Genomic DNA, 130,880 nt, shown 5'->3' with positions numbered 1-130,880 from the left:
ACCACCCTTCCTGGCTCTGGCCCAACCAGCCCTCTGGCTCCAGTCCGTCTTCCCCACCCTACTCCACTCCCCAGCTCCCCTGCCTTTTTGTTCTGAATCCTGATCACCCAGTTTTCTCAATAAGGCTTCATTTCACAGCTTTTTGAGTCAATGCTAGACATGAGGCTTCTCCCTTTTGTCTGCTTGGAGCATAGCAAAGGAGTCAGAAAAGGCCACTGCTGCCCAGAGTTGGCGCGCTCCCTCCAACTGCTCTTCAGTCAGGACCTTTTCAGCTGTTTGTTAGCAAAAGTCAGAAAAAGAGGCTGCCCTGCTGCTGGGAACTCAGTTTTGTTAGCAGGAACAGCTCCACACTAGACAGGAAAGTCCCTGTGGTGCCATAAGCACCTTCCTGAAGGCCATATAAGGAGTGAAAAGCCAGGCAGTGGCAGAGAGGGTGAGAAAGTCCAGTTTATTGGTGGTATTAATGCATGATGCTGCCCTATCCCAGAAGTGGTTTTCACACGTACCAGTCTCCCAAGGGCAGGAAGCCTATCCTCCTGCCCAAACCCCAGAGGTACTCTTCTACCCTGGTCCTAGGATGTTACAAAGAAACAGCTATACCCAACTTCCCTCCCATTTATCTTCCCATGGATTTCCTTGGAAGTTGCATTGCCTTTAGAAAACTCCTGTACTTCCTGAAACTTGGTTCCGATATGCCCTGAGCCCACTGCCTCCCCCAAGAAGTAGCTCTGTTCGAAGAACAGCAGCAGGTCAGCTACAGGCTTGATGTCATTTATTCTTCACCCTGCCCTCAACTGAGATTGGGGCTGGACACTGGCGGAGATTTCCTCTTGGTCACCTTTCTGGTGTGGGAGGTCTTTGTCCCATTCTTCTTGGCCTGGGTGGTGCTCTTCTCTCTTTTTCTGGGTGATGATGACTCCATGAAATCCTCACTGGAGGGCTCCTCTTGCTTCCTATTACGGTAACTGTCCTCACTGTCCAGGTCTGCTTGGCTATCTGGGCTGGACTCTGACGTCCGGACCAACTCTCTTGGGCTTAATGATTGGCTCAAATCTGCAGGTGAAGACTCTGATTTCAGTGGACTTTTCTTCTTTGTCAACTTCCCCTTCTTGGCTTTTTTCTTTGGTTTTGCCTTCTCATCACTCATTTCCTCCCCTTTGTCTTTTTCATTTTCCTTTTTCTTCTTTATCTTCTTGATCACCTTGCTGCAGGGGCTCTTCTCTGTAGGGCTCTCAGAACGCCAGATGGTGATGGGCGCGGCTGAGTCAGGGGCCCCAGGGACTGTGCCCAGGCCTGGGTCTGTGGGCAGAACAGTGGGTCCCACCTGGGTTGGGATGAAAGCCTGACTTTCTTCTTCTTCTCCTCCTCCTCTTTCTGCTGCTTCTTCTTCCTCTTCCTCTTCATCTGCATCCTCGTTTAGGTCATCTGTCCTGCACTCATGGTGGATAGGATGGTGGATCACTGCCACAGAGATAGGCCTATAGCTTTTGCGCCTGGGAGGCAGGGGATATGAAAAGAAGATTTGATGGAGTGAAACCCTGGTGTCCCTCCTCCCTCAGCCTGCCAGCACTCACCAGCCATACCAGAACCGCTCCACACGCTCTTCGTCTGGGATGAGTGGGTAGCAAGGGCTCTGGATGATGTTGAAGCATGTTGGGCCCACATCTTGGGAGCAGGTTGAGTTCGAGTCCCAACAGCTGCTGCTATTTGCCTTCTCTGAGCAGTCCTTTAGCCTGCCACACATGGGACTCTCACCACATGTGGCTCCCCCTACCCACAACACACAGGGGTCCAGAGATAGAAGCCAAAGGGACAGTGGGCTGTGGCTAGGCTTGGCCAGGCTGCCATAAGACTTCCCCCTTACTTTTGGAGCACAAGAGTTCAGGTTGGGGTTGGGCTAGCACTATCAAGCCACAGCTGAAGAGAAAACCAAAGGCTGAAGGGGAAACAGTTTGCGTCCCACCATGGATCCCCCACAGAGAGTACCCTTACCTGGAGTCACAGTCACAGTGGGTAACAGTGTGTAGATACAGCTTGTGGTGGCCACAGTCAGTGAAGGGTTGGATGACGTGTCCGGCACACTGTGTGTGTTTCCAGCAGCATCTCTCAGGCTCTTTATGTTCCCCTGAGGGAGGAGGGGCACCTTCGGTCTAAAGGCCTCACTGCATTTATATGCCCCACCCCCAAGAGTTGTGTCAGTACTGCTAACAACATTGCCTTGTCCCTCACCCACTGCAAGAAGCCACCTGCCTTTGCAGGGTCCCTGGAACATGTGTAGTGCCTTGTCTGGTACACGGGTGGTCTTCCCAACTTAACCACATTGCCCCATGGTATCCTGTCCCTTACCTCCTCTTCCTTCTGTGGCCCTCCACTGACTCCTGCCCTCACCCAGCAGCTAAGAGTTACCAGCTTCTGGACCCATCTGACCTCATGGGCCCTGATGCATTCTGGCCCCAAAATCTGCAGTGGTATGGCAACCCAAACCTGGAGAAGCACAGAGCTGACCACAAAAGCAGGGTGCTTTTTTTTTTTTTTTTTTTTTTTTTTTTTTAAGCCAGTCAAATTTAGCAGTGGTTCGGACTGGTTTTGTTTTGTTTTTTGAAACAGAGTATCACCATGTAGTTCATGATCGTCTGGAACTCAAAGCCTCTCAAATGCTGGGATTAGAGGCTGCCACCATACCCAGCTTTTTATTTAGAGACAGGATTTCACTGAGTTTCCCAGGCTGGACTGGAAGTTGCACTCCCTCTTGCCTCAGCCTCCCAAGATGCTTATACCCCCACACTCAGCTCCTGGGCTGATCCTTCTTAACCTTCCCTACCCTACCCACTTTCATTCTCCTTCCAGACACTCTTTTCACTTCTCCCTTTCCCACACTCCCCTCCTTTCTGCCCTTGCTCCTTACTCAAGTTAGAAGCACAGTAAACCACCCACACCAGCCTGCACCCTCTCCCTGTCAGCACAGATGCCAGGTCCACTTTCCCAGCAATTGGAAGCTGCCAGGATAGGAACTAGGAATAAAAAAATATTCTTGAGGGGCTGGGGATTTAGCTCAGTGGCATAACTGCCTGCCCGGCAGGCACGAGGTCATAAGTTCGATTCCCGGTACCGCAAAAAAAAAAAAAAAAAAAAAAAAAAAAAAAAATCCTTGAATAAAGGCTCCTGCCTTCCTTTGCTCAGCTGTGGGAGTTTCTCATGGCCACCCCTGCTACCTCACCTCTGTGCCTGCTTTAGGGCTCCAGTCTAGCCTGGCTCTGCCCTTACCACAGTCTAAAACAAACCCGTAGGTAACTCTGTGCCTCTCCCAGGCCAGGAACCCAAGATTTCATACTCCAGGCAGAGGACAAGGGGCCCTCTTGCCTGTGTCCCTGGCATGAAATCACCATGGAAAAAGTGGGCTGCACTGATGAGTTCCTTGGCAACCTTAGGTTAATTCCTGGCTGGCTAGGCCCCCTCACAGGCCATGAGGACTGTGCCTATATCCAGCTCCCACAAGGCATAGAAAGACTTCATGCTGGCTACCAAGCCAAGGGTATGGAAAGCAAGGTGACCAAAAAGTGCTAAGGATGAGAGTGTGGCTGCTTGCTTTTCCCCAAAGGTCCCTACCATAACCAACCCCTGACTCACTTGGTGACCTTTCCCCCCTACACCCTTTCTCTATCCCAGGGTGAGGGAATGGGATGTGGAGCCATGTGTGGCAGGACCAATGTCCCTACCTTAAATTTCCCTGCCACTGCTGAGCAAGGCAAAGGCTGCACAGTGACACATGTCCTGTACTTGGGAGTCAGCCTTGGCTCACTAGGTGAGTGACCTAGGGCAAATTTACTTTTCTGAGCCTTCATTTCCTTACCTTCAAAATACCCAGTGGGGGGGGGGTGCTGGGGATTTAGCTCAGCAGCATAAGTGCCTGCCTTACAAGCAGGCAGTCGTGAGTTCGATCCCCAGTACCGATAAAAATGAAAAAGACAAAAAAAAGAACTTCCTAGGGTTGGGAGTTTAGCTCAGCGGCATAAATGCCTGCTTGGCAAACGTGAGGTCATGAGTTCAATCCCTGGTGCCAAAAAAAAAAAAAAAGACCTTCTTATGTATCTATAGGAAACAAGAATGGGACATGTGTGACCTCTTCAGGACCAAATATCCTTCCCTCCACCAACATGCTAGCTTTCCCAAGTGAGGGGTAGAGGACCCAAGGCCAGAGATCTGGACCCACCTTCAGAGAAGGTAGATGCATCAGTGCTAGGTGCTGCCTCAGGCAGATGTCTTCTCTCCCAGCCGGGTAACCTGTTTATATCTGAGAGAGAACACAGTGGCGTTAACAGTGGCAGTTCCCTCCCCATATCACTCACTCATTGAGTGTATCCTGAGAAAGTGTGGGCCCCTGCTGCATCACAGAGATAGGGAGGCTTAAAAAGAACAACATAGGGGGCTGGGGATTTAGCTCAGCAGGCAGTCCTGAGTTTGATACCCAGTACAATTAAAAAAAAAAAAAGACAAAAAAACATAAAGCCAAGTGTGGTGGTACACGCCCTTAATCCCAGCATTCAAGAGGCTGAAGCAGGAGGATTGCCATGAGTTCAAGTCCAGTTTAAACTACAGAGCAAAATTCTGTCTCGGAAGAAAAAAAATTCCCTGCCATCAAAGAACTGAGGAAAGAGGTTGTTAGGAGAGGGATGCAGGGAAGGTTAACAATAGCAGTGTGCTGCAGACAGAGACAGGGAGTGCAGAAGAAGGGCCACCTGCCAAGACTGGAGATGGGGTCAGAGATTATGGGAGGCTTCTTGGAAAGAGCATCACTGGAGTTTTGATGATTAGGAATGGGCTGAGATTGAGCCAAGGGCTCCAGAACTTGCCCCAGAAGTACGGAGCCTGGTCCGAGGGTGTCCCTGGGCAGAACTCCAACTTTCTGATGTGCTGTCATTGAATCTAGGGCCTCACACAATGAGAGAAGAACCCTGTCACTGAGCTATACCTTCGCCAGAGGTTTGGCCTTTGAGGATTGGAGGTTTATTTAAGTAAAAGGGAAACTAGGCTGGGTGTGCTGGTGCACGCCTGTAATCTTAGGAGGCTGGTGCAAGAGGATCCCTGCAGGTTCAAGACCAGCCTGGGCTACTAGCTCAAACAAGATCCTGCTTTTTTTGTTTTTTTGTACCAAAAATTAAACTCAGGGCATCCTGCTTGCCAGGCAGATGCTATACAGCTAAGCCATATCCCCAGCTTGTTTGCTGACCTTGTTTTTTTTTTTTTTTTTTTTCTGAACTTGCTTTAAAAAAAAAGGATTTTGTATTTTGGCTTTTTGTTTTGTTTTGTTTTTGTTCTTTGGTACCAGGATCAAACTCTCAACCTCCCATTTGCCAAGCAGGCGCTTGTGCCACTGAGCTAAATCCCCAGCCAAAAAACAAAAATTGAAAGCTGATTCCTCTGGCTCCTCAGCAGCACTTGGTCACCCCACTGCAGGTTCTGATCATCGCCAGTTTTCCACAGCAGAGTGAGTACTCAAAGTATATTAATAAATGACTTCAAGCACTTTCAGGGAACTCCAGCACTGCTGCTGTCCACGTAGCAGATAATTTCACCATCACATGCTGTGGCCACTTCCACGGTGCTTCCATCATCATGCCCAAAGCATCTGTACTATAGGAACCACCCAGAATGACACCCTCTCTTCATTTATTCATTTATTTATTTATTTATTTATTTGTCTTTTTCATTTTTATCGGTACTGGGGATCGAACTCACGACCACCTGCTTGCAAGGCAGGTGCTTACGCCGCTGAGCTAAATCCCCAGCCCCTTTATTCATTTATTTACAGACAAGATCTCATTAAACTGTCCAAGCAGGACTCTTAACTTGGGATCCTGCCTTAGCCTCCCTAAGTGCGAGGATAACAGTTCTGCCCCTGCTCACCTTCCCCTCGGCTGGCTCTCACTGCCTACCTCCCATTACAGGCTATAAACAGCTCTTGAAACAAAACATTCTTTGAGGGGACATTTGCAGAGCTGGGGATTGAATCCAGGGCCTTGTGCATGCTACAGAAGAGTTCTACTGAGCTACATTCTCAGTGTTTTTTGGTTGTGGGAGGGGTATAGAAATCAAACTCAGGACCTCGTGTTTACCAGAAGGATGCTGTGCCACTGAACAGTATCTCTGGCTTTTTTTTTTTTTTTTTTTCTTTTGAGACAGGGTCTCACTATGTAGTTCAGGCTGGCCTTGAACTTGCTACATAACCCAGGCTAGCCCTGGAACTCATGGCAATTCTCCCTCAGGCCCTGGGAGGCTTGAATTACAGGCCTATGCCACCATACCTGACAAAACTTTGCTTTTTGAGATAGGATCTCAACCTCTTAAACAAAACATTCTATCAGTGCTGTTTCTCCTTCTGCCACTGCATAGTTCCTTTATCCTTTTCAATACAAGGGTTTTTGGTAGCTTTATTAACCTGAATGCGCCTGTCTTGTCAAAATGAGGATTTTTTTTTTTTTTTGAGATAAGGTCTCAGATGCTATATAGTTCAGGATGGCCTTGAACTTACTGTGTAGCCCAGACTGACCTCAAACTTGTATATATTCTCCTGCCTCAGCCTCCCAAGTGCTGAGATTACAGGAATTTGCCACCATATCCACCTTCAAGTCAAGTTTTTAAAACTCATTCACTAGCGGGGCATGGTAGCACCTGTAATCTCAGTACTTGGGAGACTGAGGCAGGAAGATTGTTGCCAATTTGAGACCAGCCTGGGCTAAAAAGTGAGCTCAAGGCCAACCTAATCAGCACAATGAGACCCTGTCTCAAAAAAGAAAAAAAAAAATCTCATTCACTGAATAGACATATTGCACAGCTCTAGTACTGACCAATGCAGGCAGCTGAGACCCTACCTTTTGTAAGTTCAAAGATTTCACCCTTTCTAGTCAAGCCACCTATACCACCACAGCCATCTGCCTTTATAGTTTAGGCAACTAGGGCATAAGCGCCTGGTAAGCAGGAGGTTGTGGGTTCAATCCCAGGTACCAAAAGAAAAAAAAAAAGAATCGCTTAGGCCAAGACCACCAGAAGCTTCCCAGTAGGCAAGCCCAGGGGGCTTCTTTCCCTCTCATCTCACCTGGCCCTGCTGACTAATCTTCTCTATAGTCTGTTGCTTGGGCTTCCACGCTGGACCTCTCTCATCTGTCTCTTCCTTCTCCAACTAGCTTTTTCGTTCTTTCCTGCCTCGAATGCTGTTTACTCTTCTCTCCTGCACTCTTACACTGCTGACTAGCAGGGCTGTCTCTGACTACCCCCTGCAAGGCTGAACTCTACAAGCTTGTCCTGGATAAATAAAGTGACACGCAGCTCCACCTTTTTAAATTCAGACTTTTCTTGACTTTTTACTTTACTATCTTTTTTATATTTATTTGGTTTTCCAGTACTGGAGATTGAATGCAGGGTCTTCATACTGCATTATATTTTCAGCCCTTTTTAAAATTTTTTGTTTTGAGACATGTTCCACTAAATTGTCTGAGCTAGGCTCAAAGTTTAGTCCTCCTGTCTTGGCCTCTCAGTGTGCTAGGATTACAGGTATGTGGCATCTCACTCAGGTTATTTATTTGCAGTGCTAGGGATTGGCCCTAGGGCCTCAAATTTGCTAGGCAAGTACTCTACCACTGAACTTTATCCTGAATCCCAGGATGCTTTCCTGCCATGCAACATGTACTACACAAATCTACCATCTTACTACCCACTGCCTTAAAGCTCTTATTACATTCTTTTCAGAGAGCAACAGACAACTTGCCTAGGAATCATCATTTGCCTCACTTCCCCACCAATCTAATGACAGAGACTTGTCCCTAACATCTGTCTTGGTTTGGAGTTTCCTCAACTGACAGCTGCAGTGGCCTCGTGTGTGGCCTCTCCACTTCCTGTCTCTCTACCCTCCTCCAGTCCTCAAATATAGCCAGGCTGAGCTTTCCAAAATGCTATCACTTTCACTTTTAATAGCACCCCACTGCCTTCATGATGAAGGTCAAGATCCTAATCATAACATAGCAGGCTCCCTAGGAACCAGATCCTAGTTCCTTCCTCAATTGTCAGTTTTTCCCATCTAACCCTCGTTATTCCATTCCTTCTCTCCTGCTTGCCACTCAAAATATACCAGCTCATCTTCCAGAGAACAATGCTATCCAAGTAGAAAAGATCATCAATGACAAACTGGGTGTGGTGGCCCATGCCATAATCCCAGCACTTGGGAGGCTAGGGCAGGAGGATCACTTCGAGTTTGAGGCCAGCCTGGCTACAAGTAAGTTCAAGGCCAGCCTGATCTGCATAGTGAGACCCTGTCTCAAAACAAACAAAAATCACCTGTCTTGACCCTTTTCACCAGCTGCAATAGTACCTGGAGCTTGTGACATTTGTACACTCATAGCTCCTTGAGAAGAAAACAGTATCTCATTTGCCTCTGTATCCACAGAACCGCGGAAAAGTGCTCAGTAAATGTCAGTTAATTAAATGAATACATAAACAGAACTCACTAAACCTCTACTGGATCCACAAAGAGGTACTGGAGATTCTGTCCAAGGTTCAAACCTCAAGGCATTTTGGGATTACAGGGGGGTTTTGTTGCAGATTGAACCCAGGGCTTCACTCCGAGTTAGGCAAGCATCCTACCACTAGGGGAAAGACACTTGACTCAGAATGCACACCTTCACATCACCAAGTGCTGTGCTGGATTTCTTTAAGTTCTATGTATGGGGACATAGAAACTCAAGGAGGAAAAGGAATTTTCCCAGAAATAGGTTGACAGCAAAAGGATTCAAATCCAGGTCTTCCTGGCTTCAAGTTCTGTACACTTTCAGGCCTATTTTACTGTTGGCTGGAGAGAGACACAAACAAATACAAATACAAATACTCTATGCCATGAACACCACAGCCAACTCTTAAAACCACATTCACTTCCCTAACCAAAACCTACCCTTCCAGCTGCCACCTCCCACAGCACCAGCTTTCCAGCTCCAACACTAATTCCTCACCCTCTCAATCCTAACCCCATATCCTCCTTTATCCTACCTGGACCCTAAGGGCATGAGGTAAGTGCCTGACAGTGGGTCTGGACCAAAACTCTGTTCTCACTCAACTGGCTCTGGTCACCCTGAAGGTGTTCCTGTGCAGAGTCAGCGCCTGTTTTCCACTGTCTCACTATCCAGCAGACAGTCACCAGCTACTTGTGGAGGGGAGGAAGGAAAGCCGAGGGAAAGACAGACTAACTCTCCTTAGCACTGAGAAAAACCACCTGCTCTTTAGTTCCAAAGAGTACAAAAGAGTGCCCTGACAGCAGCAGCGGTAACACAGGGATTTTATAAGGAACATCTCAAAGGAAGACAGAGCTTGTGGAACCTTCCTCGATACAGCATTAAGCCCAAGGCCTAACTCAAAACTTACAAGTGATACTCATCAGTACAGAATCTTCCCAGTGGGCAGCGGGCCAAGCTCCCCAGCCTCAGAGGCTCCAGCGAACCCGCACTAGAGCTGCGAAAGTGAGAAGGGGAGGAAGGGAGGAAGGGAAAAAACTAGGAGAGGGAGGGAATAGGACAGTGTAAGGGAGAGGCAGTGGACCCTCGTCTCCTTGGAGATGCCTCCTGATCCCGCCCCCAGCCGGACACGATTGTGATGTCACGCATGGAACCCACAGAACTTTTCGCGTCCCGGTGGAGGTCAATGAACAGCTCCCCCCTCCCCGCCCCGGCGCTTAGGTAGCTATAGGCCACGGGCTTCGGCCAAGCCCAGTGTCCCACACCAGTTGCCTGAGCTTGCAGCTGAAAATAGAACAGAGACAGACCCTCTCACCCTGCAAACCGAGCTGCAGTTCGGCTGCAACCGACTGCTCCAGACTTTTAGCCCTCCCCAATCATTGGCCCACGGTTCACGAGAGCCCGCCCCCAGACAAGCGCTTGGCCCCGCCTCCTCCGTCAAGACCCGCCTCCCTGCAGCACCCCGGGGCCGCGCTCGAAGCCGGCCCCCAGCCACGCCCCAGCCCCCTGCTCCGCCCCTCCTCACCACAGCTCTTCCTCTTGTCCTCGTGCCCGGGTTTTTCCTCAGTCCATCTTTCAATCGTCACTGTTGTCCTGACCCACATCGCTCTCCGTTCTTCCACAAGACTTCCCCGGCTCGGAGCTCAGTCTCGGCAGTGCCTCAGACCAGCCCCTACTTCCGCCTCATCCTGGCCCACCTCCCGCCCGCCTCCCCCCGCCCCAGGCGGTGCGGTCGCCCGGCCGGGCCCGAGCGTCAGTCGCGTTCTTTATCCGGGGCCTCTGCTGGGTCACACCTTGAACGCCAGTGGTTCCCTTACCTCGGGCCCGCACCTTCCAGCCCCCGCCCTCAGCCCCATCCTCCGTTTGGCTGCAGGCCCAGCTCAGTCCGAGCCCGAGGGCTCGGCCCGGGCCCGGCCTAGCCTTTCTCTGACTCCGGCGACCGCCCAGCTTCCACGCTGCAGCCCAGGCCACCCCTCCCCACCCCACCCCCCGAGTGAGCGCAGCTTCTCCGGACCGCGCCATCGCACCGCCCGCTTCCCGGCTTCTTCGGGTTGCTCAGGCTCCGGCGGGAGGCAGGTGTCTCCACGCCCACAGGCTTCTCTCCCACGGGGCCGCGGGAACTCCCGCCACCCGCTGCCACCGGCTCCACCCCGCACTGTTCCTTCCCAGGTCCTAGAGCCCGCATTGTCCAGCAGTCCGTTGGTTTCTCCATCGGCCTTTCCTGACAGCAGAGCCGGCTGCCTTCATAGTTAACTTCATTCCAGTAATACACTCCTCACACTCTTTACGTACACGGTACACTTTTCATGTTGTGACACCCCGTTCACGGAAAATCTGCTCACCGCCTACAAACCTAGTACAATGGGCACACCCCGCAGAACAAGGAATTGCAGCCAGCCAGATGTGGTGACACACACCCATCAATCCGGTACTTCGGAGGCTGAGGTAGAAAATCATCCTGAGTTCCTACCAGTGAGCTACACAATGAGCTCGAGGCTACATACAGTAAGATCCTGTCTCAAAAAAACAACAAAAAAACCCAAAAACAAACTACAGAACTCCCCACAGCTCATGCCACACAAACCCCAGTACTGTGGTGCACATTTCACAGAGTTAACAACCCCTGAGCAAAGCAAGGTTGATAAGCCCAGCTAAAGAAGCTAAGAGGTGAGAGATGGAAAAAATTACAGGGCAATGCGAAGATGTTAAAACAGCCTCACCAACATTCTGTACACCACACCTCAATTCCTCCTCGGCTTCCAAAGCTAGAGTGCCTTGAAGAGCAATCGGGAAAACGATGATGGGTCTTTTGGTTTTATTTTCTAATGCTTAGGACTAAACCAAGATCTCAAGAGTGCTAGACAAGAAAGAGAAAGGGGCTGGGGATTTAGCTCAGTGGCATAAGCACCTGCCTTGTAAGCAGGCAGTTGTGAGTTCAATCCCTGGTGCCTATAAAAAGGAAAAAGACAAAAAAAAAAAAGAGTTCACCAGATTCACACCCCAGCCCAAAGATGTTCATACCTCATTTTTCCCAGACCCACCATCTTCCCTCCAGGACCAACTCTTTTTTTTTTTTTTTTTTTTTTTTGTCTTTTTCGTTTTTATTGGTACCAGGGATTGAACTCACGACTGCCTGCTTGCAAGGCAGGCGCTTATGCTGCTGAGCTAAATCCCCAGCCCCAGGACCAACTCTTGATTGAGTGTGCCCACTGCCCAGCTCCTCCTCCCACTGTAGCTCTAGAATCTGAGTTCAGCAGGCAGAGGAAGCAAAAGGAGGCTGCCAGCCCCTCCTGGACAGCAGCTAGGTGGGAAAGGAACCAGGCAGCAATGGATGGAACACTTGCTGACAAGGAGGCAGGATCCGTGTTTAAATCTTAGCCTTCCTTGGCCTCTCAGAGAGGCCATGTGCCCTTTGTTCGTGCCCTTGATGCCTGGGGGAACTTCCAGCCAATTTGGGTTTTTTTTTTTTTTTTTTTTTGTCTTTTTCCTTATTATCGGTACTGGGGATCGAACTCACGACTGCCTGCTTGCAAGGCAGGCACTTATGCCGCTGAGCTAAATCCCCAGTCCCTTCAGCCAATTTGTAACTTGGGGTCAGATCCCAAAAGGAAGCCAGCGGCTTCATCACTCTTCCTCGGATATCAGTAGTCATAATAAAGTGTTTTGTGTTCTTCCCACATGTACTTTATTGTGCTCCTGGGTATTGAACTTGAAGTCTTCACAGCTATATCTCGATCCCTTTTAATTGTTTGAAACAGGGTTTCACTAAGTCACTAAATTGTACTGGCTGGGTTCAAACTGGTGATCCTCCTGCCTCAGCCTCCCAGAATGTTGAGATTACATGCATGTTCCACCTTGCCCAGCTGGGATTTTGTTTTGTTTTGTTTTGTTTTGTTTATAATACTGGAGAATTTACCAGGGCCTTGAACAGGCTAAACAATGTTCTACCACTGAGCAACATACCCTCAGCCCCTGTTAGTGCTTTATCTTGTTTCAGTCACATGATCTCATGAATTCAGTATTATTAACCTCATTTTATAGATAAGGATACTGAAGCACAGAGGATAACTGATTTGCCTGCATTAATCAGATAAAGGTGGATAACAAGGATTTAGAGATACACCTGGGCATGGTGGCACATGTCTGTAATTCTAGCACTCAGGAGGCTGAGGCAGAAGGATCATTGTGAGTTCGAGACAAGCCTGGGCTACAAAGTAAGCTCGAGGCCAGCCTGAACTGCATAGCGAGACCCTGTTTCAAACAGACAAAATTAAAAAAAAAAAAACATACAGTAGGTCTGAGTCAGGCATAGAGGTGCACACCTGTAATCTCTACACTCAAGAGGCTGAGGCAAAGGATCATCGGGAGTTTGAGGCCAGCCTTCGCTACATATTGTGAGTTCCCGGACAGCCTGAACTGCAGAGTGAGATCTTATCTCAAAAGCAGAAAGAAGGGAAGAAAAAAGATACAGTAGTTCTATCCCCAGCACCACAAAATGAAGGAAGGAAGGAAGGAAAGGGCCCGGGATTTAGCTCAGTGGCATAAGCGCCTGCCTATTAAGTGCTAGGTCATGAGTTCAATCTCTGGTAAAAAAAAAAAAAAAAAAAAGAAGGAAGGAAGGGAAAGGAAAAAGATGAAGTGTTTTGGATGCTTCACAGGTTGATGAGATGGCCTAGAGAGGGTAGGGACTCTGGTTCTGGCTCAGAACTTTGAAAGATCCAGGTATGTTGGGTGGTGATGCATACCTGTCATCCTAGCACTTGGGAGCCTGAGACAGGTAGACTGATTCAAATTTGAGCCCAGCTTAAGCTACAGAGTGAGATCCTGTCTCAACACAAACAAATAAACCCACAACAACCCTGTGTTGAAAAAACATGTCTCCAACCCTAGAGATGTGGGTACAAATACCAAGCAGGAAGAATTTGGGGCATTGGAGGAAAAGGTGCTCAAAACCAGCTATTTAGATCTTAGCTCCCTTGAACCCCTTCTCTGGTTATTTGTTTTTCTTTTCCTTTGTTTTTGGTACGGGGATCGAACTCATAACCACTCACTTACCAGGCAGGTGGTTGTGCCACTAAGCTAAACTTCCCTAGACCTTCAGCCATGAAACTCTTCTTGGACCTCCCAACCTGCCTGAGCCCTGCCAGGACCAGGCATGATAAAAATCCCCACAGGGGGCTTGCTCCAGCCCCAACTAGCCTTACAGCCCTCATTACAAATCCTCTCCTCCCCACCAAGGAGTCCACTCACAAGTGCTAACAGAGGCTTTAATGCATAAGGCACAGTGTTCGGCTGGAATCACATTAGGCGCTTCGTACACAAAGGCTGAGCGAAAGCACCAGGGATACACACTGTTCCCCTGGCACAAGAATCTCCAAAGGGCTGGGAGGGCATTCAGTCTTTGGCACGATGCCTGGGGCAGTAAGTGATTAACGTGGTCCCAACTGCCCCTCTGGGGGTACCGCTACCAAGGGTAGTTCTTTGGTCTTGAAAAAGATTGGTGCAAATGTCCAGAGGCTAAGCTCTGCGATTAGGGAGGCACAGTGCCCCAGGGACTGCAGTCTCTGGACAGTCTCCTTGGCCCTCAGGGGCAGCACGTGGGCTTCTTCCTGCTGGCCGTTAGGTAGAGGTTGCTGTCATCACTGTTGATGCCTGCAAAAGGTGGGAAGTCTGTGAAGCAGGGTCACAGGTTCCCCTTGCCGTCTGCCACCTTAAGCAGGCGAACACTCACGGACAACATCCCCTATGCGCCGGGCCCCTGATTTCTCCAGCTCAGCCAGGACATTGGCCTCAAAGGTCAGTGCAGCCACACGGAAGAAGAATTCCCTGACGTTTTCACCTGACGTGGGGAAAGGATGGGTGTCAGCGGCAGCACTAGCTCAGGGCATGTGGGGCAGCTACAAGTGTAGAATGAGAGGAGAGGAGGACAGGGATCCAGAGGCCCGACATTCACCAGTGAGAGATGAGACGGCCCAGTACTCGGCCTTAATCTCTTGAGCCACCTTCAGGGCATCTTTCTCCATTAGTGCGTACTGAGCAGGTGTCTGCAGGAAAAAGTGAGTCAGATGGGGGGCCCTGCCCTAAACTAGAAAGTCCCCCAGGGGCACATGGACACTCACACTCAGGTCCTTCTTGGAACCCACGAGGAAGAGGAGCACACTAGAAGGGTCATTCTCCTTGAGGGCATCGGCAAGCCACTGCCTGGCCAGATGGTGGAGGGATATGAGGGGGGGTGGAGGAGAAGTCGTAGCCCAACTACCCCCTGGCCCATGTTCTTATCGCTTGTTTGCAGTGGAACCCAGAGCCTTGTGCAGGCAGAGCAAGTGCTCTCTCACTGAGCTACATCCCTACCTCCCCAGATGCACTCTTCTTCCCTGACCACCCCTCCTTTCAGAATCTTCCCTTCCTGGACCCTCCCACTGTCACAGCTCCCCCACATACTTGGTATGTTCCAGGGACGCCATATCATTTAGATTAAAGACAATGATGATCGCTGGAAGAGTGGCAGAAACAGTCCCAGGTTGGGAGGGAACACACCACTGGTTCACTTCCCCAGCCACCCCAACTCATGAGGAGGCCAGGCACACTCTCTGGGGCTCTCTGCCCCAGCCGGCCTAGCCCTTACCTTGAGCTCCTCGGTAGTAGGTTGATGCAATGCACTTAAACCTCTCCTGTCCAGCGGTGTCCCAACTGGCGGGAAGAAGAGCAGAGCCAGGTAGCTGGGAATGGGGGTAGGATGGGGGTATAGGTTCCGGGGGAAAGACAGCTGGAAAGGATAGAGGCAGCACTCACAGCTGGAGACTGAAGGGGACTCCCAACACCTCAAATCGTTCCATCTCAAAGTCCACTCCGATGGTGGCCTTGTAATTCTTATCGAAGGTGTCTTTGCAGAACCTGAGGAGACACCAGATGCACTGAGATGGCTATGTTTTGCCCTACTCTGCCCAACCCAGGCTAGCCAAGCTCAGCACCCTCTTACCTATTAATGAGGCAAGTCTTCCCCACTGACAGGTCCCCCACGACAATGACCTTGGAGATCTTAAATCTGCTAGACACAAGAACTGACACTAAGTTTTCATTCTCAGGAGTCATTTTGTTTTTTGCATTGCTAAGGATGGACCCCACAGCTTTTGCTCATGCTAACTGAACGCTCTACAGTTTATACTTCAAGCTCTGATTAGCTGTGTGACTTGGGACAGGTTACATTACTTCTCTGAGCCTCAGTATTAATACTGTTTTTTTGAACTCACTTTGTAGGCCAGGAGACTCTCCTGCCTCAGCCTCTTGGAAGTCTGGGATTACAGACACACACATCATTTGTGTGGAGACTTAGTATATAATTCCTTGTGTTAAAATGAGATAAATATCCTATGTTCTAAAACACTGCCCTTCCCCTCTCTTTATTTTTATTCATGCTTTTTTTTTTTTTTTTTTTTTTTTTTTGGTACTGGAGATGGAACTCACCACCTCATGCTTGCCAGGCAGGAGCTTGTGCTGCTAAGATAAACCCCCAGCCCTTATGCACACTTTTTTGTGTGTGCAGGGTGGGGTGGGGTGGAGTGGGGATAGAACTCATGACCTCATGCATACCAGGCAGGTGCTGTGCCACTGAGCTATTTACCCAGGCTCCTGTCTTTCCCTTTTTAACATTTTGAAATCAGGATGCATCTTTAACAATGTTTTTCTTGTTTTGTTTTGTTTTGTTTGTTACACAGGATCAAATCAAAACTTCGTGCTTGCCAGGCAAGCACTTGTGCCGCTGAGCTAAATCCCCAGTCCAGTTCATGCTATCTTTGAACCCACTCTATAGCTCAGGCTGATCCAATCTCAACCTCTCTAGCTAACCCAGGCTAGAGTACCTCATCCTGAAAGTGCTGAGGTTACAGAAGTGTTTAAGGACAGCAATTGGTACCAGTATTACTTCTTTTAACCTACAATGTAACTCACCCCTGGAGTCCCTGCCTTAGGGCTCAAAGGATGTTGTTATGTGTCCATCATCCTTGCTGGGCACTTTCTAGCCCACTCTGCAAAGACTAACAACTTTGTTGGAAGGAAAGGGAAAAACCCAGAGGCTTAAGCAGGGGACATTACTGTGTGGCTGGCAGGAGCTGAAACAGAGCTCCAACAGGGTGCATTGATGTGTGCCCTTGCTATGGTTTCAGCGTTCCCTACCTCTTCCTGTCTTCACCATAGATGTCCCTAACTCACCCCACGGTGCCTGTCCGGTGCTCCTGGCAGGCGCAAGTGACGCGGGGGTGGAAGTCTTTGTGCACGTGCAAAGCGGCCTCTTTCCTCAGGCACTGAGCATGGAAAGAAAAGGGGCTCAGCCACTACAGGCCCTTATCCTGCAGCCAAGAAACCTGGGTGGTGGGGAAGGGTGGACCATCCATTCTTTTTTTTTTTTTTTTTTTTTTTGTCTTTTTCGTTTTTTTATCGGTATCAGGGATCGAACTCACGACTGCCTGCTTGCAAGGCAGGCACTTAAGCCGCTGAGCTAAATCCCCAGCCCCGGACCATCCATTCTTGCCAGCGGGAAGCAGGGCTGGGTACCTTCCTCTAACGGGTCTGGTGCTGCCTTCTCCCCTCCCACGCACAGCCGCAACCAGACACCCGACGTGGCCTTGGCGACTGCCTACCTGGGGCAGCTCCGCCAGGACGCGGTCTCTCCGCACGGGCGCCAGGAGGTTCATCTTGCCCGCGGCCTTGAGGGGCGCCCCAAGACGGCGCCGAGGCCTGATCCGCCCCTGCCTCCCGGGCCCGTGGAGACCCCACAATCACGCGCGGCCGAGGGGTCCCGACGATCACTCGAGGCCACGGGGAGCCTGCAGGAGCCCGCGGCCTGGGAGACGCAACGGCCACCGCGGGCCACGGGGACGAGACGATCACGCGGGGCCGGGGCGACCCCACAACCACACGGGCCCGAGGCGGCCCGAAGACGACTCGGGGGCGGGGAGACCCTTCGGCCGCCAGGCGGGGACGGGGAGTTCCGTCGGGGGCGGCCCGGGCCCGCGCGGACCCTACAATGACGCGGGGTCGAAGAGCTCCTACGATCACCCGGGGCCGCTGAGACCCGACGACGGCTCGCGGCGGGGGCGGCCCCACCATAACAGTGGCCCCGGGGCGCAGCGCGGCCCCGCCGCACGGGGTCAGTGTAGGCAGGAGAGGCGCTGCCGGGCCCGGGCCGCCGGAGGAGGGGGCGAGGGGCCGTCGGCTGCAGGCCCTGGAGTCCCGCTCGGCTCCCGCTCGGCCGGCGCTGTAACACGATCCCCGGAAATTCCTGGAGAAGGGCCGCCCCTTGCCCCTCTCCCGGCCACGCCAGCCAGGCTTCGCAGCCCGCCTTCACCTCCCCCTCCTCTCCTCCCCACCCCACTGAGCTGCCCTGGCTCCTGGCTCCTCACCAGACGCCTCACCCCGCACGCTGGGCTCCTCCACCCAGGCTGGAGCCTGTCCAGCTCTGGACACCCTAGGACATTCTGCTCGCACACCGGGGACCAGGCTGCCCCTTCCTGTGGACCCTTACTCAGCCAAATTGGTGATGGAGATTCGGTGATTGCGGCGCAGCATCGACTGAGGAGGAACCCGCGGGGAGGGCCTAGAGGGGAGAGAAGGGGCCTTAGGGGAGGCGGTGCCTCCCTCCTCCACTCCAAGCCCGCGCTGTGACTCATAGAGTCTGCCCCTGCTCGCCCTTCTGCCCTGGGAGGTAGGGGGCGGAGGAGTGTTAAGGGATGCCAGGATCAGAGCGAGGAGCTCACCCCGGAGAGGGACATTCGACGCCTGGTGTCTCTCCCTTCCAGGCTGCTGAATCGATTTCAAAGGATGGGAGAACTGACTACCAAGCTGCCTGTCTCCATGCAAAATGGAGAAGGGCTAGCTGGACCGAGGAACGCCGCCCTTTGGGGTGGGCACCACCCTGGGACACTGAGACTCCTCGCTGATACGGGCATTCGTTTTCCAGTCCCCATTAGAACCGCCCTGCCTCCAACACACACAAAACTAGGATAATTTTTTCTCTTTGCAAAGTCTTGGAGGACAGAAAAGCAGCCAGTTTCACATCTGGCTCCAGAAGCAGAGGGACAGAGAAGACGCAGTGTGTGTAAGGGTGGAGTGAATTAGACACAGACCCACAGAGCAGTTAACCTCATCATCATGAAATTTTCTCTGTGCCAGGAGCTCAGTTTGAAGATGCAAAGATGACTGAGAAGGGAATATTAATTCAGGGGAGAGGGTACACAAAAGTCATTCTCAGGAAAAACTATTGCATCCTAGAGAAATCTGTGCATGGGTATTCGGAATATAGAACTACTTAAAGTACTAGTGAGTGAGGCACGTGGCATACCCTATAATCCCGGCTACTCAGAAGACTAACAGGAAGATCAAAAGTTTGAGACCAGCCTGGGCAATTTAGTAAGATTCTGTCTCAAAATAAGTTTTGTTTTGTTTTATATTTTATTGTTTTTAAAACAAAGTCCCATTCTGCAGTTCAGGCTAGCCTTGAGCTCACAATATAGTCCAGGCTGATCTAAAACTCACATGGGAAGAAAAGAAAGAAGAAAGAAAAATACTGACCATTTTATACTCCCTCTGATATTTCCCCATACACACAGACACACAGATGACATTTTCTGTCACCAAATCTCTGTGGTAAAAAGACAGAAAGAAAGAAATCTCTGTGGTAATTGCTAAACCACATTCTTCTGTGGACCTCAGTATCCCACAGATGTGCCTGAGGGAATCAAATTGGATGAACTGTGGTTTTTTTTTTTTTTTTTTTTTTTGGTCTTTTTCCTTTTTATTGGTACCAAGGATCGAACTCACGACTGCCTGCTTGCAAGGCAGGTGCTTATGCCACTGAGCTAAATCCCCAGTCACCGAACTGTGTTCTAACACAATTCTAGAACTTTGCTTCACTTTCCCTAATAGGTCTAACGCAGGGTTACTGTCTTTTAGAGCTTGAAATCTTCTCTCTGAGACTGAAAGTTGTTCAAGATGGGACCAGATTATTTATGTATTTTTGGTACCAGGGATCAAACTCATGACATTGTGCTTGCCAGGCAGGCGCTTATGCTGCTGAGCTAACCCTCCAGACTCCAGAATGTGTCCTCAAACACCACAACTCTTAGCGGAACATGATGATATATACCTTTAATCCTAGCATTGTAGAGGCTGAGACAGGAAGATCATTGTGAGTTCAAGGCCATCCTGAATTATAAAGCCAGATCCTGTCTCAGAACAAAGAAAAAACCAGCCAGGGGCCAGGTTAGCTCAGCAGCACAAGTATCTGCCTGGCAAGTGCAAGACTGCGAGTTCAATCCCCGATACTACCAAAAAAAAAAAAAAAAAAAAAAAATCAAACCAGCCAGGCATGGTGATACATGCCTGAAGTATTAGCACTAGAAGACTGAGGCAAGAGAATCACCGTGAGTTCAAGGTCAGCCTGGGTTACAACAGGTCTGAACTGTATGCATACTGAAACCCTGTCTCAAAAAGACAAAAAGCAGGGCTGAGGATTTAGCTCAGTGGCATAAGCGCCTGCCTTGCAAGCAGGCAGTCCTGAGTTTGATCCCTGGTACCGACAAAAAGCAAAACAATGATGCTAATATCATTCAAAGATATTTGTCTATGCTGGGGATTTTGCTCAGGGGCATAGAACACCTACCTGGTAAGCAAGAGATGGTGAGGTCAATCCCTGGTACAAAAAAAAAAAAAAAAAAAAAAAGACATCTGCCTAGCCTGTGTTAGGAACTCACACATTGGGAAGCCATTTTTTAAATTTTTTGTACCGGGAATCAAACTCAGGACCTTGCACTTGCCAGGCAGGTGCTGGGCCACTGACCTACATTGCAGGACCCTGAAAAGCAAAACAAAACAAAACAAAAAATCTTGCGACTCCTGGCTATTCAGCACTCAGGAAGCTGAAAGAAGACGTTGAGGTAAGGGCTGAGGATTTAGCTCATGGCTCAAGATCATGAGTTCTAACCCCGGTACCAAAATAAAAAGACACACCATTAAGGACATGGTGAGACCCACCCTCAAAAAAAGAAAAACAAAACAAAACAAACAAACAAAAAAAAACCCTAGTAAATAAACAGTCGGGGAGCTGGGAATTTAGCTCAGCGGCATAAGGGCCTGCCTGACAAATGGAAGGTCGTGAGTTGGATCCCTGGTACCAAAAAATAATAATAAATTAAACAGTCGGGTGTGGTGGCACACTCCTGTAATACCAGCACGGGAGAGACTGAAACAAGAGGATCCTTAGGAGTTCGAGACCAACCTGAGTTACAACGTGAACTCAAGGCCAGCCTGAATTGCATAGCTTGTTTCAAAAAGATCAAAAATAAATAAATAAATAAGCAAACCAAAAACTACAACTCCCAAGAAGCTTTGGGGCCTGAGGAGGAGTGGCTCATGCTTAGTCACTCTTGCGAATAAATTAAATTTAACTACAATTCCCAGCGAACACCACGCTAAACATTACCCAATAAGAACTAAGCAAAAAGTATCGCGAGTCTTCGGTTAGAGTTAGCGCTATAAGCCCATGGGAACGAGGGTGGGAAACCCTTTTTATTAAGATGGCGCCGAAGGCGAAGAAGGAAGGTGTGTGTTGGGACTGCGGGGGAGGGTGGTCCACGGCGGGTTTTCCTAGGATGCGGTCCCGGAAAGCGAACGCATTTGTAGGGCGGCGGCCGGTCCGATTCCTTCGGAGCTACTCCCGGCGATTGAATGCAGCGTGTCGAAGGTGGGCTGCGTAAGCAAGCCTCATGGGCTAGGGTTCCGTGAAGGGGTTTGGAGAAACAACCTGGCCGGCATTATCCGCCAGGGCTAGCCACACAGTTTACGCTAGGAAATTTAGAAACATCCAAAGATAATCGCTCCGTATTGCCACATCCGTAAGCATATAAGTGCTCCAGCATAACTCATTTTTCTTTATGTGTTAAGTGGCCCTGTATCCCCCTCTCATGAGTGTTTGTTTTCGTTATATCTTTGAAGTTACTCTAGATTGGTTGTTTTTACTTTCCATATCGTGCATATGATGGAAAAAAAGTTAATCTCCTGAGATTTGTGATGTCTCCAAAGGAACCACTGATGCACGTGTAGGCTGGGGCACTTGCTACAGGACGTGAGGCCGGAAGTGACCAACGGGTTTCAGAATCCCAGACCTTCCTTTTCTTTCCCAGCTCCTGCCCCTCCCAAAGCTGAAGCCAAAGCAAAAGCTTTGAAGGCCAAGAAGGCCGTGCTGAAAGGCATTCACAGCCACAAAAAGAAGAAGATCCGCACCTCACCCACCTTCCGCCGTCCCAAGACACTGCGGCTCCGGAGGCAGCCCAAATACCCTCGGAAGAGCGCCCCCAGGAGAAACAAGTCAGTACTGTTCCTATACCTATCTGAAGATACTTGAATATCCTTCATTGTTAAATTACTCGCGCTGGCGCGTTCTCGTCAAAAATGCAATAATATCTAGTGTATGGGAGTGAAGATTTTTCAGCCCCATTTGTTTGGTTTTGTGTTTTTGAGACAGGGTTTCCCCTGTGTAGTCCAGGCGGGCCTCAAACTCGCGGTAATCCTCCTGCCTCAGCCTCAAAAATACTGGGATTACGGGTGGGTGCCACCACACCCACCTTTTCTACCCTGTTTAACAATTAAGTTTTTAGATACTGGCAGAAAAGTTATCAACCTATGGTGGCAGATTTTTTTGCTAGGTTAATTATTTATTCAGCACAGTCGGAGTTTGAACATGTTTTTTGGGGGTATAAAATAGTCAATGGCCAGGGGGTTTAGCTCAGTGCCTGTCCGGCAAGTGCAAGGTCGTGAGTTTGATCCCCAGTACATAAATAATCAAACAAAGCAGTCAGTGGACATAGTGACACACTTTTAATCCCAGCACAGGGGAGGCTGAGGCAAGAGGGTCACTGTTAGAGACCAGCCTAGGCTACATAGTTAGACCCTGTATCAATCTCACTCCCCGCCCCAAAATACATACATACATAGTACACTCAGTGCTGCAAGTTTAGTTCCTTGTTTGTGGCACTTACCCTTGAGGAAACAGTCTTAGAGGTGAAGATGTGACTGGGTCTGTGTGTGTGCATGTGTACCATACTGAGGATTTAACCAGAATCTATTTGCACGAGCCAGGCTGGTGGTCTGCTGAGCTGCATTCCCCATCATTTGAGACAATTTCTTAAAATTGAGTGAGTGGGTAATGTTATTTGTTTCTTCCTTTGGTCTTTTTGAGACGGGGTCAGGCTGCAGGTCAGGCTGGCCTTGAGCTCACTTTGTAGCCCAGCCTGGTCTGGAACTCACAACAAACCTCCTGCTTCAGCCTCCTGAGTGCTGGGATTACAGGCATGTGCCACCACACCCTGCCAATAAAAGGTATTAAGAGAAAAGGATGGGAGTATACTTCTCTTATGCCCCTAATTTTTTTTTTTTTTTTTTTGTCTTTTCATTTTTATCGTTACGGGGGAATTGAACTCACAACCGCCTGCTTGCAAGGCAGGTGCTTATGCTGCTGAGCTAAATCCCCAGCTCTTGTGCCCCCAATTGGGATGTAGAATTTAGTGTAAAAGAGTTTGAGTCTTGGCCTACCTTCAAAATAGTAAAGTAGTGTAGCTGGAGAGTCTGCAGTTTAGGGGGGAAAAGGTGTGTTCAGTGTAGCCTGTAATCTACTATTCTAGATGCTGAATTACATAAATTGTGAGTTTAAGGCCTACCTGGACTACATAGTAAGACCCTGTCTGAAACAAAGTGGTAATTCTTTTTTTGTTTGTCTTTTTCGTTTTTATCAGTACCAGGGATCGAACTCACGACTGCCTGCTTGCAAGGCAGGCGCTTATGCCGCTGAGCTAAATCCCCAGCCCCAAAGTGGTAATTCTTGATCATCCCTCTTTAGCAGCCACTACAAGCAGAATTTGTGTGTGTTTTTGAGATAGCATCTTTAGTGCAGGCTGTTCTTGAAATATGTTAGCCCAGCCTGGTCTCCAACTCTGAGATCCTACCTCAGCCTCCTGAGTGCTGGGAATACAGGCTGGGAGCAGAAATTTTGATCCACCTTCCTAGGGAACTGTCAACATGGAGGTCCAGTGAGTGAGAGTTTGAGTTAAAGATGATTCTTTAAAGGATAAGAGCCCTTTAGGTCAAACAAAATAGACAAGAGTTTTGCCTTCCAGTAAGAGTTGCCCAACCCTAGGAATAAGGTGCAGCTGATGACACTAGCGACCAAAGTCTGACAAAAATGACTGTTACCCATTGTCTGATGCACCTGTGTTCTTAGATTAGGGCTCCAAAAAAACCCATCCCACTGGGACCAGGCTTGGTTACCTGCCATTCTACCCTCAGGCTTGACCACTATGCCATCATCAAGTTCCCCCTGACTACGGAGTCAGCTATGAAGAAGATAGAGGACAACAACACACTCGTGTTCATTGTGGATGTCAAGGCCAACAAACACCAGATCAAGCAAGCTGTGAAGAAGCTCTATGACATCGACGTGGCCAAAGTCAATACCCTGATCAGGTGAGTGGGCCCCTTACCAAGTAGGCCATGTATGGCTTAGAGTTCCCTGATGCTGCTCTTGAGGTCAGAAGTAGGATTTTCACTATGTGAGCTCCCCTGTGAAGTTAGTCCTTTCCATCAAGTATAGAGCTGAGGAAACTCCCTCTGGAATTTCACTGATGGGGCTGGGGCAGAGGCGGGCACTGAGGGAAAGTATAGATGTTAGATTACATGGGTTTAGTCTCAAGGGTCTTGGGTTTCTAGTGAAAGGAAATTGGCTTGGTGGCTCCTCTGTGCAAATGATGGAAAATTCACTATTTGGAAAAGAATGACATGAACAAAGGAACCGCTGATGCACCAGAGAACCAGGGGAGGGCGGGAATGTGGGTAGTGACAGCAGCAAGGGCTAAGGTTTATTCTCCACCCAGGCCTGACGGAGAGAAAAAGGCCTATGTTCGACTGGCTCCTGATTATGATGCTTTGGACGTTGCCAACAAAGTAAGCTTCCTTTCTAATTAGACCCCTAACACCACACATTCACCCACTGGGTGCAAATGATGAATCTGTTAGCGACCAAAGCCTGACTTCCTGATTAGTCACAACTGACTGACTGCACCATGATCCTTAACAAGCTCTGCTCTCCTGGTCTCTCATCTTCAGCAGGCCACCTTACATCTTCCTGTTTCAGCCCTGGTAACAAAGCTCCCTTTTGTTTTTCAGATTGGGATCATCTAAACTGAGTCCAGCTGGCTAGTTCTAAATACACATTTTTTTTCTTCGTTTATATGCTTCTTGTCTTTATGTCAGTTTCTGGTTGGGCTGGGGAAGGCCATGCCATGGGATACACGAAGTCTTGTGCAAGACTCATGGGGTGCTGGTCATCAAAGCCAGGGCCTGGGACACATGTTGGGTGAACTCCCCACCCCTGAGCGGTATTGGTATTTCCAGCTCTGAGTACAACTTGATATACTCACCCTGTTGGAACACTCAGTCCATCAAGCCATGATACTCTTTAATAACTGGTAGTGAGAGCGAGATACCACTAGAGGTATTTATTACTCAGATGAAGGTTACTTGTCCTAGGACAACTTGTAGGGACAAGGGAACAAGCTTTACAGGATCCCAGTTGCTTATCCCTGGAAGTGTAGGGTTATCATTAGCATCCATTTCAGGTCAGTGTGGGTTGGCAGCATGTGGGTTGGATCCTTATTCTCACCCACATACCATTCCAACCGGTTCCTCTGCTTCCCTCACTCAGTTGCCCAAGAGAAGATTTTAAGGCTTCAGAGGAGTGCTTTCAGTAGTGTGGGTGTAGGCTTTAAGGTACACTGGCCCCTGGGGGTGTCCAAGGCTTGGCGTGGACCCAGTTTATCAGTGAGGCTGTTTCTGTTCTGGCTGTGTTTGCTGTCTTCACTGCATGTCCCAGATTCTGTGCCTCTCACTCAGTTAAGAACTTGTCTTTGTGTTGCTGGCTGGGGACATGGTCAGGGCAGAAGTCAGAGCGGAGGAGGCGGGAAAAGTAGATGAGGATCATCATATCCAGCATGAGCAAGACAGCCAGCAGAAACGTGCCCAGGGTCCTCTGGCCTGCATACTGCAGGAAGAAGTTTGTGAGGTAGGCCTGAGGGGCCAGGCGGAAAAGAAAGTACATGACCAGGTTGACATACTTGTTGACCTGATAGAGGAGGAGATCCTGGGCATTGTTTATTTTCATCATCATGCGCATGGTGAGGAAGATGTTGCTGACTTCCACCAGTAGTGTTAGGACACCTCCGCCAACAAAACTTTTCCAAAAGATGCCTGAGAAGAAGGCACCCATGGCCTAGAGGATAGATAAATGAGAACAAGAGTTGGTACCCCATGTGCCAACTCAAGGGAGTTGGGTGTATCATACATAACCACCAGAGAACTGGACAAACCTCAGTTTTCTTTTTCTGTTTTTGGTAACAGAGATAAGGCCCAGGGCCACTCTACCACTGAGACACATCCCTGGAGACCAGATCTTACTGGTCTCACGCTGCTTCAATTTGTGACTCTACTGCCTTAGACTCCCAAATAGATCCTGATCCCTGCCCACAGGTTCTGGGCATGATGGGTGCCATTCCCAGTCTGTTGAGCAAGAACACAAAGATGGTGGCACCTTGGCTAGAAAAGTAGGACACGGCTGGGATGAGGGTTGGGATGGCGTCCCTTTCAAGTTAACAAAGAACTTGGGAGTGGGGCTAGGTTGCATACATCACTTACCATGACATGGTGAACAAGGTATTCCCAAGAAGCTCTGGCCTGACGACTAAGCACAATGTCCACCGTGTCGTGGATGAAATACCCTGGTGGAGGAAGAGGTCATGAAAGGGACTTAACACCTTTCCTCCCACTCCCACTTACACCTCAGGCTTCTTAGCCAAGACCTACCTGCGGAGAAGCAAACCAGCAAATAGCCGGAGAGCGACCAGGCAGTCTCAATATCCACCAGCATCTCCGGGGTCTGCCATAAACTGGGAAGAAGGAAAGGAAAGGGCCTTGGCACAGTCGGCACCCGGAGAGACCCTGGGCTCCCTCGGTACCCGGGCAGTCCCAGGACAGTCCAGGCTCGCGCCATTGGCTGGCAAGAGAGCAAGGAGGGGCTTGGCCGAAACGCCAGTGCCTCGGGTTTCCCTGGGCCGCCCCTGGTTGGGTAGTTTTCCAAACAGGGAATCAGGTGAGGTCCACGGCCTCGGCCCACTGGTGAGTGATGGGAACAGTAACACGGAAGCCTGCATCAGCACCTTCCTGGGATCCCGGGCCACCTCGCACCCCCAGTCGCTCACTCACCACAGCAGTGCCCATATCCCTGACACAATGGAGTGGGTGAAGGAGACCAGCAGATTGTGCCAGCGCCAGGTACGCAGGGGGTCGGTGCGCACGTGCGCGGGCAGGGGCAGGCGACGGAGCCCGCGCTGGAGTATCCGGAAGGTCAGTGTGGCGCCCAGGAGCAGCGGTAAGGCGGGGTGCAGCAGGGGCAGCATGCTGGCCCTCCCTGCCGTCTGTCTGTCCGCCCTCTAAGCCGCCTCCTGCGGTGTTCGGCGAACCGGGGTCCCTCTCCGGCCAGTGCACCCCAAGCCCCTCTCCCGCCGGCCGCCAGCCCCACACAGTTCTCCCGGAGCCCTCTAGGCCCCTTCGCTCCTCCTGGCCGAGCCGGCCGAGCCTCTGCCCCCGCCCCACGCCGCCCGCGCCCCCGCCCCGCCCCGCCCCGCCCCGCCCGCTGCCCCCGCCCCTTGGGCGCCTCTGCAAAGCAGAGGGCCAGAGCCCCGCTTCCCCCGGGGCCTCTGCAGCCCCGCCCGGGTCCCGCCAACTTCGGGCGGTAAGGGGCTTTCCTGGGGGCGCCGCGGCGGAGACATCCCTGGTTGGCGCCTCTCGACGGCCGAAAGAGTCCCCAGCCGCCGGCGCTCTCACGGCCTCTTAACTCGCGTCGCAACTTTCTCCTGGGCGGGCTTCGGGAGAACCTTCGCTTGCCCTCGACTCCTTTTTGGGCGGAGTTGGGCGGGACCCATCTTTCGTCCGTCCGTGTCCCCTAGGAAACCCTGGTCCTGGGGAGGGGTCGGAAGCCCCACCTCAAACAGTGGCTCCGCCCAGGCCCTGTTCCCCGACTGGTCCCAGATGGAGTGTTTACGTCCTTCTCCCTGCCCAACTGGTGCTTGGGAGCTGTTGAGTCACTCATCACCTCTCCCGGTTCTCTCCTGAGCTCCAGAAGCCAAGCGGCTGTCACAGTCTGCCTTTAGACAGTCCCAGCCCTAATCTTCTGGCTCCCTAGAGGCTGGGGCGGGGAAGACTGCGGATTTGCCCATACTACTGGGGTGACTTGTCTTCTCTACGGCCCAGGTCTGGAGCAATTGCGACTCCTGGCCACTAGGTGTCAGCCTGTCCTCGCTGTGGCGCGGGGCCCCAACCCTCCAAAGGACCAAAGTAGCATTTGGGGAAACCCTAGACCAGTGCCGCAGCGGGCAGGCAGAGTCCTCTCTGTAGGCACTGGAGCCAAGTCTCCCCAGCCAAGGTTTGACAAACTGTCAACATGCATGTCAACATGCATGCAAGTGCAAAAATTGTGCAAAAAAACTTCAAATGGAAGGGTTTTTTTTTTTAACATTTCAATAAAAAGCTGTTTATAAAATTGAAAGTTCTGTTACTGTTTGTAAGACAAAAGATGTTAATATAGGGGCCAGGGATTTAGCACAGTGGCACAAGCGCCTGCCTGGCAATCGTGAGTTTGATTCCACTACCAAAAAGAAAAGTTAGTGCATGAGTTGTTTTTTTTTTGTTGTTGTTGTTGTTTTTGTTTTGTCTTTTTCCTTTTTATCGGTACCAGGGGTCGAAGTCACGACTGCCTGCTTACAAGGCAGGCGCTTATGCCGCTGAGCTAAAACCCCAGCCCCGAGTTGTTTTGTAAAACTAAAATGGCAATATTCAAGATTAATTGCTGTGTTGGCACTTTGTAATAAGTGGGGTTTTGGTTGCAGTTTGGTCCATAGGTCTCTGAAAGTTTCCTACCCTACAGCAAAGGAGGAGACCCAGAGCAGGTGCGAGAGTAAGAGGTGTGTGTGCAGCAGCCGAGGAGACAAGTGGGGGAGTACTGCGTGAAGAAGCTAGAAACCCGAGGCTCAGAGACTAATTGGTTGGTTGGGTGTTTGCTGTCTCCCCCTAGAGCTCCAAGGTTACACATTAACCACGTAGGGCTGCCGGGTCAGTCAAGGCTCAGTTGGTCTTTAAGCGAGAGAGCAAGAGAGAGAGAGAGAGAGAGAGAGAGAGAGAGAGAGAGAGAGAGAGAGAGAACCCCCATATACCCCTTTACTTACAGCACAGCTTGTCTTCTGCCAACTGACCGTAGCCTTGACCAGAGACCTCCAGAGAACTCAGGGTCCCTGGAGACTCAGCCTTAGCCCTCCTACTTGGGAGGGACTGGGTACCCTTTTGAGGGGCAGGGAGGCAGCAGAGAATAAAACACCCCTTTCGTTGGTGGTTTTTTTAATCGGCACCGGGGATCGAACTCAGGACCACACACTTGGAAGGCAAGCACTTATGCCGCTGCGCTAAATCCCCGGCCCAAAACACCCCGTTCTTCCTTTATTTTTAAATTTTGTTTTGTTTTTGAGACTTGGTCTTGCTCGAGACAATCCTCTAGCCTCAAACTACCAAGTGCTGGGATTACAGGCATGTGCCACCATGCCCAAGTCTTCTTGAAATAGGGGTGTTAACCCTTTGGTAATAACCACCCTCCTTAATACTGAACTTTTATAGAGCTCCCATAGAGCAGATGGCACCAGAAAGAGGCTGGAATTAAACTCAGTTCTGTGTCCAGACTCTGAGGTCCTAGCGGATCAGACCAACTAGCCCTAATCCTAACCTAACCCTAACTTCTGGGCAGAAGAGATTTTTTTGGGTGTTTTGGTTTTTGTTTTTGAGACATGGTTTCCCTATGTACTTCAGCCTGGTCTTGAACTCGCTATGTAGCCCAGGGTCTTTTCAAACTCATGGCAATCCTTCTGCCTCAGCCAACCGAGTACTGGGATTACAGGCCTGTGCCAACAAGCATGGGTCGTCAGAAGAGCTAAACCCATTTCGCCAAACTGCGTACTTTCCACCTCTGGAAAGTAGTCTGCGTACTTTCCAGACACTTTCCAATACTGGTTCCTGCCCACTTCCACCTTCCCCGAGGGGAAGTGCTGATCCCTGGCTGCAACACTGGTGGGATGATGGCACTGAGAGCGCTGACGAGTGCCATGCGTGTCTGCTCAGCCTGGAGACCGCATCACGTCCTCCCCAGGTGAATCAAAATTTGCACAACTCGGGTTTTTCCCGGTCCTTCCCTAGGCAAACACGAAACTACCCTTGTTCTCTGTTCCACAGACCCGAGAGCGCTGCTCTCAGTTCAGTTTGTTTCTTGCTTGCGTGCCAATGAGGATCTGCTTTATCCTCCTGAAATGGCATCATTCGTGGGCAGGGGAGGCTTCGGAAGACAACGCTTGCAGGCGCGCTGTGCCTTTTTAGTAAGCTCTCCACGACCCGAGCGGATCGAGTCACGTGTGTAAAAAGCAGCTAGTACCGCACTAGGCACTACGGAGTGGGCCAAAATAGGAGTTAATCCTATTTCTGGACCACCCTTGGGGCAGAGTCGCGAGGGAAAAGTGAGTCGGTGTCGCCGCTGTGGACTCCATAAGATCACAAACACAGCGGCTACAGTGGTTAGAACTGACACAACACGCTAGCTCCACCCAGCAAACGTCGCACAGCGTAGGGGCGGGGCTCCAGAGTGGGCAGGGCTGCGCACGCGCCGCCAGGGGGTGCCGGCAGTGTATATCTGAGAAATGAGATGGAGAAGTACGAGCGGATCCGAGTGGTGGGGAGAGGTGCCTTCGGGTGAGCCAGGGCTCTGAGGGAGGAAACTGTTAGGGGGACTGGGAAAATAAGCCCCCAACTATGACCAGATTTGCTGGCCCGCTAGCCCCGCCCCGAGGCGTGAGCGCCACCCTGGGAAGCCCCGCCCAGGCTTCCGGTCTGGGACCAGGCGCTGTGGCTTCGCCCCCGCCGAGGCCACGCCCCGTTAGCCTCGGCGTTCCTGAGTTGTACTGTTCCTTGTTCTTTCGCTGAACAAAAGTTGTGACCAGCTCTGAGTGTACGGCTCTGGGCGCTGGTGTACAGTAAGGACCAAACAAGTGTGGCTGTTTCCCTTTCAGGGCTTAGACTATAAGAAAATAACAGAATAAAGACGACGTTAAAGCAGTCATGAACGGTTATTAACAAGGAATAAATCCACGGAATGTTTATCAGGGAGTAGTCAAGGAAAAATTCTCTGGAAGATGAGATGTAAAGCCAGGATTTGAGGAATTAGGACCAGTGATGCGAAGCTGAAACAGGTTTTCAGGGAGGGGAAAGCCTGTGCGAAGGTCCTGGTGGGAAGGAATTCAGAGAATTCAAAAAACAAAAACGACTAGTGTAGTTGGAATGTAGTAGGCAAGGTAAAGAATGGTTTAAAAATGTGATCGTCACGGAGTGCAAAGGCCTCGTAAACTGAAGGATAAGGGCAAGAGTTTGAGATTGAGATTGGAATCAACTCAGGGCCTCACACTTAAGTACAGGCTTTATCACTGATCTACTGTCCCAGCCCTGAGAAGAGGGTTTGGAAGTTTTGATAGTTTTGTTTTTTGAGGCATATGTTGCTGTGTGTAGTCCAGGCTGGCCTTAACTCACAACCCTACCTCAGCGTTGCAAGTGCTGAGATTATAGGCATGTGTTACTCCTGGCTGCAGGGCAGAGTGTTAAAACAAAGGCATAGTCTGAATAGGATTTGTGGGGTTTTGTTTTGTTTTCCAGGATAGTATTGCTTTGTAGCTCCTGCCAGCTTTGAATTCACAGCAATCCTCCTGCCTCTTCCTCTGGAGTGGTGGTATTTCAGGCATTGCTATATGGCTGATGTGTATTTATTTAACAATGTCATCAGACAGACATGGTGGTATTCACATATAATCTCACTACTAGATGGTCATGAGTTCTGGGCCAGCCTGGACTGCGCAATGAGACTTGTCTCAAAAAAACAAAAAACAAAAAACAAAAAATTCTCAGAATGGAATTGTAGCTCACGGATAAAGCACTTGTCTAACTTGCTCGAGGCTCTGTGGGTTGGTCCTCAATATCACAGAGAAAACAGTAACAAAATGTCATTCTGGTTGCTATGTAGATTTTACATTTGAGTGTAAGAACAGCAAAAGGGAACATTTTCAAAGCTAATGCAATTTTTGTTTTGTTTTTTTGAGACAGGGTGTTTTTAGTAGATCAGGATGGCCTTGGATTTACTAAGTAACCTAGGCTGACCTTGAACCCTCAGCAATGCTCCTGTATTGGCCTCCTCTCACGCTGGAATTAGAGGCATGTGCCAGCTCACCTGGCTGCCAATGCAATTTTTTTTTTTTTTTTTGGTCTTTTTTTGTTTTTATCGGTACCAGGGATTGAACTCAGGCAGGCACTTACGCTGCTGAGCTAAATCCCCAGCCCCGCTAATGCAATTTTTAAAGCAAGAAATGATGGTTTGGGCAAGGGTTATAGCAGGGTGCATAGAATTATATAGGTTTGCAGTATTTTAAAGATAGAAACAAGAGTTGTTGATGTGCGTAGTGAGATGAAGAGAATATCTTGAAATTATTTTAAATTATCTTATTTTTACCCCAGAGTGTTGGAGATTAAGGCAAAGATTTTAAGTATGCTGGGCTCATGTAATCTGAGGCCCTCCCAATCATGGTGAGCCTTGCCTGGACAATTTAGAAACTTAGTCTTTTGTTGTTGTTACTGGAGAGATGGAACTTATGACCTTATACTTGCCAGGCAAGCCCTTATGTTGCTGAGTTAAATCCCCAGAAATTTAGTCTTTAAAAAAAATTTATGTATATATATATATATATTTTTTTTTTTTTTTTGTCTTTTTCGTTTTTTTATCGGTACCAGGGATCGAACTCAGGACTGCCTGCTTGCAAGGCAGGTGCTTATGCCGCTGAGCTAAATCCCCAGCCCCTAAAAATTTTTTTTAAATGGACTGGGAATATAACTCATTGTGAAAGTCCTGGTTCAATCCCCAATAAATTAAAAATTATTATTATTTTTTTACTATTTTCTCTTTTGGTATCTGGAATTAAACTCAGGGCCTCAACAAGCTTGCCTCACAGGCACTGTACCACTAAGCTACATCTCTGACCCAAAATAATTTTTTCATTTTAAAATAAATTGTTTTTGAGACAGGGTCTTGTTTTGTAGTTCAGGAACTGGGTTTGAACTCACTATGTAGCCCAGGCTGGCCTCAAATTCAAGGCAATCTCTCTGCCCTAGCCTTAGGATACAGGCATGTGCCGCCGTGCCTGGATGGTTCCTGCTTTTCTTTTTTCTTTTTTCTTTTCTTTTCTTTTCTTTCTTTATTTATTTAGTCTTTTTGAGACAGGGTCTCGCCATGCAGTTCAGGTTGGCCTTGAGCTCACTTTAACTTCCCAGGTTAGTCTCGAACTGGAAACAGTCCTCCTGCCTCAGGCTGGGATTAAAATTGTGTGCCACCACGCCCAGTTTAGCTCCTACTTCTATAGTCACTGACCAGAGAATTGAAATAAAATACTAACATGAATGGCTGTTATCACTGAGGATTTTCTGTGCACTAAGTATCTTGTATCTATTTGTTGATTTGATTCTCTTAACAATTACTTGCCAAATGGTAATAGCGCATAACATACTAAGACCGCATAACTAGTAAGAGGAGGAGCAGGGTTTGAACCCAGGGAGTAGCACTTACTTTGTCAGCACATATACTGAAATCGAACCCATGCAGTTAATTCTAGACACTGGCGAAACTCAGGTCTTATGTCAAGCTCCTCACCAGCTCTCCCTGTTCCCCAGATCAGTGTTCTGTTCTGTTTGTTTGGTTTTAAGACCAGGTCTTGCTATGTGACCCAGGTTGTTGATGAAATTGCAGACCTACTGCCTCAGCCTCTCAAGTGCTGAGATTACAGGCATGCGCCACAGTATACGACCCAAACTCGGTACCCTATGCATTTGGTTACCCTTTTTTTTTTTTTTTTTTTGTCTTTTTCCTTTTTATCAGTACCAGGGATGGAACTCACGACTGCCTCCTTGCAAGGCAGGCGCTTATGCCGCTGAGCTAAATCCCCAGTCCTCATTTGGTTACCCTTTTAAGCAACATCTAGTTGCTAGGTCTGTCCTGCCTGTAGTGGCTGGAGGCTCAGTTAAAGCCTGCCGTGTACTTGTGTCCACAGAATTGTACACCTCTGCCTGCGCAAGGCTGACCAGAAGCTGGTCATCATCAAACAGATCCCTGTGGAACAGATGACCAAGGAAGAACGGCAGGCAGCCCAGAATGAGTGCCAAGTGCTCAAGCTGCTCAACCACCCCAATGTCATTGAATATTATGAGAACTTCCTGGAGGACAAGGCCCTCATGATTGCCATGGAATATGCACCAGGTGGGCCAGCCTTTTCACATCAGCCCAGCTGTGGGGCCCCCACAGCTAGGACAAGTGATCAGATGCCTCCTTCCTTGAATAGGCTTGGCTAAGGGTCAGGGGTACAGAGTTCTGGTTACCCAATTATGTACCGCTGGCAGAAGTTTTTACCTCCCTGATCCCAGTGCCTTGTTTCCTAAAAGGACAGGCATCCCAGGTGTAGCAAGACTGGATTTTTTTTTTTTTTTTTTTTTTTTGGCTGTTTTGGTTTGGTTTTTTGAGACAGGATCTCACTCTATAATTCAGACTGGTTTTAAACTCACTGTGTAGCCGTGGCTGGCTTGAAACGCACAGCAGTCCTACTGTGTCAGCCTTCAATGTGCTGGAAATTCAGGAGCTTGAGGTCTGGATCTTGATTAACGCCTTGGGTCACACACAGGTGGCACTCTGGCTGAGTTCATCCAGAAGCGCTGCAATTCTCTGTTGGAGGAGGAGACCATCCTGCACTTTTTTGTGCAGATTCTGCTTGCGCTGCATCATGTGCACACCCACCTCATCCTGCACCGGGACCTCAAGACCCAGAACATCCTTCTTGACAAACACCGCATGGTCGTCAAGATCGGTGACTTTGGCATCTCCAAGATCCTTAGCAGCAAGAGCAAAGCCTACACGGTGCCTGGACACAGGGGGTGCTAGAGGTCTTGAGGGCCAAGGCTTATTCTCATCTCTACTTCCTATCCCTACTTCCCCAACTTAAACAAAACAAAACAAACCCTGGCTTGTTGACCCCTTCTTGTGGGAAACCCGGGGCTTGCTTTAAGGAACAGCTGTGGCCCCACTCTTGCCAAGATTATAATACTGGCTTCCCTCCCACAGGTAGTGGGCACTCCATGCTACATCTCTCCTGAGCTGTGTGAAGGCAAGCCTTATAACCAGAAGAGTGACATCTGGGCCCTGGGCTGTGTCCTCTATGAGCTGGCCAGCCTCAAGAGGGCTTTTGAGGCTGCAGTAAGTAGACATAACTCTAAGAGAACACCTGGGAAATGTCCCTTTCTATACAGCAGCCCTCAGGTCCAACCACTTCAGTGTTTCTTTGTGGCTGAGGTGTCTTTGCTTCCTCAAGAAGGTGGATCTCGGCAGGGCAGGGCTGTGTCTCTTGCTGTGACTCAGACTAAGGGTTCCTCAAGGGTGGAATCTGGATCCCCCTCCCCCATTACACTGAAGTGCTCTGAGGACATGGCTGTGACTGTCCCATCAGATTAGGAGCACTGCAGAGAACAGGTTTGGAGTTTTCTCTATAGCCTGGGGTTTTACAGGACAGGAACTGCAGATTCTTTATCAGACTATGGATTCCTGAAAGCGAGGTTTGCCTGGCTTACCTCCCGAAGGCAGGGCTCTTATCCTCTGCAGACCAGGGGCTGAGCTGGTACTAGGTGCTACTATGCTTAAGAGCCCAACAGAAGCCCCTGGGTACAACTCAACCCCTGCCCACCACTCAAACTTGGTGCCTTCACAGAATCTGCCAGCACTGGTACTAAAGATTATGAGCGGCACCTTTGCGCCTATCTCTGACCGATACAGCCCTGAGCTGCGCCAGCTGGTCCTCAGTCTGCTGAGCCTGGAGCCTGCGCAGCGGCCACCACTCAGCCACATCATGGCGCAGCCGCTCTGCATCCGGGCCCTCCTCAACCTCCACACCGACGTGGGCAGCATCCGAATATGGAGGCCTGTGCAGGGGAGGGGTCCTAGGTGGTGGGGGGCATGGACACCCAGTGGGACCACAGGAGGCCTGTGGCAGGTCCCCCGTTTCTGCAGAGAGTTTGTGTCCTGAGCCCTCTATCTGTTCTGCAGGGCAGAGAAGTCCCTGGGCCCAGGACCACCCGTTGTACCTGGCAGCACAGGGAGTAGGACTGGCAGTGCCCGCTGCAGGGGTAGGTTGGAGCAGGCCACCAGAGCCCTTCAGATTTCCCACCATTTTCAGCAGTTTAACTGACTCCATGTCCTCTATGAATAGGTGTTCTCCGGGGACCTGCAAGGCCAGCTATCCCGCCACCACTGTCATCAGTTTATGCATGGGGTGGTGGGCTCAGCACCCCCCTGCGACTGCCAATGCTCAACACAGAGGTGATCCAGGTGGCCGTAGGGCGCACACAGAAGGCCGGCATCACACGCTCTGGGCGCCTCATCCTGTGGGAGGTGAGCAGGTTGGCAGTGGGCCTGGACTGGGTGAGGGTAGGAAGCCCATGAGGAAGGCTGGGGATGCTGAGTGCCACCCACTGTCGCCTTGCAGGCCCCACCTCTAGGATCAGGTGGAGGTGCCCTCCTCCCGGGGGCAGTGGAGCAGCCCCAGCCCCAGTTCATCTCACGTTTCCTGGACGGCCAGTCAGGCGTGACCATCAAGCACGTGGCCTGTGGGGACCTCTTCACAGCCTGCCTGACTGGTGAGCCTGTCAGGGGACTAAAGCCCTACCCAGCAAAGTACCTCATGGCAAATCATTCAGCTCATGTCTCTCTCTCCTAGTTACTGAATTACTGCCTTTATCTAGCTGTTAAATTTATTTATACCATCTCCTTTATCCTACATGACAGGGTTGGCAAGGGAGTCATTATCTCCATTTGACATTCACAGTTTGTTTTGTTCTTTTTTTGTACCAGGAATTGAACTCACAACCTTGTGCTTGCCAGACAGGCTGAGGTCTGTCCCCAGCCCTATGCTCATTTGACAGGAAGGGAAATTAATAGTCAGAGAGGCTGTCACTTGTCTCAAGTAACAGACTGGGAAGAGACCCCTATCCTTTTCTTTCCTCTTATTCCAAGCCTTTGTCCATAAAGCCCCAACTTTCTTCCAACCCACAAGTGGGCAAACTACCTGGACAAACAGGTTCCTTCCCCTTCCTCACCGCCTTCCTCCCCAGACCGCGGTATCATCATGACCTTTGGCAGTGGCAGCAATGGGTGCCTAGGCCACGGCAGCTTCACTGACATCAGCCAGGTGGGTGTCACGTGTACTCTGAAAAGGGGAAGTGAGAGGATGGCGAGAAGCCCGCATCTGAGAGCTGACACCAGGCTAGCGGCAGGGGAGTCCCCAGCAGCCACCGTCCTACTAGCTCCTGGGCCACATCTGGGGAAGAATAGAAAGGCCAGGCCAGGGGTTGCCCGCCTGACAGAGGTCACGTACAACTGTAGTTGAAGACAAAAGATCCCTGCTGGTGCCTAGGCCCAGATCTCTTGCCAGTCTCTCCTGCCTTCTTCCCTCTCTCTAGCCTACCATTGTGGAGGCCCTGCTGGGCTATGAGATGGTGCAGGTGGCCTGTGGGGCCTCTCATGTGCTGGCCTTGTCCACAGAGCGAGAACTGTTTGCCTGGGGCCGCGGAGATGGTGGTAAGTCCCTCCCATCCCATAGTGGAAATTGAACCCAAGACCTTCGGGCTAAGCTGGTACTTCCACTGCTGAGCTAAATCCCCGGCCCCTTTTCTAGTTTTTGAGACAAAGTCTTGCATTGTTTCTCAGGCAGGGTTTGAATTTGGAATTCTCCAGCCTCAGCCTTCCAGAGTACTGAGATGACAGACTCCTGCTCATTCTCCTCCTAGTCTCGACTTCTTTTCATGGATTCAACAAACTTTTATACTCATTGTGTACCCACCCTCCTCTGAGTGCTGAGACAAAATGAATGAGATGTGGCTTTCATCTGGTGCTTGTGATGTAACAGATTTCATTCTCGCAGCACCTGCCTGCTTCCCTCCTTTTCTCTTCCTCCCTTCTCTGTCTCTCGTTCTGTCTTTCTTCCTTTTTTCTTTTTCCTTCCTCCCTTCCTTCCTTCCTTCCTTCCTTCCTTCCTTCCTTCCTTTCCTATAGTTCTGGGACTCAGACTTGTGGCCTAGCACTTGCTAAATAAATGTTCTACCACTGAGCCAAACCCCTGGTGTTTTACTGAGGCCCTTATTGGGCCAAGTATTAGGCTGGATGTTGAAACTAGAGATGACAAAGATAAGTCCCCGTCCTCCCAGAAGACTCAGTTTACAGTAGGGACAGAGGACTTGTCGGCAGCATGGGAGGCATACCTACAGTTCAGACAAGTAGGAATTCAAGAATAGTAGTGTTACCTTGAGGAGACAACAGTAGTATTTGGACAGGGCTTTGCTTTTATTTTTATTTATTTTTTAAGTTTTTGTTGGTTTGCTTTTTTGAGACAGGGTCTCGATTTGTAGTGCAGCCTGGCTTTGATTTCACTGTATAGCCCAGGCTGGCCTCAAACTCACAGCAGTTCCCCTGCCTCAGCCTCCCAAGTGCTGGGTGGCTGAACAGGGGTTTAAAGGAGGATTGTGCCCAGCAGAGAGGACTAGGAAAGGCATTTCCGGCTGAGGATAGCCTTTGCTCACGCTCTTCCCACCTCAAAAGTCTTCTCATTCTAGCATCCCCAACACTAAAACTCAAGAGTATCTGTTTCTTCTTACAGGCAGGCTGGGCCTAGGCACCAGGGAGTCTCATAGCTGCCCACAACAGGTGCCCATGCCCCCAGGACAGGAAGCCCAGCAGGTTGTGTGTGGCATCGACTCCTCCATGATCCTCACTGTGCCTGGCCGAGCCCTGGCCTGTGGGAGTAACAGGTGAAATAGTTGCACTGGGGTCATTAGTCTGCCCCTCACCTTCTTTGGTACCAAGTGTTCCATTCCTCATTGCCTCCCTCTCGGCAGGGACCAGAACCTAAAGGGGCTGGGGGTGCTGCTTAGTTCAATTAAGGGTCAGGTCTTACTCCAGGAGGGGCAGATCATACTAGCCCCTGCCCAAATAGGTGGAGGCCAGGCAGTCTGTACAAACTGTTACTTGGATTTAGCTTCTGGCTCTGCTCTGAGGTTCAACAAGTTGGGCCTGGACCACCTCTCCCTGGGGGAGGAGCCTGCACCCCAGCAGCAAGTGGAGGAGGCCCTGAGCTTCATACCGTTATGCTCTGCACCCCTGGACCAGGAGACCTTGCTGAGTGTGGACCTGGGCACTGCTCATTCAGCTGCAGTGACTGGTGAGTATCACCCAGGCACAGAGACCTAAGGGGAACTTACCTGGCTTTCTTGGGACTTCTGTTGAGATAACTTCCCTTCCTCTCCTTTTTCTGTCCCCACAGCCTCAGGTGACTGCTACACTTTTGGCAGCAATCAGCATGGGCAGTTGGGCACCAATGCTCGCCGGGGCAGCCGAGCACCCTGTCAAGTTCAAGGCCTTGAGGGGATCAAGATGGCAATGGTGGCCTGTGGAGACGCCTTCACTGTAGCCATCGGGGCAGGTGAGGGCGGGTAAGAGGTCCACAGGCTAAGGGGTGAATGGTGGGAAATCTGTGCTGGGGCCACTGGAATCAGCACTCTTCTGTGGAGCCAGTAGGGCTGTCTGGCTGTACAGCTGCTTGTTTAGCTGTGCCTCCCCTCCACTGACCTCCCTGGGATTCTCTCTGGCAGAAGGTGAAGTGTACTCTTGGGGCAAAGGGGCCCGAGGTCGATTGGGAAGGAGGGATGAGGATGCTGGACTCCCTCGGCCAGTGCAGCTGGACGAGACTCATCCTTATGCAGTGACTTCTGTGTCTTGTTGCCATGGAAATACTCTCCTGGCTGTGCGCCGTGAGTTCCCTTTTCCCAACTTGCCCACACAAGGGTTAATCCAGTTGCCCTTTGGTTCCTACCCCATCTCTAGCAATGACAGCTCAAATCACCAAAAGCATCTTTACCCCTCAGATGAATGAAAGCAGAAGCTGCAGGGTAAAATCCCCAAGCTTCTTGCTTGGATGGGCAGAAGTGGCTTTCTTGCACAGGATTAAGGGCTGCCTCACTACTCCCCAGGCCTCATGTGCATTCTTTTCTTACTGTCTGAGTGCACTGCTGGCTCTCTAGGGTCCAGTGGGAGTAGAGTGGGTGATGTTTGCTGCCCTCTGGGAGGCTTCAGGGGTTCTCTTTGGTGCTTTTTCCAGCCATCACAGATGAGCCAGTCCCTCCGTGAGGCTCCAGGACACACCTCTGAACCAGCCCAGTACAGTAATGCTTCTCTTCCCGAGCGTTCTGAAGAAAGGCATCAGTACTCTGGAGTGGTGGGGCAGGGCTGCAGCAGCTTTTGGCCCTGGATGGGGAAAGCTCAACACTGGCTTCCTTCCTTGCCCCTCTTTACTGGTCCTACTCATTCTTCTCTTATGGTGTTCCCAGATCCAGCCTGGCTGGAGTTTAAGACTGAGATACTACCTTTGGTGGTCTCTAGAGCCTTACTAAGAGGCATCTTTGGCTTTACCCAGTTCCTGTCCTGTTCCTGCCCAGTTAGAAAATGTGTTCCCTGGTGAGGGTTGATGGCCTGTGATCTCAGCTACTACTGTATTTTCAGTTGCTGAGGCAGGAGTTAAAGTCTAGCCTGGGCAGTTTAGTGAGCACTTGTATCAAAAGAAAAAAAAAAAGTTTGTCACCAGTGGGCCATGCTTCAGAGCAGAGCAAGTCAAGGCCTGCCTGCACTGGCCATTTAGTCCTGCCTAACCTCTGCATGGCCTGGAGCAGGGAGGTCCAAGGGACCCCATCACCCCTTTATCCTGAGGCAGGATTTGCACAACTTCTGAAAGCCTTCCTTCCCCTGCCAGAATGCTAGAGTCTGGAAGTGGCTGCAGAGAGGATTCTTGGCTAGATTACCTATTACCCCAATGCTTTGCCTAGACTAAGGTTTGTAGTAAAGGTAGCTAGCAAGACCAGACCAGTTTCTCAAAGGACTAAAAGTAGCGCTAATAAAAAACAGCAACTGCCTGCCTGGCATATGGTTTCTTCAGGGGTGGGGATAAGGGTGGGGATGGCAGCAGGGGACTGGGCTGGGCTCCATTGCGGTTGCGGGGCCTAGGCAGTTGCAGGGCCGCAGTACAGGGAGGAATGTGGGCGCAGCCAGAGACTGGGGCCGAGGTTCCTCTGGCCCAGTGCCCAGCGCAGCCTCCAAGTCCCAGCCCGGCTCTTGGATCTGGTTGCCAGGCTTCCGCTGCCTAGCACCTGGAAGCTGAGGCCCCTTATCCCAGGGCCCCTGAGACCATGAGCTTTGGCCTCCGGAGAAGCAACGGTTTCTGGGGTGGCCCTATACTCACTCCCACCCGAGCGCTGCGCCCTATCTCAGTGCCAGGGCTCCAAGCTATGGAGAGGAGCAGAGCCACGCTGTCGCTCCCCTTTGTCGCCTACATGACAGGCCTCTACTTCCGTGAGTGGGCGAGCGCGACTCACTTTTGTAACCCAGGGCGAGTCTGATTGCCAGGGAGCCTAAAACTGATGGCTCGCTGGGTGGGCGGGGCGCTGGCAGGGCGGGCACTAGGACCGCGCGGGCGCAGTTCCGCCCCCTCTTCCGGCGGGCGGGCTCGCGAGCAGAGCCCCGGCCGCGGCTGCCATTCGGCGCCGCCCGGAGCCGAGTGCGGCCGGAGCGAGGCGCGGGCTGTGGGGCCGCCGCGTGCCCGGCCCCGCTCGCCCGTGCCCGCCCGCCATGCCCGGCTTCGACTACAAGTTCCTGGAGAAGCCCAAGCGGCGGCTCCTGTGCCCGCTGTGCGGGAAGCCTATGCGCGAGCCCGTGCAGGTTTCGACCTGCGGCCACCGCTTCTGTGACACCTGCCTGCAGGAGTTTCTCAGGTGTGGCTCGGGGACAGCGGGGGACGGCCAGGGCCGCCTAGGGAGTGCACTGCATGGGGAGGGGCTCAGGCCCGAGGCTCGCCGAGCCTTTGTCTTCGCTGCGGCCCCTTGACCTCGAGGGCGCCCACCGTGACGTCACGGGACCCCGGTGACGTCAGGCCCAGGGAGGACCCCAGTGGGGTCCTGGGTTACAGGTCGGCTGGACTCGGTGCCTCTCCGCGGCGCCGGAACGGGAAAGACGCTAAAGACGCCCTTTCTGACCCGGGATCGGCCCTTCCCCCTCACCTGAGAGCCAGGGCGGCCTCACCCTTGCACTGTGACCCTTTAGGAGGAGAGGGACAAAACCTTCTCCGCGGCGCAGCACGTTACGCTTCTGGAGTTTTCACCGCCTAACCGTTTGCGATTCTTCGTATTCTCAGAGGACGGCCACTATTGTTCTCCCATTTCACAGATAATGAAACGAGAGATTGAAAGAAAGGCTGCGACTTGCCCAGGGTCACACAATTGACGGCATAACTGGGATTCGAGGCTGGGGTGCTTGCAGGCACACAATGGAGTGAGGACTGTGACGCCACCGTGCTTTCCTTAAGCGGGAATCCCTTGGGCGTTTCTCCCCTTCCTCGAGGGTTTTGAGTCCGAGAAGGGGCGAGTGGTAAAGACGGGCGTTAAGGAGGGGGTCGCACCTTGGTTGCTGCTGGTCTCAGGTGGGGTCAGCAAGGGTCTCAGGCCCTTTCTGGACCGGGTCAGCCCTGCCTCTGGGACATCTATCAAGTTCCTGGGAATCCCATGCTGTCTTGAATCTCCCGCCCGCTCTGGGAACCGCTCAGGCCGGCGTGTAGGGAGGGGAGGGAAGGGAAGGGAAGGAGTTCTCGCTACTGACGAGGTCGTGCTCTCGGAGCACTGGCCAGGCCGGGACAGCAGCTGTCCGAGGGCGCCTTGCCGTGCCCAGAGGCCCAGGCAGGGAGAGCATCGCCAGGACTCCTGCGTTAGTGCTCCCTCCCTTCGGCCCTCCACAGCCCCCGGCCGGCGGAAATCTCATCAGCTCTTCAGGCTCTTTGTTTTCTGTCCCCGCAGCCGCCCCACTCTTGCCCTCACACATGCTCCTGCTCAAGCTGCTGTGCTGCCCCCTCCTCCTTCCCTCTCTCAACCCTCCTCCCTGCAGTATACACTGAACTCCCCTACACACGCAAACACTTGCACTCACACACACACTCGGCCCATTGTCTCCTCCGCTGCCCTTCCCAGCCCTCTGGTTGCCAGATGAGACCAGCTGAGGCAGCCCTCTCCAGCTGACCCTTACCGCCTAGGGAAGAAGGGGGGCGCTGTCAGGCCTTTTCCCTCCACAGCCCCCTCTGCTGCTTCTGCCCCTCCCCCCCGGAAATCCCCTCTTCCTCTCTAACAGCCCCCTCCCCCCATCCTGTCTTTTCCCCTGGGCTTGGGCCTCCATAGCACAGTCTGGAGGAGCTTCTGCCCCTGCCTCTCCCCTTCCCCCAGCTCTGGATCTCCTGCAGATGCCTCTGGCAGGAAGAGTTGCTTGTGTCGGTTCTGCCCCTCACCACCACTGCGATCTACAAGCTAGGATGGCCATATTCCTGGCAATCCTTTGTCCTGGCTGGGCCCCAGGTTGTAGGGTAGGCTGCCTGAAGCCTAGGGACTTGTCTTAGACCCCTCCCTGTCTCCCAAATCACTAAGTCAGCACATTCCTGAAGCAGCCAAGTGGACCCCCTCCCCCTTGGTCCATCCTTCTTTCCCCACTCCTGCCAGGGCTATTACTCAGGTTGGACCGGGAAGACTGCTTGCCTTATGGGTACAGGCACACCCCTTCGGGGCCTGGGCATGTATTGATCTTGGCATTGGTGGTGGGGGTAGTAGGCTTAGGGAGGAGGTGGGTGTTAGAAATCATTTTAGGGACCTGGAGCAGCATGGGCTGCCCAGGTCCATGGAAAATGCTTTCAAAACAGAGCTGCTGTACAGCCTCTACTTCCGCCTCGATGGTTGCCTGCCTCCTACCCACCTGACTCAGGCCTACCAGGAATGCCATGCCTGGGGGCATTCAGTCCTGCTGGGTGAGGCCGTCTACTACCTGGGCCCTGCCCCCAAGTGTGATTGGTCCTGGCTGGGGTCAGCAGGGACGCGTGGCAGGAGGAAGAATGCCACCAGCTTCCCTGGGTGCTACCAGCCAGATGGGGCTTGGTGGAGCAGGCAGCTGGCAGGGCACAGGGTCATTAAGCTTCGGGAGCCTAGGGAGCAGGAACTAGACCTTGGCTGCAGTCGGCTGTGCATTTTGGGTTGCCCTGGCCTCATTCTGTGCTGTGTGGGTAGGAGAGCCAGGTGTGCTGCGGAATCACACAGATAAACGCAGATGCTGCCTCACCTGTCAGCCTCTGGCACTGTCACATTTCAACCCTTCTCAGATGCTGGTGGGTAAGACAGTGCCAGGAATCTTGCCTTTCTTCTTAAGACACATGCTAACAGAGGAGGGGAGGAATGGTGAAAGGTGGCCCCAAACTGACCTTTGCCCTGGATCTTGGCATGGCCCCTTGCTGGGGGCTGGGCAGCCCTGGCACTTAATCTCAGCCCATCCCTGTGCACTCTCCCCATCAGCTTTCAGCCCAGCCAGTGAAAAACAGCCCCAGGGAGAGAGGGGGTAACTGGGCAGCTTGTTTCTTTCCTAGTCCAGCTGCTATCCTGGGGGATGGGGTGCCAGCTGCCACCTGTTGGCCAAGTGCTGTTGGAGACAGCTGTCTCTGCTTGCACTGAGCCCTGGATACTTCCAAGACAGGGCTGGGGTCTTTTGGGGCCCTGGAGGACTGAGTCCCCTCATGCCTCTGCTTGCTTCTTTGTCTCACCTGGGCTGGGAACCGGTCTGGTGAGGGAGGGAGGCAGGCTGCCCTGCTTGAGGGGGTGGGGCCCCAGCTCTCTCCCCTCTGTGATGATGAATCTTGACCATGCCTTCTCTTTTCAGTGAAGGAGTCTTCAAATGCCCTGAGGACCAACTTCCTCTGGACTACGCCAAGGTAAGTCCAAACCACCAGGCAGAATTACAGGCAAGCCATTGCCCTTGGTGGGACCTGGAGCTGCCTGCAGCCAGCTGGCTCAGAGCCAGTGTCAACCCAAAGCCTTGGCATTGCTTGCCCCCACAAAAGTGTCCTGTTCTCTCCCACCAGGCTAGTTTGCAAACGGAGGACGATGTTTGCCTTAGAGGGCAGGCACAGTGCCCAGTCTGTGGGGGTGCACAGAGCTGCTCTGTGCCCACAGAAGTGTTTCCTCCCCTTCCGGTGGCAAGTTGGGCCTGTGGCTGAGTGCCAGGACCCCTCCACCAGGGGAAGGAGGCCAGATGGGGGGTGCACTTTGGGACTAAGCAGGCTGATTGGCTGCCTCTCCAAAGGGAGCATTGTCATGTGCAGGCATGTTGAGGGCTCATATCCACAGTCAAAGCAGACATCACCTGCTGTACCCTTAATCCTTGGGCACAGCGCAACAAATAGTCTGAGGGGCCTTGGCCTAAGAGAGGCCTTCATTGGCTCTGAGGTAAGGTCCAGCCCATATGGAGCTGCACCAGGCTCTGACTCTGGCCAGTTCCGTCTTCCCTGCCCACAGATCTACCCAGATCCAGAGCTGGAGGTCCAGGTGTTAGGTCTGCCCATCCGCTGCATCCACAGTGAGGAGGGCTGCCGCTGGAGTGGGCCGCTCCGACATCTGCAGGTGAGGGACTGCCAGGGTTGCCGAGAAGGGCTGGGGCTGCTAAGCCTTGGCAAGTGCTGACGGCAGCCTTTCTCGCCAGGGCCACCTGAATACCTGCAGCTACAATGTAGTCCCCTGCCCTAATCGCTGCCCCGCCAAGCTGAGCCGCCGCGATCTACCTGCGCACTTGCAGCATGACTGCCCCAAACGGCGCCTCAAGTGCGAGTTCTGTGGCTGTGACTTCAGTGGGGAGGCCTATGAGGTGGGTGGGGCCTGGCCAGTGCTTAAAGAGGATGGGGTGCCCGGTAGCCCGGGCATCCCTTAACTCAGACCTCCTGGCACTTCTACAGAGCCATGAAGGCATGTGCCCTCAGGAGAGTGTATACTGTGAGAACAAGTGCGGTGCCCGCATGATGCGGCGACTGCTGGCCCAGCACGCGACCTCCGAGTGCCCCAAGCGTACCCAGCCTTGCACCTACTGTAACAAGGAGTTTGTCTTTGACACCATCCAGGTAAGGTCTTTGCTGAGTGATGGATTGTGGGGCAGGTGACAGAGAATTGGGCTACTGACTGCTGCCTCTGCCTCTGGTTTCAGAGTCACCAATACCAGTGCCCAAGGTTGCCTGTGCCCTGTCCCAACCAGTGTGGTGTGGGTACCGTGGCCCGGGAGGATCTGCCAGGCCATCTGAAGGACAGCTGTAGTACTGCCTTGGTGCTGTGCCCGTTCAAAGACTCCGGCTGCAAGCACAGGGTAAGATGCCTCTTTTCTTTCTTGTGACCCCCTTTAGCCCTAGGAGCTGTAGATCAGTGGTGGTGAACCTGTGGCACACATGCCACAGTGAGCTGTTTGATCTGCTGTCATTGCCCTAGAGGGAGGCCAGGCTTTGAGGTGTGACCAGGTCTTAGTGGTCTCTGCTGTGAACGCACTAGTGCTTTCCTCTCTTGACCCGCTTCTGCTGCTGCCTGGCACTTCCTCCTGCAGACCTAGGTGCATGCTGTCCCATCCCCGATCATCTCCTGGGCCCTGGACCTTACCCACTGCTAACTCTCCCATGGCTTGGGGATTTGTCAACAGTGCCCTAAGCTCGCAATGGCACGACATGTGGAGGACAGTGTGAAGCCACATCTGGCTATGATGTGTGCCCTGGTGAGCCGGCAGCGGCAGGAGCTGCAGGAACTGAGGCGGGAGCTGGAAGAGCTCTCCGTTGGCAGCGACGGGGTGCTAATCTGGAAGATTGGCAGCTACGGACGGCGGCTACAGGAGGCCAAGGCCAAGCCTAACCTGGAGTGCTTCAGCCCAGCCTTCTACACACACAAGTATGGTTATAAGCTGCAGGTGTCTGCATTCCTCAACGGCAATGGCAGTGGTGAGGGCACGCATCTCTCTCTCTACATCCGTGTCCTGCCAGGCGCCTTTGACAATCTCCTCGAGTGGCCCTTTGCCCGCCGTGTCACCTTCTCCCTGCTGGATCAGAGTGACCCTGGCCTGGCTAAGCCACAGCATGTCACTGAGACCTTCCACCCTGACCCAAACTGGAAGAATTTCCAAAAGCCGGGCACTTGGCGAGGTTCCCTGGATGAGAGTTCTCTGGGCTTTGGATACCCCAAGTTCATCTCCCACCAGGACATCCGGAAGCGAAACTACGTGCGGGATGATGCTGTGTTCATCCGGGCCTCTGTTGAACTACCCCGGAAGATCCTCAGTTGATCGCAAAGCTGATAGGCGTGAGGGGAGAGGGGGATGGAATGTGACCTATCAGGCACTAGCTGAACTGGGAAAGGGGGCCGGACCCCCTCTCAGCTGCTTTCTGCTGCCTAGGTTCTGTTACCCCAGTCTCCCCCTACCACCACCACCCTCAGGTGCCTCCACTTGGTGCTTCAGCCCTGGCCTGTGGGGAGAGCAGGTCTCGGGGTTATCAAGGGCTGGAAACTAGCAATCCCAGGGCCAGTGCCCCTTCCTGGGCAGAGCAGACATGCCTTGGTGCCGGCCATTATCCTTCTTGGACTGAGGTGCCTGCTCGGGTGCTATGTCCCAAGAGCCATATGCAGGGGAGTCGGGAAAGGGAGCGATAGTTAAAGAATCTGTCTTGAGATTGATTCCCCTTACCTTTCCCCAGCTGTGTCCCCTCTGGTTATTTATTTCCTTAGTGCCAAGAGGGCACAGCAGGGGAGCCTTGGTTTTTAATAAATCCTGAATTCTATTTATTAACTTGGTTCCAGCCTGTCTCATCTGGGTTGGTTGGGGCCTTCGGAAGCTGGGCCCAACTGAAGGCAAAGGAGCAATGGGAGAAGAGTTCTGCCTGGTTGGTGGAAGGATCCAGCTGCCCTGTTGGACCTCCATCTGGTGGACAACAGAACTGTAGTCTTTGTGGCTGTCGTCTGGCACTGCCCTCTAGTGGCTGGATGGAGGCGTTGCATGGATTGTCTTTTTCGTTTTTATCTGTACCAGGGATCGAACTCAGGACTGCATACTTGCAAGGAAGGTGCTTATGCTGCTGAGCTAAATCCCCAACCCGTGGCCTAACAGTCTTAAGGCTGAAGTCTTGGGCCCACTTTTTGTTGGTCAGTGCCTAACATTCATTGTGTACTCCTCCCGCCTTTTTTTTTTTACTGCTGTTCTAGAACAGCAAAGCTTTGCACGTGCCAGGAAAACACTGTATCACTGAGGTGAAGGCCAGGCTTTTTTTGTGTGAGACAGTTTTGCTATGTAGCTCTGCAAGTTTCAGAGTCTTGTTAGTTCTCCTGCCTCAGCCTCCTGAGTGCTGAGCTGGCAGTCATGTGGGCACTCCAGTGGCCAAAGGACTTATCTTTTTTGAGACAGGGTCTTGCCATGCAGTTCAGGCTGGCCTTGAGCTCACTTTGTACCCTAGGCTGGTCTCCACCTTGCAATGATCCTCCTGCCTGAAAAGGACCTATCTCAAGTATGCATCAGTGGAGAGTTAATGAGGCAATACATGTTTCTGATACATACAGTAAGTGTTTAATGATTGATAATTTGTGAAGTCTAGCCCACAGCTAAGGGGGCCTTCAAGATGTACAAGGCACTTCTACTTTTCTCATCATTTTTTTTAAACACAATCTCCATTTGTAGTATAGGCTGCCCTTGAGCTTGTGTAGCCCAGGCGAGCCTCAAATTCACTACCAGCCTCAAATTTGTGATAATCCTTCTACCTCTGCCTCCAAATTGCTGGCATGTGCCACCATGCCTGGCAGTCACTGGCTTTTTGTACAGGGATCAATAGGTTCCTATGGTTAGCTGCATTTGAACTAGGACCAGAAAAGTGAGTTATCAGTGCTCCCTCAGCTGTTTGGGGGCAGGAGCTAGGCGGGTTTTCTCTAGTGCTGGATATGCCCTCTACCGAGCTCCAGCACCACACTCTGCATGTTTTGAACTCTAGCAACCCCAGAAGTGTAGTTTCTAGTTTTGGCAATACATTTGGATTTGTTTTGGCAGATCAGTTACATGGAACACTACTGCCCCCACTGGGAAAATGAGTTCTGCATAGTTCTAGGTTTTGTTGTAGAGACTAAGCCTAAAGTATTTTATTCTTGCCTCGCCTTGAGAAGAGGCCCAAGCTATGGGAATTACCTGTAAAGGAAAGCTCATGGGCAAATCTTCCTTCCACACAGAGGGTGAGGTGAAAAGGCCTTTATCAGATGACAGGATAGGACAGCCAGAGTCTGCTAGCCTAGGGGAGCTCTATAGAAGACCATGGGGTTCACCATCTGGGGCAAATGGTCCCTCATCAAACCAGCTGGGTACAGTGATACCTAGAAAATGGCAGGGAAAACTGTGAGTTGTAGTGAGGAGCTGCTTCTGGGGGCAGGAGGCAGTCACCTTCCTAGCATCTCAGTGGGGCCTTGTGGCTGAACCCATTCACAGCCAGCCTGGTGGGTTTGGTCCTCTTTCCAGTGCCAGTCAGATCTTACGACACACTGAGCCAGGTTCCACATCACAGTGTGAGCTGGATTCCTCAAACACCTAGCTCAGCCCATGCTTGTACTTGGGCAGGCTCCAGGTCTTATCAGTACAGGGCTTTCCTAGGGTGGCATAAGGAAGGAGGCAAACCACTTTCACAAAAGGGCACCCACAGAGAAGGGGAGTCCACGGAGAGGAGGATACTTTTGATCTCCACCAGTCTTCAGGAAGTTCCTATCTAAATCTTGCTACCAAGGGTTTGATTTCCTCTTCCCTGAATCAGTCCTGCAGCCTGTAGTATCAATCTTTGGATTTCCATCACATTTTGGCTTAAACCCAAATCCAGAGAAAAGGGAGGAGGGTAATTTAAATTTACCATTTGGTTTGCTTCCCCTGTGGATAAAAGAAGGGAAGTTGTCCTACTCAATACATGACAAAATTCCAATCACAAAGGGCAGGGCAGTTTTCATGTTACAGACTACAGCACTCTGTACCTCCACCCATTGGAGGCCCTTAGAAATTGGTGCTGGAGGAAGAAAGGTTTGAGTTTTCCCACTGGGCTTTACTGGCAAATATTACCCATTTCTTTGATGGCCCTTGGAGGAAAATGAGGCAGAATGCTCAGCCTCCACTGAGGTCACAAACCACACTCCTCCCCTTAGTTGCACGCTAAGGCTTTAGCAATCCATGGGGAGGGGTCCCCCTTCCTCTAAGGCTGCTGACTGAACTGGCTAGCAGCCCTACCAACTGCCCGCCCCCCTTTACCTGAGATAATGAACCACACAAAGGAAGTATTTCCATTCTTTTTTGGGGTGTTGGGGATTGAACTCACAACCCTGCATTTGCCAAGCAGATGCTTACGCTGCTAAGCTAAATCTCCAGTCCCAAAATTGATTTTTTCTTTTTTTTTTTTTTTTGGTACCAGGGATTGAACTCACCACTTCCCACTTGCCAGGCAGGTGCTTATGCCACTGAGCTAAATGCCCAGTTCCTAGGAGTCCCCTTCTAGATAAGAAAACATCACCTCAAACATTCATTGCATTAAACGAATAGGACAAGGTCAAAAGGTGAGTTTTTTCTCTTTACTGGTTTATAATAATCTTAAAAACCCCATCACACCCATAAACCACCACAGGCGAGGTGAGAGATGGAGAATGAATGCTACAGTATGTGGATAGAGTGGGGAGTCCAGGTTTCTCCTAGGGGTGGCATGGGATGGAGGCAAGGAATAGACAGGAGGCCCTAGCTTGGACCCTTATTGCTGGTTGGGGTTGGCTGGCTGAGGGGCAGGGACTCAGGCTGAACTAGGTGAGGGCAGTTGGAGGGGGTGCACAGTACATTTTCCATGCAGACTAAGGGTGGGAGTGAGCTTCAGAGACTTGCACCCCTACAAAGGAAGATGGGTTTGAGGTTGTCTGACTTAAAGCAAAGTTGGTATCTGGTCCAGTTTCCTGCAGTGGTGGCTCACCTTGTAAGGAGAGGCTGTGTGAGGGGGAGGACTTCAGCAAGAATGTCTGATTTGGAGATCAAGCAAGAGGTATGGGAGACAGCAGTGCTCTTTTGATTCCAAAAAGCAAGACATGAAAGGGGACCATGGGAGAGACGGTGGTCAACACCTGGGGAGAAGGCATTGCACCAGAGGCTTCAGAGGCTCCCGAGGGCTCAGGGACAGCAAGGTGACAGTGTTTACAGACAGCAGGAAAACAACTGGGACAATAAATTAGGATTTCAGGTTGCTATCATTTGGCTTAACACAATCAGGTGATTTTTTTTTTTTTAATATAAGGCAACTTGCCAACACATAATTTAAAAACTGGTCTTCGGTCACACTTGTTCAGATCACTAGAGAATTTCTGGCTAAGGAAGAGGAGATAGTAAACAGAACCCAAAACTATAAGTATCCGCTCACATTTCCCAAAACTAGAGGAAAAGAGCTTATTTGGTTTAAAAAAAGAAAAAATCAGAGACTAACTGCATCTTTTAACAGAAGAGGGGTGCAAAGACTGTGCAATAAAATATAATCTAAGTAAAAGGTTACAGAGAAGAGATATATTTCTAGCCAACTACATCACTCAGGAATGAAACAGCATGGAACAGGGATGCTGCAAGGAGGGGCGGGGCAGGGCGGGAGGGCTGTCTCTGACCAGGCCCCTTTCCAGCAGATTACAACCGTGCTCACTTGGTAGAGGAAAACTTCAAAGAGCTTAAGGCTTTGTGTTTTTTGTTGTTGTTGTTGTTTGTTTTCCCCATTAATCTGAGGGGCTGCAAAAGGAGGTGATGAGGAGAGTCAATGTACCTGTGGGGCCACTCATACACAGTGCTACTCAAACCCACACTACATTCATACAGAAACGTGACACTTAAAACTTACAGTTTAGAGCAATATTCTTAGCCAGTGTAGGGAAAACCAAATGCATTTTTACTGTTTTTTCTTTTTTGGTGTTTTTAATTCCAAACTCCAATGTGATCATCCCTCATCTACCTAATTTCTCAAGTAAGATAGTTTTATTATTATTATTATTTTTTTGCTTTTGTGTGTGAGGGGGGGAGTAGGAATGAGAACAGCAGTTAAGACAGGAGACAGATAACCATAAGAGGCCGTGGTAAGCCAACTGGCCACTGCATTTCTCTAGAAGCAGAGTCAGGAACCAAGACACCAATAGAAAGATTTTTCTCCATTTTTCAAGGCTATGGTCTTGAGTAATGGAAAGGAGCTGGGGAGAGATGAAGATTGGATTAGTTTTGACTTGAGGTCTTTGGGTGAATAAGGAATTAGCTTCCAGAGCACCTGGAAAGTCTCGTTTCTTAATCCCAAAGAGTGAAGAACAGGGAGAGGTCAGGGGCCAGGCCTTTCCCTTTAGCCACAGCCCAGTCCACGGGAAAGAGGCAGAGGTTCAGGAAAGATGGGAGGATGGTCTGAAATGAGGTGGATGGCCCGACAGGCAGGCAGTGGAGAGAAGAAAAGCCTCTGGTCAGTCGGGGTCTAAGGTAAGAACACAAGTTGCCGGGGGGCGGGGGGTTAAGAGGTCCTCTCTCCCCAATTAGTTCCTGCCAAGTCCTCATCCATAGACATCTAAGAATGATCACACTGGAGAGTGAAACTCTGAAACTATCCAGTTACTTAAAAGACTAAACCTAGGAGGGTGATGGATGACATGATGATTCAGAAAAGCACCCTCCCTATCTATATCCCGGGTGCTGAATATGAAGACTTCGACTATCTGTAGGATCAGGGGCTCGGCTGCTAGGGGCTCGGTGAGCTTTGCTTAGCAAGGCCAGGCTCTGTTCTCGGAAGCAGGCCTGCTGGAAATCCCCACTCAGGTAATCCACTGTTTGCATCAAGCTGTTCTGGCTTGCCACTGGACCACCCCCAGTCCCTGCTCGGTAGTGGGCCCCAGGTGCTGCTGCACAGTCGAGGGGTGCACCTGTAGCCTGCCCACTATGGAACGGCATGGCAAGGTCCTGAGACCCCGAGCTGTCGCTATTGGGAGTGGGCAGGATGTTGTTCCATGGGGGTTGGAAGTAGTGACCATTTGGGTAAGCCAGTGGGGCTGCCAGGCCGTTGACTGGTGGGGATGGGGTTGGCTTCTCCAGGGGTGGCTTCAGATGGAAGGACTGTGCCAGGCAGAGTTCCTGCGGGTAGGCAGGGGCTTTGGCCACAAAGCCAGGCCCTGCCAACTCACGTCCTGCTGCATGCTTGCCTGCTAGGCCAGGTGCTGGTGTCCCACCAGCCTCGCTGCACATCTGTTGTAGGTGGGCCAGCTGGTGCTGGTTCCAGGCAACTGGCTTGAGGTCCCTAGGGTAGCCAGCAGGGGCTCGAGAGATGCCTGTGGGCAGGTTGACAGAGCCTGTGGCAGGCAGTGTGGCCGTGGCTGCGTGGGTGTGCTCCATGGGATTGACCACACAGGAAGGCATTGGTGTGGGGATGCTGTGGGTCGAGACCCGCGTGCTTGCATTGATGAGCAGACTGCGACTAATGGGGCTGGGGTTGGCGATCTGGCCCTCACACACTGAGGTAGTGCTGATGCCTGCCCTCGTCTGGCAAAACTGGTTGATCTGGTGCACGATGCTGCTCAGGTCCGGGGGCTGGCTGTGCTGCAGGGTTGCCGCCATTGAAAGGGGGATACTTGAGGTAGACACGGTCACATTCGGGGGGGCATCTGAGTCTGGCACCTTCCGGCCTCCATGCAGCAAAGGATTAGGGGGATGCTGGAGACCCTGGTGGGCCAGGGCCTGAGTGTGGACCAAGCCCTGGGTTTGGGCCATGGGCTGAGGGTGGCCCAGGCCCTGAGGCTGCTGGAGGCTCTGAGGGTGAGACAGTGCCTGTGGCGGCGGGATACCCTGAGGGTGCTGCAGCGTCTGGGCAGGGGCATGGGCCAGGGTCTGTGCATGCTGCAGGGCCTGCTGGCGGGCCAGAGCCTGGGCCTGGGGGTGGGCTAAAGTGCTGGGTGCCACAGTAGCATAGGGTGCCACTGGGGGGTTCATGATGGCCTCAGGGAGTAACCGGGCTCGGGTGCCGTCAAAGTCCTTGAGTATGCTTTTGGCTGGCACTTTGACAATGGCAAGCAGGCCTGCCTTGGTGGCAGCCTGAGTCGGGTAGGGGCTGTAGCGCTGGGCTGATGTGTCGAGGCCGTTCACAGTACGACGAACGTGTTTCCGCTGGGGAACCTTCACACTGTTGGGGAAGATTTTTATAGTCAGTGGGTTGTTTGCGACCTTCTTAGCATACGCGTCCAATTCGGCTGGGGTAGGACAGTGAGCAGTTCTCATTTTCTGTGTAGTGTCCCCTAGAGAGAGAGAGAGAGAGAGAGAGAGAAAGAGACAGAGAGAGAGAAGAGGGAGAGCAAAGAGGAAGGGAGCTCATCAGTGCCAAGGCAACCAGCTGGTCTAGATTCCCCTGTTGAGGGCGTGGCATGAAAATTCGGTTTTCTGCAACCTTTATTCTAGATCCAGCGTCAGCCCCCACAGTAACAAGTATTGTTAGCATTTAGGGGCACTGGTCCTTGTGCCAAGGGGTAGTCTATCGTAGATGTCCTCACTATGCTGTAGGAGGCAAGTATGTTTATGATCTCCATTTTATAAATGAAGTTACAAAAGATCAGAATAGTGAAATAACTTCCTAAGTCCCCTATCCTTTTTTTTTTTGAGACAGGCTTTTGCTATGTAATTCAGGCTGGCCCGGAACACATGGCAATCCTCCTGCCTAAGCCTCCCAAGTGCTGGGATCACAGGCATGAGCCACCACACCTATTTTGTTGCTGCTGTTTTTGTATTTTTTGAGACAGTGTCTCACTTTGTTCAGGCTGGCCTTTAGCTGACTGTGTAGCCCAGCTGGCCTTGAACTCACGGCAATCCTCCTCCTGCCTTAGTTGGGATTACAGGTGTACCCCACCACATCCAGCAAAGTCTCCTATCATGGAGAGCCAGAATCTGCCAATTCTCACGATGCCAATGATACAGAGAACTCTTAAGTTCCTAACGAGTCAAACTGACATGAGGGTTGAAGAGTTTAAGCAGGACTGAGTGACAGGGCCTTTGTTACTGCTAGGACTCTTCTCATGACACTCTGATAAGCCAATGAGAGTCACCTTTCCCCTTGTGCCTTGGCAGCTGGATACCATGCCCACTTGGCACCAGTGGACAGGACACTTTTTTCAGAAGCAGAGGAAGAAGCTGTGAACATCTCTCCCCACCCCCATGTCACAAGTTCACTTTTGTTTACAGTTTACTCTAGTGCCTGACTGGGTGAAGATCAAAAGGCTTTATTTATTTGCCTTTTGGAGAATGATGCAGCAGGGAGGAATTTGGGAAGAAGGGATTCAGCGCATCTTTGAGTCCTGAGAGTCAAAAATAGTCTGTATTTGCTCTATGTCAGCTGTCACTTTCCAAATAGAAAGAGGAAAACCTGCCTTCCTTTGGAGGCTGTGGAGAGACCCACTCAATGCATCTCATTAATGTTAACAGTCTCTTTGTTCTCATCTCCGGCTGCCTCCCAGCAGGGAGCTCCAGCGGATGTCAGGCTTCTAGTCAGAAAGGAAAAAGTTTCCAAAACAAGAGCTCTTTAAGGATGCCCCTTCCCCCCAAGGGGTCTCTGCTTTGTCCATTCTCCCTCTCTTAAAGGAGGGGACACTTCTGAGTATACTCAAAAGGTGCTTAATAAATGCTTGGATGAAAAAGTATGCAGTCTGCCTAAAGCATAAGGAAATGGGTTTGGCTGGGAGCCTGGGCTCAGCTAACTGACTCTGTCCCTGCTTCCTCTCTTACAGAAGCAGCCAGGACAGACCAAGGACCAATCTGCTGAATGCCCAGCTTGTGGCCTCAGCTGGTCTTGGCCCAAAGGAGACCCCATTCAAAGTAACGTCACTGAGCATCAACTGGAACAGAATCAGATGAGTGAATGTATCAGAAGGAAAAGGGCACAGCTGCCTGCGTTTGGTGGCATGGCTGGTTAGCTGGCAACCAATGCTTAGAAACTGCTGCTCTTGGAAGCAGAAAAAAGAAAGCTCAGGTTCAGAAGGGCAGCGAAATTTAGTCCCATGCTTGAGAAAGCTGATCTGAGCAAAAAGAGCATACAGAAAGGAAAACCTTGTGTTTTCAAACAGATGTGGTAGCTCACACCTACAATTCCAGCATTCGGGAGCCAGAGGAAAGGATTGCCTTGAGTTTGAGGCCAGACTGGGCTATGTAATGAGTACTCCCCACTCCCCCTAAAAGAGATTATCTCTAAAACTAATAGATACTGGGAAAGATATGCAAGGACCCTCCAAAGGGAAAAATGCAGGTGGCCCCTGTTTTTATCCTGATGAATAAAAGCAAAGATAAAAGTGGAATAATCTTGACACAGTGTTCTGCATTACCAAGGTCAAAAATTCATTCAACATGGGGCTGGGGATTTAGCTCAGTGGCATAAGCGCCTGCCTTGCAAGCAGGTAGTTAGTTATGAGTTCGATCCCCAGTACCGATAAAAAAGAAAAAGACAAAAAAAAAAAAAATTTCATTCAACATAATTCAACACCACGCTGGGAAAATGGCTTGAGCTACTTACATTTCAGGTTTTACAAGCCATTATGGTATGTGCCCTCACTACACAAGTCTGAGGTGCAGTGTGAAAGCAGTTACAATGTAATATAATAATAAACACGTAGGGATGGCAGTCTTCTAATAAAACTTTAATTACAAAAAATTTAAATGTTTATGAAATTTCTGATTTGGGGAAAGTCTTAAAAAAATATAAATGGATGGTGACAACTGATGACAGGAAGAAGGGCACAGTACAGAGAGGCCCAGAAAGCTTCATTCATTGCCGGTGTTTTCCTCTACCCATGTGGGTGGGCTTTATTCTTTAAAATCCAAGTGGAAGACAGTGGCAAAGTAGCAAGAGTTCCTTTGTTCCAAGTCAGTATCAGCTGTCTTGTTTTTGTTGCTTTTTGAAATACTCTGGCTATGCAGTTCAAGCTGGGCTCAAACTTACTAGTAGCCCCAAACGGCTGAAAACTCAGGATCCTCCTGCCTTAGCCTCCCAAGTACTAGAATTACAGAGGTGTGCCATCACGGCTGGAGCAGCTTACTGTCCCTAGCAGAGGTGACAGGGCAGCTTAGCCTCATTCAGGTGTATGGAATAGAACACTTAGCCACTCTAGTGTTCTTTGTCCTGCCACCTCTGATGGTGACAATGGTAAAAAGGATAAATAAAGAATCAGAATTAATGAAAAATCAGGGTGGGGAGAGTGAACACCAGGGAATAGAATCTTTGTTAAGAAAAATCCCAAGGGGGAAAAAAAAAAAAGAAAAATCCCAAGGATGAGGCAAGTACACTGTACGAAAAGGAGGGCACTTTCTAGAAACACAGGACCACCTGCCACCTTGTGTACCATAGTGAAACTCAACTTTTTTTTTTTTTTTTTGTACCAGGGATTGAATTTACAACCTCGCGTTTGCCAAGCAGGTGCTTACGCCGCTGAGCTAAATCCCCAGCATTTAAGTCAACCTTTAACAAAATATGGTTGTTTTTTTTTTTTTTTTTTTGGTACCAGGGACCAAACTCACAACCTTGCACTTGCCAGGGAGGTACTTATGCCATTGAGCTAAAGCCCTGACCAACAAAACATGCTGGTTTACCTCAACATTTTCCTTTCTCTATTGGGGCTTCACTATGTTGGTCAAATAGGCCTTGAATTCAAGGGTTCAAATAATCCTCCTGCCTCAGCTCCTGGAGAAGCTATACCTATTGGCATGTACCATCATGCCCAGCTTTTTCCTCAACACTTAATCACACATCACACTGGCACCTTTCTTTGTTCTGTAACATATTTCCCTAACTGCATAGCTAACATAGACAGCACAGATTTTAAGATGTGTACTTAAACTGGACATTGTGGTGCACACCTCAATTCCCAGTGCTCAGGAAGCTGAGGCAGGATGACTGCCATGAGTTCAAGGTCAGCCTGGCTACATAGTGAGTTCAAAAGCAGCTTCAACTACACAGTAAGACCCTGTCTGTAAGACCAAAGAAATGTACATTATAAATATCTGGTACCAACACTGTCACTGATGTGATAGGTAGATCTCGATTCCAACCCTGGCTTCCTTCTCTGCCTGCTGAGTCTCAGTCCCTTCTCAGTCAGCCACAGAAATGATACTCGCTTTCCTGCATCACAGAATTGTTACCAAGACCAAGAAACTCAACAAACAGGACAACGCTGTGTGACCAGAAACAAGTGCTGATAGCTATTTTTTTTTTTTTTTATTGGTACAAGGGATCGAACTCACGACTGCATACTTGGCAGGCGCTTATGCTGCTGAGCTAAATCCCCAGCCCCCGCTGATAGCTATTCATGAGGGCAAGTCTGCCTGAGTCTGCCCATGGATAGGACACAGCACACCAATAAGGAGCCCCCAGCTGCAGGGTCCCCTAGGCTTGAGTCTGAGCATGAAATGTGTCAGAAAGCACTGCTGTCTAGTTCAGGGACTACAAGGAAAGCTTTTTCTGAATCTAGCCTTCCTAGAGATGTGCCTGCTCATCCTCTTGTTTTAAAGGTCAGAAGACATGAGTGGCAGTATGTAACAGGATCCTTCACCTGGAGGGCACAGGTATGTTTCAAACATCAGCTGTGAAATCAAGCCTGAATATGAGTTCTAACTCAGTTACCGATAGTCAACTCAAACAAGGGACAAAACCTCTGTTTTACCCTGAAAAAGTAATTTCTATATGAAGTTACTAAGGAATGAATTGAAAACATGGGTGGACACAGTGGGGCACGGCCTATAGTCCCAACAACTTAGGAGGATGAGACAGGAGGATAGCATTTGACCAGGAGTTCAAGGCCAGCCCAGGCAACACAGTGAGACCTTGCCAAAACAAGTAAGCGACAACATACGTAAAAACACTGAACATAATGGCTGGCAAGCAATAAGTTCTCAATAAATAGTCAGCTATTATTTCTTTTTTTTTTTTTTTGTCTTTTTCCTTTTTATCAGTACCAGGGATCGAACTCACGACTGCCTGCTCACAAGGCAGGCGCTTATGCTGCTGAGCTAAATCCCCAGCCCCTTAGCTATTATTTCTTTAGTTTTGTTTTGTTGACACTGGGAATCAAATTCACGACCTGGTGCTTGTCAGGCCGCTGCTATACCGCTGAGCACTCTCTCTGGCCCAGGTATTATTTCTAGTATCTCCATGACTTTATCTTGTCGTTGGGCCAATTCTCCACAAGGGGGCAGACAGAAGCAATAAAAGACAGCTGGCTTTTATTCCAGGATCCCCTGGATCCAAGTACCTGCCACAAAGGAGGTCAAAGCTGCCATCTAAAACACAGTACAAGAACTAAGGACCCTGGGTGATTTCTACCGTTTATCTCCCTCCACCTCCTTCCCCTTTCCTGTGTGTGCATGTGTTACTGCCAGCTGAACTCAGGGATGCTCTACTTCTTTTTTTTGTTTGTTTGTTTTGTTTTTTAAACAAGGTATTGGAACTGGAAGGGATGCTCTACTTCTAAGCTAATACCCTCACCCCTGTTTTAAAATCTAGAGACAGGCTCTTAGTTGCCCAGGTTGGACTCAAACTTGTGATCTTTATGCCTTAGCGTCCTGAGTGACTATGAATACAGGCATGTGACATCACATTAGTCTCTTTCACAGGCTGTTTCTGTTTTTGGCAAGGTCTTGCCATGTAGTCCAGGTTATTCTTTTTTTTGGTATTAGGGATCAAACTCTTGATCTCGTGCTTGCCAGGCAGGCGCTTGTGCCACTGAGCTAAATCCCCAGTCCAGTCCAGAGTATTCTTGAACACACAATCATCCTGCTTCAGCCTCTTTAAAGATTAGGCTTTCAGTGCCACACCATGCCTGGCCACAATAAAAATTTTATGAACCAGAACCACATATCTGGATCCGGCACTAAGAAAAGACAAAGCAGAAGCTCAAGAAAGACAAAATTACAAAAAACACATTTCCTGGGGCACCAGGAGAGGATGTATCAAAGAGACATGTGCAAGCACAGAGGTCCAGAACTCAGGAAGATCACAGAGTTTGAGATCAACCTGAAGTACACAGAGAGATGAAGGCCAACCCAGAATATACAGCAACACCTGCCCTGAAAAATAAGTAAATAAATAATAAAAAATAAGCAATAAAAAATTCCAGTACCAAAAAAAAAAAAAAAAAAAAAAAAAAAAAAAAAAAAAAAGAAGAAGAAGAAGAAAAAAGCACATGAAACAATGGCACAACCAATCCAGAACAGGTCAAGGATGGCAATGACCTGTCCCCAATTGTGGTTTCTATGGCTTCTGGACTCATCCAAGCCCAACATGTTCTTTAACCCAGCCTCTCCTAGGGGAAATTACACATCAAGGATAGAAGATGTATTATACTCTCCCCACACAGAGAAAAGGCAGAGAGAAGACAAAAAGAAAGGACTGAGCTGGGTACAGAGATGTATACACCATCCCAGCAACTGGAGGATCACAAGTTTGAGCCCACACTACCCAATCTAGACTCTGTCTCAAAATGAAAAATGAGCCAGGTGTGGTAGTATACGCCTATAATTCCACTGCTTAGGAGGCTGAAGCAGTAGGGTCAGTGAGTCTGAGGTCAATCTTAAATACATAAGATGAAGGCCAACCTGTCCTGAAAAACAAATAAATAAACAATAAAGTAAGCAACAAGCAATAAAAATTAATTCTAATATTAAGAGAAAAGAAAAAGAAAAAAGGAGAAAGAGTTAAAAGGGACTAATTTCAGCAAACTGTGAGGTAGAACACATGGCCACTGAAGCTGTTAGAAAACTTACAATGCTGGGCTACAGGTCACACAGCCCACCTCTCGACCCTTGGTCCATCTCCCATACCTCAAGGTGACTTTTTGTTTGGCACCAAGAATTGAACTCATGACCTTGCACTTGCCAGGCAGGCGCTGTGCCACTGTGCTATATCCCCAGCCCAAGGTGACTACTTTCTAGTGTTAAGGATTAAACCCAGACTCTCGCATATATCACCAATCACTCTGCCACTAAGCAATAGCCCCAGCCCAAGCTAAATCTTAATATCTAAAGCATATTAAGCTATAAATGCCTGGTACCATTTACCCCACAGATCACAAGCACTGTTTCCTAGTTATAAGACTCCCTCCTAAGGGCTGGAGATGTGGCTTGCTAGGGAGTGCGTACTTAACACTCCTGAGACTCTGAGCTCAATTGTTAGCACCACAAAAAACCAAGACAAAAATATCTTCCTGAGAACAGAGTGCAGGAAAGTGCTGAACTGCAGTCACAAAGCTGTTTTTCTCTTTGGGACTGAAACTAGGCTGTACCAGCCAAAGTCACAAAACTAGTTTTTTATTCTAGTTTGCTTGTAGTACTAGAGACTGAGCCTAAGAGCTTTGTATGCTAGGCAATTGCTTTACCTACTGAGATACTCACCAGTCCTTGTTTATCACAAGACTATTTTTGCTAGATGTAGTGGCACACACTTTTAATCCCAGCACTCAGGGAGATAGGGCAGAAGGATTGCTGTTGAGTTTGAAGCTGGCCTGGGCTACACCATGAGTTCAAGACCAGCCTAAACTTGGTGAGACCTTGTCTCAAAAAACAAAAACAAAAAAGCAGCTTAAAAAAAAAATCCCTTTTTAATGTCACTACAGCTGATGGGCCATAGTCATAGCAGCTGCATGGCTAGTAGTCTCCAAAGGCGACAACTATGTTCTATTTTACTTTCCCTATAAATGTTTAATGCAAGCAGCTATGGATCACACAATACGATCTTTTATACCTTGGCGAGGAGGACAGCAGATGCAGGAAAGCTGAAAAGCACCATCAGATGTTATCATTTGGAAAGACTGAGGTACATGTAAGTATGACAAAAAGCAGCTGTTAGAGAGCAAATTATCGCCCCCCACAGAGAAGAGAAACCGGAGCCAGGGAAGATTGGAATCTCCGATACACACGTGTGTGAAACCCAGGGCATCAAGCATGCTAGGCAAGCACACTGCCACTAAGCTACACTCTCGGGCGATTTTTTTCTATTCCTGAGCCTACATTTGGGGACAGTGGTTAGAAGAGAACTCTAAAGGCAAATGTCTCTTCCTTTTCTTAAGACAGGGCCTTGCTAGGAAGTTCAGACTGGCTTTGAAGTCACTATGCAGCCTAGGCTATCCTTGAACTCATATGGGTCCTCCTGCCTCAGCCTTCTGAGTGTGGGATTATATCTTTTCTTGCTTTTTTTTCCTTTTCTTTTCTTTTTTTTTTTTTTTTTAAAAAAAAGATGAGTCTTGCTACACTGCCCAGGACAGTTTTAAACACATGATTCTCCTTTCTCAACCTCCCAAGCAGGTAGGATTAGAGTGGGCACTGTCTTCCTTTGATAGCACATCTCTAGGTGAAGATGTCACCATCTGTTAAGAAATCTAAAAGAAAGAAACTGAGCCTCTCTTTGTCATCGAATTGTATGTCTTCAAATGTTTCTGGAAAGGCTCAGTACTGGGCACAGGGCAGTTAGTGTACTTATGTGGATGGCCTGAAATACATACAGTTTCATCACTCAATCATCACTCAGGAAAAGAAAAGATAGGGCTGGTGTACAGTTCAGTGGTAGAAAGATTACCTAGCATGAATAAGACCATAAATTCAATCTCCAGCACAGAAAAAATAAAAATAAAATCCGGGCATGGTGATACACTCCTGTAATTCCAGCACTCTGGGAGGTTGAGACAGGAAGATTGCACAGGAAGTTTGAGCCCGGCCTGAGCAATTAGAAACTTAGCAAGACCCTGTAAAGCGTGGAGATACAGTTGAGTGTGAAAGTCCTGGATTGAATTCCACTACTACAAAATGAACTGGGGAAGGGAGGGAAAGGAAAGACGGAAGAAAGGAAGAGGGGAGAGAGAAAGAAATAAGAAAAAGAAAGAAAAAAGAAAAAAAAAAAAGGAAGGGAGAGGGGAGGAGAGAGGAAAGGGGAAAGACTGTTACCTTCACCTTTGTCCTTTTACAGGGCTCAATTCAGCTGACAAGTTCAGAACTAGTTAGGTTCTAAGTCTCCCACTTCCTCAAAAGTCCAGCCTGTGGTGGCAAACACATGGCAAATGGGCCATACCAGGCTGCTACCACTGGAAGCCCTAAAAGGTTTGCCAGTACTGATATAGCTCTTCTGCATGCCTTTACAGTACTAGAGATGGAACTAGGGCCCTGTGCATGCTAGACAAGTGCTCTACCACTGATAGACGCCCCAGCCTGAGGCTAGACCATTTGTAACTTGTGACAATCTCATAGAACAGAAGTTGGCTCTGTTCTCTGCATGTCAGGTCCAGCTGCTGTGCTTTTACACTAAAGTTTTATTACAGCATGGCTGCACTTATTTATTTATACACTGTCTATGGCTGCTCTAGTTGAGCAGATGTCAGAGATTATGTAGTCACAAAACTAAAAACATCTGTTGTCTATTCTTCACAAAAAAATTTTGCTCACATCTGTCATAAAGGATTCGGGTAAGGTACTGAAGCACTTTATCCAATTAGAGAAACCTTACTACCTCACCGATTTCCCCTTTTTTCTTTGAAAGGAAGATCTTCTCCTAGTACAGGGCCAGAGAGAAAATATTTTCCTTGTACATCTTGTGCAGGGATAGAAGTAGGGAGATACAGGAGTATATGAACTATAATGTTCCAATTTTGACCAATTAAGACAGGAATCTAATAGTTCTCAAAAGCTCAATCCTATTTTGTAAGTGCAAACAAATGCCCAGAGAGCTTGAGAAATCCAGCTTCCAACCATGCTGAGTATCAAAGCTCTTTTACTTGCTGTGGACTGAAGTCATGTAGGCTGAGAAGGCAGGCAGCAAAGCCAAAAGGAATTGTTTCCATGGCACAAGGTGCAAAGATTTAAAACATACAATGGTGTAAATAAAATTATTTTGGAGACACAATAAATAACCTGGACTGCAAATTTTCATTAAATTGCTCATGAGGTCCAAGATGAAACATCTTTCTGAGAGGTGATTATTTTTCCTATAAAGCTCCCTACAGTTTTGTTATACAACAGGAAGCTAACAGCATTAAAATTAAGATCATACGCTGGGGAACTGTAATATTTAAGAGGGTTTCTCAGATAATAAAAGTGTCCCTCACTGCTGACAGGTAGGGCCTTTGCAGCTGTTTTCTTGCTGTGCCTGCTGACAAATACCTTGGAGGTATTATACTCAAGGTCAGAGTACCCCAGATGTGGCTCTGGGATAAAAGGGACAAAGCTAAAGATCGCAATCCTCCCCCAGGGAATATGGGTTACTTACATTTCTGAAGTCCAGTGTTCATCTGCGTGTGAGAAAGAAGCTGAAAGGACAGGTCCCCGGGCCCTGGCAGACAGGCGAGCATGGCAGACCAGCATCAACACAGCACAGGGCAATGGCTCACACTGCAGGAACAAGACACACAGTTGTGGGGCACAGGCAACTCAGCCAGGGATATCAGATAGAAGTCACACAGGCCCCAATTTAGACAGATAAGCAATTTAGTTAGCAACATGTTAACTGAAAATCTATTTACATCTTCATCTGTAGTAACAATCTGCTCCCAACCACTACTGTGGCTAAAATGATATTTCAGTCTGCACAGATGTGTAGGTGGGAAAAACAAAAACTAAAAAATACCTATTTATAAGATAACCAGAAAGTACAGGGATATTTGTAAAGTTTAAGCATTCTTGTGTTGTGTGTGTGTACATGTATTTTGAGACAAGGTCTTACTATGTAGTTCAGGTTGGCCACAAACTCATAGCAATCCTTCTGCCACAGCCTCCTGAATGTATCACTATACCCAGCTCGTTTCAGCATTCTTGAAAATTCTGGGCCTGGTTTGATCATTTATTATCCTGGTTGCAGGCCACCATACAGTCAGGCATTTCCAAATATAAACTATATGACTTTTCAAGGTACCCAAAGTCTGGCCTGGTCTGAACTTGTATTTATTAGTAGTATTACTATTGTTGTTATTATTTTGAGATAGGTTTCACTATGTAGCCCAACCTGGCTTTTTTTTGTCTTTTTCCTTTTTATCAGTACCAGGGACCGAACTCACGACTGCCTGCTTGCAAGGCAGGAGCTTATGCCGCTGAGCTAAATCCCCAGCCCCCCAGCCTGGCTTTTAACTCAAGGTGATTCACTGCCTCAACTTTCTGAATGCTGAAATTATAAGTGTACATCTCCAGGCATGGTTGAAAAAAAAATTTTTTTTTAAAAGAAGCACTGTTCGGACTGGGGATTTAGCTCAGCGGCATAAGCACCTGCCTTGCAAGCAGGCGGTTGTGAGTTCGATCCCTGGTACCGATAAAAATGAAAAAGACAAAAAAAAAAAAAAAAAAAAAAAAAGAAGAAGCACTGTTCTTGGAGTAGAGCAAAGAGCTAGTAAGCTACTAACAGCCCATTTTGACCAGAGATCCTAAGAGTGTTTCATGATAGCATAGATTCACCAGTGATGTTCACCAAACATACAACCCTGCTATAGTGAAGTCCTTCAAAAATACAGGGTCCATAAACCAGGTGTGGTAGCCCATGCCTATAATCATAGCAATTAGGGAAGCAGAGGCAGGAGGATGGAAAATCTGAGCCCAGGCCCGGCAACTTAGAGAGCCCTTGTCTAAAAACCAAATAAAACCACGAAACTTCCTTGTGTACCAGGAATAAGCTTTTCTCAAATACTGTAAGTAGAATGTAGTGAAGTATATGACATCTTCTCTACTACTGTGAAACTCAGAAATCAAAGAGATAATATAGTTCTCTGAATCACACACAAAAAAAGGAGTGGGGCTAAACAACTGCTAAACAAAGACCACAAATCCTTTTTATTTCTCAGGTATGTGAAACTACCTTGTCATGATGAGTATCAGAGAATTTCAGCTTGCAAGATCAGGTAACTGAAAAGACACTTTGTGAAAGAGGCTGCTTATATCATGTCTACGATAGCAGCTGCAGAAGGAACTGCAGTGAATGCCTCGATGAAAACAGAGCTGCCCAAGAGCCCTGGCACAGAGTCAGTCTTTTTAGATCTCTAGCGGGTGGGACATGAGGATGAACACAGTGTGCCAAATGCCATGCTTCAAGATATATAAAGGCTTCCGGTGTGGGTACACAACCAGGTGCTACTTAAAATCCCTTCCCTTGTAAATGCCAATCTCTGTTTAGTAACTTCCCTTATGTGGTCCTAATGTAGCTGAGGACAAATTCCAAGAAAAGTTAAGAAATTACCAAGTAGTTTTTATAAGGACATTTAGTTCATGACAGACTACATATATGACTGGTCCCACAAGATCATAATGTAACTGAAAAACTACTCGCAATCTTTCTATTTCAGGCTCCCAGTGTCCTGGCATTTAGGTATGTGCCACCATGCCTGACACGTTCCATATTTTTAGGCTGATACACCAAAATGAATTTCATTATTCCATACTACTAATGTGCACCAATTAAAAAAATAACCTTAGCCGGATGTAGTGGCATAATCTGTAATCCCAGCACTTGGGAGGCCAAGGCAGGAGGATCATTGCAAGTTGGAGACCAGCCAGGGCTACAAAGTGAGCAAGGCCAGCCTGATCTGCATAGCGAGACCCTCAAAAAGACAAAAGACAAAAGACAAAAAAAAAAAAAAAAAAAAAAAAAAGGAAACCATTACAAACAAACAAATCTATATGCATAGATATGATTAGTGCAGTACTACTTTTTTTTTTTTTTTTTTGGTACCAGGGATCAAACTCATGACTTTGCACTTCCTAGGCAGGCGTTTAAGCCACTGAGCTAAATCCCCAGCCTGCAGTATTACTTATTAAAGAATTACTTGTAAAAGAAAAGTTGGGGGCAAAAATAAAGTAACATTGGGGCTGAGGGTCGTATAAAAATTGTATTTTGTATTGTATTGTATAAAATTTGTATTGTATTGTATAAAAATACCATATCCCTTCTAGCCATTCCTTAATTGATGGGCACTTGGGCTGTTTCTACCATTTGGCTAGTACAAATTATGTTGCTATAAACATGGGTGCACATATATCACTGTGGTATATTTTCAGTTCTTCTGGGAAAATGCCAAAAGTGGGATAGCTGGGTCAAATGGAATCTCTAATCCTAGCTTTTTGAGGAGTCTCCACACTGATCTCTACAGTGGTTGTACAGCCAACACTCCCACCAACGGAAGAGAGTTCCTTCCCTGCTCCCCCCCCCCCCCCACGCCTCCAGCATTTGCTGTTGATTTCCTTTTTTTTTTTTTTTTTTGGGTCTTCTTGAGACAGGGTCTCTCTATGAAGTTCAGGCTGGCCTTGAGCTCACTTTGTAGCCCAGGCTGGTCTCGAACTCGCAACGATCCTCCTGCCTTAGCCTCCCGAGTGCTAGGATTACAGGCATGAGCCACTGCACCCGGCTCCGTTGGTTGATTTCTTAACATTGGTTATTCTTTCTGGGGTGAGATGGAATCTCAGTGTTGTTTTAATTTGCACTTCCAGAATGACCACTGATATTGAACATTTTTTCATATATCTACTTGCCATTTGTATTTCCACATCTGAGAAGTGTGTACTCATCTCAGATGCCCATTTATGGGTTGGGTCATTGAATTTTGGGGGCCTGATTTTTTAAAATTTTTATGTTTTAGATAAAAGTCCTTTGTCTGAGGGAGCCGACTAGGATATTCTCCCAACTTATGGGTTTTCTTTTCACTCTGTTGGAGATTTCTTTTGACATGCAAAAACGTTTTAGTAAGATGAGATCCCAGTTGTTGATTCTGGCAAGTATTTCCTGTGTAGTCTGATTTTTGTTCACAGATTCTCTGCCTACTTCTATGTAGTCGAGATTTTTACCACCTTTGTCTTCCCAGCAGATTTAGTGTTTCTAATATTTAGATCTTTGATCCATTTTTTCTTTAGTTCAGTGCACAGTGACAGACATGGATCTAGTTTCAGTTTTCAGCATGTGGAAAGCCAGTTTTTCCAGCACCACTTATTAATGAGGCTTTCTTCTAGTGTACAGTTTTGGCCTCATTATCAAAGATGAGGTGGCTGAGTGTGTAGTTATTGCTGTATCTTCTAAACTATTCCACTGACCTTCAGGTTTGTTTTTATTTCAGTACCATGCTGATTTTATCACAGTAGCTTTGTAATATAATTTCAAGGAATTGTGATGGTTCCTACTTTGCTTTTGTTACCCAGAATTGCCTTTGCTATTCTAGGTCTCTTCTGGCTCCAGATGAATTTTAGAGATAATTTCTCTAGATCTGTGAGGTATGTAAATGGCATTTTGATTGGAATTGCATTAAATCTGTGTAATAATTTTTGGAGAATGGCCATTTTCACAATACTTGTTCTTCCTACCCATAAACAGGGAATGTCTTTCCATTTTCTGAAATCTTCATCAACTTCCTTTTTCAGAATAATGCAATTTTCACCGTACAGATCTTTTACTTCCTTTGTTAGATTGATTCCTAAGTATATCATTTTTTTGGATGCTATATTGCAGGCTGTGGCTTCTCTTATTTCTCTCTTAGTGAGTTTGTTGTGTGCAAGAATGCTATTGAGGGGCTGGAGATTTAGTTCAGCAGCATAAGCGCCTGCCTGGCAAGCGTGAGGTCAAGAGTTCAATCCCCGGTACAAAAAAAAAAAAAAAAGCTATTGATTGCTGAGTGTTGACCTTGTATCCAGTTTCATTACTAAATCTGGTTATTATGTTTAGAAGTCTTTCAATGGAGCTTCAGGGGTCTTCTATGCAGAGTATCATACCATCTGCAAATAATAATTAACTTCTTGCTTTCCTATCCTTATTCCTTTTATTTCTCTCTTTTGTCTAATTTCTCTGGCTAATGTTTCTAGTGCTATATTGAATAGGAGTTGTGATAGTGGACATCTTTATCTTGTTCCTGATTTTAAGTTGAAAGTTTTCAGTTTTTGTCCATTTAGTAAGATGTTGGCTGTTGATGTATCATATATGGCTTTTATCAGATTGAGGTAAAGATCATCTAATCTGACTTTCTGTAGGGTTTTTTATCATGAATGAGTGTTGGATTTTGTCAAAAGCTTTTTCTGCATCTATTGAGATGATCAAGCGACTCCTGTCCTTCGATCTGTTGATACGGTGTATTACATTTATTAATTTGTGTGTGTTGAACCACCACTGCATTCCTGGGGTAAATCCCACTTGATCGTGATATATAATCTTCTTGCTGACTTGTTGCATTTTATTTGCCAGTATTTTGTTGAGGATTTTTACATCTATGTCCATTAGAGTGACTGGCCTGTAATTTTCTTTTCTGGTTGGGTTTTTCATTGGTTTTGACATTAGGATAATGCTTACTTCCAGGAAAGAAGGAGACTTATTTCTTTATTTTACTCAACAGTTTGAGGAGTACTGGTATTAAGTCTTCTCTAAATTTCTTGTAGAATTCAGCAGTGAATCCATCAGGACCTGGGCTTTTCTTTGTTGGTAAGGTTCTAATTACATTTTCAATTTCATTAACTAAAACTGGGTTATTCAGTAGTTTTATCTTCTTGATTCAGCTTTGATAATTCATGTTTCTAGGAATCTGTCCATTTCTTCTGTTACTGAACCTATGAGAGTAAAGATTTCTGAAGTAGGCATTGATGATCTTCTGTATTTCCACAGGGTCTACAGTGATTTCACCCTTTTTATTTCTTATTGTATGGATTTGAGTTTTTCTTTCTTCTTTGTGATAAGGTTGGCTGGGGGGGGTCTATCAATTTTATTTATTCTTTCAAAGAACCAACTCTTTGATTCATTAATTCTTTGTATTATTTTCTTAGTTTCTATTGTATTAATTGCTACTCTGATCTTTATAATTTGCTCCTTTCTTTTGGCTTTGGGATTGACTTGCTCTTGTTTTTCTAGAAGTTTGAGGTGCAGCACTAGATTGTTTATTTGTGTTCATTCTATTCCTCATGTGGGAGTTTAGTTCTATAAATTTCCCTCTGAGGATTGCTTTCATTGTGTCCCATAGGTTCCAGTAATTTGTATTTGAACTTTTTTGTTTGATTGCAAATTGTTTAACTTCTTAATTTCTTCTATGATCTATTATTTAGGAGAATATCATTTAATTTCCATATGTTTATTGGGTTCTTGTGGGTTTTTTGGTCATTAATTTCCAATTTTATTGATCAGAAAATATGCATGGAATTATTTCAGTTCCTTTGCATTTACCTAAGCATGTTCCATGGGCTAGTATATGATCTATTTTACAGAATGACCCATGTGCAGCTGAGAAGAATGCATATTTTGATGCTGTGGGGTAGAACACTTGGTATGCATTTACTAGGTCCATTTTTTCAGTTATTTCTTTGCTGATTTTTTGATTTGTCTCTTTGTGACAATGGGATATTAGGGTCCCCTGTTATAACTGTATTATTATTTGATTTTTCATTTCTATTAAGATTTGTCTTATATAGTTGGATGCTCCCATATTTGGTGCTATATATATTTATGATTGTAATCTCTTCCTCTTCAAGTTTTCCCCTAACAAGTATGTAGTGACCTTCTTTATCTCTTTTGGTAATTCTTGGTTTGAGGTTCATATTGTCTGCAAATAAAAGTTACCCTTGTTTTTTTCTGGGTTCCTGTTGTACGTAGTACTGTTTTATATCCTTTGATTTTAGTCTATGAATTTCCTTCTGAATTAAATGTGTTTCTTGTACACAGCATATTGATGGATTTTGTTTCTTAATCTACTCTGCCAGTCTGTTTCTTTTTATTAGTGAATTGAGATCATTTATATTGATGGATATAACTGACTTATCACTGTCATGTTATCTTTCTGTTGTTGGTTTTCTACTCTCCGTTTAAATGTTTGCCTTGCTTAGCAGTTTTCTTCTGTTGCTGTTGAGATTGTAGTTATCTTTGTCTCTTTCTAGAGTCCTTTCAGTACTCTTTGTAGTATTGGTTTAGTGGTCATGAATTTCTTCAGTTGTTCTTTGTCATGGAAGTATCTTATTTCTCCATCAATTTTCAAAGATAGTTTTGTAGGGTACATCAATCTGGAGTGAACCTGAAATACTCACTCCATGCTCTTCTTCTCCTCCTTTTTATTTTTTTGGTACCAGGGATCAAACTCATAACCTCACACTTGCCAGGCAGGCGCTTATGCCACTGAGCTAAATCCCTGGCTCCAAGCTCTTCTTGACTTGAAGATTTGTGTTGAGAAGTCTGCTGTGATTCTGATAGGTTTTCCTTCATAGGAGATCTGTTTCTTTTCTCTGACAACTTTCAGTATTCTGTTCTTGTGCTGAATTTCTGATATCCTAATTATTATATGTCAGGGTGAAGATTTATTTTGGTCATGGTTGGTGTTCCAGATGCCTCACTTATCTGTTTATCAGATTCTCTTACCATGTTTGGAAATTTTTATGCTATTATTTCTGTAAATATTCTTGGTAAATCATTTGAGTTGACACCTGCTTTTTCAGTGACACCTATCAGTGTATTTTGTTTCTCTTTCCATTATCTTGCAGCTCTTGAATTATTGTTTCCTGGTTCCTTGTTATTTTTAAGAGATCTTTCTTTTCATTGTCGTAATCTTTCATCCTGTCTTCAAGGTTTGAGTCTATCTTTAGCTTCATTTAAATGGTTTTGCCAGCTTTCAATGGAATTTTTAATTTCCTGAATATCCCTTTGAATCTGTTTCATGCATTCTAATTGTCTTACACTGTTCATTCAAGGTTTCTATAATGTTTTTATATTCCCTATTTCTTTATGTAGATCTTTTTTTTTTTCTTTTTTTCCTTTCGTACCAGGGATTAAACTCACAACCTTGCACTTGCCAGGCAGGCACTTATACCGCTGAGCTAAACCACCAGCCCCCGTCATTCCATTTTTTACTTGAGAGATTATTTCTGATCTGATTTCCTCTATAGCTCCATGGAGTTGTTTCTTTACTCCAGTTGCTATCATTTCAGAAAGTTCGGTTGTGTGATTTCCAGTGTCTTTCATTTCAGTGTCTCTTGGGTTTATTCTAGGTGGGCTGCTGGACTGAGACTGCATTTTGCTCTTTCATTTTGTCATTTTCCTCTGGAACCCAGTGACTGGCCAGGCACCCTCCCAATGGATTGCATGAAACACTACCCTGGGCAGAGCTTCCATCCTCTGATACCCCGTGGCTAGCTGGGGCGCACCCCCAAACTATGGCACTGGTGACTTATGCTCTGTGGCCTCTGAGGCTGGCTGGGTGTTCCCTGATGTACTGCACTGGGTTGCTTTGGGACACGGGGCTGGGCAGAGCTCAGGGGCTCCATGCAGCTAGCACAGATGCACCCTCAGAGTGTGGTGCTAGGCTGGTAGATTTCACAACCTGCAGGCCCTGCCAAGTGGCTAGCTGGGCCATACTCCTGAACTATGGAGCTGGAGCCTTGTGCTCTAATGGACAGAGCTCAAATTCTCCAAGTGCCATCAGCTAGGTTGGTCGCTCCCTGATAGGCAGTTCTGGGGCTCTGGGCTGGGCTAGGCTGGGTACCTTCGGGACCTGTGAAGCTGGTCAGATATTCCCGATGGATTGCGCTAGAACACTGGGTTGGGCAGAGCTCAGATGCATCCGCTGTGTGTGAGGCCGAAGCCTTACATCTGGCTGGGCAGAGTTCAGAACCTCTGGGACCCAGGCGGCTAGGCAGAGTCCATTATATAATTTTTTTAGTGCACAGAATGTGAAATAGTTCACAAAAATTTCCATAATTATTTTTTAAGCTCATGAATAATATGAAATGCTTGAAACATAAAATTTAAGAAATAAAATTATGTAAATAATTACTATCAAGTAAAAATATACATGTAAGAGCAAAATCCTAAAAAAAATTATTACCCCTAATGCTACCAACCAAAGAAGTATTATTTTGTTTCTGTACTTTTTTTTTTTTTTTTGGTCTTTTTGAGTCAGGGTTTCATTATGCAGCTCAAATTGGCCTTGAGCTCACCTTGTAGCCTAAGCTGGTCTCAAATTTGCTACAGTCCTCCTGTCTTAGCCTCCTAAATGCTGGGATTACAGACATGTGCCATTATGCCCAGCAATTTCTGTGTTTTAATCCCTAAATAAAAATGAGTGTTCTTGAGCTGGGTGTGATGGCTCACACCTGTAATCCCAGTACTTGGGAGACTGAGGTAGGAGGATCATTGCGAGTTCGAGACCAGCCTGGGCTACAAAGTGAGCTGAGGGCCAGCCTGAACTGCAAGAGACCCTGTCCCAAAAAAACAAATCAAAAAAAGTATTCTTAAAAATGTGGATAAGGGGGACTGGGGATTTAGCTCAGTGGTATAAGTGGCTGCCTGGCAAGTGCAAGGTCATGAGTTCGATCCCTGGTACCAATAAACAACAAAAAAAATGTGGATAAGCAAGCTTTGTGCACTGTGGGCAGCTAACCCAGAATTTGTACATTTTTATTATATTATGTAACAGCCTACAATTCCTTTTTTTTTTTCTTTTAGCTTTCAATTTTTAAAACTCCATCATAACAGGATCACTAAAACTCAAGCTGAACTACCTCAGAAGGGCACAGTGACTTTTGCATTTAATCACATTCATAATTACAAAGAGAGTTGTCATACTAGGTAGAAATTTCCTTAGCACACTGAGAACAAGTGACCAGGAGAATTCTATCAAACAGGAGAACAACTACTCGTACCACTCCTTTTTTTTAAAATCGGTACTAGGGATCGAACTCATGACCGTACCTTGGGCTTATGCCACTGAGCTAAATCCCCAGCCCAGTACCAATCCTTTTTAAATTCCTCCAAAACAAGTAAAGAGGAAATATTTCCAAGTTCATTTGATGAGGCAAGCATTAACCTGATAGTGAAGTAAAAGAAGAACATAAGAAAATTCCCTGATAAATAATAAATTTTATATATATATATATATATATATATATATATATATATGCAAAAATCCTCAATAAAGTGTCAGCAAACTTCTCAGCACTATGGATACTGAAGCAAATTATGAGTTCCAAACCATCCTGGAGCCATGTATGGTGGTACACACCTGTAATTCCAGCACTCATGAGACTGAGGCAGGAGTCTGAGATCAGCCTGGGCTACGTAGCAGATCCTATCTGAAAAAACAAAAAAGAAAAAGAAAAAAAAAAAAAAAAAGCCAGCCTGATGAACACAGATCTTGTATCAAAAAAGGAAAGCTGAGCATAGTGATGCACAGCAAACCTATAATCCTAGTGCTCTGGGAGGCTGAGGCAGGAGGATTACAAATTTAAACCCAGCCTAGACAACTTTAGCAAGACAATGTCTCAAAAAAAAAAAAAAAAAAAAAAAAAAAATGGCCTAAGGAATAACTCAGTGTGCAGGCCCTGGTTCAACTCTTAGTATCCTAAAAACCAAACTGAATTTAGCATCATAGTAAAAGGATTACTAGAACCAGTCATGGTGGTGGCAGCACCTGAGAGGCTGACGCTATGGCTTCAAGTTCAAGGCCACCCTGGGCTACATAAAGAGTTCAAGGCCACCCTGCACTGTATAAAGAAATCCTCTCTCAAAAAACCAAAAACCAAAACATAACAAAAAACTACAGAAATAAGAGGATTGAAAACTGGATGTGGTGGCACATGCCTACAATCCTAGTATTGGGAAGCTGAGGCAGGAGGATCACCTCAAATCCAAGACCAGCCTTGAATAGTGAGACCTTGTGTCATTAAAAAAAAAAAAAGGATCACCAGGATTTATCTAAAAAATGTAAACCAGGCTTGGGGCTGCATATCTGCAATCCCAGCATTCGGGAGGCTGAGGCAGAAGGATCACCACAAATTTAAGACCAGCCTGGATCTATGTAGCAAGACTGATTCAGACGACAACAAAAAATCTACATATGTAATAAGCCATGTTAACACAATGGCAGACAAATATCCTATCGTTTCAATAGGAAAATAAAAATCACTTGATAAAATTCAACATTCTGTGCCTGCTTTGGTAGCAGATATACTTAAAATTAGAACAATACAGAGATTATCATAGCTCCTCGACAAGTAGGACATGCAAATTTGTGAAGTGTTCCATGGTTTATAGAATGAATGTATCTCAATACAATAAAGGCTATGTATGACCAGCCTGCAGCTCATATAAGAGATGATCCAAAAATATGGTGTTTAAAAAATTTTTGGGGGGGGCTGGGGATTTAGCTCAGTGGCATAAGCGCCTGCCTTGCAAGCAGGCAGTCGTGAGTTCAATCCCTGGTACTGATAAAAAGGAAAAAGACAAAAAAAATTTTTTTTTTTTTTTTGCCTTTTTGAAACAAGGTCTCACTACGCAATTCGGGCTGGTCTCGAGCTCACTGTGTAGCCCAGGCTGGTACTGCACTCACAATGATCCTCCTGCCTCAGCCTCCTGAATGCTGGGATTATAGGTGTGCACCACCATGCCTGGCTGGCATTTAAATTTTTTAAAGAAATTTCTACATTAAGCTGATAGTGGTGGCAAACCTATAATCCCAGCATTTGGGAGGCAGAGGTAGGAAGATCACTGTGAATTCAAGGCCCTTTGGGCTACAGAGTGAGATCCTGTCTTAACAAAAAGGCCAGAGATATAGCTCAGTGGCCTGGCAAGTGCGAGGTCAAGAGTTCAACTCCCAGTACCAAAAAAAAAGAAAAAAGACAGTTAAAGACACATTGCCACAAACCCTCCTCAAAATAGCCCCCCGTGCTCTGAACATACTTATGCCATCATTCTTGCTTTTTTTATTTTTTTTATTTTTTTTGGTACTAGGGATCGAACTCATGACCTTGCACTTGCCAGGCAGGCACTTAAGTCACTGAGCTAAATCCCTAGCCCATTCTTGCCACTTTTTTTCTGTGTGTGTGTGTGTGTGTGTGTGTGTGTGTGTGTGTGTTGGGGGGGTACTTTCTAAAGCAGTTATGGGAAGACACTGAGAAGAGAGGTTTTATTTATTTTTTTGTCTTTTTCATTTTTATCGGTACCAGGGATCGAACTTACAACTGCACACTTGCAAGGCAGGCGCTTAAGCCACTGAGCTAAATCCCCAGCCCCCAGAAGAGAGTTTTTATGAGCTATGATCAAAAACACAATGAATGCTACAAAGCTGAGTGGTAAAAACATTAAGGTAGTTAATTTTCCATCCACTTTATTTGCCAGATCTGGGACCATGAGACCTCTGACTCTTCCCCAAAGTCAAAATGACTATAAAAAGTAAATGTTTTAAATTGATTCAAGACGTCGAGACAGACATCACAGAGGAACTAGACATTCATGAAAGAGGACTTTCAAAAACGCTTCAGTAAGTGGCAAGAAGGATGGGATACTTGTGTTTGAAGAAGGGAAAATATTCTTTTTTCTTCTTTCTTTTCTTTTTATTGGTACCAAGGATCAAACTCACGACCACCTGCTTGTAAGGCAGGTGCTTATGCCACGGAGCTAAATCCCCAGCCCCAGAAGGGAGAATACTCTGAGGGGAACTAAAAGCAATGTATTTTTTTTTTACTCTAATAAATTTTTTATTTAAATACACACTGTATTTTTTTTTTTCTGAACAAGACAAGGCCCACTCTTCACACTTCTATTCAATATAGTACTAGAAGTCCTAGCTAATTCTCCACACCAGACACAAATAAATTTAAGGAAAGGGAATATAGCTCAGTGGCATAGTGCCTGCCTGGCAAGCGCAAGATCCTAAGTTTGATTCCCAGTACCAAAAATAAAATAAAATAAAATAAAAAATATATATACATATATATATATACATATATATATATATGTGTGTGTGTGTGTGTGTGTATATATATATATATTACATGAGGTTTAAAAAAATAAAAATTTAAGATGGGGAGGCCTGGGATATAGCTCAACAGCATAAGCACCAGTTTGGCAAACACAAGGGCCTGAGTTTGATTCCTGCTACTAAATAAATAAATAAATAAAATTTAAGATTGGCAACTGTAAAATTCCTAGAAGAAAATCTACATGTAATAGGCTGATGATTTTTGGGGGGAGGGCAGAGCAAAAAAATAAGTAAATAAATAAACTGGATTGAGCCAGGTATGGTAGCATATGCCTGTGATCCCAGCACTCAGGAGGCTGAGGCAGGATGATCCCTGTTGAGTCCAAGGCCAGCCTGAACTGCATAGCAAATCCCTGCCTCAAAAAAACAAAAACAAGAACCAAAAGACTAAAAACAAAACAAAGCACCAGTGTGTATCCTGAAGGAGGGCACTACTAATGCTCTTCCACTGCTTGTTTGCTTGACTGTGGTTGCTGCGGGCTGAACCCACAACCTGGCACTGAGCTGTATTCCTAAATTGCTAATATTTTAAAAAATTTGATACAGGGTCTCGCTAAAATGCCCAGGTTACCTCAAACTTGTGATCCTCCTGCTTCAACCTGCCAGTGATTATTACTGCACAGGCCATGTCCCAGAGTGCTGGGGACTACAGGTGTGTGGCACTATAACCGGCTGGACCTTTTTTTTTACACCTGATCAGCAGTGTTATCTCTACTTGCCTTTCTGTTGATGCCGCTGTTTTATTTTTTTGGTGTCCCTCTTTTGGCCATGCTGAGATCTAAATCTGGGGCTGCATGCTTGCTGGGCAAGTGCTGCTCCAATGAGCTCATTTCAGTTAGTTTTTCAAGATCCCTCCTTTTAAATACAAACCTAGAATCTCATTAAATAGCATGCAAATTTCCTTACACTCTACTGAAAGTTTTGTAAGATATACTTTGAGTTCAAAAGGGGTTTGAAACTCTTCTATTACTCAAAAAGTCTCAAATGTATCTATCATAAGCTTTATCTCTGATTTCCTGAAAAGTACCCATTATAGCCCACTTCTCCACTTTCATACTAACAGCAGCTGGCTAGCAGTCTTGGTTACTCTGCAACAGAAGGGTTTTCAGTAACAACCAATGGAGAACTTTACAAAAAAACCCCACAGGGACCATGTTTACTATTTCCCCTTTCCTCTTTCCTGTTTAGTGTGAGGCGAGACGTTCTGAAGGAACGATGAGTATGTTACAGGCCTTCTCCAAGCAATCCTGAATGTTATTTAATTCCCTGACTTTACACAAATACTAACGACAGGCTCTTAAAATGCACTGCTAAACTCCATGCCAACTTCTCAATCAAATTTTTGAAGTAGCCATGTCCATGAAAAGATGTAAGGAAACTGATAAGCCCTTAGCAAGAGATCAACGAAGAACACTATGACAAGCAACATCTGGAACCAAGCAGCAGCAAGTCACCTGGACATTAAGAAACAGCAAGCACCCTATTCAACCTCTGTGTCTTTTGCCTTGTTTGGTTGATTGGTTTTGGTACTGGGGATTTGACCAGGAGCCTTCACACCAAGCTACAACCCCCGGTCTTTTCAACAAATTCTTTTTTAGAGACCAGGTCTCACTAAATTGCTTAGGCTGGGCTCAAAATTGTGAGCTTCCTGCCTCAGCCTCTCAGATTGCTGGAACTACGGCACCACCATACCTGGCTTTGTCTTTTGCTTTTTTTGTTTTGTTTTATTTTGTTTGAGACAGAGTCTCACTATGCAGTTAAATTGGCCTTGAGCTCACTTTATAGCTCAGAGTGATCTCAAACTCACAGTGATCCTCCTGCCTCAGCCTCCTGAGTACTGGGATTACAAGCGTGCACCACCACACCAGGCTTCTTTAGCATTTTAATGAATCAAGATTTTGGTTATAAACCTGTTTATTTTGCAAGGTAGCCATCAGACAATACTGAAGGCAAAGTTTAAAGAAAATTAGTCAAGGGACCTAAGAATGATTTTCAGATAAAAACTATTTCTTTTTCTCTCTTTCTCCCTCTCTGCATATGCATGTGTGTGTATGTTGCTAGAAATCAAACCTGGAACCTTGCACATGCTGGGGAGTGGCTGTCACTGACCATCCCCAGACCTGCTAATTTTTATTTTGAGACAGGGTCCTGCTCAATTGTCCAGACTGGCTTCAAACTTGTGATCTTCCTGCCTTGGCCTCTTGAGTAGCAAGAGTTCAGGCATGTATCAACACATTAGCTATTTCTCTTCTTTCTAGCCCTCTTTTTCCACCTAAAGTAAAGACTGCTTCTAAAGACATTTGCAATTTCATACACATTCTAGCCAGGTGCGATCATATACATTTGTAATCTGAGTTGCTAAGGAGACTAAGGCAGCAGGATCACAAATCCAACATGGCCTAGACAAGTCACCAAAACTGTCTCAAAAGACACACACAACAAGCAAAATCAACTAATGTCCTTATAGAACTAAATGTCCTTAGCAGCCTACTTTTTTTTTTTTTTTTGTACCAGGAATAACTTAAACCTCCTGCCTGCCAGGCAGGTGCTGTGCCACTGAGCTATATTCACTGTCCACATCCTACCATTTTTGAATTTATTTTGTTCTGTTTTTGCCTTGAGACAGGATTTTCCCATATAGTTCAGGTTGGCCTTAAACTCACAGTGATCCTCCTGCCTCAGCCTCCCAAATGCTGGGATTCTACGTATGCATTCCCAAACCCAATCCATTTTTTACTTTAAAAATATCCACTGGGTGTGGTAGTGCACACCTGTAATCCCAGGACTTGACAAGCGGAGGCAAGATGATCTTCATGAGGTCAAGGACAGTATGGACAGTGAATTCAAAGTCAGCCTGAACTACATAGTGAAATTCTGTCCCAATAGACAAAAAATATAAACAAAAGTGTCCAAATTAAAAAATTTTTCCCATCTATATACTAACCAGGACTGACCCTGCTTAGCTTCCAGATTAGACACGATCAGGCACATTTAGGATAGTATGGCTACAGATTCAATGCTTTCTTTTGCACTTAGAAAATACAACCAGAAAGAGTAGAGCTGTTAGCTCAGTGGCAGAGTGCTTTGCCTGCTTAGCATGTACAAGGCAGCCCTGGATTCAATCCACAGCACCAAAATATGTATAAATAAACAAACAACCAGAAACCAGACTTCACCTTGCTAATTACTATAATTTTACAGTTAGCAGATACTGTTGTGAATGGCATTTACAAAAAAAGAATTGGCCTATTCTTTTTTTTTTAAATCGGTACCAGGGATCGAACTCATGACTGCCTGCTTGCAAGGCAGGCGCTTATGCCCCTGAGTTAAATCCCCAGCCCCCTATTCTTTTTTTATTTCTTGTTCTTTTGTTTCTTTGTGTGTGTGTGTGTGTGTGTGTGTGTGTGTGTGTGTGTGTGTGTGTGTGTGTTTCTGGGAATCAAACCCAGAGCTTTGTGCATGCAAGGCAAGAGCTCTGCCACTGAGCCACATCCCCTTGGTCTATTCTCTTTATGACAAGTAGCAGTGAACTCCAGGGTATGTTCACAGAATTTAAAGCCATAAAAGCTGTTCCTAATAGACCCTTTTAAAATATGATCTTACATAGCTCTTCAAAAGAAGGACAATATGCTTTAATTGTGAGACAGATTTTTACAATGCTTTGACCTCTTGTCTAAAAGAGGTTTGCAAAAGAAATGACTGCAGTTGAGGGTGGGAGTAAAATATGTCATACTGTCTATTAAAATCCATCAAGTTCATACTTTAGCCTTGGGATAACTGCAGCCAAAAACTGTCTTACAAACAATTATCACCACTATCTGCAATAAAAGTTAATTGGACATAATTGAACTAATGCCCTAATCGGAGAGAAGCTGCAATTGGCAAAAAGCCCATTCTTTTGCTCTTTCTATCTGATAGCACATGAAACAGCTAATGATAATTTGTGGACAAACATGAAATTGCTCTCATAGTTTTTCCACTGTAAATCACTCAGCAGTTTCAGCTAATGTTCAACATATCAGACCCGAAGAAAAATCATTAACCAGTGCTTCCTATGATAAAGGTGCATTTTAACAATAACCAACACCATTAAGCCAGAAGGTTGCTGAGAATTATTAATTTCCCCCCTGGACCTCCTAACTAAGAAACTGTGGTCTTATCTCCATGACCAGAGATATGTTCTGTCACTGGCATGTGCTAGTAAGAAGAAACATTGTGCAAAGTTAGAAGCTACCACTATACTAATAATTTATCTTCATTTAAGAGGATTCCTCCTGTTTAAGAGAATTCCAAGAGCTCAGCATGGTGGCACACACCTGTTATCCCAGTACTCAGGAGACTGAGGCAGGAGGATGGTCATGAGTTTGATGCCAACCTGGGCTACATAAAGCAAGTTTGAGGCCATCCTGTACTACAAATAGACCCTGTCTCCAAAACAAAAAAAGAATCCTGAGTAATCTCATTTTTAGATGTGCAGATCGCATTGCATACTTGCTTCAATAACAAAAATTAAATCACATATAAATGGACTTGGGATTTGACAGATTTCTGTTGCCTGATTTGATTTACCTCCTCTTCTACTCAAGAACTATACCCATTCCTTTGGAAATTAATACCAGATTCCTTCCTTTTCAACTGTGTCTAGAGCTCTAGGAAACTAAAAGTAAAGATAGTGTAGATCTCAAGAAGCTGCTTTATTTTACAGAAGAGGAAAATTGGTTTTTACATTTACAGTGACCTGCAAAATAGCAATAGACAGGTACCCTTTTGAAGTAACAGAAGGTAAAAGAAAAAGGCAGGTACGAAGTATTATCCTTGCTTATTTTTTCTTAAGTAGCCTAAGCTCTACTCTGGCAACAGAAGACCATAAGTTAAGGCAATCAGAACTTTAGCTAAGAGCCAGGAGTGATGGCACATGCTTACGATCCTAGCATTCAGGATGGCAAGTTCAAGACAAGCTTGGACTATACAGTGAGACATGTCATGAAACAACAATAACAGAGAATCTTCTGGGATACTTAGCTCAGCATTAAAGCTAGCGAAACACCCTGGAGTTCATTCCCTGCACTGCAGGAAAGAAAGGACACTAATATGAAACTAAGTATATAAATAGCTCAGTCCAGATGTAAAAAAATGAGGAGCTAGGTATGATGGTACCCTATAATCAAAGAAATATGGGGAGAGAGGCTGTTTGAGGCTGAATTGCAAGTTCAAACCCAGCAGGCAACCCAGTGAGAGCTGTTTAAATAAATAAAAGCCTTATGCAGTAGAGGCATCCTTCACTCACTCTCTCCCTCACTGACTCCCTATTATACATCAGAAACTCTGGTAATACTACTGGGAATACAAGGATGACAAAATTTTGGGTAAGTAGGTCACAGTGATGCCCACTTGTGATCTCAGTACTGGGGAGTCTAAAGCATGATTCCAAGTTAGAAATGCTATCTGAAAACAAACACTTTTCTCTATGTCCATACCGCCCAAAAAATGCTTAATCTTGTCAAAACAAAAACTCTGTGTGTGTGTGTGTGTGTGTGTGTGTGAGCTTTCTGAGGCAGGATTTCACTATGAGGTGCAGGCTGGCCTTGAACTTGGTTTTGTAGCCCTGGCTGGGATCAAACTCACAGTGACCCTCCTGCCTCAGCCTCCTGAGTGATGGGATTACAGGCATGCGCCACTATGCCTGGCCTCAAAATTTTAAAAAGTGATGAGGTCAGCTGGGAGTTTATCTCTGTGGCATACACCTGCCTAGCAAGCACAAGGTCATGAGTTTGATCCAAAAAAAGGACAGGACTATTAGCTCAGTGCAAAGACCTTGGGTTCGAAAAAAAAAAAAAAAAAAGAGAGACCTTGGGTTCAATGCTTAGTGACTACCACCAAAAAAACACCTGATTAAAAAAATGTGAATAGGCTGTGGATTTAGCTCAGCAGCATAAGTGCTTGCCTGGCAAGTATGAGGTTGTGAGTTCGATCCCCAGTACCCCCCCTCAAAGTGAATAAAGCCATGTATGGTTGCTAAGAATTTACCAGATTGAGATGGAAAGATAAGGCTAATGTAATGAAAGCCATGAAAACTCAATGATTTGGTTGAAGAAGCACACAATCTGTGATACAGTGCAGAAAGTTAGGTGTACAGAGATCAGCCTGAATTACCAGGATATATTTCACATTAGACGAACAAAATAGCAGGTTAATAGAGCTGGGATGGTTTCACTCTCGTGTTCTTACTATTAAAATGGTACAAAAGTAGACCCAACACCTTACAAAATAACTGTGATGATCATGTGAGTTCATATTTGTAAATTGCTTAGTACAGGGCTTATGTTCAATATCAGTTACAGAGTCAAGCACGGTGGCACACACTTTTAAACTCAGCACTGGAAAGGCTGAAGTAGGAGAAAGAACCATTAAGAGCAGCCTGGACTACAAGATAAGACTTTGTGTCCAAAAAAAAAAAATTTAAAAAGCCAGACACGCCAGACATAGTGTTGCACACCTATGGTCACACTTATTTGTATGAAACACAAACCAGGGATGGCAATTTAAGTGACTATCATGATATGAAGGCAAAAGATGATAAAGATCTCAAATAAGACAGTCATGAGAGGACTTTCATACAAAAGAGAGAAGTGCTTTATCTATGACCCCCAAGATCAATAACAGATTAATATCAGCACTCGGGGAGGCTGAGGTAGAATTACCTTCAGTTTGAGGCCAGTCTGGGTTACATAGTGAATTTAAGGTCAGCCTCAACTACATAGCAAGACACCTGTCTCAAAAAACCAAAAAGAATTCCAACTAGATCACTACTAAACCCAATTTCTAGATTCTATAACTCTAAATCACTTATGAAAGGTTTTTGTAGTTATTAACATGTCTTACATTTGTGGAGAGCTTTACAACTCCTAGAATGCTTTCACACTGACTTTCCCACTTAATCTTTTCAAATGCCCTATAAGCTAGTTTGGGCATGTATCACTAGTTCCATTTTCACAGATACAGAAACTAGAAACTACACAGCCTAATAAACCAGTCTAGGTACACAAAGCTAGGAAGTACCTAGACTGCATCAGGTTTTCTGACACTCTTCTGTGCTACTGCACTTTCACGACAGCCTCCCATGTAGTTCCACTGTTTAAATCCATCTCTATTGAGCCAGTTGTTTCAGTGTTTACGTTTAAAACCAGGAAATTTTTCTATATGTCTAACATGTCTTGCCCAGGAGCTTCAGTCTATTTCTTTTTTCTCTTTAAGGTGAATAAGAGCTAGCTGTTTTCTTTAAACAATACTCTTTCATATTTATATCCTATGTTTATCATTTCTCTTAGACCAAATTATTCCCAATTCCTTGAAATGTTTTCATATTCTTTTCCTTAAACTAGTTAATAAATTCAACCCTCCCAAACAAAAGCTGAGAGAATTTCTTTCAACCAGACCTGTTCTACAAAAAATGCTAGAGTTCTTTTGAGTCAGGCATGATAGCATCCCTGTAATCCCCAGCACTCAGGAGGCTGAGGCAAGGAGGACTGGCCCAAGTCGAGGTCAGTCTGAACCACACAGTGAGTTCAGGGCCAGCCTGATATACATAGTGACCCTGTATAAAAAAAAAAAAGGAGGGGTGCAGGTGTGGTGGTGGCACACACCTATAATCCTGTACTCTAGAAGGCTGAGACAGGAGGACTCCTGCAAACTCAAGGCCAGTCTGAACTACATAGGGAGAGCATGTCTCAAAACAAACAAACGAACTAACAGTGAAATATTGTTTCTGTCACATGGGAAAGCCTTTTAAGCAATAATCCAACAAAGTCATACAAGTCTGCACATACAGCAAGACCGCTGTTTGATGTAATTCTTCACTTTGATGAATACTAGCAATTTCCTAAGCAACAGTATTTTCTTAACTACCTCTGGGAAACAAAGATAAGCAGATATGGAATGGTAGGGAAGTGGAGAACATCGATAAAAAGATTTTTAAAGAGCTACAAAATTAGTGTGCAAAACAAAACAAAAAAAATGCAGGCTGAGGTACAGCTTCACATTACTATGTGCTCTAAGAACAATTCCCCCCCCCATAACAATGAGAAGTTCAGTTGAGGTACCTGTTCAGCTCAGAGATGAGGTAAAAATCAAAATAAAGTTTGCTGTGAAAGCTCCTTGTTCCAATTTAGTTTTGCCAAGGGCTATGGAAATAAGAAAAGGACTTATCTTCAAAGGAAATGTTTCTTTTCTTTCTGGGAAATAGTGTATGAGAATATCATACTCCATTTGCACCGTACCTCACAGGAACTGAACGAAGCCCAAGCACTAAAATCCTTTAAAAAGCACTTTGGTGAATGTACAGCAACACTTGGCAAGACAGGTTAAAACTAGATATAGACTATTCATTAATCCACTGGATCTACTTTCAATTGAAAAAAAAAAATGTTCTGGGAGAATGAGATAAGCAAAAGCAGAGTACCTTAATAGCTACAAAATGTCTTCATAATAGTGAAAAGAACTCCAGCTGAATAGCCTGGTAATACAGAGGGCCCATTCAAGAACCCAGGAAATGTGACTTTTCCATTGGGACACGGTGACCTGGGATGAGCTGCCTTTACCACTTCATAGTCCTGATACCTCCTTTCTTTTGGTGTAGATTAAGTTTACACAGCAAATGTGAAGACAAATAAAATGCAGATGGTGCTTTAGGTTTTATAAGAAATAGAGCACAAAATCTAAGTTATGACTAATAATCCTTACACTTCTCTGAAGCAACAGCGATATTGTTTAAATCATCTCAGTTCTGCAAATAGAATAAAACTGGGCTTTCACTCAGCTCAACATTGATCCTTAAAAGCACTCTGGTACATGCAAAGAATTAAAGAGTGATCAGTCATAAATACTGCCTTCCTGTGCAGGGTGGGGTAGGGGGTACTGGAAATCTGAGGCTTTCACACAGCACTATATCCCAGAGAGCCCTGTTTTTATTTTTTATTTTTGGAGACAGTTTCACTACACAGTTCAGGTTGGCCCTGAACTCACTTTGTAGTCCCCAGGCTGGCCTTGCACTCTCAGCAATTCTCCTGTCTCAACCTCCTGAGCGTCCTCCTAACTGCAGATAGCCCTTTTTATATGTTTTATTTTGAGACAGGATCTCTGTTAAATTGTTGTTGCCCAGGCTGGGCTGGAACTTATAATCCTCCTGCCTCCCAGAGCACTAGGTTTATAGGTTTTGCCCTATCATACCTAGCTTCATGTAGAACCTTTAAAAAAGGTATATTTTGACTTGTGTTCTGAGATAAGAAACAAAGCCGGGGATTTATCTTGGCAGCGTAAGCACCTACCTGGCAAGCGTGAAGTTGTGAGTTCAATTCGTAGTACCAAAAAAAAAAAAAAAAAAAAAGCCACTGAGGTAAGAAACTATAGAAGAGCTTCAAAAGAAGAGTGACAACCAGGTATCATAGCACAAGCCAGTGAGCCTAGCACTCAGGGAGGCTGTGATAGGATAATCACAAATTCAAGCCCAACCTTAGACAATTCGGCAATTTAGATCTCAAAATGTTAAAAATTGGAGTTGGGTATGGTGGCATACATCTGTAATCCCAGACTCAGGAGGCTGAGGCAGAAGTATCACCACCACTTTGAGGCCAGCCTGGGCTATATAATGTTTTCAAGGCCAGCCTGGAACATATAGCAAGACCCTGTCTCTAAAGTATTAAGTAAATAAAATCCTAGGGATATAGTTCAGTGTAAAGGCCTTGGGTTTAACCTCTGGGACAATAAAAACATACATACATACATACATACATACATACATACATAAAACAAGGAGCAGGCAACACTGTCCTACCAACTAGCATTTAAAGAAATCCTTAGGGGCTAGGGGTTTAGCTCAGCGGCATAAGCACCCGCCTTGCAAGCAGGAGGTCGAGAGTTCAATCCCCGGTACCCATAAAAATGAAAAAGACAAAAAAAAAAAAAAAAAAAAAAAGTAAAGAAATCCTCAGTCTCTAACCCTAACTATAATCCCAACCCTAAAACTACAGCTTTAAAGTGATAAGTTGCAGCACTACTTAATCACAACCTGACTATTTAAAATGGATTTCATTTTGGCAAAGGGGTGTAATCATTAGCACATGTTAGTTTGGTAAGCCAAATTCTACAAGATGGCCTTGCTTCTACAAACTCATCCATATATAATGACTGATTTGCATATACAGAAGATGTATATAAAGAAGCTATGCTTCAGAGGTAGGGATGCAGCTCACAGGCAGAACACTTGCTTAATATTTGTCACCCCAGAGTTCAATCTGCACTGAAAAGGAAAAGAGAAGGGGAGGGTTGGGAAAGAGAAGGGAGGGAAAGGGAGGACAAGAGAGGGGAAGGGAGGGTAGCGCAAGAGGGGAGAGGCCAGGAGGGAAAAGAGCTAGTTTATTATGATTTACTTGGAATCTTAGTTCTGCAAAGCACCTCAGTACAGTAAGGTAAAAATGATACATCTCCTCTGCAACCAGGATGTCAATCTTCTGCTCTCAGACACCACAGCTCCAAGTTTTCAGGCCTTTGGGCTCTTGAGCATTAGTGGTGGTCCTGAGGCTTAAGAGTGGTATTTTTGGCTGGGGATTTAGGTCAGAGGCATAAGTGCCTGCCTGGCAAGCGGCAGTCATGAGTTCGATTCCCAGTACCCAAAAAAAAAAAAAAAAAAGAGTGGTCTTTTCCTATCCGTGCCTTCTGGGCACACCCAGACTTGTAATACCAGAATTCTGGAAGGTTGAGGCAAGAAAATGGAAAATCCAGGCTGGGGATTTAGCTCAGCGGCATAAGTGCCTGCCTTGCAAGCAGGCAGTCGTGAGTTCGATCCCTGGTACCGGTAAAAAGGAAAAAGACAAATAAAAAAATTTAAAAAAAGAAAGAAAATGGAAAGTCCAATCCCAGACTGAGCAATTTAGCAGTATACTGAGACACTGTCTCAAAACAAACACAAAAGGGGCTGGGGATTTAGCTCAGCGGCATAAGCGCCTGCCTTGCAAGCAGGTAGTCCTGAGTTCAATTCCTGGTACCGATAAAAACGAAAAAGACAAAAAAAAAAAAAAAGAAAAGAAAAGAAATTTATTCATTTATTTTAGCAGTGGCAAGGTCTGGGCAAGTACAAGTAAGGAGAGAAACTAGCTCTGCAAAGCAAGCTTGGGCCAAATAAAGAGAAAAAGGGTAAGAGAGAACATAAAAATACATGCTGCATCTGGAAAACACGGATATTCATGGAAAGCTACAACAGTCGAAACAAAAAAATTTTCAAAGGGGCTAGGAATGTAGCTCAGTGCAAAGGCCTAGGTTCAATAATCAGTATACCAAAAACAAAAACAGCACCACCAAAAACAAAAACAAAAAAAATCAAGAACTAGACTATATTTGTTAATCAGCAATGAACCCTTAATTAAGAGTTCTGAGTATACCTTGGTAAAGACACTCTCATCCTTTTCAGCTAGGCTGAAATGTAACAAACTCAAATCTATTACTAGATTTAATCTAATCAGCCTATGTTCTCTTCCTGTGCCCCATCAATACCAAAATATAATAAAACTTCAACTTGGTTTATATCTCTTAGATCCACCGTGGGGCTGGCCAAGTGCCTAAGGTACTGTGTTCAGGCTTGTATCTTTATTATTCCTCTAACACCTTACTCTGAATCTTTCTCTTTCTTCTCTGGATTGGTAACATTTTAGTCTTTGAATTCCTCTGACAATCAGAGAAATTAAAAGCAGCCTCTCAAGGTAGAAAGTTTCAAAACAACACAAATTTTTAACAGTTCTTTAGATTGAATATCATAGGGCCTCACACATGCTAAACACGGACTCTACCACTAAGCTACATCCTTAGCCTTCAAATCATTTTAAATCAGCCCTGAAAGTTTCTCAAGAAAATACACACATTAGAGCTGGGGGTGATGTGCATGCCTAAAATCCCAGCACTCTGGAGGCTGAGGCAGGAGGGTTAGGATTAGGGCCTCTGAATGAGGCCAGTCTGGGCCACATAGTGGGAGCCTGCCTCAAAAAACAAACAAAAAATACAGTACACACATTAGATATGTGGAGAAGGAGAGAATTTCAAGACCTTGTCTGGGTCTGGCCTCACTACCAAATCACTGCATTATTTGGCCATTCACAGGACATTCATTAGTTTTTCCCTACTTTGGAGAAATACTAAGAACGATAAGCACATGCTTATTTAATTCCGTGAATAAAAACTATTCTAAAAGTAATAGCTAGAAATGATTCCGGAGTAGAAGAAACTTGTCATAAGCTTTTGAGAGTTGTTATATAATTATACCCTATAAAAATAACCCATTTAATTTCAAAGTATAATATGTACTCAAGGTATCAAAGAATCCCTTTAAGCCAGGCCCAGACTCTTTAATCTTATAAATTTATAGATAATGAAATCTATAATTAAAATTCTGTGATATGCCCAAACAAAGACTGTCCAGTGTTCTTAAACTTAACATATAAAATTAAGTTTGCAGAAAGAAGCAAAGGCCTGTATTCTAAAAATTCTAAAAAGAAAATGACCAAGTTGAATTTCTGCTCAAAAAGAAGAGATTTTAAGTTTGTATCAGAGCTAGGCACAATGGCACACCGGGAGAATCTCAAGTTCCAGCCCAGCCTGGGCAACTCAGCAACTTAGCTCTCTAACAATCAGAAAAATTTTTAAAATAGCTGAAGATGTAGCTCAGTGTGAAGATGCTGGGTTTAATCCCCAGTACCACACGCACATGCATGCACGCATACATACAATTTTTATAAGAAAGGTTACTTTGCTTTCAGTGGCTCTGACAATCTCATAATGTACACAGTATCAGCATCTCAGGAACTAACTCAATGGCCTCTCCCCTTTCACTGCCAGATTGAACAGCTTTGAGGATAATCTCTCCCTCAGTCTCCCAGGGCTCAGTTGGAAGATTCATTATTTATGCCCTCAATTGTTTACTCTGTCCTATTTTTCCATCCTTCCAGACCCAAGGGCAGTGTTATCATTGGCCTGTTTCCAAAATGAATGCATTAGTGCACTGCCCTACTAGTTACAAAACCAAAGATAATCAAACACCGTGCTATCTTAAAATTGGAAAGCAATCTCATCCACCATTTGATCCAGAAGAGAATTTCACGACAATGCTGGCACAAGTTATTAAGGCTACATTCTCCTGGCTGATGTGAGATTCATACATCACTCTGGCTCTTTATTTTGAGACACTAAGCCACACATATGCACATCCAACAGTGATTCTTTTTTTTTTTTTTTTTTTTTTTTTGTCTTTTTAATTTTTATCGGTACCGGGGATCGAACTCACGACCGCCTGCTTGCAAGGCAGGTGCTTACGCTGCTGAGCTAAATTCCCAGCCCCCCCAACAGTGATTCTTAAGGGGCAATAACATTAAAAAGGCATAGGCAGGATGTGGTGGCACACACCTGTAATCTCAGCAGTTGGGAGGCTGAAGCAGCAAATGGCTGCAAGTTTGAGGGCAGCCTGGGCTAAAAAGTGAGTACAGGACCAGCCTGAACTACGTAAGCAGAGCCTGCCTCAAAAATACAAAAAAGAGAGAGACAGAGACAGAGAAAGAAAGGGAGAGAGAGAAAGGGAGAGAAGCAGGCAGGCAGAGAGCTAGCTCTGGCCCTCATCAGAGTGGACTTATAAACTATAGAGGATTAAACTGATTGAGACACAATTTGCCTAGGAACACTTTAGGAAGAATTTCAATAACTCACTAGCAGTCAATTTGAAGACTTACCTAAGTGATAAACAGATTACAGACAAGACTCTACCAAGTCCTCTACCCTCAGGATTCAGATTCACAAGGAACTCAAAAGATTGAGCTTCTAAGAATCAAGCCCTGGGGAAGGAGTTTGTGTTTACATATAAAATGCTGTCTCTGAGATTCCACTAATCAAGTTGAAAAGCTAAAAGTCACCATCAGCCACATATTCACATGAATATGTTCACTGTTCCTAAATAAGTCTTTCCCTTTAGAAAAAGCATTCCCAGGTCTTTTTTTCCTCTAGTATTTTCTCACCTTGAGTAAGCATTTTCCGATTCCAAGCCTCAGAACACTCACACCAATTATTTTGAGAATTAAGCAATGCCAAGGGCCCAATATTTTCTTTTTCCTTCTCAAGGGGATCATTTTATGTGTCTGATACCAGTAGGGGATTAGGTTGGAGTCTCTTGTTAGAACACAGGGCCCTTATTCTTAACACTCTAAGCTGTGACTCACAGAAATAAACAGGATGGATAAAAACAGACTGCTAAAGAAAACAGAATCAGTTACTTTAACTTCAATAGCACTATGTCTCCTCAACCTAAAGAAATGTAAAAAGTCAAGGCTTTAATTATTCTCTTGAAGAGGACCAAACTTAAAGAGGTTCCATGCCCCTTTAAATGGTATCTGGGAATCAATGTAGATCTATGAATAGTTCTATAGATAGCCTTTTGTCTCTTGGGAAGAACTATTTGGGGAACCACAAGCACTTCATTATGTAAAGTATATATTCATTACACAAATCAGAAAATAAAAACAAGCAGGGTATGGTGATACACACTTGTAATCCCAGCACTTAGGAGGCTGAGGCAGGATGCTCTCTCCAAACTGTACGCCAATGTTGGCTACATAGGGAGTTTTAGGTCAGGTTGAAAAACAAAGCAAGATCCTGTCTCAAAAATAACAGTAACAAAACAGGAGCTCACCTGGGGAGCTGATGGTGCACACCTATAATTCCAGCACTCTGTGGGGCTGAGGTAGAAGGATCACAAATTCAACTCCACCTTCAGCAACTTAGCGATTTAACAAGACCCTGTCTCAAAAGTAAAAAAAAAAAAATTTTCTGGAACCGGGGATCAAACTCATGACCTTGCCCTTGCCAGGCAGATGCTTATGCCACTGAGCAAATCCCCAGCAAAAGTAAAATTTTTTAAAAAGCACTGGAGATGTAGCTCAGTTCATACATATTTCAAAAATAAAGTGAGTAACAGGTAATGTAACTTTATAAAGTATATTGCCAGGCATGGTGGTGCACGCCTGTCATCCCTGCACTCAGGAGGCTGAGGCAGGAGAACCTCCATGAGTTCAAGGCCAACCTGAATTACATAGTGAGGCCCTATTTCCAAAACCAAACAAAACCTTATTAAAACCATGGGAAAAGAAACCACCCTAGGATATCTAAGAGGGCACCTTGCTTTTTGGTAAAGACAAGTTGAAGCACTACAACCTCTAAGTTTTTAGGAGAGGGTCACTTGCTACATCTTTGATATCAGAGTGCACTTTGTCTTACATGCTAGGTAGTTGTCAAAGCTTCAATCAGTGACTTTTTCCATTTTCATTTTTATTGGTACCAGGGATCGAACTCACGACTGCCTGCTTGCAAGGCAGGTGCTTATGCCGCTGAGCTAAATCCCCAGCCCCCAAATCAGTGACTTTTAATAGTTCATTCTCAGTAACTAGTTAGGTAAGACAATGAGGAGGGAATTCCCTTTCCTCCCAATTTAAACATGACTCACAGAAACTTTAGGGACAAATAAGCAATAAACTAAAACCCCAAAATCCAATGTATGATTACTATCAATGTACTCCCCCCCGCCACAATCCTATTTTAAGGTTTCTTGATTTTTTTTTTTTTTTTTTTTTTTTTTTTTTTTTGTCTTTTTGAGACAGGATCTCACTATGCAGTTCAAGCTGACCTTAAGCTCACTTTGTAGCTCAGTCTGGTCTTCAACTCACAATGATCCTCCTGCCTCAGCCTCCCAAGTGCTGGGACTACAAGCATATGCCACCATGCCTCGCTGGCTACTTAAAATTTTTTTTGTGTGTATACACACATATACATGTGGAGAGAGGAAGAGAGATGGATTGATTCTTGATTCCCAGTTGTTTCTGTTTTCACAACTTCACAGTTTCTTATCTCTTCAGCCTTGGGTGGGAGCAATACTGGGGTCTGAACCCAGACCCTCACTCTAGAATACAAGGCAAGTGCTCTTCTTAGAGCTACATTGGCCAGAGTTTTGTTTTTTTCTTTTTTTTAGACAGGGTCTCACTGTGTAGTTCAGGCTGGCCTTAACTCACAACAATCCTCCCTGCTTCAGGCTCTTGATTACTGAGATTACAAGTGTGCGCCAGCAACACTACACCAGGCTTTTTAAAATTCTGAGACAACTGGCAGGGCTCAGTGGTGCACGTCTGAAATCCCAGCACTGGAGAGGCTGAAGCAGGAAGATCGCTGCAGGTTTAAGGTCAGCCTAGGCTACATAGCGAATTCCAGGCCTGCCTGCACTACATAATAAGACTCTGTCTCAAAAAACCAAACTAAGTAAAATAAAATTCTGAGATAGGGTCTCTCTAAATTGCCCAGGAGGGCTCTAAGTAGGTGATTCTAAAACCTCGGTTTCATTAGTGGCTGGGATTATAGGCATGCACCACCACACCTGCCTCCTGTTCTTTGTAAGAGCTGTTTTCACCCAAATTACCTCTGATTAGACAGCCAATAAATTAATGCAAAAAATGTACTTATCCAGGTAAAACTGTAAGGCAGCACTTGCATACCAATTCTCTTCAAAACTGAACTCCAGTTAGAACAATCTTTGGAAAGTGTATTATAAAAATAAACTCTGAATAATTACTGAATAATTTACCAAACTATCACCAAAAAATGGTATTCATCCTTTTAACAGTATAGCTCTTCAATAATCAACAGTGAGATAAAACTGGTTCAATACCTTTGCTTGAAAATACCCAGTTAAAGCAAGAGTGCCGTCAACATTCCCACTCAATATACACACACGTTTTGTTTTTAAACATCATTTAGGCTTGCTTGCTCTCTCTACCTCTCCGTCTCTCTTTTTCCCTTTTGTCATCTTGAGACACTCAGCTATATAGTTCAGGCTGGCTCTGAACTCCTTTTGTAGCCCAGGCTGGCCTCAAACTCTAAGCGATCCACTCTCAACCTCTGAGTGCCTGGATTACAGGTGTACCACCATACTCAGCTTTGGGAATTCTTTTTTTTTTTTTTTTTTTTTTTTTGGTAACTTTCCTCTCAATCTAAAACATACATAGACGTTCCTGATTTGAACTGGAGTTACAAGCCCTTTAAGTAATAGAAACAAAGGCACTTAAAAGAGCGAAATATTTAAATTATAGGACTAGGGATTTAGCTCAGTGGCATAAGCGCCTGCCTGGCAAGTTCGAGGTTGTGAGTTCCATCCCTGATACCAGAAATAAATACATTAATTAAATAATTAAATGTAATGATACACCCACTCAAATTCACAGTTTGGGGAAGGGAAACTTAAAAATCTGTAAAGTCCATCTAGATCTTTGCAGATTTGGTTATGGTTTTTTAAGATAGAAGGTATTCCCTCTCAGAACCTATGAATATAAAGAAACAGGTTAAAACTTTCGAGTTTCAGTAACAGAAAGGTAAGTTTGTCCACTCTAGTTAGGTTTCTCCAACAGGACACCAAATCGTACCAAATGTACTAAGGGAAGACACTTTAGCAGATTAATCATCCTTGACAGGAAGTGCCCCCCTTTTCACTACAACTCCCTTTCCTTTCCAATTGTAGTGCTGATTAAGGCAGTCCAAAAGAGGAAAACGATTAAGACAGCCTTAGAGGATAAGCATCCTGTCCAGTTCCCAAAACTCACAGCTTTTTTGTTGTTGTTGTTGTTTACTACACCTAATGTCACCTAAAGAAGATCCTCTTCTCTTTCTTTTCTTCTCTGTCCATTTTACTACTCGACACATCAGTAAAAAGAGATTAAGACTCCTGCATCTCCTTACCCAGCAGCAGAAGTGAGATGGTGGGAGGAAAAGGATGAACGGTAGACCTGGAAAATCAAATGAACTGATAGGATATGGAGATCTTACTTCCCACTTCTCAATGCATTTCCCCTTTTCTCACAAGGTTAAGTCGACTGAAGTCGGGATCCTGTTAGAAACAGCACGCGCGCGCGCGCGCACACACACACACACGCACACGCACACGCACACGCGTGCACACACCTTGCGCCCTGGAAATGAGGTGAGGTTCGCTCCGCTGCACTCTCGATGGGGCTCAGAACTCGGCCCCGCACGCCTGGGACACCTGAGCCCAGCCTGCCCCAGCCCAGGGAGGACAGACGAGAAGGGGCTTTAGAGGTCTTGGCAGGGGGAGGGGGAGACGGCTACTCCGGGTGCCAGGCTCTCAGAGCGCAGCACTCCTCGGTGCCGACACCCCCTCCCCCAGCCGGCTGCCGCTCGCTCGCCCTCGCCGCCGGAAGCCAGCCCCGCCCCCCAGCTCTGTCCCGGCTCTCGACAAGCACCCTCCCATCTGCACAGCCAATGGCGAACAAGGAAACCAACAGAGCGACTCACCACGCAACCAACCGGGGAGGCCCACTGGGAGGTCAGCCGCCAGGGATAGGCCAGCTACCCGCGGCCTCGGCTCTGGCCCGGCTCCTCTTTGTTAACGCTGCCCCCATCTCTTTGGGCCCCCACCCCACAGCTGTGAGCCAAGCGTCCCTCTGCTGGGCCAGGTGATGCCAAGCCCCTTCTCTTGCTCTCCTGCCCACTCTCTGCCTGAGTATTGAGTGACTGGCTCTCTAGCTGGTAGAACCTCCCAGTGTCTCAGACTTCCAAAGAAACTGCCACCAGGAGACACTCCACTAAAAGGATTTGTCTCCAGGTGGTTCTGCCCAGCTCTTTTCTGACTCATCAACTGCACTGGCTCAAAACGGTGGACAGATTTAGGTTTACATATTAAATAACTGCACACATTAGTTCTCCCTGTCAGAAACTCTTGCTTCCCGTGACATAGAAATTAAGGAATGGGGGGATTCATAAATTATATATCTGAAAGTTGACAGGGTGGAGGAGGGAGCACATCAAATTACAAAACACAAAAGCAAACATACACAGAGTTGGTTCCAATGTGTGTCAGATATAAGGCATCTACATCCAATTCAATCCAAAAAATTACTCCCTTCACAGGCTTAAGCAAAATTAGGACACAAACACCTAGATTTCCTTCAAATCACATACACAGTATTTGTATATACTCTCAGCAACGACAGGCCACTGTGAAACTGGTAGTCTGTATCCAAATTTTAATCATTGAGGTCAGTGTTAGGGGAAATATTTCGGGATGGAATGTACTAAAGATTGTAGTATATTTTGCTAGACGTGGTAGTAGAGAATATAATTCACTCAAGAAAAACAGGGTTGGGGCATAGCTCAGTAGTCGGGCAGCCTGCTTACCATGGGCAAGCCCTGGGTTCCATTGCCACACCAAAATAAGGTGGCCAGAGAAGGCTACTACATAGATTGTTTTTGCTTTTTGGGTCCTGGGGAGACAGAACTCACTGAGCTGCATCTCCAGCACGCACATATATACACACACACACCCTTATTTGAGACAGGTTTTCACTAAATTACCTAAGATGGGCTCTAACGTGATTTTTCTCCCTCAGTCTCCTAGGGTGTTAGGATTATAAGTGTGCACTGCCACACTTGGCTCTAGATTGTCATATTTTGTTGCCAGAGTTATTCCAATTGCAGGATATTAAATATCTATACTGCACACAACAACCTGCCTATTCCCTATATACTACTATTATTTAAAACAAAATAAGAGGTGGGGGTGTAGCTCAGTGATAAAGCACTAAGCTCCACATACACACACAAAAATAAAATAAAGACAACACTAAGTTTTAATAGTTCCTTCATATGTGGAGCTCAAAATATTTCTCATATAATAGCCTCAAGTCAGGCATGGTGACACAAGCCTGTAATGCCAGCACTCAAGAGGCAGAAGCAGGAGGATCACTGCTACCCAGTGAGGTCAGCATGAACTTAATTGTGAGACCCTGTCTCAAAAAGGTGAGGGTAGGGTCTTCCTGGGAGAGAGAAAAAGATGTTATCATAGCTGCTTTTAAAGCCAGCTCAAAGCTAGACCTGGTGCTGAATGCCTGTAATTTCACCATTTGAGGATGTTGAGGCAAGAGGGTAACAAATTCAAGCCCAGTGTGGGCAATTTTGCAATTTAGTGAGACCCTGTCTTAAAGAGTTGGAGGGGCTGGGGATCCAGCTCAGCGGCACAGTGCCTACCTAGCAAGCACAAGGTCCTGGTTAGATTCCCAGTACCAATAATTGAAAAATAAAATAAAGGGCTGGAGATAAGCTCAATGCAAAGGCTCTGGATTCAATTCCCAGCATGGGCAGGGAGAGGCTTATTTTTCTAACCTGAGTTAAAACAGTGAGCTAGTTTTGTGTTTGTGTGTACCTGTGTGTGTTGGAAGTTTACCTGAGAAAGTAAAAGTGAAAAAACTGGCTTTGCAAAGTGAACTTGGGCAGAGTAGAAAGAAAAAGAAGGTAAAAGCAAAGAGAAATGTACAGGATATGTCTGGGAAACCAGGCTATCATGGAAAACTACAATAGCTGGGCTAGCTTGTATTAATTAGGTTCCATATTAAAAGAAAAAATGTGAAATTTTAAAATTATTTTAGATTTTGACAGACTGTATTAAACAATAATCTATTTCTACCCCTTGCTACCTAGCCTTGTCTTGAACTTCTGGGATCAAGCTCCCAGTATCTGGGTAACGAAGCATTTGCATCTTTTTTTCTTGTTTTAAGTGGTAGGACCTGAACCCAAGGTCTTTGTCATATAAGGCGAGCACTATGCCATCAAGCTGCACTTACAGCTTATTTTTAAAGCATGCATGAATATTACATATGACTGTAGGTTCAAGACCAATCTGCCAACATGGTAATAACTGAATGGAAGACAAAAGGGGACTGATAACTTTTTTGATATTTGTTTTATCTTCAACAAGATTTTAACTGGGTGCGGTGGCTCAAGCCTGTGCTCCCAGCACTTAGGAGCAGGAAGATTAGTAGGCATTTGAGGCCAGCATGGGCTACACAACGAACTCAAGCCAAGCCTGAACTATATAGCAAGACCCTGTCTCAAAAATAAACAAACAAAACATTTTTAAAATTTTGGGAGGGGAACTGGGGATTGTATCCAGGGCCTTTACACTGAACTACATACCCAATCCTTACTTTTAGGGTCTAACTTCCAGGCTGTGCTGTGCTCAAATTTGTGATCTTCCTGCCACAGTCTGCCAAAGTGCTGGGATTATAGGACTGTGCCACCAGACCCAGCATAATTTTGTAATTTTTAAGTGAAATCGCAGATTTTTTAAATTGTCCTTAAACCCTATGTTAAACATCTTACTCTTATAATGAATAAAAGATATTAAAACACAAACATCTCTCATATGGAAAAGTGTTAACATCAAGCTGGACTGAAAACTAGTTAACATCTGTCCAGTCAGTTTGTGCATTATTTCTTGAGTATGTTATTCTGCAAATGTCTCTAATGGCTTTACAATAAGTAAAAGTCAAACAAAAACAAAAAAATTGGCCAGATGAGCTATTTCATATCTATAATCCCACCATTACTCTGGAGACTGAAGCAGGAATATCCTGAGACAAGGCCATCCTGAGGTACATAGCAAGTTCAAGGCCAGTTTAGACTACATAATGAGACCCTGTCTCAAAAAGCAAAAATAAACAAAATAATTGACTTTGACACTTAATTTACTCCAATTTTAAAAAGTACAGTGTCCAACACAAATAATAAATATAAAACAGTAACAATGCTCTAAGATGAAAGAATAGCCACGCACTCTTAAAAAGGCCAACTCCAAGACACAGAGAGACTGTACACACCTATAATCCTGAAACACGGAAGGCTGGGATAGGATTGTTATGAGTTTGAGGCCTGGGCTACATAGGGAGTTCAAAACCAGCCTGAGCAGGGCATGGTGGCACATTCCTGTAATCCCAGCACTCAAAGGCTAAGGCAGGAAAAACACTGCAAGTTCGAGACCAGCCTGGTCCCAACATCAGTCAGCCTGAACTACACAAGACTGTTTCAAAAAAAACCAAAAACCAGACTGAACTACATAGTGAGACCCTGTCACATAAAAACAAACAAAAAAACCACCCACAGACTTTATAACTCACCACTCACTAGTTAAAAACAGAATCAAGTCTGATCATCCTCCCCAAAAAAGTAAGCCTTCTAGCTATTATTTGACATTCTTTTACAGTTGGTTTTGCTTCTCTCTGTGTTTGTTGGGCTTTCTGGGCATGAGTGTGTGCATGTGCACGTGTGCAACTTGCTACTGTACTTTCTCTTTCAGACACTAGAGGAAAATGTGAAACCCACTCACTGTATCTGGGATTTCATTTTGTTCACTCATTCACAAATGTTACCAAACATTTATTTATTACCCTGCATGCCAGAAACAGACCCCAGAACAAAAAAAAAAGTGAGATATGGATGGTACTTGTCCCCACCACTCTGGAGGCTGAGGCAGAAGGATTGCCTGAGCAATCATGTTTGACAACAGCCTGGACAACACAGCAAGATTTTATCTTAAATAAATAAACAGTAAAAATTTGTTTTGTTTGTTTATTTCTCTGACATCAGGGAACACACAAGAGTAGAAACAGTAACCCTAGTCTTTGGAAGACTTCAGGTTTGACACAGAACAGGAGAAATTATTTCTTCTGACCAAGGGTAGAAAATGTGTCCATATAATAATTCACCTTAGACAAATCAGCCTACCCAAAATGACTTTTCCATTACCAATCTGCCTCATTTTAAATCTAAATGGAAATAACCTATACCTAGATGGTATCATTAAACTGCTCTCTGTATAAAGTAAAAGCATTACCTAGTCAGGAAGATTTGCTAAAACCACCAGTCAGCTAGGTTTGAAAAATCAACTGTACTCAGTTTAAAAGGCACAAAGGTAAAAACACAACTGCTTAAATGATAATATAGAAACAATGGTTCATGGCTATATTCTCAGCACCTGGGAGACCGAGGCAGGAAGATTGCATGCATTCAAAGCCAGCCTGGGCTACCTATTGAGTTCAAGCCCAGCCTGAAATACAATGCAAGACAAAAGAAAACAAATTCATTTAAAATTAGGATAAATTACTCTATCGACCTACTGAAAAGTAGGTCAATGGTAAGTGATTAAATTGAAGTTTCCCAAATGTTCTTAGATGAATTAAGAGTAGAAACAGTTTCTATATCAGAAATTACAGTACTCTTGATAAATTGGCTTTCACTGGATACCTTTTTTAAAAATCCCTACAGAGAGACAAGGTAAGTGTGGTGGTATATGCTTATAATCCCACCTACTCAGAAAGCTGAAGCAGGAGGAACAAATCCAGCAGATTGGGCAATTTAGTCAGGCTGTCTCAAATTTTTAAAATATAGTCAGTTGTGGCAGCAGTTCACACCTATAATCTCAGCACTATGGGAGGCTAAGGCAAGAGGATCATGAGTTCAAGGCCGGCCTGGACAATTTAGCAACTTAGTGAGACCCTGTCTCAAAAATAATATTAACAACAATAAATGGCTAGGATGTAGCTCAGTGCAAAGATCCTGGGTTAAACCCTCGTACCACAAAATTAAATAAATAAAAAGGGTGGGGATGTGATTCAGTGGTAGAGTACTTGCCTAGCATGTGTAAACCCTCGGATGTGGGGGTAGAGGATTGGCTTCATCAGCAAATCATTTCTATACCTAAACAGTTCAAGATTCCAAAGGAAAGAATTTAACTGATAAAACAGAATTAAACCTCAAGTCATAAGAACACCAAAGGGAGCCGGGTGTGGTGGCTCACGCCTGTATTCCTAGCACTCAGGAGGCTGAGTGGGAGGATCTAGCGAGTTTGAGACCAGCCTGGGCTACAAAGTGAGCTCAAGGGCAGCCTGAATTGTACAGCGAGACCCCATCTGAAAAAAAGATTAAAAAAAAAAAAAAAAACCACCAAAGGGACATTTGTATGGAGCCTTTGTCTCTAATCCCCAAAATGACTGATGCATCTTATGCTATGTTAGATATGAAGGTTGTGTGTGCTGTGTGGGGAGCTGGAGAGAAAGAATAAATTGTTGAATTCTCATACTGATGGCCTACCACATGGTAGAAAAAGTAAAAAGTCAATATCCTAAAAAAGTTTCACACACATACAGATAAAATGAGACAGCAAACTTGTGAATCAAGGATGATTTGGCATCTTTAAATGCAGAGCCAGTTTTCTTCCAGTGCCAAAGCCCATGGCTTCCCATGTAGATAAAATGGCACTGTTCCTGAAAAAGCCCTGGACGCTGTTTCCCCACAATCCTATAATCTGTCAGAAGACAGAAAACACAAAAAAAGGCTGTGCCAGCCAGAAAAAGCAAATTATAACCAACGCAGAGCCAGCACTTTACTTCAGACAGAAGGAGGCTTTCTATGTATATTTGGAAGGAGAGACAAAAGAAGTTTACCACTGCTTAAATAACAAGACAAATAATTTAACCAAATACCATCTTGGATTACCATTTGATGCAATAGCCTGCCTTCCCATATTCATAGACTTAGAAAGCATTTGCCACAGGGGCCTGCAGTTTAGCTCAGCGGCCTAAGTGCCTGCTTGGCAAACGTGAGGTCATGAGTTCAATCTCCAGCACCAAAAAAAAAAAAAAAGAAAGAAAGAAATCATTTGCCACAGGGTGTGTTGGCACATACCCATAACCCCAGCACTCAGAAGGCTGAGGCAGGAAGATCTCTGTGAGTTCAAGGCAACCTGGGCCACAAAGTGAATTCAAGGCTATCCTGGACTACATAGTGAGACCTTGTCTGAAGAGGAGAGAGAAAAAAGAGAGCCAGATATACAACTATAATCCCACACTCCAGAGGTTAAGACAAAAGGATCATTAAAGAGGAAAAGAAACCAAAGCTTTTTACTTGTCCTTATAAAGAGATAATACCTCCATATAAAGAGATGTCCATATAAAGAAATAATAAATTATAAGGGAAATTCCAGGAAAAAAAGATTCAAATCCAACCTGTACAAAAGTAATATCTGCATGTCATTTTGTTCCAACATTAGTAACACATGGGATGGATCCTTATACCAAAACAACACACAAGACTGAATGAGCTGTCAGCAGGGTAAAGTTCTAAGGATGTCAGCAGTCTAGCACTTAGCTATTTCACCTTTCCCTTGGCAGTTTTAAGACCACATTCTGATTTTCCTCTATTGTTAATGTCACTTTAGAGGCTGAGAAAAATTTAGTTCAAGAGATTCAAATTTCAAGCATTTTCCAAGTACATTACAGTTTAATGATGCCAGTGGTTCTATATTTAGAATCAGGTGTGGAACAAAGAGTGCTACTTCTGCCTGAAATGGCACCATGTGACTCTTCAAATCCTAATTAAAACAATCACCTAGCCCTGCAGTAAGGTGTCTCTATGGGGCAGTCTACAATAAATTAAAATGTTTTTCAATATTTTTTGTGAATGGTGCTATTGATTGGCTGTAAATTGGAGGGGGGGTACCGGGGATGGAACTCACAACCAGTGCTTGCCAGGCAGGCGCTTTTGCCTCTGAGCTAAATCCTCGGCCCAAGTGATCTTTAAATATGAAAATAAACCACTCCCACCAGTCTTTTAATCATTTATCACTACCACAGTATGGGATTCATATTCCTTTTTGAACCCAAAAGCCAACATGATAAACCCTTATAATAGGGGCTGGGGATTTAGCTCAGCGGCATAAGCGCCTGCCTTGCAAGCAGGCAGTCGTGAGTTCGATCCCCGGTACCATAAAAACGAAAAAGACAAAAAAAAAAAAAAAAAAAAAAAAAAACCCTTATAATAGGCCAAGCATGGTGGCACATGCCTGCAATTCTAGCACTCTAGGAGTCTGACAGAGGAGGATCCCAAGTTCAAACCCAGCCTGGGAAATTTAGTAATTTAGCAAGGCTCTGTCTCAAAAAACAATTAGGCCATGCATGGTGGCACACACCTGTAAACCTAGTACTAGGTGGCTGAGACAGAAGGATCCCAAGTTTGAGGCTAGCTCGGGCTACACAGTGAGTTCAAGTCCAACCTGACCTACAGAGTGAGTCCCATTTCTAAATACATAAATAAAGATGTAGCTCCGTGTGAAGGGTTCATTCCCCAATACCACCAAAAAGAAACAAACAAATACTCTTATAATAGAAATCTTCTAAAGTGGTATTATGATAAATCTTCAGGGAAATATCTCTCTTTAATAAAGTTGCTTCATTATGGTTCCATAGTTGTTCCATTCCAGAAATTAGAGTAGCAATAACTTTTCCCAAATTGAGCTATTTCTTCCTCAAATAGTACTTATAAATATATATCACCTTTCTTAAAAGGACTTAAGGCCTCTAACAGACATCATGCCACTAATTTTCACAACATCTCAATGAAGAACTATTATTTAGCATTTATGTCACACTTTAACTTGCAAAAGTATTTTACAATTATTTTTCATTAGTAGTCATATCTCACAACCATCTACCTGGTCCTGTTACCCTCATTTGACAGCTGAGACAAATAATGTATCTTAAGGCCAAGGTCAAGCCAATCTTCATTTTCAAGACCAGGGATCTAACTTTTGAACAGTGACTCATTCACTCACCAGTTAACTGTACGGCTGCTTGTAACACAAGTAAAAGTAGGTATATTAGTTACTTTTCTTCTTGCTGAGACAAAACACCCAATACCCATAAGTTAAGGGAGGAAAGGTTTATTTGGCTCACAATTTATAGAGGTTTCAGTCCATTATTGGCTGGCTCTAAGGCAGAGTGGCACATGGTAGAGGTGTAACAGTTCATGGCAGCAGAAAAAAGCAAAAACAATACACAGAAGGGTTAACTGAGCCTCTTTCTTCCTTAATCCTAGCATTCCACTATGAATCAATCACACACTCTAGATTTAACCACCTCCAAAAACCCACCTACTCCATGACTGTATGAGCCTTGAGGGGACATTTAGACACAAATCATAGCAGTAGGGTTGTTTGTGTATGTACATGTATGTTTTGTTTTTGCTAGGAGTGGTAGTACAGCTCTGTAATCCCAGGACAAGGAAGGCTAAGGCAAAAGGATCACAAGTTTGAGGCCAGCCTGGGCTACATAGTAGGAGCCTGCCTCAAAAAGAAAAGAAAGAAAATATATGGAGCAGAATAAGCCAGTGTAAGGACAAAATATCAGATACAGAAGACAGGATTATATTTAGCAATCATGGAAAGAAAAATTTCTTAAAAATAGCAAGAGTCCATGAAAAATCAATCCAACAAGCTGCTGGATGACGCAAAGAAGAATACCATTATTTAATTGAAGTCAATGAAAAAAGCCAGGAATAGCACAAATAACATAAAAAAATCTGTTCACAGAAGTCAGGCAAAAAAAATTTCCAAGTCAGGCAAAAAAAATTTCCAAGCAAGGAAAAAGAATTTGACATACAGATAAGAGAGGCATATAAAACTCCAAAAACTATGATCAAAAAAATTCTGCATTGAAGAATGTAATAATCAAAATTCCAGAAATTCAACACATGAACAGAATATTAAATGCCGTTAGATAAAAGAAAGAAATTACATATAAAGGAAAGTCCATCAGAATCATAGACTTCTCAACACAAACTCTCAAGTCAAGAAGAGTTTGGAATGAAGTACTCCAAACTCTGAAAGAAAGCAACCTCCTGGCTGGGTGTGGTTGCATACAACTGAATCTCAGCACTAGAGAGGCTGAGGCAAGAGGATCATCCTAAGGTCAAGACCATCCTGGACTACATGGTGAATTCAAGGCCAGAGTGAACTACATAGTGAGACCCTGTCTCAAAAAAAGAGAAAAAAAGAAAGAAAGAAAGCTCCAATCCAGATTAATGTTCCTCTGCAAAACTCTTTCCAACTTGATGGAGAAATAAGATAATTCCATGACAAAAAACACCTGTAGAAATTCTTGACCACCAAACTAGCACTCCAAAGTGTTCTGAAAGGGGCTGGGGATTTAGCTCAGTGGCATAAGCACGTGCCTTGCAAGCAGGTGGTCATGAGTTCGATCCCTGGTACCGATAAAAAGAAGAAAGAAAAAAAAAGTGTAAAAAAACAAAGTGTTCTGAAGGACATTCTAGAAAGAGATAAGAAGGATTTTGCTAGGTGTGTTGGTACACTCCTGTAATCTCAGCACTGGGAGGCTGTGGGAAGTAGATCCTTGCAAATTTGAGACCAGCCTGGGCTACAAAGTAAGCCAAGGCCAGCCTAAACCAAATAGTGAGACCCTGTCTCAAAAAGACAAAAAAAAAAAAAAAAGGATTACAACTCCATGAACTTCAACAGAATGAATCCACCATGCAAGGCAAATAATAAACAGAGGGGAAACAACAACAGGAAAACAACACGACAAGGATAAGTCAATACAAATCAATTAGAACCATCAATTGACATGCTCTCAATTCACCAACCTAAAGAAACAGACGGGCAGAATGGATCAAAAAGCAAGATCCAAAAATATACTGCATATAAGACACACATTTAATTCAAAATGAAATTCATAGACTGAAAGTCAAAGGATAGAAAACAATACTCTGTGCCACAGAAACCTGGAAAAAGTAGGGGTAACCTATTCTATTTGCAGACAAAGTGTATTTCAAAGCCAAGACTAAGAGATACAAAGAAGGTCACTACATCCTTATAAAGGGAACAATCCAAGAAGAGGATGATGATAAATATATGTCCACCAAAAACCAATGCACTCAATTATATAAAACATTTAATGGGCATGTACAATTACTAATACAATTGTAATAGGAGACTCCAATACCCCACTTGGACAAATAGATCAACTAGACAAAAACAACAAATATCAGAACTAAACCAAATGGGTTTAACAGATGTCTACAGAGTGTTCTATCCCACAACATCAGAATACACATTCTTCTCAGCTACAGAGGGGACATTCTCCAAAACAGACCACATACTAGCTCACAGAACATGCTTAAATAAATGCAAAGGAATCTAAATTATCCTATCCATATTATCAGACTATAGTGCAAATGAAATTGGAAATCAAAGGCAAAAGAAACCACGAGAACTTCATAAACACATGGTAATTAAATAACACCCTTCTAAACAACCAATGAGTCACAGGTGAAATTAAAGAAGAAATTAGACATTTTCTACAGTTCAACGATAATACCAGTGCCGAAAGTTAGGGGAGCGAATGAACACAGTCCTAAGACGGAAATCTACAGCAGTGAATTCTCACATCAGAAAAACAGAGCAAGCTCAAATAAACAACCTAATGTTGCCAGGAGTGATGGCACATACCTGTAATGCCAGCACTAAGGAGATTGAGACAGGAGGATCACTATGAGTTCCAGGCCAGCTTGGGCTACACAGTGAGCTCAAGGCCAGCCTGAACTACATAGAGAGACCCTATCTCAAAAACAGGAAAAAACAAAACAAAACAAAAAAGAAAGAGAAAGAGAGACAGAGAGAAAAAGAAAAGATACAGACAGAATGAATGCAGCAAATCATCAAGACTATACACCATAGGGGCTGGGGATTTAGCTCAGCGGTGTAAGCTCCTGCCTTGCAAGCAGGCAGTCGTGAGTTCGATCCCCGGTACCGATAAAAAAAGAAAAAGACAAAAAAAAAAAAAAAAAAAGACTATACACCATGACCAAGCAGAATTAATCCCAGGAGTGCTGGGATCATTCAATATATGCAAATCAATAAACGTAATATATCACATATTAACACAATCAATGACAAAAACTAATCATTTCAATAGATGCAGAAAAAGCATTTAATGAAGTCTAACATCCATTCATGATAAAAACTCTACAGAAAGCTGAAAGAGATGGTCTTTATCTCAATCTGATAGAAATAGACAAAAATTGAAAGCTTTCACTCTAAAATCAGAAACAAAAGAAGAATGACCACTATTACCATTCTTATTCAATATAGTTCTGGAAACATTAACTAGAGCAATTAAACAAGAGAAAGAAATAAAAGTTAGACATGATACTCTACATAGAAGACCCCAAAAACTTCACCAAAAAACTTTTGGATTTGAACCAGGCATGGTGTTATAAGCCTGTAATCCTAGCACTGAAGAGGCCGAGGCAAGAGTATTGTGAGTTATTGTGAGTCTGAGGCCAATCTGAATTGCATAGTCAGACCTAGACTTAAAAACAAGACTTTTAGATTTCATAACCAAATTCAGTAGCATAGCTGGTTACAAAGTCAATGTTCAAAAACCAATAGCATTCCTGTACATAAATAACAAACTCATTGAGAGAATTAGCAAAACAACACATTTCACAATAGCATCCAAAAAAATGAAATATGCAGGTTATCAATCTAATGAAGGAATTAAAAGACCTTTACATTGAAAACTGTAAGGGGGATATAGCTCAGCAGCACAGTACCTGCCTGGCAAACACAAGGTCCTGAGTTTGATTCCTGGTACAAAAAAAAAAAAAAGAAAGAAAGAAAGAAAGAAAACTACAATACTCTTAAAAGTATCCTCCACTAGAATATCAGAAAATGGAACGATAACACTTATTCTTGGGTAGGAAAAACCAGTATAATGAAAATGATCATATTTCCAAAATTGTTATATATATATTTAATGCCATCCCGATGAAAATACCAATACCATAATTTCACAAAATTGGAGAACACAATCCTAAAATTCACCTGGAACCAGAAGAGACCTAGAGGTAGATGTGGTGGTGCACACTTGCAATTGTAGCACTTTTGAGGGTGAGGATCACTGAGTACAGGGCCAGCCTGTTACATAATGAGACCCTGCCTCGAAAAGCCAAATTTAAAAGAAAAAATAGCCCCCAAAAAGTATAGCAAATATAATTCTAGGCAACAAAGGCAAGGTAGAAGGCATCACAATCCCTGACTCGAAATTATACTACAAAGCTACTAGGATAAAAATAGCACGGCAATACGAAAACAAAACACAAAACCAGACTTGATCAATGGAACAGATTAGAAGATGCAGTAAGAACTCCAAACTCACTCAGTCACCTTATCTTTGACAAAGGAACCAAACACCTTCACTGGAAGAAAGATAACCTCTTTAATAAATGGTGCTGGAAGGCTGGGGACTTAGCTCAGCTACACAAACACTTCCCTGGTAGGTGCAAAGTCATGAGTTCAATCCACGGTACAAAAAAATTGGGGGGGGGGGGGGAGAGGACTGGAAAAACTGGCTTTCCACATGCCAAAGATTAAAACTAGACCCTTATCTTTCACTACAAACTAACCTAAAATTGAAATGAATCGATGCACACTTATAATCCCAGCACTTAGGAGGCTAAAGCATGAAGATCATGGCAAGCTGGAGACCAGCCTAAGCTACAAAGTGAGCTCAATGCCAGCCTCAACTGCATAGCGAGATCCTGTCTCTAAAAGATAAAAATATTAAAACAGAAACATTAAATCAGCTGGCAGACAGAATAGGTAGAACTCTTAGCCGGGCATAATGGTGCACACCTGTGACCCCAGCACCCGGGAAGCTGAGGCAAGAGGATCGCCATGAGTTCTGAGTTCGACGCCAGCCTGAGCTACAAAATGAGTTTAAGGTCAGCCTGATCTACAAAGTGAGATCAGATCCTGTCTCAAAAAAAAATAAAAATAAAGAACAGGTAAAACTCTTGAAGACACTGATTTTAGGAGCAAAACCCCAGTCACACAGGAAATACCACAAAGAATCAACGAGGATCTCATCTTATTAAAAAACTTTTCCACAGCAAAAGAAACTACCAACAGAGTGAAGAGAACCCACAGTGCAGGGAAAATTTTTTCCAGGCATTCCTCAGAGAAAGGACTAATATCTAAAGTGGATAAAAGGACTAACCCAGGGCTGGGGATTTAGCTCAGTGGCATAAGTGCCTGCCTGGCAAGTACAAAGTCATGAGTTCAATCCCTGGTACCAAAAAAAAAAAAAAAAAAAAAAAAAAAAGAACTAACCCAGACTTGCCCATATTTAAAGAGGTGCCAAAGAGCCAAGGATGAGGCTCAGCAGCATTGCACCTGCCTAGAAAAGCACAAGGTTCTGAGTTCAATTCTTGGTACAAAAAAATGGGCATCTGAAATGGAAAAACACTTTTCAGATGAAGTAGAAACAATATATGAAAAAATGTACAACATAACTGGTGATTTGAAAGACGCAAAGTAAAACAACACTAAGATCCCATCTCATTCAAGGAAGAATGGCTATTATTAAGAAATCAACCAGGGGGGCTGGGGATTTAGCTCAGCGGCATAAGCGGCAAACTCAGTCGTGAGTTCGATCCCTAGTACCGATAAAAAGGAAAAAGACAAAAAAGAAAAAAAAAAAGAAATCAACCAGAGCTGGGGATTTAACTCAGCAGCATAAGCGCCTGCCTGGCAAGCACAAGATAGTGAGTTCAATCCCCAGTACCAAAAAAAAAAAGAGAGAGAGAGAGAGAAATCAAACAATAGCAAATGCTGGCAGGCCTGTGGGGAAAAAGGAACTTTCTCCACTGTGGGTAGAATACAAACTGATACAACCACTGTGGAAATCAGTGTGGAGATTTCTCAAAAAAATAGGACTGGGCCGGGGGTTTAGCTCAGTTGCATAAGTGCCTGCTTGGCAAACACTAGGTCATGAGTTCAATTCCGGGTACCAAATAATAATAATAATAATAAAAGTAAAAAAATAGGACAAAGGCTGAGTGTGGTGCTACCCACCTGTAATCCCAGTACTACTGAGGCAGGAGGATCACTACAGTTCTAGACCAGCTTGGGCTACAAAGTGAGTTCAAGGCCAGCCTGAACTGCATAGTGATACCCTGTCTTAAAAAGACCAAAAAACAAAACAAAAAACCCAACTAAGACTAGACATTCCAATCAACCCAGTTATTCCCTTCCTCGGTATTTTCCCAAAAGAATTTAAAGCATCATAGCATAGCAATATACACACAGTCATGATTATAGCAGCACAGTTTGTAATAGCCAAATCTTGGAAATAGCCCAAATGCCCATCAACTGGTGAATGGATAAGAAAATGTGGGGTTCTTTTTTAATATAATAGAGTACTATTTTGCCATAAAGAAGGATAAATTTGAGACATTTCTAGGTAAATGGATGCTCCTTGAGATCATACTCTCAAGTAAAATAAATCACACACACACACACACACACACACACACACACACACACGCATGTTGAAATGCTGCGGGGGCTGGGGGTTTAGCTCAGTGGCATAAGCGCCTGCCTTGAAAGCAGGCAGTCGTGAGTTCAATCCTTGGTACCGGTAAAAAGGAAAAAGAAAAAAAAGAAAAAAAAAAAGAAATGCTGCATTATTTCTCTGATGTGAGAAAATGAAAGTGTAAATAAGGACCAAAATGTATAATTGATATTGGGAAGTGGGAAGAAAATGTTCAAATGAGAAGAGCAAAAAAGTGGGGAGGGGAAGAAGGAAGGGACAAGGGAAAAAAAAAGAGAATAGAAAGAAAAAATGGAAACCAAATTTTTGTATGTAAGGAGGGGTTGAAGGGTTGAAGGGAGGGGAGGAGAATGGGAAAAAAAGAGGAAGCAAGATACATCATGTACAAATACAAATTCTCAACAATGAATATTACCAGTATGTTTTCTTTCTCTTTTTTATATTGGAAATCAAACTCATGACCTTGTACTTGCCAAGTAGGAGCTGGACTGCTGAGCTATATCTCCAACCCCAGCGTCACCAGTATGCATCCCTAAAATGCACCAAAAAAAAAAAAAGTACCCTGACAGGGAAAAAAAATATCTTGAACAAAATCATTCTGAGGTTAGGAGGAAGAAAGATGGATTTAAGCATTTGCTATGTGTCAGGACTGTGAGTAATAAAATCTTAAAGCAAAAAGGACAGACTTCAGTAGTCCTACAATTTAGAAAGGTCACTTCTTAAATTTTCTTTGGGCCAGGGATTTATTAGCTTAGCAGTGTACCTGCCTGGCAAGTATGAGGTTGTGAGTTCCATCCCCAGTACCAAAAAAAAAAAAAAAAGTTGTTATGATGAGATCTTGCTACGTTGCCAAGGCTGGTCTCCAACTTGTGAGCTCTAGTGAGCCTACACAAGCCTCCAGAGCAGCTGTTACAAGCATGCATCACCACACACACATCACTTCTGTGACAGTATGGCAGACAAACAGGATGGTTGATTAGACCTGAGCATGCAAAACAGGATTCCAACTATCCAAGTACAAATGAAATGCTTAGATTCAAAACTTCAATCATATTATTGGAAATTTTAAAATGCAGATTTAGAAGACTTTCAAAATGAAAACTGGACCTGGGGTCAGGCATGGTAGCATATATTTATAATCCCAGCACTTTGGAGGATCACCAAAAGTTGAAGGCCAGCAGAAGCTACATTGTGAGTTCCAACCCCTGTACACCTGAGCTACAATGCAACACTTTTTGGGCCAGGTGTGGTGGTACATACCCATAATTCCAGCACCTGGGAGGCTAAGGCAGGAGCATCGCCAGGAGTTCAAAGCCAACCTGGGAGGAGAGGAAAGGAAGGTGGTCTGGGGAATATAACTGCATGTGTGTTTGAGTGTGTAGGATGGAAATCCATGTTGCTGAACTTTTGTTGGATCACTGATCGGCACTGTCTGCAGTCTCATTGTATGAATGTTCACTTTGCATGCTTTAATTTTGTAATTTGAACAGCTGTTTCAAAGATGACAGTGTACAACCTATTGACTAGTAATATCAGGCTGTGTTTTTTTTCCTTGAAATTCTGTGTTGTTTGTACCCTTTTACTGCTTTGTTGTGTTTATTTATTTATTTCCTTTCTTTTTTTTTTTTCTCTTTAAAAAAAAAAAAAAAAAGCCAACCTCGGCTACAAAGTGAATTCAAGGCCAGCCTGAACTGCATGGCAAGACTGTCTCAAGGGGAAAAAAAGGAAAGGGAAGAAAGGGGAGATGGAGAGAAACAGAGAAAAAGAGAGAGAGAAAAGGAAGGAAAGAGAGAGAGAGAGAGAGAAATCTTGCTAAATTGAGCAGGCTAGCCTTGACTATGAGATCCTCCCACTTGGGAATCTGTAGGCTTTCAAACTGCAGACATAAACCAGGCATGGAGGTGCACACCTATAATCCCAGCATGCAGGAAACTGAGGGAGGCTGAGGCAGGAGAATTGGTTGCAAGTCCCAGACCAGCCTGGGCTACAAAGTGAGCCCAAGGCCAGCCTGAACTGCATAGTGGGACCCTGTCTCAAAAAGACAAAAAATTGAATTTGGTGAGTCATGTAGAATGTATGTTTGCAATCTTTTTTTTTCTTTTTTAATCTTTTTTCTTTTTGTCATCATCTTCTTCTATTTTGGGGGGTGGGAGGTGGGGGGAGGAGTAACCTGGGATCAAACTCACAACCTCGCACTCACCAGGCAAGCATTTGAACTGCTGAGCTAAATCCCTGGCCTAGGATGAAAATGTAGAAAGTTAGATTTTATATCATTTCTGAGATTGCCTATAGAATATTCGAGCAGGTTTTAGAGTTGTGAGTTTAATATCGAAATATGGAGGAAATGTACATGTAGATAATTATATCACTTGCAAAAAATGTTTAAAAGGCTGGAGTATGATAGTGTTTACCTAAGATCCTTGAGGCCCTGTATTTAATCCTCAGTATTGTAAAAAAATTTCAAAGGTCTTTCTAGCCAGATGTAGTAGTATAGCTACAGTCTCATCAATGGTAGTTGGGAGACTAAGACCAGAGAACTGTTTGATGTTTACACCCAGCACTTTTTTGAGTTCAACCTGGGCAAAGAGCAAAATTCTGTCTCAGAAAAAAAAATAATAAGAAGAAAACTCCTTAGTTATAAATTTGAAGGGGAAAAAAAAATGGTATCAGATGAAAAAACAGGGTCATTTCTAAAAAATAAAGAGCAGAGGAGGCAGATTGGCAAGTAGTGCAAACTGGTTCTCAGGGGAAAGCAGGAGCAGAGAGAAGAGGCTAGCTGCCAACTGGGGGGAAATACTCTTAATCAATGCTGGCCCTGATCCAGCTTCCAAAAATCATAGCCAATTTTCTCAGTCTTCCCAAATCCAAAAATCCATTCACCTGGGAGCCAAAATACACATTTTCCAGGAATATTTAAGAATATTTCTTGCGCCGGGCTTGGTGGTGCGCGCCTGTAGTCCCAGCTACTCGGGAGGCTGAGGTGGGAGGATCGCTTGAGTCCAGGAGTTCTGGGCTGCAGTGCGCTATGCCGATCGGGTGTCCGCACTAAGTTCGGCATCAATATGGTGACCTCCTGGCAGCGGGGGGACCACCAGGTTGCCTAAGAAAGGGTGAACCCACCCAGGTCGGAAACGGAGCAGGTCAAAACTCCCGTGCTGGCGCTGGGGATTTAGCTCAGCGGCATAAGGACCTGCCTTGCAAGCAGGCAGTCGTGAGTTCGATCCCCGGTACCAACAAAAAAAACAAAAAACAAAACAAACAAAAAAAAAACTCCCGTGCTGATCAGTATTGGGATCGCGCCTGTGAATAGCCACTGCACTCCAGCCTGGGCAATATAGTGAGACCCTGTCTCTAAAAAAAAAAAAGAATATTTCTTGCTCCAAGCTTCAATCTATTAAGCAATGAGACTATATTAAGTTGAGAGACTATAACTTGCATGGACTCTGAATGAGATCCACATATTAATTCCCCTATTAACTTGATAAATCTCACTACTGAAAACTTTTTCATACACCAATGTAAAGGGAATGTCTTTAGGTGACACAAAGTGTTCTAAGATAGAAAGAAGAGAGTGGAATAAGTGGCAAAAATCAAATCTAACAAATAAAATAGAAAAAAATTTACAATCCCCTGCCCCAAAGAGAGACAGTCTCAACATATAGTCAAGGCTGCCAGGAAGGCACTGTGCTGCTGAGCTGTATCTCCAGCCCCAATGTTACCAGTATGCATCTGTAAAATGTACCAATAAAAAAAAAGTACCCTGAAGGGGAAAAAAATAGCTTGAGCAAACTCACAAACTCATTATATGGTTCAGACTGGCCTCGAACTTATAATCCTCTCGCCTCAGCCTCCCAAATACTAAGATTACAGGCATCTGCCAGCCCCATATCCTGTTGCAAAATATTCTTAAATTCTTAAAAATCAGTACAGGACAGGGATTTAGCTCAGTGGCATGAGCGCCTGCCTTGCAAGCACGCAGTATAAGTTCCATCCCCAGTGCAAGAAAAAAAAAAAAAAGTCAGGAGTACAAAACTGCCAACCAAGTATGGTGGCATACACCATAGCACTTGGGAGCTGAGGCAAGAGGATCGCTGTGAGTTTGAGGCTAGCCTGGCCTACACAGTGAGCTCAAGGTCAGTCTAAACTACCTAGTTAAGTCCAATGGCACATGTCTCCAGTATCAGTTACTACGGAGGCTGAGGCAGATTGATCACTTGAGCTTATAAACTTGCCATAATTGTGGGCAATGAAATTTGAGGCCAGGCTAGACAATTTAGTGAGCCTATCTCAAAATTTTATCAAAGGGCGGGGAGTATAGCTCACTGATAGAGCCCTTGTCTAGCAAGCACAAATCCCTAGGTTCAAACCCCAGTACAGCAAGAAGGGAAGGGGTAAGACAAAGAAAATTCACAGCAGTATTAGGAAGCTTAGAAATTTTATGACAATTAAGGTTCTGATTTTTTAGTTGCACTGATCCTCTGGTATTTTCCTGAAGTTGTACAGAAGGAAAAAAGAATATTCTTGTAACAAGATGTATTATTGGGCTGGGGGTTTAGCTCAGCGGCATAAGCGCCTGCCTTGAAAGCAGGCAGTCGTGAGTTCGATCCCTGGTACCAATAAAAAGGAAAAAGACAAAAAAAAAAAAAACAAAAAAAAAAACCAATATGTATTATTACTTGGTATGATAATGTTGAAAATCCATCTTTCATTAAAAATATAGTTTATTCCAAATAATGAAAATAGAGTATGTTAAACGTCTTGTACTTTACAAATAATAGTCCCTATGCTGCCAGTGATTTCCCCCTTACTACTCATTAAACTCACACTCATTCTTCAAATCTTACCTTGAACATTCCTTAATCTGCAATCTTTCCTGGTACTCTCAATATATATTAAAGATTATAAAGTTTCTTCTGTACCTTGAGACTCTCAGTCATCACTCAACACAATATTTGGTAACTGATGGTTCAACTTGTTTGTTTTGCCCCAAGACATAAACTCTAGGTGCAGGAAAGAGTCACACTACTTCTATTTTAGCTGTTAGCACAGGGTAAGAAATGCAAAAATTTTTGTTTGATGACCAATTGCTCAGAGTCAAAGCAAGAAAGAGGAGAAGCTAAAAACGAGATGTCCTACTTTACAGACAAGCTGTAAGAGAATCTTCCAAAAGGGTAGATGATAGCAGCTTTTGAAAAGGAGAGATCTAAGCAGGCATGGTAGCACATGTCTGTAATTCCAGCACTCAAGAGGCTATGGCAGGAGAAGTGCCAGGAGTTTGAGGCCAGTCCAGGACACATAGTAAGTTTAAGGCCAACCTAAACTACAAAGCAAGGCCTTTTCTCTAAATAAAGAAATAAAACGAGAGATCTGGCCGGGAGTGGTGGCATACACTTACAATCCTAGTACTCAAGGGCTGAGGCAGGAAGATCACTGTAAGTCTGAGAGCAACCTGGAGTACTGGAGTACATAGTGAGACCCTAGTGTGAAAGAAAGAAAGAGAGCGAGATAGAAAGAAAAGTGAAAGCAGGAAAGAGGCAAAAAAAGGGGGGGGAGGGGAACCTGGCTGCACTGAGATGTAATTCAATGGTAGACTGCATTCCTAGCATGTTTAATGTCCAATGGTCAAACCTCGTCCTTACTACTACCGGTAATAAAAAACACGAAAAATGGGGTTGGGGGTTTAGCTCAGCGGCATAAGCGCCTGCCTTGCAAGCAGGCAGTTGTGAGTTCGATCCCTGGTACCAATAAAAAAAACGAAAAAGACCAAAAAAAAAAAAAAAACACGAAAAAGACACATCTGGAGGCTACAGATATAGTTCATTAAAATGATTCCTTTCCTTTTACCTTTTCTTTCCTTTCCTTTTCTTTGGCTGTACTAAAATTTAAAACCAGGACCTTTACACCAGCTGTATTCCTAGCCTTTTTTGATTATTCATTTTAACACAAGGTCTCATCAAGTCACTAAACTGCCCAGGTCAGACTTGAAATGTTCGATCTTTTTGCTCCTTGAGTGCTGGGAGCAAGACTGTGTCTCAAAATTTTTAAAAAGGGGGTTAAAGGTTTAGCTCAGCATCATAAGTGCCTGCTTTGCAAATGCAAAGTTGTGAGTTCAATCCCCAGGACCAAAAAAAAAAAAATTTTTTTTAAACTTTAAAAGGCTGTCAATATAGCTCAGTGCAAAGGCCCTGGATTCAATCCCTATTACCACCATACAAAAAAAGGAATCAATGATACTAACAGAGCCAAAAAACTTAGAAGATCTGAACCAAAACTGAACATGGTAACACATGTCTGTAAATCCCAGTACTTGGGAAGCTGATGTAGGAGTATCCCTGTGGGTTCTAGGCCAGCCAGAACTACAGAGTGAGACTCTATCTAAATTCATGGGTTCAATTCATTGTTTAAAAAAAAAAAAAGGCTGAGGATGTAGCACCATGGAGAGAGATAAAGAAAGAAAGGGCTAGGGGCTGAGGATTTAGCTCAGTGGCTTAAGTGCCTGCCTGGCAAGTGTAAATTCAATCCAATACCCAGTACCAAAAAAAAAAAAAAAAAAAAGAGGGAGGGAGAAAGAGGAGAGAGAAAGACAAAGAAAAAGAGAGACAGACAGAGAAAAAAAGTAAAGATCAGAAAAAAGTAAAGCATCACTACCTGGCATGGTGATGGTGCACGCCATAACACTAGCACTCTGAGAAACTGAGGCAAGAAGATCACAAGCTTGAGTGATTTACCTAGCCAGACTCTATGCTTAAAACATTTTAGCCAGGGATTTAGCTCAGTGGTTCAGGTACTCACCTGGCAAGCATACGGTCATGAGTTCAATCCCCGGTACCAAAATAAATAAATAAAATAAAAATGAAAAAATTTTAAAGGGTTGTGGGTGTAACTCAATGATCCTTGAGTTCAATCCTCAGTACCCCTCCCCTCCAAAAAACCAGGCACTGTGGTACACACCTGTAATCCCAGCACTCAGGGAGAGACAGGAGAATCACCAAGAGTCTGAGGGAGTCCTGGGCATACAAAAGTAAATTCCAGCTGGAATTACACAGCAAGACCCTGTCTTAAAAAAAAAAAAAAAAACCAGGAAAAAAAAAAGTCCAGAAGATGAGTGTGGTGGTGCATGCCTGTAATCCCAGGACTGGGAAGGCTGAAGCAGGAGGATCACTGTGAGTTCCAGATCAACCTGGCCTACAAAGTGAGCTCAAGGCCAGCCTGAACTATATGACAAAACTCCGTCTCAAAGACAAAAAAAGAGACAAAGAGAGAAAAAAAGAAAAGAAAAGAAAGAAAGAAAGGGAGAGAAGTCTAGTTATGAGTTAATAATGAAAAAAGAAATAGAAAAAATGTTTGAGACAGGATCTATGCAGTCCACGATGGCCTAGATTTTTTGGTTGTTTATTTATTTTTTTCCCTTGTCAAGGTCCAGGCTGACCTCAAACTCACAGAGATCCTCCGGCCTCCAACTTCTGAGTGTTGGGATTATAGGTACACACAACGACAACCTGTTTAAAGGCATCTTTCATAAGAAACTAGTAGTTTTCCTGTTGACTTGTATTTCTTTTCACCCTGAGTCAGAGAGAGCTCTAACAGGGACATAATAAAGACCTTGAGAGGTAGTGAAAAGACAAAAATAGATATTGAACACTTCTCTAAGAAAGAATTCACTTCTCACCAAGAGCACTGTGACTTCACACTTACGTTTCCTCTGGTCAGCTGTAAAATTTCAGCCTTTCCCCTGGCCACTTTGCTTCTCACATTTACTCTCACTTCTCAATTTATGATATTAGAATCATCTTTTTAAAGTTGCTACACAGGCCAGGCATGGTAGTGCAAGCCTGTAATCCCAGTACTCAGGAGGCTGAGACGAGATCACTGTGAGTTCAAGGAAAGCCTGGGCTACATGGTGAGTTCAGGGAAAGAGGGAAGGAGGAAGGGAGGAAGAGGGAGAGGGAAAAGGAGAAGGAGAGAGAATCAGCGAGAGAGAGAGAGAGAGAGAGAGAGAGAGAGAAAAAGAGACATTCACTATACTTTAACAGTTCAACTTAAGTATCAGACTCATGTCTTTTCTGAAAACCTTCCAAGCCTTCTGCCCTGTTCTGCTGCATTATACAATGTTATGCTGCCAAAGTCTTATCTCATTTCCTCTTCTAGCTTATACTAATATGATGGCATACATCAATAATGTCCACTCCCTCTCCACAGTCTTCACAGCTGACTTAGAATGGACCATTTTACCCAATCATAAGAATCTGTCACGCAGGTTCAACCCAAGATGCCTTCCTTTACTGACAATATTCATATTTAACCTTCTCTCAAGTCTTGTAACAAGGTATACCTCCTCCACAGCTTATCATTTATTCTACTTCAACAATTCTGAGACATCATTTTGGCTTTTTCCTCACATTTTAACATCTCTGAAACAAGGATACATTTTACAAATGATAACATGGCAGCCTAATAAGAACATTTATTCATTCTTAGTGGTATGTAAAATATGTGATTAGGACTGGGGTGTAAGCTCATTGGTAGAGTCCCTACTTATGATGGGACTGATCAGGGTAGGTCTGATTTCCAGCAGTGTCAAAAAAAAAAAGGTGGTGGGGGGATTTTATAATCATTACCTCTACAGAATTGATGAGGGGAAAAAAAGGTAGTCCATTACAATTACTTTGTATATTTCTATTTCTACTACCAGACTGCCAACTGCTACAGAGCAGAGGCTATGTCACCATGTTTGACCAGCATAGATTTTGGCACAAAAGAAAGTTTATATTCAATAAACATTAATAATAATGTTTATTTAGTATTTAATAAGTATCATGTACTATTCTAGACACTACACAAAATAATACATTTAATTCACCTAATAATTCCATGAAGTACAATTACTTTCTACATTTCATGGATGAGGAAACTGAGGTATAGCACTTGCTATAAATTCATTCAATGACAAAATAAAGCTACATAGGATCTGAACTGATGTTTGCTGACGTAATTGGTTATCACTGTTTTTCATTCAACAACTATTAATGATCATCAGATATGGTGGTACATGCCTGTAATCTCAGCACTCATGAGCCTGAGGCAGAAGAATCACTTTGAGTTCAAGTCCCACCTGAACTATATGACAAGATCCTGTCTAAAAAGACAAAAAAAGGACCGAGGATTTAGGTCAGTGGCATAAAACCTGCCTAGCAAGCATGAGGTTGTGCATTCAATCCCCACTATCCAAAAAAAAAAGTATATATATATATATATATATGCAGTTCCCATAAGCTAATTAACTACTAACAAGGCTATTCTGAAAGTGGCTTTTTTTTTCTTTTTCAGAGTCTTAATAAATCATCAAGTTGCCCAGATTAGGCTTGAATTTTTGATTCTCCCACATCTGCATGCACCACTACTGCCCTGCCCCGCCTTCCTCTTTAACAGCTTGTCATATTCTCACCCTTTAAAATTGTCAGCACTACATCTGGAATCAAAGCAAAACACAGGCGTGGGATATAGCTCAATGGCACAAGCGCCTGCTTGGCAGTTCCAATCCCTGGTACAAACAAAAATAAAAATAAAAAAACAAAGAAATCTATTGGTTTTTTTAAAATTGTTTTCTTATTAATTAGGTGCTGTGAAACTATCATAGAGACTTCAGTTAGAAAAAGAGTTTCAAGTTTGAAAGGACTCAAGAAACAAAAAATTCTGTTTTCAAACTAATGTATTCACTAAAAAAAGGAATGGGCAGGCATGGTGGTACATACCTATAATCTCAGCAACTGGAGAGGCTGAGGCAGGAGGACTGCTACAAGTTCCAGGCCAGCCTAGGCTGCAAAGTAAGCTCAAGGGCAGCCTAAACTACATTGTAAGAGCCTATCTAAAACACACACAGAGAAAGAAATGTATGTAAGCAGCATCATTTTGTATTTAAATAGAATATTTAGGGCTAGGGATATTGCTCAGTGAGACAGCACCTGCCTGGCAGGCACAAAGTCCTGAGTTCAGTTCCTGTTACAAAAAAAAAAGCCAGGCGTGATAGCACACACCTGTAATCTCAGTACTCAGAGGCTGAGGCCGGAGGATCCTTGCAAGTTTGGAGACAAGCCTAGGCTACAAAAGTGAGCCCAAAGCCAGTTTGAATACACAGTGAGATCCTGTTTCAAAAAGTAAAATAAAAAAAAAAAAAAAAAGAACCTTTAAAAAACTTTCCCAGCAAAGGGTGGTGGAACACACCTGCCGGAGAGTGAGGTAGGAGGACTGTTGCAAGTTCAAGACCAGCCTGGCCTACAAAGTGAGCTCAAGGCCAGCCTGAACTGCATAGTGAGACCCTGTCTCAAAAAGACAAAAAAAAAAGTTTTCTTAGAGCCATGAGATGCTTTTTTTTGGTCTTTTTCATTTTTATTGGTACCGGGGATCGAACTCACGACCACCTGCTTGCAAGGCAGGTGCTTATGCCGCTGAGCTAAATCCCCAGCCCCCATGAGATGCTTTTTAAAGAAAAATGATTCAGGGCCGGGGATTTAGCTCAGCGGCATAAGTGCCTGCCTTGCAAGCAGGCAGTCGTGAATTTGATCCCTGGTACCGATAAAAAGGAAAAAGACAAAAAGAAAAATGATTCACTTTATCAGACTAACAATAAGTTAACAACCTTATTTCTTTTATTTTAGCCCTTGCTACATTAGGAATTCACCAGAAGACTATATCCTCATAGTTCATTTCCCACTTTAGACAGACTGCTTATACAACTGGCAATCATGTAATGGGCTACCTCCTTTCTCTCCCCAAAGGAAACAAGTCCTCATTCGGTAACTATTACCTACTACATAAAAGTAACAACAATGCAAGGCATAGTGGTGCACACCTGCAATCCCAGCATTCAGAAGGCTGAGGCAGCAGGATCACCACGAGCCCCAGGCTAGCCTGGGTTACTCAGTGAGTTCAAGGCTAGCCTGAAGTATATAGTGAGATCCTATCTAAAAGCAAGCAAACAAACCAACAAAAAAAACAGTAACAAGAGCAGGGCATGATGGTCCATGGCTGTCAGGAAACTGAGGCAAAAATACTGAAAACTGGTAGCCAGCCTGGTCAATTTAGCAAGATTCTGTCTCAAAACAAAATAAAAGAGTGGACACAGTAGCACATACCTGTAACTAGCACTTTGGGAGGCTGAGGCAGGAGGATGGCAAATTCAAGTCCTTCCTGGACAACTTAGTGAGATCCTATCTCAAAATAAAATATAAAAGGAAGCCCTGTGTGGTAAAACACATCTGTGATCCCGGCACTGTAGGAGGGTGACAGCAGGAGGATCCCAAATTCAAGCCCAGCCTGGGCAACTTAGCCAGATCCTGTCACAAAATGAAAAATAAAAAAAGGGCTGGGGATGTGGTTCAGTGTGAAAGCTCTGAATTCAATCCCCAGTACCCAAAAGAAAAGAAAAAGGGCAGGTGCCTGGGCATGCAGCTCAACAGTATAGTAACCCTGGGTTCAACCCTACTACCAATAAATAAATAAATAGGTCTGGGGATGTCAGCTCTATGATAGAGCACCTACCTAGCATACATAAGGTTCTGGATTCAATTCTTAATACTGTAAGGAAAACTAAAAATTAAAAAGTACAGCAGCATAGTGCCTACCTGGCAAGTTCAAGGCCTGAGTTTGATCCCAGGTGCCAAAAAAAAGGTAACAGGTAAAAGAATAGAAGGCAATCTGGGTGTGATGGTGCATGCCTGTAATCCTAGCACTCAGGAGGCTGAGGCAGGAGGATAACCCATGAGTTTAAGGCCAACTTGAATTATAGAACAAGACCTTATCTCAAAAATAAATACTAAAAAGAAAGAAGGCAAAACATTCTCATCACAACTGAACAAATCTCTATTATTTTAACCTTATAAATAGCATTTATGGATTTGTTTGAACTGATGGACAATTTTTAATAGAGTAATACATGCCAGAATAATAAATGTTCAGTTATTAAAAGTAAGTTGTGGAACCGGGAATTTAGCCCAGTGGCATAAGCGCCTGCCTGGCAAGCACAAGGTTGTAAGTTCGATCCCCGGTACAAAAAAAAAAAAAAGAGGGCCGGGGATTTAGCTCAGTAACGTAAGCGCCTGCCTGGCAAACATGAGGTCATGAGTTTGACCCCTGGTACCAAAAAATAAAATAAAATAAAAATAAGTTACTAGCTCAGCTGCAACGTTTTCTACCTCTATTTTGACATTTTCTACCTCTATTGCATTTACCATGTGATAAAAACAATAAACTGGTAGTCTGTAATGATCTATGATATAATCAAAATACATAAAAAACATTGACACCCCCCCCAAAAAATGTGAAATTAGCAGGAAAGGAAAAAGGGAGTAGAAGAGGAATAATTAAAGTATGTTATGTTCATGTACAAATCTACCAAAATGAAGCTCATTAATCTATAGAATTGGAACCAAGGATATAGCTGACTGGCATAAGCACCTGCCTGGGAAGCTTTTAAATTTGCGAGTTCAATTCCCAGTACCTGCCCCCTTCCAAAAAAAGAGATAGCAATCTGTAGAATTAATATGCACTAATAAAAAAATGTGGTAGTAGAAAGAAGGCCATAATTGGGCTGGGGATTTAGGTCAGCAGCATAAGCACCTGCCTTGCAAGCAGGCGGTTGTGAGTTTGATCCCTCGTACCAATAAAAAGAGAAAAAAAAAAAAAAAAGGCCGTAACATCTCAGTTCTCAAATGCTTCTGTTCACAATTCGTTTCTCAAACAAAAGCATGTGACAAAATTTTGCTTCCATTCACAAACATTACACCAGGTGACAAACACAATTTTGGCCATCTTCCCCACACAAACACAAACTTGGTCATCTTCTCCAAAATTATAAAACAAATTAAGTTTGTGAATTGAGGTATCACTGTAAATATAAATTTATAAATACAAAAGTAGAACACATTTGTATTCTGTAATGATCTATGATAATAGTTAGAAATGTTTTGTTTCTGGTGCTGGGGATTGAACTCAAGGTCTTGCACATGCTAGGTAAGTGCTCTGCCACAGAATTACACCTTCAGTCCCTCCTTTTTAAACCATTTTCTAAGAAACAGTGCTACGTAGAGTGGATTTTTGGGAAAGCTAAAGAACTAGATAGAGAAAAAGAAGTTAAAGTTATACATTACTGTGCATTTCCAAGAAAGAGAGGTCAAACATGTTTTACCTGACAGAGAAGTTAAAGACAAGGGTTCATTTCTCCTCTTCTATAAAATAATTTAGTCCTCTTATCTGTCAATCTCCAAATAACTGTACAGCTACTTCCTTTTACTCAGCTAAAAGATAAATCCTTCACCCATTTCCAAAAGGCTTCACCATTTCAACTCTCCGAGCTGGGAAAGTTGAAGTACTGTATTCTTTCTGTCCTTTTGAAAGGAGTTTGCACCTGTCTTTCAAAAGCTATGGCTAAAAAGCCATTTTCTCTCTCTGGAAGCACATAGTAAAACTCTGTCCTTTGCTTTGTCTACCCTAAACAACAACAACAACAAAGGTTCAGGAGTGCTCCTTCAACCTTTCAAAGAAACCAGGCACCTCTTTAACTTGCAGAACGTTTGCCTTTTTCACTCTACCAGGAAGGTTCCAGGGACAGGCAAAAAAAAAAAAAAAAAAAAAAGAGTTGAAAAGCTGGTGTACACTTAGCTAAACTCTGTAACAGAAAAAAAGGTCATGGGGCAACCAGAATCCTTTGAAGAGAAAACCTTTTAAAATTTAAAAATAACAGGAGTTGAGCCAGGTGTGGTGGCACACATTTGTAATCCCAGTACTCAGGAGGCTGAGGCAGAAAGATTGCTGTGAATTTGAGGTCAGCTTGGGCCATATAGTGAGTCCAATGCCAGCCTGAACTAGATAGCAAGACCCTGTCTCAACTCCTCCCCCAAAAAAAGAGAACAGGGGCTTTGCTAGTGGTAAGCCCTTATGTAAGGCCCTGGGTTCAATATCCAGTATGCCAAAAGAAAGAAAAATCGAGCCAGTCAGGGTAAGTACAGGCCTGTGTAACTCCAGACTCCAGAGGCTGAGGCAAGTAGGACTGCAAGTTCAAAGCCAGGCCAGATAACTTAGTGAGTCCTTACTCCAAAATTTAAAAAAAGGGGATAGGAATGTAACTCAGTACTCTCTGGGTTTAATCTCCAGGACCACACAAACGAAGAGAAAAAAGAGAATCAGGTTTTCAGCAGGGGTACAGCTCAGTGACACAGCATTTGCCTACCACACAGAAGGTTCTGGGCTTGATCTCCAGCCCTGCTCCTCCCCCCAAAAAAAGAAGGAAAGAAAGAAATAGTATTTGCACACCCCCTGGGGAGCTCTCCTAAACTGTCTCAAACTAGTTTTCTCAAATCATAATAAAGTAGGTTACTACCAACAGTGTTACAAGGAAACCTGACTGAAGTTCAGAAAGCATTTAATGGATTGGTCCTCCATTCTCTATTTCCTTCCTCTTGGGTGAGGCACTACATATAATTTGTAAAAATGCCAGAATATGGGATTTCCCCATACAAGTCTGATGGCTAATTTGTCACATTACTGAAGAAATTGGTATTTCTGCACTGTACTTACATAGATGCAACATATTTATCTAGTAAGATTTTACAAATAATATTCTTTGCCTTGACAGAGAAATCAGTTATTTCACTAACAAGATAAGTCCTAAAATCCAATAGTGTTGTTGGTAATATATTAGCATCCTCACCTTACAATTCACAATTTTCATAAACAATCTCAACCATATACATGATGCTTGCAATAGTCCATCTGAGCCATATCTTCCAGAGTTCCAGAGGTTCAGAAAGACTAAACCTGCCCAGTTATCCCAGGTTTATCGGTGGTGGACGTGGGTATCCAGCCCGTCCGACTTGAAGGTTGTTCTTGGCCCTAGAACCGTTCCGTTCCAAGTTTAAACAGAGAGCTCCTGACCCCGACCCTCTATCCAGGGCAGCCTATTACTCCAGGTGATGGCTCTTCCCTGCCTAGTTCAGAGTTGATTTCCTCAGCTCCAGCAAGGCTTTCTTCTTCCACTACCCTCCCCCCGCGACCATTCTCTGAAAGAAGCGGAAAGGGAGAGGCGACCAAAAGCTCCTGGGGGGAAGGGATGATGACAAACCGGGAGTGCAGGACACTGGCCCTGCTGTGGGCTCGTTCACTGCTCACGTACAACCCCTTCCCCTCCTCCAAACAGCCCAGCTCTGGGACGGGATTCCCACCACCCATGCCCCAAATTCTACATCACTATCTCAAACTCCCCCTCCCCACGTCCCTCTGTCACCGACTGGCAAAGCCCACCCCCCAAGTCAGAGTAGCCTTCTGCTAGACCATCTCCCAAAAGTCCCCACTCTCCACTCCCCTTCCACCACCACTCACTGTCGGTGACTGGGCCCGGCCCTCATGGCTGCTTGGTAGCCGCCTGCTGCCGCTACCGCTGCTCTACGCCCCAAGCACCTCAGTCACTACCGCCACCGTCGGGACTCGCCAGCAACCTCTTCTGCGCCTGCGCAGCCTGGAGCGCCGGGGGCCCTAGCGGGCAGTTTGCGCCTGCGCAGCCTGACCTGGTGGCGTCTTCCTCAGTGCCTGATATTCTGCACTGCTAGGTCTCAGGTGGACATGGCCGCTGGCCATCCTTGAGTACTTATTAGACTTAGAAAATTGGTGGCTTCCCCAGGTTTTGAGGTGCCTGGAGTACATAGCTAAGATACTAAACTCTCGAATTGCGTTTTCCTTCGAGGCCACAGAGTTAATAGCACTTACAGCAGGCATTCCAGACCCTCCTTCCATTTATAGGCCTGAACTCAGGTGCTCTCAGGGGACCCCTGACAATAAATTTGGGATTCTTTCAAAAAGACAATCACATCTAAAATGTATGAAGGGTGATTATGAAAAAGTCAACTTTGACGTTCCAGAATACACTACTGGCCAGTAGTTGCTTTGCAGCAGTGGAGGACTTTGTCTCTGGGGTGACCTCACCTAGAATACACTGGGATATTGCTAAGTTCAGGTCCTTTACAAAGTCCGTTTATAAAGTGTATGCTATTTATTGGACGTCTTTTAGGTATTCCATATGTGCCAAAGAGGAATTTGCAGACAGTTTTCTACTTTCCTGCTCCCGGTGCGGATAAACCATTGTCTTGCTTGGCATAGCATAACAAGAGAGTTGGGAACTCAACAGTATAGACTTAAAAGTGACAGGCAACAGACTTTAAGCAACAGGAAGAGGCAATATATAATTAAACTCCTCCAGCAGGAGTGGAAGTGTGCACACCCATAATCCTAGCACTGGGGATCCCAAGCATTCGAGGCCAGTCTGGGCTACAAAGCAAGACCCTGCGTCAAACAAACAAAAATTTCTCCTGACTCTTTTCTTCCACCACACCCCCAGTCCTCACTTCCTGTCCTCTACAAAGTTTGGACAGAAAGGGACCAAGATATCATGCAAGGCAAAGAACAGTGAGGAAGAGGAAGGAAAGGAGAAATTTCAAACTTTCTGTGAAGGACATTTCTATTGTAGTCAGGATTGTAATTGTTCTCCTCACAATCAGAATACAGAATTTATAATATTACTTTATGATGGTCCCCCAGAGTTAAACACAAAAAGTTCAGGAACTCTGTCCACAACACTAAAGACCCAGAATATTCAGAGAAGGGCCTGGATCCCACAGCCATGTTCTGCCTGCCTGAGTCTAGCTGAAAACCCAGAGCCCATGACAATTGCCTCCCACGAGTCCAGCTGGAGGTCAAGAACCCATGCCAAGGACTGTTTTATGGATCTGCTGCGAAGGCCCAAAGGTCAGTGGAGAAAGCTAAAAAGTCTGTACCAGCGGGGTGAAGGAGCTGTGCCAGCAGGTTGAGAGTTCTACACTGAAGCTGAGAAGTCACACTCAAAATAAATGACCAATGCTGCCCTGAAAAGCACCGCACCCATCCTCAGTGACAAGGAGGACTCAAGGTCCACCAGTGATGAGAACAGTGAATACATGACAGGAAGCCAACATGATAAGCTTCTCCTGAAGATTAAGCAGCACACATCTTCACCTCTGGAGCCAGGAAATGATGTTCCATGTAAGGACCAAAGCTCCCCTCAAAATGAACCACAGCCACTCTCACTGACAAGGTCCCAAGCTCCTCTGTGATAATGGCCGAATTCATATCGGGAAAGCTAGTTACAACAAGCTCCTCCAGGAAAACCAACAGCTGGAAACAGCAACACTTAGAAAAACCCACAAATCCCAGATCTTCCTCTCCATGTCTCTGTTTATGCTGGCAACTTTCCTCAGGTGGGCCATCTACACGCAGCACCATGCTGATTTAATTCAACTGGTGTTAAGTAGACCAGCAGTTTTTAATCCATAACAATTACATTCTCTGTACTTCTAGGGTAATTTGTAAGGAAAGAAAAAATTACTTCCGATTCCAGGTTTTATATGAATATTTGAACTCCTAATCAAAGATTAAGGAATCTTTTCTTCGTTTTAGAAAGAAGCAAGAATAGGCTATAGAACCTAAAATGTACCAATAAACTTAATAAAAGGAAAGAAAAGAAAAATTAAAATTTAAAAAACAGTTGAAAATCTGGAAATAGAATGTCATAGAGGTGCTAGACACAATAGAGCCTAATTATAATTAATATTACTTATTATTCATTTTTTTCTTTTGTTTTGAGACAGTCTCCCTGTGTAGCCCAGGCCTCAAACTCACAGCAGTCCTCCTGCCATAGCCTCCAGAGTATTGGGATAATAGGTCTGTACCACTATACTCAGCTCATTTGTTTTGTAAAGGGAAGAAGAAAAATACATAGAACTCCCTATAATGGGATTCTTAGGTCACAAAAATAGAATTCTTCCTATCTTATTCTCAGAGACGCAATGGAGAACCTGAAGACTTTCTTCTCATCAGATGTTTTGTTTTGTTTTTTGAGACAGGGTCTTTCTATTCTATGTAGCCCAAGGTGGCCTAAAACTCGCAGAGATCCTCCTGCCTCAACCTCTATCAAGTGCTGAGATTACAAGCATGTGCCATCTTGCCCAGTTCAACTTTTAAATACAGAACTAAACATTGCTCTAGGAAAATAGTATACAAATTAGTGTCTAATCCAGTCCCTAGAAAATCAAATCTAGCCAAGCATGGTGGTGCCTATAATCCCAGCATTCTGAAAGACTGAGGCAGGAGCAAAATTTCAATTGCATCCTGAGCAATTTAGTGAGATCCTGTGTAAAAATAAAATCCAGGTACATGCCTGTAATTCCAGCACTCAGGAGGCTGAGGCTGGAGGGTTGCTGTGCATTTGAGGCCCGCCTGGACTGCACAGCGAGACTCTGTCTCAAAAAATAAAAAAGGGCTGGGGATATAGTGCAGTATGAAGGCCCTCAGTTCAATGCCCAGTGCAAAAAAAGAAAGGAAGAAAAAAAGAAAGAGAAAAAAATCTATGCATAGGACGAGGGATTTAGCTCAGCAGCACAAGCACCGGCCTGACAAGCACAAGGTCATGAGTTCAATCCCTGTTACCAAAAGATAATAGACATAGACCTAACATATGAGCTCGCCTGGTCAGGACCATCTTGATTTATATAGTATAAAAGACAACAGATGATAATCCCAGATACTTAGGAGGCTAAGCCAGAAGGATCACAATTTGGAAATCTGGGCAATTTAGCAAGACAATGTGTCAAGAAATAAAAAAGTATAGGCCAGGCATGGTGATACACACCTGTAATCCTACCACTCCAGACACTGAAGCAGGAGGGTCATTAATTTGAGGACAGCCTTGGGTACATGGGCAATTCAAGGTTAGTCTGAATTATATAGTGAGATCCTGTGTTAGAGAAAGACTGACAGTAGTACCACACACCTGAATTCAATTCCCTCTATCACAAAGAATATTACAGGGGCTGGGGATTTAGCTCAGCGGCATAAGCACCTGCCTTGCAAGCAGGCGGTCGTGAGTTCGATCCCCAGTACTGATAAAAAAGATTTAAAAAAAAAAAAAAGAATATTACAGTTGATAGTATGGGCAAGGTGGTACATGTCTGTAATCTTAGCATTTGGGAGGCTGAGGCCAGACAATCACCATGAGTTCAAGGCCTGGACCATACAGTTAATTCAAGACCACTCTGAGCTACATATCAAGACCCTGTCTCCCAGCTAGGAAATGAAGTTTCAGTTTTCTGACCTACAAAATGAAGTTGATAAAAACAATATATGCCATTCAGAGTAACTAAGAGTTATTAAATATGAGAGAAAATGCATGTTTGGTTTATGCTTATAATTACACTGGTTTATACTTGTATTATAGGGGCTGGGGATTTAGCTCAGCAGCATAAGCGCCTTCCTTGCAAGTGTGCAGTCGTGAGTTTGATCCCCGGTACTGATAAAAACGAAAAAGACAAAAAAATAAAAAATAAAAAATACTTGTATTATAAGTAACAGGTAAATGACAGATAATGATGACAATGAATATACTGTCTAATAGGCAAAATAATTTGTATGATTAGTAACAAATCCACTATTACTGACTTTTGAACATGTTAAGAATATATGATAAATCCATCTCCGGTACCAAAAAAAAAAAAAAAAAAAAAAGACTTAAAGAATATATGATACTGGGCCAGGGAAGCACAAGGTCGTGAGTTCAATCCTGGTACCAAAAAAAAAAAAAAAAGAATCATTTAGAAATGATGGATAAAATGTGCTCATGGCCAAGGCATTCTTACCACATTGAAGAGACTGAGATGCCTTCAGGATCAGTCTAAATTCCACAAACATTTGACACTACAGTGCCATCTTGCAGATGGACTGATGCCTTTGTAAACCAAGTATGTATCTTTGGGTCACAGATAGAATTTATTCTCCTGTTCAGTTCCCAAAAAGAAAAAAAAAGAGGGCCAGGGATTTAGCTCAGCAGCATGAGGTCATGAGTTTGATCCCCAGTTCCAAAAAGAAAGAAAAAAAGAGAAAGAAAGACACTGTCTCAACAAAAGAAAACAAACCAAAGAAAAAAAGAAAGAAAAAAAGCTGACAGGGCAGGGTGATAGGAAGTGTTATCCTGTGGGCAGGATCCAGGATCAGTCCCAGAAGCTAGCTCCTGACTTTGTATGGTTTGATTTGATTTGAGACAGGGTATCTCTATGCAGTTCAGGATAGCTTAGAACTATGTAGCGCAAACTGGCCTTGAACTCACAGGGATCCTCCTGCTTCAGCCTCCTGAATGCTGGAATTAACAGGCATGCACCAGCGCACCAAGTTTATCTCCTAATTTTGAAGAGTTGGCTTTAATTGCAAAACTATTACCTTTTGGAAAGTAAACATGTTTGGCATCACAAGGAATGTATAGAGCCAGGAAAGAGGAAAAATTGAGCCGGGTGTGTTGGCTCACGCCTGTAATCCCCACACTCGGGAGGCTGAGGTGGGAGGATCGTTGGGAGTTCGAGACCAGCCTGGGCTACAAAGTGAGCTCAAGGCCAGCCTGAACTGCATAGCGAGACTCCATCTCAAAAAAGACAAAAAAAAAAAAAAAAAAAAAAAGAGAGAGAGAGAGAAAATTAATACTGACACTGTTCTGATGAATGGCCTGAGCTGACCTTGAACTTTCTGGGAATTGTACCTTCCTTCTCTCCTCTCTGTGTTATTTTATCAATTTTTTCTGTCTACTGGGTCAGAGCAACATGCAGTCTTCTGGAAAGACCTGCAGGTATCTATTTTATCACAGCATATTTTCCTATATTTAAACTATTCTGGGTCCCCTGAAAGTTTTCCCTATTTAAATTTATTTATCTGAGCATGAGGTCATGAGTTCAATCCCTAGTACTAAAATAACACAAAACAAAATAAATAAATAAGTTTATCTATCTGGTTTGGCTTTTTAAAACTTTTTGTTGTTGTTGCTTTTTTTTGTTTTGTTTTTTGAGGTAATTTAAGGTCAGTTTAAGGTAGTTTGAGCTGCCTCAAACTCAAGGTCCTCTGACCTCGGCATCCTGAGTGTGGGCTGGCAAATGTGCATCGTCACACCCACCTTACTACTTAATGTTCCTCATTAAATTTTTAAAAATTTTTATTTGTTTTGTTTTGTTTCATTTAGTTTTGTTGAGACGGGATCTCACTGTGTAGTTCAGCCTGGCTTTGAACTTACCATGTAGCCCAAGCTGGCCTCAAACTTGCAGGAATCCTCCTGCCTCAGACTCCTAAATAGTAAGATTATAAATGTGCACTACCACACCTGGCTAAATTTTTTGAAAATTTTTTTTTTGTTTTCTTTTGAGATGGGATCTCACTATGTAGTTCAGCTTGGCCCTGAACTACCAGCAAATCTTTCTACCTCAGCCTCCCAAATGCTGAGATTACAGGAATGTACCACCAAGTCCAGCTAAAG

The 130,880-nt window shown here is 45.0% G+C and overlaps 7 protein-coding genes, 4 non-coding genes and 1 pseudogene across 35 annotated transcripts; 8 read left to right on the top strand and 4 right to left on the bottom strand.

Annotated features, from left to right (window-relative positions):
- Positions 1–429: 429 nt before the first annotated feature.
- Proca1 (protein interacting with cyclin A1) lies at positions 430–10,575 on the bottom strand. Of its 4 annotated transcripts, XM_063251178.1 has the most exons (6): positions 10,021–10,481; positions 9,406–9,533; positions 4,211–4,291; positions 1,993–2,125; positions 1,575–1,733; positions 430–1,493 (listed from the first exon to the last, which is right to left on the bottom strand). In XM_063251178.1, exons 2-6 carry the CDS (start codon positions 9,416–9,418, stop codon positions 791–793), a joined length of 1,089 nt encoding a protein of 362 aa, XP_063107248.1. In that variant the 5' UTR covers positions 9,419–9,533; positions 10,021–10,481; the 3' UTR covers positions 430–790. The 4 variants fall into 4 exon arrangements, with proteins under 4 accessions (XP_063107248.1, XP_013007797.1, XP_013007798.1 ...); XM_013152343.3 differs by lacking the exon at positions 9,406–9,533; XM_013152344.3 differs by lacking the exon at positions 10,021–10,481 and having other exon boundaries at positions 9,406–9,733.
- A 3,173-nt stretch (positions 10,576–13,748) lies between these two features.
- Rab34 (RAB34, member RAS oncogene family) lies at positions 13,749–18,105 on the bottom strand. 3 transcript variants are annotated; one of them, XM_023565052.2, is made up of 11 exons: positions 18,016–18,105; positions 17,132–17,334; positions 16,704–16,795; positions 15,475–15,543; positions 15,288–15,389; positions 15,121–15,185; positions 14,937–14,988; positions 14,615–14,696; positions 14,449–14,539; positions 14,227–14,334; positions 13,749–14,147 (listed from the first exon to the last, which is right to left on the bottom strand). In XM_023565052.2, the coding sequence occupies exons 2-11, from the start codon at positions 17,183–17,185 to the stop codon at positions 14,080–14,082; spliced, it is 783 nt and encodes a 260-aa protein (XP_023420820.1). In that variant the 5' UTR covers positions 17,186–17,334; positions 18,016–18,105; the 3' UTR covers positions 13,749–14,079. The 3 variants fall into 3 exon arrangements, with proteins under 3 accessions (XP_023420820.1, XP_063107249.1, XP_013007805.1); XM_063251179.1 differs by having other exon boundaries at positions 15,475–15,540; positions 18,016–18,103; XM_013152351.3 differs by lacking the exon at positions 18,016–18,105 and having other exon boundaries at positions 17,132–17,353.
- A 2,847-nt stretch (positions 18,106–20,952) lies between these two features.
- Rpl23a (ribosomal protein L23a) lies at positions 20,953–24,768 on the top strand. 2 transcript variants are annotated; one of them, XM_003469722.5, is made up of 5 exons: positions 20,953–21,089; positions 21,671–21,854; positions 23,829–24,005; positions 24,413–24,482; positions 24,705–24,768. In XM_003469722.5, the coding sequence occupies exons 1-5, from the start codon at positions 21,065–21,067 to the stop codon at positions 24,717–24,719; spliced, it is 471 nt and encodes a 156-aa protein (XP_003469770.1). In that variant the 5' UTR covers positions 20,953–21,064; the 3' UTR covers positions 24,720–24,768. The 2 variants fall into 2 exon arrangements, with proteins under 2 accessions (XP_003469770.1, XP_003469771.1); XM_003469723.5 differs by lacking the exon at positions 20,953–21,089 and adding an exon at positions 21,154–21,231.
- On the top strand, positions 21,517–21,584 carry LOC111756838 (small nucleolar RNA SNORD42). Its single transcript, XR_002791244.1, has one exon. It is a non-coding gene; the product is annotated as a small nucleolar RNA SNORD42 (small nucleolar RNA).
- Positions 23,686–23,752, top strand: LOC111756840 (small nucleolar RNA Z17). Its single transcript, XR_002791246.1, has one exon. It is a non-coding gene; the product is annotated as a small nucleolar RNA Z17 (small nucleolar RNA).
- LOC111756839 (small nucleolar RNA SNORD42) lies at positions 24,278–24,342 on the top strand. The gene has a single exon (XR_002791245.1). It is a non-coding gene; the product is annotated as a small nucleolar RNA SNORD42 (small nucleolar RNA).
- Positions 24,532–24,601, top strand: LOC111756841 (small nucleolar RNA Z17). Its single transcript, XR_002791247.1, has one exon. It is a non-coding gene; the product is annotated as a small nucleolar RNA Z17 (small nucleolar RNA).
- A 253-nt stretch (positions 24,769–25,021) lies between the features above and the next one.
- Positions 25,022–27,189, bottom strand: Tlcd1 (TLC domain containing 1). Of its 2 annotated transcripts, XM_063251170.1 has the most exons (5): positions 26,796–27,189; positions 26,397–26,479; positions 26,229–26,311; positions 25,660–25,806; positions 25,022–25,578 (listed from the first exon to the last, which is right to left on the bottom strand). In XM_063251170.1, the coding sequence occupies exons 1-5, from the start codon at positions 26,987–26,989 to the stop codon at positions 25,423–25,425; spliced, it is 663 nt and encodes a 220-aa protein (XP_063107240.1). In that variant the 5' UTR covers positions 26,990–27,189; the 3' UTR covers positions 25,022–25,422. The 2 variants fall into 2 exon arrangements, with proteins under 2 accessions (XP_063107240.1, XP_063107239.1); XM_063251169.1 differs by having other exon boundaries at positions 25,022–25,806; positions 26,796–27,188.
- Nek8 (NIMA related kinase 8) lies at positions 26,690–40,709 on the top strand. Of its 4 annotated transcripts, none has more exons than XM_063251158.1 (15): positions 26,690–26,864; positions 33,764–33,969; positions 34,388–34,620; positions 34,825–34,956; positions 35,465–35,673; positions 35,800–35,879; positions 35,963–36,144; positions 36,239–36,389; positions 36,864–36,940; positions 37,212–37,329; positions 38,405–38,555; positions 38,802–38,965; positions 39,068–39,226; positions 39,396–39,554; positions 39,902–40,709. In XM_063251158.1, the coding sequence occupies exons 2-15, from the start codon at positions 33,834–33,836 to the stop codon at positions 39,928–39,930; spliced, it is 1,980 nt and encodes a 659-aa protein (XP_063107228.1). In that variant the 5' UTR covers positions 26,690–26,864; positions 33,764–33,833; the 3' UTR covers positions 39,931–40,709. The 4 variants fall into 4 exon arrangements, with proteins under 4 accessions (XP_063107228.1, XP_063107229.1, XP_005003630.1 ...); XM_003469721.5 differs by lacking the exon at positions 26,690–26,864 and adding an exon at positions 30,236–30,374; XM_063251159.1 differs by lacking the exons at positions 26,690–26,864; positions 39,396–39,554 and adding an exon at positions 30,235–30,374.
- A 603-nt stretch (positions 40,710–41,312) lies between these two features.
- Traf4 (TNF receptor associated factor 4) lies at positions 41,313–47,457 on the top strand. Of its 2 annotated transcripts, none has more exons than XM_003469720.5 (7): positions 41,313–41,564; positions 44,530–44,581; positions 45,165–45,269; positions 45,349–45,510; positions 45,599–45,760; positions 45,844–45,999; positions 46,324–47,457. In XM_003469720.5, the coding sequence occupies exons 1-7, from the start codon at positions 41,422–41,424 to the stop codon at positions 46,954–46,956; spliced, it is 1,413 nt and encodes a 470-aa protein (XP_003469768.1). In that variant the 5' UTR covers positions 41,313–41,421; the 3' UTR covers positions 46,957–47,457. The 2 variants fall into 2 exon arrangements, with proteins under 2 accessions (XP_003469768.1, XP_013007600.1); XM_013152146.3 differs by lacking the exon at positions 41,313–41,564 and adding an exon at positions 41,599–42,120.
- A 2,778-nt stretch (positions 47,458–50,235) lies between these two features.
- Fam222b (family with sequence similarity 222 member B) lies at positions 50,236–125,041 on the bottom strand. Of its 14 annotated transcripts, none has more exons than XM_063251161.1 (4): positions 124,886–125,015; positions 73,659–73,728; positions 63,941–64,062; positions 50,236–53,954 (listed from the first exon to the last, which is right to left on the bottom strand). In XM_063251161.1, exons 3-4 carry the CDS (start codon positions 64,020–64,022, stop codon positions 52,348–52,350), a joined length of 1,689 nt encoding a protein of 562 aa, XP_063107231.1. In that variant the 5' UTR covers positions 64,023–64,062; positions 73,659–73,728; positions 124,886–125,015; the 3' UTR covers positions 50,236–52,347. The 14 variants fall into 14 exon arrangements, with proteins under 14 accessions (XP_063107231.1, XP_063107236.1, XP_063107233.1 ...); XM_063251166.1 differs by having other exon boundaries at positions 50,236–53,842; positions 124,886–125,014; XM_063251163.1 differs by lacking the exon at positions 73,659–73,728 and adding an exon at positions 120,646–120,846 and having other exon boundaries at positions 124,886–125,010.
- On the top strand, positions 74,586–74,686 carry LOC111756836 (U6 spliceosomal RNA; annotated as a pseudogene).
- Positions 125,042–130,880: the final 5,839 nt, after the last annotated feature.

The sequence above is a fragment of the Cavia porcellus genome, unplaced genomic scaffold, assembly GCF_034190915.1.
Source record: "Cavia porcellus strain 051 isolate PalLab524CR breed Dunkin Hartley unplaced genomic scaffold, mCavPor4.1 scaffold_6, whole genome shotgun sequence".
NCBI lineage: Eukaryota > Metazoa > Chordata > Mammalia > Rodentia > Caviidae > Cavia > Cavia porcellus.
Note: the sequence above shows the minus strand (reverse complement) of the source record. Positions and strands in the feature narration are given on the sequence as shown.

Excerpts from the sequence above, each read along its gene's own strand:
- Proca1 (XM_013152343.3), bottom strand. The coding sequence starts at position 10,099 with ATGTGGGTCAGGACAACAGTGACGATTGAAAGATGGACTGAGGAAAAA. Across the intron at positions 4,292-10,020 it reads GGACAAGAGGAAGAGCTGTG|ATATAAACAGGTTACCCGGC; the intron begins GTGAGGAGGGGC and ends GTTCTCTCTCAG. Across the intron at positions 1,734-1,992 it reads CACTGTGACTGTGACTCCAG|GCTAAAGGACTGCTCAGAGA; the intron begins GTAAGGGTACTC and ends CATGTGTGGCAG.
- Rab34 (XM_023565052.2), bottom strand. The coding sequence starts at position 17,185 with ATGAACCTCCTGGCGCCCGTGCGGAGAGACCGCGTCCTGGCGGAGCTG. Across the intron at positions 14,335-14,448 it reads GGCCGTCTCATCTCTCACTG|GTGAAAACGTCAGGGAATTC; the intron begins GTGAATGTCGGG and ends TCCCCACGTCAG. Across the intron at positions 14,148-14,226 it reads GCGCATAGGGGATGTTGTCC|GCATCAACAGTGATGACAGC; the intron begins GTGAGTGTTCGC and ends CACCTTTTGCAG.
- Rpl23a (XM_003469722.5), top strand. The coding sequence starts at position 21,065 with ATGGCGCCGAAGGCGAAGAAGGAAG. Across the intron at positions 21,090-21,670 it reads GCCGAAGGCGAAGAAGGAAG|CTCCTGCCCCTCCCAAAGCT; the intron begins GTGTGTGTTGGG and ends TTTCTTTCCCAG. Across the intron at positions 24,006-24,412 it reads AAAGTCAATACCCTGATCAG|GCCTGACGGAGAGAAAAAGG; the intron begins GTGAGTGGGCCC and ends TTCTCCACCCAG.
- Tlcd1 (XM_063251169.1), bottom strand. The coding sequence starts at position 26,989 with ATGCTGCCCCTGCTGCACCCCGCCTTACCGCTGCTCCTGGGCGCCACA. Across the intron at positions 26,480-26,795 it reads GGGATATGGGCACTGCTGTG|TTTATGGCAGACCCCGGAGA; the intron begins GTGAGTGAGCGA and ends CCTTCTTCCCAG. Across the intron at positions 26,312-26,396 it reads GCTGGTTTGCTTCTCCGCAG|GGTATTTCATCCACGACACG; the intron begins GTAGGTCTTGGC and ends TTCCTCCACCAG.
- Nek8 (XM_003469721.5), top strand. The coding sequence starts at position 30,328 with ATGGAGAAGTACGAGCGGATCCGAGTGGTGGGGAGAGGTGCCTTCGG. Across the intron at positions 35,880-35,962 it reads TGGCAGTGCCCGCTGCAGGG|GTGTTCTCCGGGGACCTGCA; the intron begins GTAGGTTGGAGC and ends CTCTATGAATAG. Across the intron at positions 36,145-36,238 it reads GGCGCCTCATCCTGTGGGAG|GCCCCACCTCTAGGATCAGG; the intron begins GTGAGCAGGTTG and ends GTCGCCTTGCAG.
- Traf4 (XM_003469720.5), top strand. The coding sequence starts at position 41,422 with ATGCCCGGCTTCGACTACAAGTTCCTGGAGAAGCCCAAGCGGCGGCTC. Across the intron at positions 45,511-45,598 it reads TCAGTGGGGAGGCCTATGAG|AGCCATGAAGGCATGTGCCC; the intron begins GTGGGTGGGGCC and ends GCACTTCTACAG. Across the intron at positions 45,761-45,843 it reads TTGTCTTTGACACCATCCAG|AGTCACCAATACCAGTGCCC; the intron begins GTAAGGTCTTTG and ends CTCTGGTTTCAG.
- Fam222b (XM_003469716.5), bottom strand. The coding sequence starts at position 64,022 with ATGCTCGCCTGTCTGCCAGGGCCCGGGGACCTGTCCTTTCAGCTTCTT. Across the intron at positions 53,955-63,940 it reads GAACACTGGACTTCAGAAAT|GGGACACTACACAGAAAATG; the intron begins GTAAGTAACCCA and ends CTCTCTCTCTAG.